This window comes from Pan paniscus, chromosome 20 (assembly GCF_029289425.2).
Source record: "Pan paniscus chromosome 20, NHGRI_mPanPan1-v2.0_pri, whole genome shotgun sequence".
Lineage (NCBI taxonomy): Eukaryota > Metazoa > Chordata > Mammalia > Primates > Hominidae > Pan > Pan paniscus.
The window spans coordinates 5544160-5678206 of NC_073269.2; the positions used below are offsets into that span (position 1 = coordinate 5544160).

The 134047-nt window shown below is 62.0% G+C and overlaps 7 protein-coding genes, 2 long non-coding RNA genes and 1 pseudogene across 30 annotated transcripts; 7 read left to right on the forward strand and 3 right to left on the reverse strand.

Annotated features, from left to right (window-relative positions):
• The first annotated feature begins 810 nt into the window (after positions 1–810).
• Positions 811–3494, forward strand: LOC100990027 (high mobility group protein B2-like; annotated as a pseudogene).
• Positions 3495–4648: 1154 nt separating this feature from the next.
• Positions 4649–25986, forward strand: STK11 (serine/threonine kinase 11). Of its 4 annotated transcripts, none has more exons than XM_063600733.1 (10): positions 4649–4964; positions 16291–16374; positions 17198–17287; positions 18343–18475; positions 18551–18687; positions 19184–19311; positions 19920–19977; positions 20952–21139; positions 24359–24563; positions 25420–25986. In XM_063600733.1, exons 1-10 carry the CDS (start codon positions 4675–4677, stop codon positions 25454–25456), a joined length of 1350 nt encoding a protein of 449 aa, XP_063456803.1. In that variant the 5' UTR covers positions 4649–4674; the 3' UTR covers positions 25457–25986. The 4 variants fall into 4 exon arrangements, with proteins under 4 accessions (XP_063456803.1, XP_008964605.2, XP_024782282.1 ...); XM_008966357.5 differs by having other exon boundaries at positions 25485–25986; XM_024926514.5 differs by having other exon boundaries at positions 24354–24563; positions 25420–25555.
• A 191-nt stretch (positions 25987–26177) lies between these two features.
• CBARP (CACN subunit beta associated regulatory protein) lies at positions 26178–36272 on the reverse strand. 4 transcript variants are annotated; one of them, XM_055104293.3, is made up of 10 exons: positions 36047–36272; positions 34287–34412; positions 34070–34209; positions 33792–33856; positions 33292–33436; positions 32866–33037; positions 32486–32626; positions 31722–31932; positions 28789–29167; positions 26178–28036 (listed from the first exon to the last, which is right to left on the reverse strand). In XM_055104293.3, the coding sequence occupies exons 2-10, from the start codon at positions 34389–34391 to the stop codon at positions 27070–27072; spliced, it is 2325 nt and encodes a 774-aa protein (XP_054960268.1). In that variant the 5' UTR covers positions 34392–34412; positions 36047–36272; the 3' UTR covers positions 26178–27069. The 4 variants fall into 4 exon arrangements, with proteins under 4 accessions (XP_054960268.1, XP_003813797.3, XP_054960269.1 ...); XM_003813749.7 differs by lacking the exon at positions 36047–36272 and having other exon boundaries at positions 34287–35079; XM_055104294.2 differs by lacking the exon at positions 36047–36272 and having other exon boundaries at positions 28993–29167; positions 34287–35076.
• Positions 36273–39886: 3614 nt separating this feature from the next.
• Positions 39887–43121, forward strand: ATP5F1D (ATP synthase F1 subunit delta). Its single transcript, XM_034951817.2, has 5 exons — positions 39887–40289; positions 40754–40907; positions 42393–42481; positions 42611–42736; positions 43033–43121. Exons 1-4 carry the CDS (start codon positions 40149–40151, stop codon positions 42731–42733), a joined length of 507 nt encoding a protein of 168 aa, XP_034807708.1. The 5' UTR covers positions 39887–40148; the 3' UTR covers positions 42734–42736; positions 43033–43121.
• Positions 43122–46558: 3437 nt separating this feature from the next.
• Positions 46559–57443, forward strand: MIDN (midnolin). Of its 7 annotated transcripts, none has more exons than XM_034951789.4 (9): positions 46653–46941; positions 48169–48808; positions 49839–49926; positions 50116–50178; positions 52228–52356; positions 52441–52752; positions 53179–53335; positions 53696–53968; positions 55271–57443. In XM_034951789.4, the coding sequence occupies exons 2-9, from the start codon at positions 48576–48578 to the stop codon at positions 55546–55548; spliced, it is 1533 nt and encodes a 510-aa protein (XP_034807680.1). In that variant the 5' UTR covers positions 46653–46941; positions 48169–48575; the 3' UTR covers positions 55549–57443. The 7 variants fall into 7 exon arrangements, with proteins under 7 accessions (XP_063456800.1, XP_034807680.1, XP_034807679.1 ...); XM_034951788.3 differs by having other exon boundaries at positions 46656–46941; positions 53176–53335; XM_034951790.3 differs by lacking the exon at positions 52228–52356 and having other exon boundaries at positions 46785–46941; positions 53176–53335.
• Positions 57444–59434: 1991 nt separating this feature from the next.
• Positions 59435–73068, forward strand: CIRBP (cold inducible RNA binding protein). 10 transcript variants are annotated; one of them, XR_004669418.3, is made up of 8 exons: positions 59782–59929; positions 69193–69301; positions 69406–69512; positions 69595–69733; positions 69817–69898; positions 70245–70315; positions 72566–72699; positions 72907–73068. XR_004669418.3 is itself a non-coding variant. In XM_034951820.3 (7 exons), the coding sequence occupies exons 1-7, from the start codon at positions 59900–59902 to the stop codon at positions 70703–70705; spliced, it is 555 nt and encodes a 184-aa protein (XP_034807711.1). In that variant the 5' UTR covers positions 59435–59899; the 3' UTR covers positions 70706–71432. The 10 variants fall into 10 exon arrangements, 8 of the variants coding, with proteins under 8 accessions (XP_034807711.1, XP_034807710.1, XP_063456804.1 ...); XR_008622207.2 differs by lacking the exon at positions 59782–59929 and adding an exon at positions 67447–67682 and having other exon boundaries at positions 69132–69301; XM_034951820.3 differs by lacking the exons at positions 72566–72699; positions 72907–73068 and adding an exon at positions 70689–71432 and having other exon boundaries at positions 59435–59929.
• Positions 65753–68234, reverse strand: LOC130540994 (uncharacterized). The gene is made up of 2 exons (XR_008955030.2): positions 68097–68234; positions 65753–66668 (listed from the first exon to the last, which is right to left on the reverse strand). It is a non-coding gene; the product is annotated as an uncharacterized LOC130540994 (long non-coding RNA).
• Positions 73069–73212: 144 nt separating the features above from the next.
• Positions 73213–77611, forward strand: FAM174C (family with sequence similarity 174 member C). The gene is made up of 3 exons (XR_004669419.3): positions 73213–74091; positions 75494–75610; positions 77144–77611. It is a non-coding gene; the product is annotated as a family with sequence similarity 174 member C (long non-coding RNA).
• Positions 77612–85273: 7662 nt separating this feature from the next.
• EFNA2 (ephrin A2) lies at positions 85274–100521 on the forward strand. The gene is made up of 4 exons (XM_034951815.3): positions 85274–85437; positions 94820–95133; positions 97790–97855; positions 99054–100521. The coding sequence occupies exons 1-4, from the start codon at positions 85289–85291 to the stop codon at positions 99173–99175; spliced, it is 651 nt and encodes a 216-aa protein (XP_034807706.2). The 5' UTR covers positions 85274–85288; the 3' UTR covers positions 99176–100521.
• Positions 100522–103715: 3194 nt separating this feature from the next.
• On the reverse strand, positions 103716–108289 carry LOC100979953 (small ribosomal subunit protein uS19). The gene has a single exon (XM_055103272.2). It carries the CDS (start codon positions 106074–106076, stop codon positions 105723–105725), a length of 354 nt encoding a protein of 117 aa, XP_054959247.1. The 5' UTR covers positions 106077–108289; the 3' UTR covers positions 103716–105722.
• Positions 108290–134047: the final 25758 nt, after the last annotated feature.

The following is a 134047-nucleotide window of genomic DNA, read 5'->3' on the forward strand; positions in this document are numbered from 1 at the left end:
TGCAGTGCAGTGGCACAATCTTGGCTCACTGCAACCTCTGCCTCCCAGGTTCAAGCGATTCTCTTACCTCAGCCTCCTGAGTAGCTGGGATTACAGGCGGGCGCCACGACGCTAGTTTTTGTATTTTTAGTGGAGACGGGGGTTTTACCATGTTGCCCAGGCTGGTCTTGAACTCTTGACCTCAGGTGATCACCTGCCTTAGCCCCCCAAAGTGCTGGGATTACAGGCAAGAGCCGCCATACCAGGCCCATTTTTTTTTCTTTCGAGACGGAGTCTCATTGTTGCCCAAGGTGGAGTGCAATGGCAAGATCTCAGCTCCCTGCAACCTCTGCCTCCCGGGTTCAAGAGATCCTCCTGCCTCAGCCTCCCAAGTAGCTGAGATTACAGGCGCCTGCCACCACGCCTGGCTAATTTTTGTATTTTTAGTAGAGACAGGGTTTTACCACGTTGGCCAGACTGGTCTCAAACTCCTGACCTCGGGTGATCCATCCGCCTCGGCCTCCCAAAGTGCTGTGATTACAGGTGTGAACTACCGTGCCTGGCAGGCCCATTTTTTATTTTTCTAACTTTGGAAATTCAGTGTGTAGGCCAGGCATGGTTCCTCATGCCTGTAATCCCAGAACTTTGGGAGGCCGAGGCAGGTGGATCACCTGAGGTTAGGAGTTCGGGACCAGCCTGAACAATATGGTGAAACCCTGTCTCTATTGAAAATCCAAAAATTATCCAGCCATGGTGCTGTATGCCTGTAGTCCCAGCTACTCCAGAGGCTGAGGCAGGAGAATTGCTTGAATCTGGGAAGCAGAGGTTGCAGTGAACCAAGGTCATGCCATTGCACTCCAGCCCGGGCAACAGAGCGAGACTCCGTCTCAAAAAAAAAAAGAGAGTCAGTGTGGAGGGAAGTGTCTCTGTTGGGTCCGGGTGCTCTGCGGGACTCTGAGGAAAAGCTCGCACCAGGTGGACGCTGTTCTGTCCCCATGGGTAAAGGCCACCCCAACAAACCGAGGAGCAAAATGTCCTCGTATGCCCTCTTCGCGCAGAACTGCCAGGAAGAGCACAAGAAGAAACACCCGGACTCTTCCGTCAATTTCGTGGAATTCTCCAAGAAGTGTTTGGAGAGACGGAAGACCACGTCTGCAAAGGAGAAGTGAAGTTTGAAGAGAAGGCAAAAAGTGACAAAGCTCGCCGTGACAGGGAGATTAAAAATTACATTCCTCCGAAATGTAAGAAAGGGTAAGAAAGGAAAGAAAAAGGATCGCAATGCTCCTAGAAGGCCACCATCTGCCTTCTTCCTGTTTTGCTCTGAACATCGCCCAAAGATCAAAAGTGGACACCCAGGCCTATTTGTCGTGGAAACTGCAAAGAAACTGGGTGAAATGTGGTCTGGGCAGTCAGCCAAAGATAAACAACCATATGAACAGAAAGCAGTTAAGCTAGAGGAGAGATATGAAAAGGGTATTGCTGCATATCGTGCCAAGGGCAAAAGTGAAGCAGGAAAGAAGGGCTCAAAGAAGAACAAACCAGAAGATGAGGAGGAGGAGGAGGAGAAAGAAGATGAAGATGAGGAGGAAGAGGGTGAAGATGAAGAATAAATGGCTATCCATTAATGATGCCTGTGCAGTGGGCTTGTTTTGCTAAGAATGTGAATTCCAGTACAGCTCAGTATTAGCTTCAGTATAAAACTGTACAAATTTTCGTATAGCTCGTAAGATTCTCTGTACAGAAAATACTTTTCTTTTCTTTTTTTTGAGACAGAGTTTCGCTCTTGTTGCCTAGGCTGGAGTGCAATGGCGTGATCTCGGCTCACCGCAACCTCCGCCTCCCGGGTCCTGGTTCAAGCAGTTCTCCTGCCTCAGCCTCCTGAGTAGCTGGGATTACAGGCACATGCCACCACGCCCAGCTAATTTTTGTATTTTTAGTAGAGATGGGGTTTCACCATGTTGGCCAGGCTGCTTTCAAACTCCTGACCTCGTGATCCGCCCGCTTCGGCCTCCCAAAATACTGGGATTACAGGTGTGAGCCACCGCACCCTGCCTAATGTCCCTAAATATTTAATGGTTTTTAAAAAATTTATTGTGTATGGCAGCACAGCAAACTTGTAGGAATTAGTATCAATAGTACATCTTGCGTTTTTTAAGATGTTGTATTTTGTAACATTTTGTAATAAAATTATGCGTATCAAAAAAACAAAGAAATTCCGTGTGTAGTTCACACTCACAGCACATCTCCGTCCAGGCACTTGAGAGAATGACTAGGAGGGGTTCTTGGAGGAGGTGGTGTTTGAACGGAGAATCCATCTTCAAGGATTCTTTCTGTAATGGTCACCAAGTATTTCCTGAGTCACTTCCATGTGTCCTGCAGTTCTCTGAAGGGGCGTGGGACCTACCGATGCCAATTATCCAGCATTATCTCCAGATTCCAAGAAGTTGGGGTGTGAGCCAGCAATCAGTACAGAAAAGAGATACCAAAATAAGTTTGAGTTGGGGAGTGTTCCTTCAACTTCAGTTTTCTGGGAGAGATCTTTTTTTTTTTTTTTTTTTTTTGAGACGGAGTTTCGCTCTTGTTGCCCAAGCTGGAGTGCAGTGGCACGATCTCGGCTCACCGCAACCTCCTCCTCCCGGGTTCAAGCGATTCTCCTCCCTCAGCCTTCTGAGTAGCTGGGATTACAGACATGGACCTGTAATTTCTACTAAAAATACAAAAATTAGCCGGGCGTGGTGGCGCACGCCTGTAATCTCAGCTACTGGGGAGGCTGAGGCGGGAGAATCGCTTGAACCCGGGAGGCGGAGGTTGTACCAGGATAGTTTGTTCCAGCTAAACAACCTGGCCCTAGTGCAGGAAAAGGTGGAAGGCACGGGGCTAGCACAGGAGGGTTCAATATTTTCAACCTTATCAAGCCATATTTTGGCAACTCTTGTTTTTCACGAGAAGCCCCCGCTGGGCTCGTCCCAGCGCTGTCCTGAGGCTTCCCCCATGAGTTCCGTGGCGCAGAGGCCGCCCTGAGCGTTTCTCTTTCCCCTGGTCCAAGAGTGGCTCAAAACAAGGATTTTTGACTGGAATTGGCCACTTTGGGTTACTTTTTGACCCTTGACCTCGCCCCAAAGGGGGATCCGGGGCAGGGGCTCTGGCAGGGGTGGCCCCGCTCCTTCCAGGTCCGCAAGCCCAGGTTCCCACCCACCGGGCTCAGCCCACCCTGCGGCCGTTCAGGGAGGCCGTTGGCACCCGTGACCTACGACCCCCTTCCCGAGCCCCACCGAGGTCACAGCCGTGGCCTCGCCTCCCCATGCCTGCTTCCCGCCCCCTGCCCATGACGGGCGTCTCCGCGGACCAATGAGCGCGCTGTATCCACCCCTCGGGCGGGGCCAAGCGCCGACCAATCCCCGCTCGGGCGCCCGGCCGGGTCCAAACGCTCCAATCGTCAGCGGCGGCGGGGCGGGCAGAGGGCCGGGGATGGCAGGTTCAACCAACGGGTGGGCACGTCGTCCTCGAGAGTAGGCGTGCCCTGCGGCCGGGCGTGCGGTGTCCGCGGCGGCGCAGGGAGGGGGAGGGAGGTAAACAAGATGGCGGCGGCGTGTCGGGCGCGGAAGGGGGAGGCGGCCCGGGGCGCCCGCGAGTGAGGCGCGGGGCGGCGAAAGGAGCGCGGGTGGCGGCACTTGCTGCCGCGGCCTTGGATGGGCTGGGCCCCCCTCGCCGCTCCGCCTCCTCCACACGCGCGGCGGCCGCGGCGAGGGGGACGCGCCGCCCGGGGCCCGGCACCTTCGGGAACCCCCCGGCCCGGAGCCTGCGGCCTGCGCCGCCTCGGCCGCCGGGAGTCCCGTGGAGTCCCCGCTGCCGCGCCGCCCCGCGGACCGGACGCTGAGGGCACTCGGGGCGGGGCGCGCGCTCGGGCAGACGTTTGCGGGGAGGGGGGCGCCTGCCGGGCCCCGGCGACCACCTTGGGGGTCGCGGGCCGGCTCGGGGGGCGCCCAGTGCGGGCCCTCGCGGGCGTCGGGCAGCGACCAGCCCTGAGCGGAGCTGTTGGCCGCGGCGGGAGGCCTCCCGGACGCCCCCAGCCCCCCGAACGCTCGCCCGGGCCGGCGGGAGTCGGCGCCCCCCGGGAGGTCCGCTCGGTCTTCCGCGGCGGAGCGTTTGCTCCTGGGACAGGCGGTGGGACCGGGGCGTCGCCGGAGACGCCCCCAGCGAAGTTGGGCTCTCCAGGTGTGGGGTCCCGGGGGGTAGCGACGTCGCGGACCCGGCCTGTGGGATGGGCGGCCCGGAGAAGATTGCGCTCGGCCGTGTTCATGCTTGTCCGTGGGCCTGAGGTCCCCGGAGGATGACCTAGCACTGAGAAGCCCCGGCCGGCCTCCCCAGGGTCCCCGAGGACGAAGTTGACCCTGACCGGGCCGTCTCCCAGTTCTGAGGCCCGGGTCCCACTGGAACTCGCGTCTGAGCCGCCGTCCCGGACGCCCGGTGCCCGCCGGTCCGCAGACCCTGCACCGGGCTTGGACTCGCAGCCGGGACTGACGTGTAGAACAATCGTTTCTGTTGGAAGAAGGGTTTTTCCCTTCCTTTTGGGGTTTTTGTTGCCTTTTTTTTTTTCTTTGCAAAATTTTGGAGAAGGGAAGTCGGAACACAAGGAAGGACCGCTCACCCGCGGACTCAGGGCTGGCGGCGGGACTCCGGGACCCTGGGTCCAGCATGGAGGTGGTGGACCCGCAGCAGCTGGGCATGTTCACGGAGGGCGAGCTGATGTCGGTGGGTATGGACACGTTCATCCACCGCATCGACTCCACCGAGGTCATCTACCAGCCGCGCCGCAAGCGGGCCAAGCTCATCGGCAAGTATCTGATGGGGGACCTGCTGGGGGAAGGCTCTTACGGCAAGGTGAAGGAGGTGCTGGACTCGGAGACGCTGTGCAGGAGGGCCGTCAAGATCCTCAAGAAGAAGAAGTTGCGGAGGATCCCTAACGGGGAGGCCAACGTGAAGAAGTAAGTACGGCTTGCTGGGGTCGGGGCCGGGCCGGGCCAGTCACGGTGCTGATGGTTCTGTCTTCCTTCCTTCTCTCCTCCCTCCCTCCCTTACTTCCTCTTAACACCCTGAGCTGGACCCGTCTGGCGCCTGTGTCCTCCGTGCCCGGGAGAGCGTGGTTGGGGGCCTGCGTTACGGACTTTCACTCAGGCAAGGCCAGTTGTCGCAGCGGGGCGTGCGTTTGCATGGGCTCTTGGACTCCAGTTAAAATGCCCTGGTAGCGAAACCCTCCTGAGAAGGGAGCGGCCCCCAATCCCCTAAGACTAGCCCCTTGGCTCCCCCAGCTGTCCAAGGAGCAGAGGCGCCCAGTGGAATCAGCCTGTGTTTGTTTGGGCCCCGAGAGTTTGTGTGCGGCCGCCAACACGTTTTCTGCGCAGTGTGTGGCCGTTACCGGGGCCAGGCGAAATGTGATTTGTTTATCCTGTCAGAGGGGAACCCTGGGCTGCCAAAAATAACTGTTTGCACCGGCTTATCAGTCAGCTGGAGGGAAACGTAGCCTTTCCTCATTTGCCGGGGATGTGACGCTGGAAGCATCCCTGGCCCCCGGCGCTGGAAGCCCTGCCCGAGGGGGACTGTGCCTCCCTCCCGAATTGCATCCGGAAGACCTTACTTTTCCCACTGACTTCTTCAGGCACGGGGCTGCCGCTGGGCATCCCGGACGCCTCTGCATCTGTGCGCGGAGAAGCTCCTACCTAGGGCAGCACGGGCCGGCCTGAGCCTCTCCCAGCTGGTGGGGGTGGCCGGGGGTGTCCCTGCCTTATCGCAACCAGACACGCTGCACCTGCCGCCGCCTGGCGGGCCCTGCCTGGGCCCCGCCCAGGCCCCGCTCCTCTCCCAGCCCTCTTAACTTTCAAAACTTTGCCTCCTGTTTCCAAGAAAGGACCTTATCTGCTGGGCTAGGCCTCGAGGGACTGGCAGGGACACCCTGCGCAGGGCACCATGACCTTGGAAGGAGGTCCGGGGAGGGGCTGCTGCGGTGTCTGCTCTCACCTCCCTCCTGCTCAGGGGCCCTGGGGCTCCTGCCGTGTCTGCTCTCACCTCCCTCCTGCTCAGGGGCCCTGGGGCTCCTGCGGTGTCTGCTCTCACCTCCCTCCTGCTCAGGGGCCCTGGGGCTGCTGCCGTGTCTGCTCTCACCTCTCTCCTGCTCAGGGGCCCTGGGGCTCACGTACTGTTTTTTTTTTTTTTTTTTTTTTGAGACGGAGTCTCGCTCTGTTCCCCAGGCTGGAGTGCAGTGGCGTGAACTGGGCTCACTGCAAGCTCCCCCTCCCGGGTTCACGCCATTCTCCTGCCTCAGCCTCCCGAGTAGCTGGGACTACAGGCACCCGTCACCACACCCGGCCAATTTTTTGTATTTTTCAGTAGAGACGGGGTTTCACCGTGTTAGCCAGGATGGTCTCAATCTCCTGACCTCGTGATCCGCCCGCCTCGGCCTCCCAAAGTGCTGGTACTACAGGCGTGAGTCAACGCGTGCGGCCTTTTTTTTTTTTTCTTTCGAGACAGAGTTTCACAGTTGTTGCTCAGGGTGGAGTACGGTGGAGTGGTCTTGGCTCACTGCAATCTCCGCCCCCTGGGTTCAAGTGATTCTCGTGCCTCAGCCTCCCGAGTAGCTGGGATTACAGGTGCCTGCCACCGCGCCCAGCTAATTTTTTTTTTTTTTTTTTTTTTTTTTTTAGTAGAGACAGGGTTTCACCATCTTGGCCAGGTTGGTCTTGAACTTCTGACCTCGTGATCCACCTGCCTCAGCCTCCCAAAGTGCTGGGATTAAAGACGTGAGCCACCGCGCCTGGCCAGCACGCTTCTTAATCAGCATGCGGGCTGTGACATGCGGAAACCAGGGGCACAGGCTCTGAAGTTTGTACTCTGGAGCTGGAGCAGTCAGGATTAAATGGGAGCGGCTGGGAAGGGCGTGTTTCCACGAGGCCTTTCTGATGTCTCAGTGCCCAGTCTGGACCCGGGTAGAAGGCGTGGCCAGTGCCTTGAGTCAGTGGAGCAGTTGCCTGTGCCTGGTCTCTGTGAGATGGGTTGGTCAGGGGCTAGGCAGAGCCTGTGCTGGGGGTAGCAGGTGCCCTCTAAAGGGGCCAGTGACAGTCTCTCTCCTAGCAGTGAGAAACCCATGCTTAGGGGCCGGGCGCGGTGGCTCATGCCTGTAATCCCAGCACTTTGGGAGGCTGAGGTGGGTGGATCGCCTGAGGTCAGGAGTTCGAGACCAGCCTGGCCAACATGGTGAAACCCCATCTCTACTAAAAATACAAAAGTTAGCCGAGTGTGGTGGCGCGTGCCTGTAATCCCAGCTACTCCGGAGGCTGAGGCAGAACATTGCTGGAGCCTGGGAGGCGGAGCTTGCAGTGACCCGAGATCGCACCATTGCGCTCCAGCCTGGGCGACACAGCGAGACTCTGTCTCAAAAATAGATAAATAAATAAATAAATAAATAATCTGGCTTGAGTTTTGACAAATGTATATGCAGGGTCAATGGGAAGACAGACGCTGGGGGGTGGAAGCCTGACTGTGAGAGTGAGCCCCCTGCTTTCCTGAACAGTCAGTGGAGGAGGTCCTGGGAGCTCAGGTGAGCACCTGAACGGTAGCGTGAGGGTCTTGGTGGAGACAGGCAAGAGGATTGCAGGAACCTAGTCTGGCCCAGTGCCTGGGAGAACGGGAGGGAACACAGAGGCAGGGAGGCAGAGGGGTTTGCAGGACCTGGACTGGACTGTGCTTCGCAGCTACCCACAGCTTGACCCCACTGCCTTGAAGTGAGTGATGCACCCTCACTAGTGTTCAGCGTCCAATTTCATCCTGGCCCTGAGTGTGTAACGGCTTTGCCCTTGCGAGGCCCCCTGGGATGAGGGGTGAGCCCTGTCCCTTCCTGGTCACCGTCTGCCATCAGGAGCTGCCCTGCTTACAGCTGTGATTTAGGAGCCACTGCATTTCCTCCAGCCCCCTGGGTGCTGCCAGGGGGTCCTCCTATTCAGGGAGCTGGTGTGTTCTGACTGGAGGCTGCCACGTGCAGAGTGCTGTCAAGGAGAAGGGGTGTCCACTGCCCAGCCCTGAGGCCCAAGGCCTTGGCCAGCCTTGCTGCCAGCGCTGCAGGGAAAAAGCCTCCTTTGTGTGTGGGAAGCTTAATAAACTCCGCTCAGATGGTGTCTCGCAGCGAGTGTCTGGAACTTTCCAGACAAGCCTCAGGCGTCCGGTCCTCCAGTTGGTGTGGAAAGCGTGGGCGATCACCAAGCGGGGTGGGTTGGGGCAGATGGAGCCGGCGTGAGTCCTGTCCCTTGCCTTCCTTCCCAGAAAGGCAGCCCTGGAGTCCGTGCCTTGTCCCGCTCTCACCGGCAAAAAGTATAATCTTACTAGAAATAGGAAAGTTGCAAAAAGCATCAGTGAGTTAAAAAGAGGGCTGGGCATGTTTGGTCACGCCTGTAATCCCAGCACTTTGGGAGGCCAAGGCGGGTGGATCACCTGAGGTCGGGAGTTAGCCTGACCAACATGGTGAAACCCTGTCTCTACTAAAAATACAAAATTAGCTGAGTGTGGTGGCGCACGCCTGTAATCCCAGCTACTCTGGAGGCTGAGGCAAGAGAATCACTTGAACCTGGGAAGCAGAGGTTGCGGTGAGCCAAGACCATGCCATTGCACTCCAGCCTGGGTAACAAGAGTGAAACTCCGTCTCAAAAAAAAAAGAAAAATAAAAGGGCCGGGGCCGGGCATAGTGGCTCACGCCTGTAATCCCAGCACTTTGGGAGGCTGAGGCGGTTTGATCACAAGGTCAGAAGTTTGAGACCAGCCTGGCCAACATGGTGAAACCCTCTCTCTACTAAAAATAGAAAAATTAGCCAGGTGTGGTGGCACATGCCAATAATCCCAGCTACTTCATCTGAGGTCAGGAGTTCAAAACCAGCCTGGCCAATATGGCGAAACTCCGTCTCTACTAAAAATACAAAAATTAGCCAGGCGTGGTGGCGGGCGCCTGTAGTCCAGCTACTGGCGAAGCTGAGGCAAGGAGAATCGCTTGAACCTGGGAGGCGGAGGTTGCGGTGAGCCGAGATCGCACCATTGCATTCCAGGCTGGGCAAGCCTAGGAGAGAAGAGCGAAATTGTGTCTCAAAAAAACAATTAATTAAAATAAAATCAGTGCCATAGGCTGTTTCTGGTAGGCAGTGGGTTCCTAGGGTGGAGCAGAGAAGGGCTGGAAAGGGTCGCCTGCACCCAGCCCGACTCCCCGTGCTTCTCGGGGGACAGCACGGCTAGCTGCTGCTGCGGAGCCCACAGTGGGGTTCTGGGGGGGGGTGCAGGCAGAAGGCCGCCATGCCTCCCTCCCCCTTTCCACCCCAGTGAGAGTGGGCTCGAAGGCAGGGAGTGTGCCCGCCTTGTGGAGCCTCCGCAGAGGCACCCAGGGCTGCCGTGAGCGCACAGCCTGGCGGTGTCCCACGGCCCTCCCCTTTCCTGTCACTTCCACCTGTTGCAAAACACTGTGCTTTCGTGTCTTTTCTTTCTACCTGTTTGGAAATGTGAAAATCACCGCTGCCGTAGGAAACGGGCCCAGATCCGGGCTGTGGCTCTCCCATCCGCACCGCCCCCGCGGTGTCCAGCCAGGAGGTGGGAGGTGGGCGGCACTCAGTGTGCCTGGTTGCAGCGATGATTGGCAGATGCTTGGACCTATGGTAAAGAGGATTTTCGCGAGCTGGGAGTCAGTCCTGGACTTTGTAGGTCTTTACATCCCAGGCGGTCTTTATGGGGTTCCAGCATCTGCTCAGGCCCCTGCGCCAGCCATGTGAGGCCTGGGTGTCCTCGAGGCCTCTCTTTGTGCCCCTCTCTGGGCAGCGGGAGGGACAGCTTTGAGACCCAGCGGGAGCTCAGGGGCTGGGCAGCCGCAGAACAGCGGGGGTAATGGGTCCACTGGGGGTTCTGGGCTGTGCACACAGTGGGCTTCCGGTGCCCAGCCAGCTGGGGCAGGCCTGGAATGTTGGTTCCTCTCCCAGGCTCTGGGGCGCTGCTGTAGCTGTCGAGGAATCAGTGAGGCGGCTGGACGGCCCGAATGTCCCACAAACGCCACCGTATTGCTCAAACTGGACTCAATTTTCTTAACACCTTTTTTTTTTTTTTTTTTTTGGAGACAGGGTCTCACTGTATCGCCGAGGCTGGAGTGCAGTGGCGCAATCATAGCTCTGGGCTCAGGTGACCCTCCTGCCCCCAAGGTAGCTGGGACTGCAGATGTGCGCCACCACACCCGGCTAGTTTTTTGTAGAGATGGGGTTTCGCCATGTTGTCCAGGCTGGTCTCAAACTCCTAGACTCAAGCTATCCGCCTGCCTGGGCCTCCCAGAGTGCTGGGATTACAGGCATGAGCCACTGCTTCGCCACGTTCACCTTTATTTATTTATTTATTTATTTATTTATTTACTTATTTATTAATTTTTGAGACGGAGTCTCACTCTGTCCCCCAGGCTGGAGTGCTGTGGCACGATCTTGGCTCACTGCAAGCTCCGCCTCAGCCTCCCGAGTAAGCTGGAACTACAGGTGCCTGCCACCACGCCTGGCTAATTTTGTTTTTGTATTTTTAGTAGAGACGGGATTTCACCGTGTTAGCCAGTATGGTCTCGATCTCCTGACCTTGTGATCCGCCCGCCTCGGCCTCCCAAAGTACTGGGATTACAGGCTTGAGTCACTGTGCCCGGCCCACCTTTTTTATTTTTTATTTTATAGAGACAAGGTCTTGCTGTGTTGCCCAGGCTGGTCTTGAACCCCTGACCTTAAGTAATCCTCCCTGGCCTCCCAAAGTGCTGGGATTACAGGTGTAAGCCATAGTACTGGGCCTAAAGTTCACCTTTTTTTTTTTTTTTTTTTTGAGATGGAGTCTCGCTCTGTCACCCAGGCTGGAGTGCAGTGGCGCAATCTTGGCTCACTGCAAGCTCTCCCTCCCGGGTTCACGACATTCTCCTGCCTCAGCCTCCCGAGTAGCTGGGACTACAGGCGCCTGCCACCATGCCCGGCTAATTTTTTTGTATTTTTAGTAGAGATGGGGTTTCACCGTGTTAGCCAGGATGGTCTCGATCTCCTGACCTCGTGATCCGCCTGCCTCAGCCTCCCAAAGTGCTGGGGTTACAGGTGTGAGCCACCGCACCCGACAAAGTTCACCTTTTTAAAGTGTGTAATTCAGTGGCATATAGTACATTGACAGAGTTGCGCAACTATCACCTCTATCAGCTTCCAGAACATTCTTGTTACCCCAGAAGGAAACCCTGTCTCTGTCAGCCATCACTCCCCATTCCCTCCCCAGTCCCGGCACCCACGCATTCCCTTCCTGCCTCTAGATTGGCCTGTCCTGAACATTTCACACGAGTGGCGTCACACACCGCGTGGCCTTTTGCGTCCGGCTTGTCTCACGGAGTGTGCTGTCCTCAAGGGGCATCCGTGCCGTGGCCTGGGTCCGAACCTCTCTGCTGTTCACGGCTGCGTCACTTTCCAGTGTATGGAGGGCCACGCTGCGTTTGACTGCTCATCTGTGGCTGGACACTTGGGCTGCTCCCGCCTCTGCCTGTGAATTGTGGCTGCTTTGGTGCACGTGTGCTCAGCCGGCGTCCCTCTAGAATCCTCGAGGGCCTTGTTTCAGCCGCACCAGGAGGGATTCAGGGACCAGGGCACGCGGGTCTGGAGCTGGGTGTTCCTGGGTCTCCATGTGCCTCCCAGTCCTGCTCTGAGCCGTGGGAGGCCGGGGCGAGGGCCGGGCCCATCTCTTCCCTGTATTATCTGTTTCTAGGCAGACGGAGGCTCCTAGCCCCACCTCTCTGTGAGCTTGAGTGGCGTTTATGACTCTCCTTCCTATTTCCTGTCCTGCTAATCAACAAGTCAGCTAAACAGTCCATGCTGCCTGGGCAAGCCCAGTAGGCCCCTAACGTGGCACCTCGGAGCGGCTGGCGATGCCCCAAGAGCCGGGCTTCCCCCTCCTGGAGGCTCTTCCTGTTCCTCGCCAAGCTCTTAGGTTTCGCTGGGCCTCCTCTTCTGCTCTTTTTCTGGCTGGAGACGTCAGAGGAAGCCTGGCGATCTAGAGAAGCTGATGTGCACCCAGCATCCCGGAGGTGACTGCCACCAGGCGGGGGCGGCTCCACCCCCACTCCTCCCCTGGCATAAATCGGGGGACGCACGTGCCTGCGCAGAATGCCTTGGTCCCTTTTAATTAAACAGACAACCCAGTGTCCCTTGGTCTATGCTGACCTGCTCAGGAGTGCCTGGGCTCTTCCACGTTTCAGCTGCTGTGCGTCCTGCTGCTGTGAAGTGTCCCCATTGAGGTGGAGGCAGGGCAGGGCGCCTTCGGTGAGGGCGGGTCCTCCCGTGCCCGTCTCCCCATCTGTAGAATGAGGGCTCGTGGGGGAGACATGGTGTCGGCAGGTGGTGACCGGCGCAGGGAGGTTTCCGGGAGGGAGTCCTCCACCCTCATTTGCTTTTAGGGCCGTGCAGCCTCCCGAGCGGCCCCCACGGGGCTCTGAGGCTGCATGCAGGTTGAGCTCCTGGCCTCACTGCCCCTCCTCAGGGTTAGGACTGTGCTGGAGCCTGGGTGGGTGTGGGGTGGTCCCTGCACAGGCAGCAGGAGGTGGGCCAGAGCGGTGCTGGACCTGAAGGCCCGTGGCTCCCTGAGCTCCACTGAGGAGGCTGGAACAGTGTCCTGGGCCACCTTCCCTGCCGGTAGCTGGCTCCTGCTGAGGGAGGGGGTGCTTTCGCCTCCTGATGGAGCATCAGGCTCTTGGGGCCTGTGCGTCCGAGCATCTGGCCTCTGCTGTCTGAAAACAGCACCTTCCCCACCCCGCCACCACCGCATCTCCTCTGAATAGAAGGCAAGTCTTGCCTCCCAGGAATGGCCTGTGACCTTCATCAGCGGGGGAGGTTAGGGGCACACAGAGCCCTGGGGAACAAGGGGATCTGGGGCTGAGCCGGGCCTCTCGGGCCCACCCCGAGCTCTCCTGAGCAGCCTGGCAGGCAGGAAGGCGCTGGGCCCCGGGGCCTTTGCTGAGCCCAGCCTCACCCTCAGCGTCCCCCTCAATGCCCTGGGCGCCTGCCAGGCTGTGGACACAGGCCCTGGCCAGTTCTATAAATAACCTTGCCGGGCCCTGCTGGGAATTGGTGCCACCACCACATAGCCCAGAGAGAACGGAAACACAGGGCTTCTCAGCGAGCAGACCAGGCCTGTGGTGACCAGTGGAAGTGGGGGACGCTTTCAGGGCTGGGCAGCCCGGCAGGGCACCAGGCACAGCCAGGGGCCGGAACCAGTTGCTCACTGGCTCCTCTTCTGGGGGACTGTGTCCCTCTGTGCCCCGTCCCCCTCACACCTTCCTTTCCCTTCATTCTGCTCTCCTAGCCCCTCCCCAAGCTGGTGGCCACTTGTCCAGGCCCAGCCCCAGCACAGCGTGCAGCCCTGGCAGAGCCCAGGCCTTGGCCTTCTGAGGTTGCCCTGAGGGCAGTGAGCAGTGAGCCTTGGGACTGGTGCACTGGGAGGGAAAGGTGAGCCAAGGCTTCCTGCAAGAGGCAGCCCTGAGCTGGGGGTGGGGAAGGCTGGGTGGTGGGATACCCCTGACACCCCATGTTTTTTTTTTTGAGATGGAGTCTTGCTCTGTCACCCAGGCTGAAGTGCAGTGGTGTGATCTCGGCTCACTGCAACCTCCGCCTCCCAGGTTCAAGCGATTCTCCTGCCTCAGCCTCCTGAGTAGCTGGGATTACAGGCGCCCATCACCATGCCCGGCTAATTTTTGTATTTTTAGTAGAGACAAGGTTTCACCATGTTGGCCAGGCTGGTTTCGAACTCCTGACCTCAGGTGATCCTCCCGCCTCGGCCTCCCATAGTGTCGGGATTACAGGCGTGAGTCACCGCGCCCGGCCCCCCAGCTGTTTTTTATGCTCCATGCTTGGGCTTCCTGTTAAGAATTAAAAAAGAAAAAAAAAAACTATGGAGATGGAATTTACATACTGTACAACTCACTCATTCACAGTGTACAATTCAGTGGTATTAAGTACATTCACACGGCTGTGCAACCACTACTTCTAATTCCAGAACGTTCTGTCACCCCAAAAGCAAGCCCCATTCCCATTGTGTCACTCTCCATCCCCTCCACCAGCTCCTGGCCACTCTGAATCCACTTCCTGGCTCTGGATTGGCTTGTCCTGGATATTGCATAGAAATGGGATCCTGTGGGCCGGGCGCGGTGGCTCACGAGAGCAAGAGATCCAGACCATCCTGGCCAACATGGTGAAACCCCATCTCTACTAAAAATACAAAAATTAGCTGGGCGTGGTTGCGGGCACCTGTAGTCCCAGCGACTCAGGGGCTGAGTCAGGAGAAATCGCTTGAACCCGGGAGGCGGAGGTTGCAGTGAGCTGAGATCATGCCATTGCACTCTGGCCTGGCGACAGAGTGAGACTCCGTCTCCAAAAAAAACAAAAAAAAAAAAACAAGAAATGGGATCCTGTCATCCTAGCGCTTTCCGAGGCCGAGGTGGGCAGATGACTTGAGCCTAGTAGTTCGAACGAGACCAGCCTGGGCAGCACGGTGAAACTGTCTCTACTAAAATACAAAAATTAGCTGGGCATGGTAGCACACGTCTGTAGTCCCAGCTACTTGCGGGGCTGAGATGGGAGGATCGCTTGAGCCTGGGAGGTGCACTCCAGCCTGGGCGACAGGGAAACCCTGTCTCAAAAAAAAAAAAAAAAGGGCGTCACACACTGTGTGTCCTTTAGTGTCTCAGTGTGACATCCTCAAGGTGCAGCTAGGCTGTGGCTCGAGTCAGAGCCTCACTGGTTTTTGTGGCTGAGTCTTGTTGAGTGCGTGGATGGGCTGTGCTGATCCTCGTCTGTGGAAGGGCCCCTGGGTGGTTCCACATCTCCGCTGCTGTGCGTCCTGCCGCTGTGACATCTCGTGCTCCGTTTCTGCGTGGCGTGTACTGTTCCTCAGGGTGTGTACCTGGGAGTGGAGCTGCTGGCTCACAGGGTAACAGACCTTTGGAGAAGCTGCAGACGCTTCCACGCCCACCCACTGGGTGTGAGGACCTTGCTCCTCGTCATTTCTGTTTTTGTTTAATTTTTTCTTTTATGAGACAGGGTCTTACTCTGTTGTCCAGGCTGGAGTGCAGTAGCACGATCACAGGTAACTACAGGCTCAAGTGATCCTCCCACCTGAGCCTCCCGAGTAGCTAGGACTTGAGGCACGTACCTCCACACCTGGCTAATTTTTGTATTTTTAGTAGAGACAGGGTTTCGCCGTGTTGCTCAGGCTGGTCTCGAACTCCTGAGCTCAGGTGATCCACCCGCCTTGGCCTCCTATAGTGCTGGGAGAAATGAAGTGTCGGCGACAGGGCGGCAGCTGCAGAGGGGGCTGTGCTCTGTGGCCTGTGGAGGGGGCCGTGCTCTCTGGCCTGTTGTGCCCGACCCTTGTGACAGGCAGGTGGGCGTGGCCAACTGGGCGGCAGCTGCAGAGGGGGCAGTGACAGGCGGGTGGGTGTGGCAGGACCCCACAATGTCTCTTTCTGTGGCGTCTCCTTCTTCGCCTGCCCCTTCCTATGGGCCATCCTTCCAGCTCACCTGCGGCCCACCCTCCAAGGAGTGGGACCCTCGGAGTTGGGAGCGCTTGGCAGCGTGGGACTGTACTGTGTGAGGGAGACATCACCAGGGCTCCAACTCACCCTGCCTCCTGCCACAGTCTGGGCTCCATCTATGCTACCATTGCAGTAGTCTGGTTTCTAGGATGCAGAACTGTTACTGAGTTACAAAGCTCAATTAAGAGTGTCCTTTGGGAGGCCGAGGCGGGCGGATCACAAGGTCAGGAGATCGAGACCATCCTGGCCAACATGGTGAAACCCTGTCTGTACTAAAATACAAAAAATTAGCCGGCTGTGGTGACGCGTGCCTGTAGTCCCAGCTACTCGGGAGGCTGAGGCAGGGAAATCACTTGAACCTGGGAGGCAGAGGTTGCAGTGAGCTGAGATCGGGCCACCGTGCTCCAGCCTGGGGACAGAGCAAGACTCCGTCTCAGGAAAAAAAAAAAAAAAAGAGTGTCCTAACTGTGTCCTCCAAAGCCCTCGCCGGCCGATGACAGACTGGAGGGCGCTGTGCTCCCACCCCCTACCGCCCTGAGCCTGGACGCGTGGCCCCTGCGGGGCCCTTTCCCACAGCACTGTGAACTCACGGCTTCTCTCTCGGGAAGGGAGGAGGTACGCCACTTCCACGGGGAGATGGGGAGGCCGACTCCAGGGATCCAGGCCATCATCCTGACGTCGGGTCGGCTGATACACCCCTGTCCTCTCTGTCCCAGGGAAATTCAGCTACTGAGGAGGTTGCGGCACAAAAATGTCATCCAGCTGGTGGATGTGTTATACAACGAAGAGAAGCAGAAAATATATCCTTTCCGGTGTTGGGGCCGCGGGGCCTCCGTGGGAGGGACTGGGGCCCTGGGTCCGCCTGCCTCGAGGCCTGCTCCTCTTCCCGTCTCCTTGAAGGAGCCTGGCACACGAGGGCCGTGGCCTTCCCTGGTTCCCCGGAAGTCAGCCATTGTGGCAGTGGCTGCGCAGCTTGCTGAAAGGGGCCCTGAGCCCCCGCCCCTGTGTCTTGGGCCCGTGGGGTGTCAAGACCCTTTTTTCTCAGAGTCTCCTCCCAGGCTAACCAGGGGTGTAGCCAGGGTCTGCCTGAGACAGGCCACGCAGGCTGACTGTTGTGGGCCATTTTGGTCGTGGCTGGGCGTGTCCTCGTGTCATCTGTGGACACCCCCATGGGTCTTAGGGGCACAGCCTCCCTATGAGGACTTTGCTTCCTGAGGCCCTGTGCCCAGAGCAAGAGCCAGAAGTGGTCCTGAGGCTGGGGCTGTGTTCCCTGAGCCACGTGGTCAGGGGCCCTGGGCCCGTCCTGCATGGACCCGAGCCTGCTTGGGGGGGCGTCCAGGAGGCACCATCCCCCGCCCATGGGCAGGGTGGGGGACGTGAGCCCCGCAGGAACGCTGCCCCAGGAGTCAGCCCTGTCCTCCCCTTCCCCGTAGGCTCCTTCCTCCTGGGACGCTGGGGCCCCTGGGCCTTTTCAGAGGGGTGGCTGAGGGCAGGGCGGGCCCTGGTCCCGAGGAGGGGCAGGATGGGTGCAGAGGGTCCCTCCAGAGCCCCTTCTCTGGCCCCCGTGCTCCCCGGGCCTGTGAGTGGGGCCGCCCCCTGAGCTGTGTGTCCTTAGCGCCCCACGTATATGGTGATGGAGTACTGCGTGTGTGGCATGCAGGAAATGCTGGACAGCGTGCCGGAGAAGCGTTTCCCGGTGTGCCAGGCCCACGGGTGCGTGCGCGGGGCAGGGGCCAGGGTGGGGCGGGGGCCGGGGGCCAGGCAGGGCAGGCTCCTTTCCGTGAGGCCACACTGCTTGTCCTGATGTTCATTGACATGTAGGCCCAAGTTTTTTTGTTTTTTTGTTTTTTTGTTTCTTTTTCGAGATGGAGTCTCACTCTGTCTCCCAGGCTGGAGTGCAATGGTGCGATCTCGGCTCACTGCAAGCTCCGCCTCCCGGGTTCACGCCATTCTCCTGCCTCAGCCTTCCGAGTAGCTGGGATTACAGGCGCCCGCCACCACGCCCGGCTAATTTTTTGTATTTTTAGTAGAGACGGCGTTTCACCGTGTTAGCCAGGATGGTCTCGAACTCCTGACCTCGTGATCTGCCTGCCTCAGCCTCCCAAAGTGCTGGGATTACAGGCGCCCGCCACCACGCCCGGCTAATTTTTTGTATTTTTAGTAGAGACGGGGTTTCACCGTGTTAGCCAGGATGGTCTCGATCTCCTGACCTCGTGATCTGCCTGCCTCAGCCTCCCAAAGTGCTGGGATGACAGGCGTAGCCACCACGCCCGGCCTTGTAAAGGCCCAAGTTTTTAAAAACAGTTTTGGGGTCCCCCATGTGTGGCATCCACAGGCAGGGCTGCTGCCCATCTCCCGCCTCCATCTTTGCTGGGCCTGCTTCCAGCCCGTCGCTGGCAGCCGCCTGCCCTGGCCAGATCTCCTGGATGCAGGTCTGTGGCCTCAGAGTCAGGGCCCCTTGCTGCTGCAGGACCGCAGGGGCAGGGAGGGGCCTGCTGTTCCAGCAAGACTTTGGGGTGCAGCCGGCCTGTGGCCCACAGGAAAATGAGACCTGTGGACATCCGGGGCCCTGCCGGACGAGGGTGGTCACTGCAGGCGCAGGTGTGGCTCCCTGCCGGACCCAGCCTTTCCTCTGTCCTGTGTGCCTGGACCTCTGTGACTTCCCAGCTGGGCCTGTGGTGTTTGGGAGGCTCCCAGGCAGCTGCAAAGGGGACCCCTGTGAGGGGCAGGGAGGCCTCGGCCCCACGACGGGTGTGTGCTGCCTGCAGGTACTTCTGTCAGCTGATTGACGGCCTGGAGTACCTGCACAGCCAGGGCATTGTGCACAAGGACATCAAGCCCGGGAACCTGCTGCTCACCACCGGTGGCACCCTCAAAATCTCCGACCTGGGCGTGGCCGAGGTAGGCACGTGCTAGGGGGGGCCCTGGGGCGCCCCCTCCCGGGCACTCCCTGAGGGCTGCACGGCACCGCCACAGGCACTGCACCCGTTCGCGGCGGACGACACCTGCCGGACCAGCCAGGGCTCCCCGGCTTTCCAGCCGCCCGAGATTGCCAACGGCCTGGACACCTTCTCCGGCTTCAAGGTGGACATCTGGTCAGCTGGGGTCACCCTGTAAGTGCCCCGGCCCCCCCCGGCACTCGCCACACGCACACTCCGAGGGGCCTCTGCGTCTTGGGCAGCTGCCGGCCTGTGGGCGCAGGGCGTGGCCACCGGCCCAGACCCTCTCTGGCCACAGCCGCTAGGGAGTGCTTACTTTATGGAAATGTAACTCATACGGCAGATAGTGGTTCACCCGTGTGAAGTGCAGCCTGGCCCGTCAGGGATCTTCACAGAGTGGCACAGCCGACCCTCCTCCCAGAGCCCCACAGGGAAGCTGGGCGGGTGACAGCAGCTCCAGGCCCCTTCCCCGGGTGGGTCCAGAGGACACTCCCCTCCTACCCCGTAGCCTCCACTAGTGGGAGGTGGTGAAGACAGAGGTGTCCTTGAGTCCACAGGGCCTCTGGTCCAGCAGCCACGGGATGCCTCCGTCCCTGGGGCAGAGCTGGGGCTCCTAGGGCGTCAACCACCTTGACTGACCACGCCTTTCTTCCCTCCCCTCGAAATGAAGCTACAACATCACCACGGGTCTGTACCCCTTCGAAGGGGACAACATCTACAAGTTGTTTGAGAACATCGGGAAGGGGAGCTACGCCATCCCGGGCGACTGTGGCCCCCCGCTCTCTGACCTGCTGAAAGGTGGGAGCCTCGTCCCTCTGCCCGCAGCCCCAGGGAGGCGGGGCTTTTGTGCAGAAATGTAGGGTTGGGGGTGTCAGGTGGGGGGCTATTGGCCCCGAGACCCCAGCAGGCCTTGAGAGGACTGAGTGGAGAGGCTGACCTCCCCGCAGGGCCTGGTTTGCCGGGTCCCTCAGCTCCACCCTGCTTCTGGGCCCTGTTCACCCTCCGAGCTCCCACCCCAGAGGGCAGTGCTGCCCTGCGCCTCCCCCAGCCCCACCCTCGGGGGCTCCCTGGCTTGCAGGGTCTGTCAGGCTTGTCCTGCTGCACTTCCTACGCATGGCAGCAGGTCGCACTGGCCGTCCGTCCATCTGCCCAGTGGCCTTGGGAGAATGGAACCGCCCTGGCCGTCCAGCCCAGCCCTGTCTCCCTGCCAGCCGCGCACAGGCTGTCCCCGGCATGTCCCAGGAGTGGAGTGGCCTCTGTCAGGGAGACCGCCTGTGCGCGGGGCCCCCCTTAGGAGCATCCAGGTATCACCCAGGGCCTGACAACAGAGGCTGGGCAGGCAGGGACGGTTGGCGGGGTCTCAGGCCCGTGCCCAGCTGACTGGCTCCTCGCCTGCTTCTCCTCAGGGATGCTTGAGTACGAGCCGGCCAAGAGGTTCTCCATCCGGCAGATCCGGCAGCACAGGTGAGCGGCCCCTGGGGGCAGTGGGGCCGAGGCTGCAGGGAGGCCGGCCATGTGGGCAGCTGGTTGAGTGGGCGCCAGAGCAGGGCGTGGTGGGGGTGCCAGGCTGGGCTGGGGCCAGACCCCGTGCAGCGCCCGCAGTTCTCAGGGCCCGAGTGGGGTCTCTGGGCAGTGCCCTGTTACTGGCCAGACCCAGGCCTCGTCCGAACTGGGGTCTGAGTGAGGACGTGCGTCCGTCCCTGCCCTAGGCATGGAGACGCGCCGGGAAGGGCACAGCTGGTCCCGAACACTGGCGAGAGCCTCTCTTTTCCCTCCTCCTGGGGCTTCCAGCAGCAGGGTGTGGCTGGGATCCAGCCCAGGGCCCCCAGCTCCATGACAGGGAAGACAGAGCAGCGGGCGGGGTCAGCAGGCCCCACAGTGCCTCGTCCCTCACCTCGTGGGCTCTGCTCCTCTGCACCAGCCCCTGGAGGCCCTTGAGCCCTCTGCTGGAGCCCCTCCGAGCCCCGAGGCCACCCACTGAGACCGGCTCTGGGAGTGGGAGTGTCCGGACCCCTGAGGCGCTGGTGCTGATTGTGCCTTGGGGGTCTCTGCACAGCTCAGGTCATCTGGGCGCCTGGCGGGGACTGGGGCTGCCCCCCGATAGCGTCCTGGGCTGGGATGTGCTCAGGGCCCCCCAGACCCCCTTCTGGCCTTTGCTGGCTTTGCAGCCAGCATCCATCTGGTGGGTGCTGGCTTCTGAGTGCCACCTGGGACACAGGCCTCAGGGTGGAGGGGACATCTGTCAGGCTTGGAGTCAGGTCAGCCTGCCTGCTCCTGGAGGACATGGCTGAGCTTCTGTGGTCACAGCCACCCCTTGCATGGCCTGGTCCCAGCTCCTGAGTGTGTGGCAGGTACCCTGGGCACGGAGGAGCTGGGTCGGACAACTGGACCACCCTGGTGCCAGCCTGACGGGCGCCACTGCTTCTGGGCGTTTGCAGCTGGTTCCGGAAGAAACATCCTCCGGCTGAAGCACCAGTGCCCATCCCACCGAGCCCAGACACCAAGGACCGGTGGCGCAGCATGACTGTGGTGCCGTACTTGGAGGACCTGCACGGCGCGGACGAGGACGAGGACCTCTTCGACATCGAGGATGACATCATCTACACTCAGGACTTCACGGTGCCCGGTGAGTCCGGCGGGGGCCCCTGCCCGGCTCTGCTGACTCGGCCAGGATGTCCCACGGGAGCAGGGTGCCTGCCTGTCTGCAACAAGGACAGCTTCTGCCCTTTGGTGGCCAATCCCACGTCCCCAAAGCCTCCAGCCCAACTGTAGGCTGCCTCCGCCCTGCGGGCCGCTGGGACACGGCTGAAAGATGTGGGGTCAGCGGGGGCACCAGCCCAGGCCTGTCTGGCCAGGAGGGTTCCTCAGGCGTCTCTCCGGGTGCTGCCCAGCCAGGCACCGCCCACCGGCCTTGGCCTGAGTCCCAGCAGGAACAGGCGGGGGAGCCCCAGGGTCGGGGGAGGGTAGGTGGGAGTCAGGGTGCAGGGTGGCCCCTCAGACAGCTGGCATGAGAGAGGGTCCAGTGGCCCTCCCTCCCGTCATCCCTGAGGCCTGCCCGCTGGCCCTGATGCCGGCCGCCCTTCTTCCCTAGGTGGCGAGGAGGCGTCTGAGGCAGGGCTTAGAGCGGAGCGCGGCTTGCAGAAGAGCGAGGGCTCAGACCTTTCAGGAGAGGAAGCCTCGCGGCCGGCGCCGCAGTAGTGCCTGAGGAGGAGCTCAGGGCCTTAGCGTAGGGGCGGCCCACATTGGCAGCCAGCCCCTCCCCGCCATGCTCCCGGCTTGGCTGTGTTCGGCCCAGGGCTGGGCCGTGTCATAAAGAGTTTTGCAGTGTATCTGCAGGTGGATGCTTGCTGCGCTCGGGCTGGAGCCTGAGGGGGCTTTCTGTTTTACTGTTTCAGCGGGAAGTGGTGGGCAGGGGCCGGCCTGAGAAGGGGGGTACGCCAGGCAGGTTGGGATGTGAGGGCCCAGTGCACAGGGTCCACCCCCGGGCCGAGGGTCCCAGAATAGTGGGGGCCCTGCAGAGAGCCCCCCATTAGGTCCCTCAGCACTCCCGGGCCCCTCATCAAACCCCTAGGCTCAGCTCAGTAGCTGGTCCCCAGGAGGGTACAGTGTGGGGGCCCCCGAGAGCACAGTGTATGGGGGTCCCCGGGCGGTACAGTGTCTGGGGGGCCCCCCAGGAGGGTACAGCGTGCGTGGGGCCCCCAGGGTCACAGGGTCTCGACTCCTGGGCTCTTTGGATTTGCAGCACCACGACCGTCGCATCTGGTCTGTTGGAGTTGGGAGGTGCTGCTGGGTACCTTGGTCACTGGGGTGTGCTGGGAGGTGGGGGCCCCTCATGGTGCCCATCCTTGGGGCCTGGCTGCAATTTGACCCCAGGCCCAGGGTCTTCTGCCTTTCAGAGCCCTGGTGCCCTGAGACGGGCAGCCAGGCAAATCCCAGGCAGGAGGGCCAGTTAGGGCAGGTCGCCAGAGTCCCTACTGGGACGTGGACCACATGCTGACCCCCACGGCCGCCCCTGCAGGCCAGGATCCCTGAGCCAGGACCCGGCACTGGCTTCCCTCCTGGGGACCCTCAGGCCTGTGTGAGACCTGGGCTGCCCTGGGGTGAGGTGCCTGGGAGGAGAGCAGGGGCTGGGCTACCTTTTTCATGACCCTGCTAAGCCCACTGTGGGTGGTGAGGAGGAGTACCCAGCAGGGGGAAGGGCCGCCGGACCACTCGGCATGGCTGAGGCCTCAGTACTCAGTACTGGGTACTCAGGTGGACGCCCCTCCCACTGCTCAGATGCTGGGGACAGCCTCAACTTCAGGCTTCAGCGTGAGCCCCATCCCTGACCTGCAGAGCCCCCTTGCATTGGGGCAGGACAGCCCGGCGCCCTCGGGACAGGCCATCCTCTGCACTCTGCCGGGGCTGCTGCATCGGCCCCTGCGTGCCTCCACTTTGGCCCCACATGTCCCTACCCAAGATGCGGGTCCTGCTGCCAAAACCCAGATCCCAGGGAAGGGGCTTGGGCTAGATCCTGGGCACCAGTGCAGACAGGAGTGTGGGGTGGGGCAAGGGCCCAGTGGCGGCTGTGCCCACTGATGCAGAGCTGGGGCACCTTGTCCACAGGGTCTGCCCCACCAGAGACGGGCTGGGCGCAAGCTCAGACCTATGGGTGCAGTTGGTGCCTCCTCACCAAGGTTTTTTTTATCTTTTTTTTTTGGAGACAGAGTCTTGCTCTGTCGCCCAGGCTGGAGTGCCGTGGTGCGATCTCGGCTCACTGCAACCTCCACCTCCCGGATTCAAGCAATTCTGCCTCAGCCTCCTGAGTAGCTGGCATTACAAGTGCGCACCAGCACGCCTGGCTAATTTTTGTATGTTTAGTAGAGACAGGGTTTCACCATGTTGGTCAGGCTGGTCTCAAACTCCTAACCTCGTGATCTGCCCACCTCGGCCTCCCAAAGTGCTGGGATTACAAGCGTGAGCCACTGCGACTGGCCCAAGGTGCTTTTTTAAAGCTAGTGACTTCCTGTGCACATGGGGTGGGTGTGTGGCAAGTTCTGGAAGCTGCTGAGTCAGCTACTGGTCCCTTCTCGGAGCTGGGGCTCTGCACTGGGCACATGAGCTCTGGGGCAGCCCGGGGCGGCCTCCCACTGACTTCGCCCGGGAGGGGCCTCGGGGATGGCTCGGCAGCCAGTGTGTTCGCGGAGTCCTCGCCAACCACCACGGCTCCTGGCAGGGACAGTACGTGGGCAGCTTCCTGCACTTCCCCCTGCCATTGTGAGAACAGTGTCCACCTGGGCAGGGTGAGCAGCCCCAGGCCTGTGGGTTTCACCGGGGTGCTGGTGATGGTTGGTGGCTAGCAGGGACTGGGGGCCCTGGCAGGCTGAGCTCTGCTCCCCGCATGGTTCTGTGCTGGCATTTCGCGTGCCTGGCCCGAGCCTGGCCCTCCTGTGTCCTCACAGGTGAGCATGTGGCGGTTCCTGGGCCTCTAGAACCAACCATGGGCCAGGGTGCCCCAGGGGAGCACGGGAGGGTCCTGCCCTGTCAGCTTGCCTCCTACTCATGAGGTCCCTGCAGTCAGTACCTGGGTGGGGTCCCACCTGGGGCCATGGCAGGTGCAACAGACGTGGTGGAGGGGACACTCCTGCCCAGGCCATCTGCGGGAGGCTCAGCCCCGGGGGGTGCCTCCCAGAGCTGCTGGGGGGCAGCATTTCAGGCTGGATACACCTGGGCCTGACCTGGGGGCGGGCATGGCCTGGGCGGCAGCTGTAAGTACGTCCCCGTGGTGGGGGCCAGCCAAGTCCCTGTGGCTCTGGGGGTGCGCCCCTCAGCTCAGGCCACACTTGCCGTCTCCCTCCCAGGACAGGTCCCAGAAGAGGAGGCCAGTCAGAATGGACAGCGCCGGGGCCTCCCCAAGGCCGTGTGTATGAACGGCACAGAGGCGGCGCAGCTGAGCACCAAATCCAGGGCGGAGGGCCGCGCCCCCAACCCTGCCCGCAAGGCCTGCTCCGCCAGCAGCAAGATCCGCCGGCTGTCGGCCTGCAAGCAGCAGTGAGGCTGGCCGCCTGCAGGTGGGGCACGGCGGGGCCCGGGTGGGGCATGTGGGGACAACGCCTGGATGCCACAGCCAGCTGTGAGCATAGCCCGCGCTGGTCAGTCATGGTGACCGTCACGTGGCTGCGCGTCGTTGCCATGTGGCCTTTGGGTGGCTTGGCCACGTAACGATCCCCGTGGAGGGTGCCGTCTCGGGGCCTGGTGTCTGGCCAGCGTGCTGGTCATGGAGGCCTATGTGTGGCGGGGCTCTGGGGGGGCGTGCCGTCCTCACAGCCACCTCTCAGAGTGGGTGCATTCCGAGGACCCTGCCCTGGGCCTGGCGCCCCCTCCCCATGCCCGGGCTGCTCCCAGGAAAGGCTTATGCTGGGCTCAGCCCAGAGGCTTTTGAGCACCAGTGGGTGGTGGGTGGTGGGGAGGGGCCGTGGCCTCCATGGTTCTGCCGGGGTGCCGCAGGCTCTGAGCCAGCTGCCAAGTATGGCTGAGGCTGAGTCGCGCCAGATGCTGCCCTGTCTCTCCCTGTGTGCCTGCCTCCTCTCCCAGCCCCAGCCCCGGGTGGGAGATGGAGTCCCAGAAGTGTCAGAGACCCTTGTTACCTGCCGAGGATGCGGGGTGGATGGGGGCCCGAGGCTGAAGCCCCTGCCTTGCCACAGCCCCTCTCCCAGGTTTTGGGGGCCACTGCCTGAGTTACATGTCTGTCCCCCAAATGGGTGCCCACAGCCCATCCACCAGAGTCAGAGCCCGCCAGGCCCCACTGCAAAAGGCCACACAATGTACCCCGGGAGTGACTCAAGGGTGGCCTTCCCTTGCCTCCCCTGCTGCCCCCCAGGAGTCCAGTAGCCCCATGACTGTACCTCAGCTTCTCCATCCTCCCAGGAGCCCGCGGGAGGCGGAGAACCGGTGCCCAGGCTGACCTCTTCCGTCCTCCTTCCACCCTGCAGCCCGTGTCCAGGAGCCCCGCCAGGTGCCCGCGCCAGGCCCTCCTCAGTCTTCCTGCCGGTCCCGCCCGCCCTCCCGGAGAGGTGGCCGCCATGCTTCTGTGCCGACCACGCCCCAGGACCTCCGGAGCACCCTGCAGGGCCGGGCACGGGGACAGCAGGGACCGGGCGCAGCCCTCCCCTCGGCCGCCCGACAGTGCACGCGGCTTGTTGACTTCGCAGCCCGGGGCGGAGCCTTCCCTGGCGGGCGTGGGAGGAGGGAGGCGGCCTCCATGCACTTTATGTGGAGACTACTGGCCCCGCCCGTGGCCTCGTGCTCCGCAGGGCGCCCAGCGCCGTCCGGCGGCCCCGCCGCAGACCAGCTGGCGGGTGTGGAGACCAGGCTCCTGACCCCGCCATGCATGCAGCACCACCTGGAAGCCGCGCGGCCGCTTTGGTTTTTTGTTTGGTTGGTTCCATTTTCTTTTTTTTTTTTTTTTTAAGAAAAAATAAAAGGTGGATTTGAGCTGTGGCTGTGAGGGGTGTTTGGGAGCTGCTGGGTGGCAGGGGGGCTGTGGGGTCGGGCTCACGTCGCAGCCGCCTTTGCGCTCTCGCGTCACCCCGCTTTGGCGGCCCGGCCGGAGGGCAGGACCCTCACCTCTCCCCCAAGGCCACTGCGCTCTTGGGACCCCAGAGAAAACCCGGAGCAAGCAGGAGTGTGCGCTCAATATTTATATCATCCAGAAAAGAAAAACACGAGAAACGCCATCGCGGGATGGTGCAGACGCGGCGGGGACTCGGAGGGTGCCGTGCGGGCGAGGCCGCCCAAATTTGGCAATAAATAAAGCTTGGGAAACTTGGACCTGGCCGTCTGGGTTTTGTTCGCGTCTCAACGTGGATGGGGAGGCAGCGGGGCGGGCGCCGTTGACATGCGGAGGGCAGTGGGGACTCGGGGCGCGGGAGGGCCGGGGCCGGCTCCTTCAGGGCCGGCGGCAGCAGCGGTGGCGGCGCGGTTATTGCTCGGAGGCGGCGCGGGCTGCCGCCAGCACACGCCGCAGTGAGGTAAACGGTCTCGGAGGTCGGCAGTCACGGCGTTGAGCCGCCTCCCGGCCCAGGGCGGCGAACTCGTCTGCGACCATTAGCGCCCCGCGGCCCCAGCCCGGGCGAGCTCGCGCACGCGCCCGGCACGCGGCGGCTCCATCGGGCCCGGTGGGCTGCGCGTCCCTCGGGTGGCGGGCCCTGCGACTAAGCGGCCGCCCCGTCCGGGTCAGAGGGCGAGTGATCGTTGTCCTCAGGAGTCCGAAGCTGAGAGCCGTTCACGCCCCTTCCTTCCCGCCCAGCCGGGGTCTCCGCGGCCCGCGCCTCACGACGCCCAGCACCCGGCAAGCACCGGAAAGAGCAGTGCGCACTTCGGCGGCGCGAGGGCGGCCGGGGCTCTGCGCGTGCGCCCTGAAGCGGCGAGCGCGCCTCCGTCGCCCCGCGCGTGCGCGAAGGGCCCGCGGTCCCCGCGCATTCGCGTCGGGGCTTCGCGCCCCCACGTCTCTCCCGCCGCCGAGGCCCCGCGCGGCGCCGGAGAAGCTGCCAGAGAGATGGGCCCAGGACGCGGGACTTAGGCCGGGCTGTGGTCGGGGGACGTGGGGGCGGCGGCGACCAACGCGGGAGTCGCCACGACGGGCTCGGCGAGGCGCGGCGGAAAGAGTCTCTCGTCGAGGCCAGCCGCCAGCTTGTCCAGCACCGACCCGGGGGGTAGGACGCACAGGCCCGAGCCGGGGCACCCCCCGCCGCCCGGCTCCTCCTCGATGACGGGGATGGCGGGGTCGTCGCCGGCTCCGCCCAGGGTGCGGCCGTCGGGCGGGCCGTCCACGCTGTCGCCGCGCCGCAAGGGCGCACGCGCGGGTCGGGCCGCGCCGGCAGGCGGTGCCGGGGTTCCGGCCAGGGCCGGGGCCGCGCGGGCGCCGGGGTCGCTGTGCTGCCGGCCACGCTGCCACTGTTTGCGGGCGTGCGGGTGCGCGCGGGCACGGTGTCGCGCGGCAGCCGGCGTGTCGTCGAAGTGCGGGTCGTGGCGCAGGAACTCGTGGAACAGCGCGTCCGTCTTCTCGTCGATGCTGTAGTCGCGGCGCGGGCGGCGGGGCCAGGCGCGCGGGCTGCGGGGCCGGGCGGGCGCGGCAGGTGGCTCGGTGTCGTCGCCTGCGCCGCGGCCCTCGATGCTGGCGTAGCCGCTGTCCATCTGCAGCAGCCGGCGCGCCTCGCCGTCCTTGGGCCGCGGCGCGGGCGGGGAGGGCGGCGGGAAGGCGGGCGCCGCGCCCCCGGAGCCTGAGCCCGAGCTGTCGCCGCTGCGCACCGAGTCGCGGTCGTTGCCGCTGCTGCTGTGGTCCGAGGCGGCCGCATGCAGCTCAAGCGAGGCGCGCAGGCTCCACAGGTCGCGGTAGCTGGTCTGGGCCTGCTCGGGGCCCGCGTCCCGCTCGGCGTCCGGCTCCAGTGGCGGCTGCTGCTGCTGCTCAGGCCCCGCGCTGCCCGCGCCGCGCTCCGGGGGGGAATCGGGGCTCGCTCCTCCCGCTGCCTCGGCCGCCTCTAGCCTGCAAGCCAGGCCGCGCCGTCAGAGCCCCGCCGAGCCCCGCGCCCCCTACCCGGCCGGCCATCCCGCCTCTGGATCAGGGAGGGTGGACGCGGGTGGGACTTGGGACTCGGGCGGGCCTTGGAAGGTGAGAGCTTTAAAATGAGCCAGTGTGTTTTGCAGGGGATGCGTCTTGCGTTGACCCTGAGCTGTGGCGCCTGCTTGTTAAGCAGGGTGCCTCCATGCTGGACTGCAGACGGCGGGGCCCCCTCCCTTGGAAGCCCCCAGGAAAAGTCAACATGCGTCTCCCCGGGAGTCACGTTTTCCCAGCCTCCCAGTGGACGTGGGAGCCGCAGGGGATAAACTGGATGCGGTCGAGTCCAGCTCAGCCCCTGCTCCAGGCTAGGGCTCTCTGCCCACCCATGCTGGACAACCAGCAGGAGGACAGTGCACAGACGTGAGGGTCACCCGCCAGACCAGGGCTGCCCCAGGAACCCTGCTCTGCCCCAGCCCCACGCCCCATTCCCATCCCACCGACGTGGGCCCTGGGCTTCAGGAAAGTTGCCCTTGGGTTGGGGGAGGGGTGCTGCTGGCCGGAGTGGTCACAGCGGCTTCTGAGAAGAGTGCCCAGCCTTGGGAGCATGGGCGGGGCGGGGGTGGGAGAGGGCCTGGGACCACAGCAGAACCCTTCAGGCCTCGGACTCCACCAGCAAGCAGCAGTACCAGCGCCATCCTCGGGGGGCCCCTCCTCCCCACCCACAGCCCTACCCTTACCCAGTCTCTCCCTGCTTCCCTCCTCTGGTCCATGCTGGAGAGGTGGCCCCAGTGAGTCCGCCTCTGGGAGGGGCCTTGCCGCTGGAGGCGGGCGAGCGCGTGTCCACGGGGCCTGGAGAGCGCTCCCTGGGCCGCCTAGGGGGGGGCGAAGGGGGGCAAGGGCCCACAGGTCCACCCCTAGCACCTCCATCTACTGAAAAATACCTGCCGAGAGCAGGGGGCGGGCTGGCCAGAAAGGGGCGGGGGCGCGGGAAGGCCACGGCGTCGCCCGCCCGGGCAATGTACTGGATGAAGTCCTTCTGGGGGGCGCCCCCCTCCTCCTGCTCCGTGCTCTCACTGGCTGCCCGCTGCCGCTGGAAGTGGTGCCGCTTGGGGGAACCTGCGCGGGGGATGTGCCGTAAGCGTCAGCCGGCATGTGCCTCCACCCGCTCCACACACACGCACAACGCCTGTGCCCCCCGCCACACACAACGCCTGTGCCCCCCGCCACACACACACAACACCTGTGCCCCCCGCCACACACACACAACGCGTGCCCCCCACACATACAACACCTGTGCCCCCCCACACACAGAACGCCTGTGCCCCCCATACACACACGGAACGCCTGTGCCCCCCGCCACACACACACAACGCCTGTGCCCCCCGCCACACACACACAACGCGTGCCCCCCACACATACAACACCTGTGCCCCCCCACACACAGAACGCCTGTGCCCCCCCATACACACACGGAACGCCTGTGCCCCCCGCCACACACAAACGCCTGTGCCCCCCGCCACACACACACAACGCCTGTGCCCCCCGCCACACACACACAATGCGTGCCCCCCACACATACAACGCCTGTGCCTCCCCCACACACAGAACGCCTGTGCCCCCCCATACACACACGGAACGCCTGTGCCCCCCCATACACACACGGAACGCCTGTGCCCCCCCATACACACACGGAACGCCTGTGCCCCCCCATACACACACAGAACTCCTGTGCACCCCCCATGCCTGTGCCCCCCGCCACACACACACAACGCGTGCCCCCACACATACAACGCCTGTGCCCCCCCACAGAACGCCTGTGCACCCCCCATGCCTGTGGCCCCCCCTACAGAATGCCTGTACCCTCCTACACACAGAACACCTGTGGCCCCCACACACACAGAACGCGTGTGCCCTGTCTCTGTCTCACACACACACAGGAGTGGGCCCTGGCTTGGGCCAGACCCTGACTGGCATCTCCCCAGGTCAGGTAGGTGCGGACAGTGGCTGTGTGTACACCCTGGAGTACAGGTGAGAAAACTGAGGCACGGAGGGGAGAGGTTCTGGGACCAGAGAGCCTGAGCAGGGCAGGGCCAGGAAGTGAGTGAGTGGAAGGGCCTCAGGCACCGATAGTGCCTTGGGGCAGCCCTGGCCAACATGTGGCCACTCATAAGGGCGTGTCCTGGACACCTGGTGGCCTGCACAGCCTGGCTGAAACTACGGAAGGCATGAGAGAGTCACATACAGGCTGGTGGGGGCCAACGAGGAGAGGGAGAGAGGTGCCCTCTCCTGCCAGCTCCACCCTGGTCTGGAGAGCGCTGGGGGACTGCCCCACCCCTGCCTCGGCCCCCTTCTCCCAACAGCCTCCCCAGCAAAGCTTGGGTGGGCAGGCCCCAGCAAACAGGTTCTGGGCTGCGCTGCAACCTCATTGGACTCTAAATGTCTCTCGTCGCCCCTGGGCCCCATTCATCTCAAGATCTGGATTCTCTCAGCTGGAGCGGGGCAGCCAGAGGAGGCCTTCCCCTCCCTGGCCCCTAGCTACCTTGGGGGGTGGGGGCTGGGAGAACTCACCCCACCCCCGCTGGCTGGAGTGAGGCCCCAACACGGGGTCTCCCACTGTCTGATGATGTGTTCTCTGTCATGCTGACAGCACCTTCTCTCTGCACTTGTCCCCTGTCCCTGCCTCACCTGACGACAGGACCTGCCACCCCATCCATAAGGCAGAGCGGGCCCCAGCCCCTGTGGGCTGCCCTGGCCCTGCTGAGCTGGCTGAGCAGGGCTGGTGCCTGCTGCCAGTGCTACAGACGGGACGCCTCTGCTCCCCACACAAACTCCTGCCTCGAGCCCAGATAAGGCAGCCCTGTCTCCAGGATCCTGCCTGACCCAAGGCCTGCAGAATTGAAGGGCTACTGTTAAACAGTCCAGGGATCTATGTGCTACAGCCCAGAGGGCAAAAGCACCCCCTGCCCCCTAGCTTCGGTAAGTTTTACTGGCACACAGCCACGTGCATTCGTCATGCAGCGCCTTTGACTGCTTCCTTGCCTCAACAGCAGCAGAGTCGTGGAGACACAGCCTCTCTGACCATAACCCCACGACCACCACCATCCGGGGCCTGATGGGAAATGTCTGCTGACCCCTGGCCCAGTCCAACACTTACTTCGTGTTAGAGGAAGTCAGAGCCCAGACAGGCAGAGGGCCTCGGCCAAGGTCACACAGCAGCTGATGGTCTGGCCAGTGGGCGAGGGAGGGGCCCCTGGGGAACCCACCTTCCACTCACATTCCCAGGGATGAGAGCCGAGCATGGCTGGGAGGGGATGCAGGCCACAGGCCCCACCCTCTGCGCTCCACAGTGACCAGGTGGCCCCCGACACCCTCCTTTACCACCTCATCCTGGATGCCCCAATGGCCCGAGAGCAGTCAGGGCGCGCAATGCCTTCCCGCACAGGTTCCCGGAGCTGGATGGGTCTGGCTCAGGCCGCCCGCACACTCAGCCCTCCCAGCCACCTGCAGAACCTCAGGCAGCACGCCCGCTGGCAGACTGGGCAGGGCTAGGCCCCAGAGCACCGGCTCCCCACCCAGCCCACAACCTCCTGCTCCTGAATGTCCAGGGCAGCCCCTGGCAGCCAGCACCCAGCCCACAGGGGCCCACTCTCCACCAGGTGCTACAGCTCACCTCTCGTGTCCAGACTGGCTGCCCGCTGGCTGGGCTCCAGCTTCCACTTCTTGACCTTGAAATAGGGGCTGGCCCCATCCAGGCTGGCATGGCGGCGCAGGCGGGTGAGGAACTGCAGAACAGTACCTGCCCCGGATCCCGGGCCCGCCTCCCCAGGCCCTGCTGCAGCCCCGGGCCCTCCAGCCTTGGTGCTCCTGGTACCGGCATCCAACTGGCAGGGAACAGAGATGGCACTCAGGCTAAGACTTCTTCCTGGGCCCGTGTGCTGGCCCCAGGTGGCCCTGGGTCTGAGAGACAGTCCCAAGGGCCCCCCATCACTGGGACAGAGAGGGGTACCTGCTCGGAGAGGGGCAGAAGCGGGAGGAGGGGCGCTCGGTGGCTGGGTGGGCTACACTAGGGTGCTCTGCCCTCTGGGGAAGGTCCCTGGATATGGGGTTTGGAGAGAAAACGAGGTGCGTGTCTAGAAGGTCTCTCGCCCACAGCGTGGGCTGCAGGTGAGGGAGGGCAGGGGTGGCGCACCCTCTCCAGAACCTAGGGAATGTCAAATGAGGTGGGAGCCTGGGGTGCCCCCTGCATGTGTGAGGACACGCCTGTGTCCGGTGTGCGGCCGGCTCCCTCTTTCTCCCGTGTGCAATGACCCGGCGGGCCAAGGAGGGCTGCGGTGGCTGGCAGGTCATAGGTTGACCTTGGTCCTCGACTGGGGACAGGGAGGGGAAGGAGCCTCCCCGGCTGTGGACACAAGGGGGACACGCAGGGGCCCTCACCGAGGTGCCTTCCCCAGAGTCGCTAGATGCCGAGGGGCTGATCTCCGCGAAGTCAGTGGCGCCCGCGGCTGAGTTGTAGGGGTCACCTGGCAGGGCGGAGCTGGGACCCACAGAGCGGCCGGTGAGGGCCTTCCCCGGGGGCTGTGGGACAGAGCCAGGTGGGGGAGGAAGCAGTGACAGGTCAAAGAGCATGGGTGGGTGAGGGACATGGGCGGGTGAGGAGCGTGCTGGGCTCGGCCCCCTGCCCTGCTCCACCCCACCCCGCCCATCCCGAGATGAGGGCCGCCCAGAAAGAGAGTGGGTGAGGGCGTGGGGGTCCGGGAGTCCCCGGGGCTGCCTCCCGTCCCCCGAGGAACCGGGGCTGCTGCCCATAGGCTCACCTGGAAGATGGCCAGAGTGGCTTTGGGAGAGGTGGCCGGGTGGGGCGTGGCGGCTGAGCTGGCCTCGCCTGAGTCACACTCGTGGATGGTGACAATCTTGAGGGGCGGCAGGTGCAGGTGCGTGAGCCGGGCATTCTTCAGGTGGTGGAAGTCCCCCTCCGTCAGTGTGTACCTGCGACAGCATCTGGCCGTCAGAGCCCGCCCACCTCCCATGCCCGATGCCCCAGCTGCCGTGCTCTGCCATCCACCCTGCCAGCCTGGGCAGGGGCAGGCGAAAGGGGGGCAACTGGCCAAGGCCGCCCCACCCCACGGTCCCAGTCCAGGAGCCTCCGCCTTGGTCCCTGCAGCCTCCGCACCCAGCCCCTCCCCTGTCCCGGCGGCCGGGACCTCAGGCCCTGGGGTGCCTCCCAACGCCGCCCCGCTTACCGGCGGCCCTTGTCCTGCGTCTTGCGGCTCTGCTCGAACAGCGCCGCCTCATTGAAGGAGACCCGGCGGCCCGTGGAGCTGGTGGACAGGAAGCGTTCGGTCTCCGCATCCTGGCACTCGGGGTCCTCTCCCCGGAAGTTGGGGTCTGCGTGGAGAGGCAGGAGAGGGTGGGCCCCGGGCGGGCCACGCCAGGCGCCTGGTCCCGGGAGGGCTGCTCCTCCGGGCGGCCGGGGCAGGGAGGGCTGGGGCCGCGGCGCGGGCGGCCGGGCGGGCGGGGCGAGGGACACTCGTCCATCCGCTCACACACTCACTCGCTCAGCACGCGCCTGGGCCCACCTACGCCTGGGCGTTAAGGAAACAGAGATGAGTCGGAATCGAGCTGCGCCCAGTCTGGTGGGGGAGACAGACAGACACAGACGGTCAGGCAGCCCGAGGGGGTGGCGGGTGGCCGAGGGGCGGATGGACAGGCGAGCGCACAGCCAGGCTGGCCAGCACCTCACCTTGGGCCGGGTGGGTGCCGTTGTCCAGGTAGGTGGTGGTGGTCTTCTCCACTTCCTCCATGGCCCTGGGAGAGACGTTGGGAGAGCCCAGTGGCACGGAGGGCCCAGATAGCCACAGTGGGTCTCGGCTCTCTGCCCCAAGCCAAGCCCGGCGCATCACCCAGTCTCCAGAGGCACAGCCCACTCTGTGACTCAGAAGCCAGTGAGGTAGACCCCCCACCACCCGATGGCACCCACACCCACCATGCACCTGCCCAGCCGAGGTGGGGGCCTCGCACCTGTTGAGGCGCTGGTGGACGTCCCAGCAGCGCTTGCAGAGGAGCAGGATGCCGGACAACACCACCAGCGTGCCCCCCACGAACAGCGACATCACCACCACCAGCAGCACGTAGTTGTCCAGGATGGGGTCTGGCTCTGCCTGCGGGCGTGCAGGGGGGGTCAGGTGCTGCTGGCCTGGATGACCTCCTGCCCCTCCCACCTGTCCCCTGCACCCACCGTGGGGCGTCCAGTGGCATTGTCCCACGACGTCGTCAGGGCTACTGTGGCAGTGGTGGTGGTGGTGGCGGTGGCGGCTGTGGCCATGGTGGCTGTGGGCTGCATTCTGAACTGGGGAGGAGGGCCCTGTGGGGAGGAAGCCTGGTCAGCTCCAGCTAGACCTACTTCTCCTGCAGGAGCCACTGCAGACAAGCCGGGTCTTCCCTGCAGGAACAGGAGCCCACACAGGGGGCAGTGACTCATGGAGAGGTAGCAGAGCCGGAGGCAGCCTCCACCCGGCTTGGCTCTGCCCAGCGGGCCCCAGGGGCTCTCTCTGGACCTCCATCTCCCATCCCCATGGCGGGGGAGGAGGCCTGGCCCTCTGAGGGTGCGCCTGTGCCCATCACAACTGCACACAGCCGGTGCGGCCTGTCCTGCAAGGTAGCGCCAGGCCCTGGAGCTCAGCGCTGGGCAGGGCAAGCACTCGGAGGAATGGGGACGCCAAGGCGGTGCAGCCGGCTCGAGAAGGACTCCAGACGCCCTGTCCGCCCCATCACGGGGGTGGGGGGCTACCCCCACCCCAAGAAGTTCAGCTACACCATGGCAGGGCCCACCCGGCCATGGTTGGGTAGAGGGAGACCTCCCGCTGCCTGCGCGCCAGGGAGGGTGCAGGGGCTGGTCGCGTGCTCCCGGGTCACGACTCCGGGAGGTGGAGGTCTCCCCGGTGCTGAGTGCTGGTGGGAGTGCAAGGGACAAAGAAGGCGCATCTGTTCCCAGCCCCGGAGAAGCTGGTTCCCATGGCGACTGCGGAGCAGGCCGCGGCTGGGGGGGCGGGTTGCCAGGGAGCGGCGGGGAGGGGGCGCGGGGGCGGCGGCCTGGGGGGGGGCGGCGGCCTCGGGGGGGCGGGCGCGAAGCCGCAAGATGGCCGCGGCCTCCTCCCCGCCGTGCCCAGCCCGGGCGCCCGGAGCATCCCCGGCCGCCTTACGCTCGGGGGAAACTGAGGCGGGGCGCGGCACCAGGGAAAGGAGCAGCCTGGACGCTGCGCGGCGCAGCCGGGTGGGGAGGCCCGGGAATCGCAGGGGGTCGGGGCTGGCGCCGGGGTGCTCGGCGGCCCCAGGTCAGCACCGCACGCGCGAGACCTCTCCCGGAGCGAGAGGAGCGCACAGGCGGCAGCCGCTCCTGCCCCTCCCGGACTTCCGCCCACACGCGACAGCGGGAAACTGAGGCCCAAAGCCGGGCAGGGTCCCGGCGGGGGCTGGTGTCCTCAGCGCTCCCGGTCACAGGCTGCCCGGGCCCTGGTACTGGGGGAAGGGGCCGCATATGTAGGTCGGGAAATGAGTTCAGGCTGGAGGGGGTGGGGACAGGCGCAGGATGGTGACCGGAGGCCGGGGAAGATGGCAGGAGGCCGAGGGGAAGAGGGGGGCTCCTGGGGGAGGCGGCTGCGGGAGCCGAGGGCGGAGGTTCCCCACGGGGCAGCACCGCGCCCCCGAGCCGGCCAAGGGTGGGGATGGCGAGCGAGGGGAGGCAGGGACCCGACGCCAGGGCTGAGCCGAGACGCCATCGTCCTCGCCCGACCTCACAGGGAGAAACTGAGGCTGGGGCGGGGCCTGAGCGGGGGTCCCTCTGCAGGCAGCCGGGTGGGGGGCGCAAGGCCCGGATCTCGGTCCCCACGCCCGCCGGGCTCCTCCGCGCCCTCCCTCCGGCCGCTCAGCCCACAGCCGGCTGCGATCCCCGGCCTGTCCCCCGTCCGCCCCCCGCAGCCCCGAGCCCGCCGCGCCTACCTCAGCGCCGGGACGAGCGGCCCATGGGCGGCGGGCTGGCGGCGGGCGGCTGCGTGGCGCTCGCGGCTGGCTCCGGCGCCCGGTGGCCGCGGAGCAGGCGGAGAATTTATGAATGGAGAGCGCGGCGCGGGGGAGGCCGGCGCGAGAGGAGGGGCCGCGCACGTGACCGCGTTGGCGGCGCGCCCGCTCCGCGCGCCCGGTGCTGCCCGGTCCCCGGCCCGCCGCCCCCGCTGCGCTCGCCGCTGGGTCTGGCTGGCTCCGCGCCGGCCACCGCCTCCCCTTCCCTTCCGGCCGGCGGGGGCGGGGGGCGGAGCCTGCGCTCCCGGGCGCCCACTCCGCACGCGGAGCCGCCCCCCGCACCCGCCGCGGCGGCCGAGCCCCGCCCCCGGCCCATCGGCACGATTCACCTCGCCCGGTCCTGAGGTCCCAGGGACGCAGCTCGGGGTGTCCTGGAATTCACGACTCTGCAGCCCGAGGTGCGCCGCGTGCGCAGGAGGGGGTGGGGTCCGGGGGGGCACGGACTCCCCTCTCACGTTGCTTGGGTCCGTGGGGGTTCCGGGGCGGCACAGCCAGGGCCCCTCGGGCACAATTCCCCTTTAAGCTGCACAGCCCAGGGTCTCTGGACACAGGCGCCCCGCCTGCTTCCCCACGCAGGTCCCCTCTGGCACTGTGGAGGGCTCGCCATGCCTCTCCTGCCCCCTCCCCTGTGTGACAGCGATCACAGACCCCGGCACAAAGCTGAGCAGAGCCCATCGGGGTCCAAACGTGCACTCACAGAGGCCTGCTCCTCGCAGGGTGACATCAGAACGACACCCGCAGAAACCCAAAGCCCAAAGCTGCCCCCGCTTCTCCCTCTTAGACCATCGAACCTCACCCTGCAGATACTCAGGCCACACACCTGCCACCAGCCTGGCCCGAGCGCCACCCCAACCCCTCTGAGCCCACGCCTAACACCCCACAGCGCCTCCTCTTTCTCGTCCCAAAGAAAGGCTGACACCGCTCTGGCACGTGGCTGGCCCAGCTCAGCCTCCCCGCCTCTGCCCTTGCAGGTGCCCTGTACCCAGGCCTCTGTCCATTCAGCCAGAGATTCACCCCGGTTTCCTTCAACTCCTTCCCCAGCTTCACAGTCTCGGCGCTTCTGCTCTTGGCTCCCAGCCCATGCCTGGGTCCCCTCCTCTGCTACGTCCCTCCAAGGCCCTATGCCTTGCGCCTTGCGTGTTCCTGTGTGCTGTGGGGCCACCACTCCGCTAGCTGTGAACTCCAAGGGCAGCCCCAGGGAACCTGGTGCCAGGCAAATGGGAATTGCATGGGCAAAGGTTTTGAGGCAAAAAAGTTTGCAAGTCAATGCCCGTGGAGGAAGCAGAGAAATCGTCTTGTTCCCAGCAGGACCATGACATGGGCAGGCTTCAGGGTTTTTTGTATTTTGTTTTTGCTTTTTGGAGAGACAGAGTCTCGCACTGTCGCCCAGGCTGGAGTGCAGTGGTGTGATCACGGCTCACTGCAACCTCCACCTCCCGGATTCAAGCAATTTTCCAGCCTCAGCCCGGAAGGTAGTTGGGACTACAGGTGCGCGCCATCATGCCCAGCTAATTTTTTTTTTTTTTTTTGTAGAGATGGAATCTTGCTATGTTCTCCGGGCTGGTCTCGAACTCCTGGGCTCAAGAGATCCTTCTGTCTCAGTCTCCTAAATTGTTGGGACTACAGGTGTGAGCCCCCACATCCCGCCAGGTTTCTGATTTTTAATAAAGACTCCCTCTGGCTGTGTGAAGAAAAGGTACCTGTACTAAACGGGGGGAGGCTGGGGCCTGCTAGGAAAGAGATGGTAGCCGCGGTGCCCATGCTGGGTGCACAGGCCGGGACAGGGCGGAATTCCAGAGGAACCCCAGGTTTGGGGCTGGAGTAATGGCGCCTTCACCCGTGGGCGACCCTGGAGTGGGGACTGGAGGGAAGTGGTTCCACGAGTGAGACTGAGTCTATTAGGCCTCCCAGTTTCCTGGAGTGGCAGCTGGATATGCGGTCCTGAGAGCCAGGAGGTGCATAGGTCACGACTCGAAAAGTGAACAGGCCTCCTCCTCTGCATTCCCCGAGCCAGGGCCAGGATGACCAGCTCCAAGTGACCGTCACAGCGCTGGCCCGGGGGGAGGAGCCAGGCCCACGCCTTCATCCTGAGTCGGACCAGCAGGGCCTTCTTCAGGTGCTTGGGTTCCAGGGGACAGTGGCGCCCGCCATTGCACTGGCCTGAACACGGGCAGGGGGCGAGGGTGCAGCCTCCGGATGTAGGGAGCCACGGATGGTGTCGAATTCGCCCACAGCAGGAGGCATTGGATCTCCCTGGCTGCACCCTTGTAAAGCCACAGCCCCAGGCCCTCCCCTGCTCCCTGCACCCCTGGGGTCCAGCCCACCGCGCCAGGCTCAAGGCCCTTTCCAGGGAGCCCGAGCCCCAACCCCCGCCATCCCCGATTCCGCATTTTCCCGGAGCCTAAGGAGCGGGGCTGGGGGCCCGGCCGGGTGCCGCAGACCTGCGTGAGCGTGGGGGCGGGGCGGTGACGTCATAGCCGCGAGCGAGGCTGCGCGGGCCGCTGGCTGACGGCAGCGGAGCCCTGAGCCGCCCGCGCACGCGCTCCTGCGTCAGAGGCGCACGGGGGCGACGGCCAGGCAGGAGGTGGGGGGCGGCGAGCGCATCTCCGGGCGCGGAGCGCTCTCTGCCGGCGTCGAGGAGCAGCGCGCCGGGGTCCGGGATCCCCAGCGAGCCCTCCCGCGCGCCCGCGCTGTGCCCCTCGCCGTGGTCGCCGTCTCCTAGAACAGCTGCACCTGCAGCCTTCCACCCTGTCCCGTCCTGCACACTTTCTCGGCTTTTACTGTTATTTATTTTTGGCTTTTGCCACCACCTACCACTACGACGTGTTTATTTTTAAATTTTATTTATTTTTTTGTTTGAGACAGAGTCTTGCTCAGTCGCCCAGGCTGGAGTGCAGTGGCGCGATCTCGGCTCACTGCAACCTCCGCCCCCCCCCTCGTCCCACCCGGGTTCGAGCTATTCTCCTGCCTCAGCCTCCCGAGTAGCTGGGATTACAGGCGCCCACCACCATGCTCGGCTAATTTTTGTATATTTAGTAGAGACGAGGTTTCGCCATGTTGACCAGGCTGGTTTCAAACTCCTGACCTCAGGTGATCCGCCTGCCTCGCCCTGCAGATAGGATAAAGTGCTGGAATTACAGGCGTGAGCCACCGCGCCCGGCCTGACCTGCTTATTAATGATCTCAAATGTCTGCTAAACAACCCCCGGCCCCAGAGTGGGATTCTCACTCTGTTGCCCAGGCTAGGGTGCAGTGGTGCAATCATAGCTCACTGCAGCCTCAACCTCCTTAGGCCCAAGCGATGCTCCCGCCTCAGCCTCCCCAGTAGCTGGGACCACAGGCGTGCATCACCACGCCCGGCTAATTTTGATTATTTGTAGAGACGGGGTCTCCCTCTGTTGCCCAGGCTGGTCTCCATCTCCTGGGGTCAAGTGATTCTCCTGCCTTGGCCTCTCAAGGTGCTGGGATTACAGGTTGGAGCCACCACACCTGGCCCAGAGCAGGAAACTTGATGTTTTCTTGATGTCTATCCAGGGCCCTGCATCCAATGAGCGCCCCAAAAATCTTTTTTTTTTTTTTTTTTTGTACAGACGGGTCGAGGGTGGGGGCGATCTACACTGTTGCCCAGGCTGGTTTCCAGCTCCTGGCCTCAAGTGATCCTCTGGCCTCAGCTTCCTAAAGCGCTGGTATTACAGTCGTGAGCCACCACGCAGCCGAATCTTGAATTTCACTGAAGTTCGTTTTACTCCACCTCCCAGGACCGTTTCACCGCCCTTATCTGACCACCCCCTGGTTCTGCCGCAGCCCGGGCCGGAACAAAACTGCAACCCCCAGAATACCTCACGACGGGGCGCTGCGTCGTCAACGTGGCGTGCGCCCTGCCGGGAGTCGTAGTTCGCGCTTGCGCTCTCGCCGGGACCCCTCCTCCCAGACGTCCCTGCGCGTCGTCCTCCTCGCCCTCCAGGCCGCACCGCGCCGGAGTCCGCTGTCCGCCAGCTACTCGCTTCCTGCCGCTCGCCGCTGCCATGCTGCCCGCCGCGCTGCTCCGCCGCCCGGGACTTGGCCGCCTCGTCCGCCACGCCCGTGCCTATGCCGAGGCCGCCGCCGCCCCGGCTGCCGCCTCTGGCCCCAACCAGATGTCCTTCACCTTCGCCTCTCCCACGCAGGTTCGGGCGCTGCGGGTCGGGACCCTCCGTGGCCGCCGCCCCCGGAGTCCAGGGTCCCCACCCCCAGGGCGCGACCCCCGCTTCCGGGCCCCCGGACCCGCGCGCCCCGGAAGCCGAGGCTACTCAGCCCTGGATCCTCGGCCCTGCCTCTGCTGCCCGACCCCTGCGCTGCCCTCGTCCCGGGCACCTCCCCGAGATAAGCGTCTCCTGGGTGCCCTCCCCGATCTCCCTGGCCAAAGCCTGGGTGTCGCCGGATCGTTGCATTCCCATTTCGCGGATCAGTAGAATGAGGCGCAACTGTTGAGGACCAAAGCTGCAACTTCGGATCCCTGCGCTGGGTTGTCTCAGTGCCTCACATCAGCGCCAGGTCCTGCCCTGACCCATGTCTTAGCAGGACAGGCCGAGTCCCCGGTGGGCGCGGGGCCGGCCTGCCCCGCCATCATTCCCCACGCTGTTGTCTGCAGGTGTTCTTCAACGGTGCCAACGTCCGGCAGGTGGACGTGCCCACGCTGACCGGAGCCTTCGGCATCCTGGCGGCCCACGTGCCCACGCTGCAGGTCCTGCGGCCGGGGCTGGTCGTGGTGCATGCAGAGGACGGCACCACCTCCAAATACTTTGGTGAGTCCGGTGGAGGGCTGCAGGGCCAGGCCAGGCTGGGGCTCCACATCCCAGGTCAGTCTCCGTCTCAGTTGAGGCTGCGAGAAAAAATAGTTCTAGGCCGGGCACGGTGGCTCACGCCTGTAATCCCAGCACTTTGGGAGGCCGAGGCAGGTGGATCACCTGAGGTCAGGAGTTCGGAGACCAGCCTGGCCAACATGATGTAACCCCGTCTCTTCTAAAAATACAGAAAACTGGCCGGGCGCGGTGGCTCCCGCCTGTAATCCCAGCACTTTGGGAGGCCGAGGCGGGGGGATCACGAGGTCAGGAGATCGAGACCATCTTGGCTAACACGGTGAAACCCCGTCTCTACTAAAAATACAAAAAATTAGCCAGGCGTGGTGGCGGGTGCCTGTAGTCCCAGCTAGTCAGGAGGCTGAGGAGTTTGTGCCACTGCACTCCAGCCTGGGCAACAAGAGTGAAACTCCATCTCAAATAAGAAAAATACAGTTTTAGCAGGTTTGTCCACTGAGGAGCCTGGGCTGGCCGGTGATGAAAGCGAACCAGAGGGGACCCTGCTCTCAGCTGGTTTATGACTGGCTCTGGACCAACCAATGTAGGATGGTCGAAGCAAGAAATGTAAAACCACCCAGGCCCAGTGGCTCATGCCTGTAATCTCAGCACTTTGGGAGACTGAAGTGGGAGAATCGCTTAAGCCTAGGAGTTTGAAACTAGCCTTGGCAGCAGAGTGAGACCCTGTCTCTACAAAAAATAAAAAGAAACTGACCAGGCGAGGCTGGGTGTGGTGGCTCACACCTGTAATCCTAGCACTTTGGAAGGCCGGGGTGGGAGGGTCTCTTGAGCCCAGGAGTTTGAGACCAGCCTGGGCAACATAGTGAAATCCCATACTACAAAAAATTAGCTGGTTGTAGTGGTGCACACCTGTAGTCCCAGCTACTTGGGAGGCTGAAGCAAGAGGACTGCTTCAGCCGGGGAAGTCAAGGCTGCAGTGAGCCAAGATCATGCCACTGCACTTCAGCCTGAGCAACGAGAGTGAGACCCTGTGCCAAAAAAACTCCTCAAAAAACCATGTTGGGAGAGCTGATCAGATTAGGGGAGCAAGGTCATTTGTGCAGGAAAAAAAGCAGTTCTAAGCCTCACTGGTTTCCAGTGGTGGCCAGATTTGAACTCAGCTTGCCTTTGGCCCTGACCCCAGCTCAGCCCATGGGTGGTGGGTCAGAGGGAGGGCCTCTGTCCCCAGGCAGTGCTTTTGGGGGTTCCTCCAGCTTCTAGTCCTTTCTTGGGGCCCGTTTTGTTCTTCTCTAGCAGTTGCCCGCCATGTTGGGCCCAGGGCCAGTCCTGTGGGTGTGTCTGCACACTCAGGACACAGACTTGGATGTTTGTGGAGCTCCTGGTTCACAGGGGGCTCTGGACTTGACCAGGGGAGTCCCTGAGGCTGTCCAGCCCTTTGGGGTCTCACGCCTTCCCCCCGCCCTATTCCCCCAGTGAGCAGCGGTTCCATCGCAGTGAACGCCGACTCTTCGGTGCAGTTGTTGGCCGAAGAGGCCGTGACGCTGGACATGTTGGACCTGGGGGTGAGTGTCAGAGGGGACCTGAGGCTCAGCAGGTTGGAGCTGTCCAGGCTGCGGGGGAGGGAGCTCTGGGGGACCAGGAGCCGGGCTGGGGTCGCTGCTGGCCCCTCACCGCCCCTCAACCCCTTGCAGGCAGCCAAGGCGAACTTGGAGAAGGCCCAGGCGGAGCTGGTGGGGACAGCGGACGAGGCCACGCGGGCAGAGATCCAGATTCGAATCGAGGCCAACGAGGCCCTGGTGAAGGCCCTGGAGTAGGCGGTGCGTACCCGGTGTCCCGAGGCCCGGCTAGGGGCTGGGCAGGGATGCCAGGTGGGCCCAGCCAGCTCCTGGGGTCCCGGCCACCTGGGGAAGCCGCGCCTGCCAAGGAGGCCACCAGAGGGCAGTGCAGGCTTCTGCCTGGGCCCCAGGCCCTGCCTGTGTTGAAAGCTCTGGGGACTGGGCCAGGGAAGCTCCTCCTCAGCTTTGAGCTGTGGCTGCCACCCATGGGGCTCTCCTTCCGCCTCTCAAGATCCCCCCAGCCTGACGGGCCGCATACCATCCCCTCTGCCCTGCAGAGCCAGCCGCCAAGGTTGACCTCAGCTTCGGAGCCACGTCTGGATGAACTGCCCTCAGCCCCCGCACCATTAAAGACCCGGAAGCCTGACTGTGTGCTCTGCTCTTGTTACTCCACCTGGCCTGGTGAAGCCGGGAGCGTTCTGGGCCTCTGCTCACGTCCTCCGTGTCCCTTGCAAATAGGGCCTTTGAACTCCTCTGGACTATGTCCCTTAGGGCACCTGGAGGTCTGTAGGAAGCAGGCTCGAGGGGGTGGGTGGGGTGCAGCCAGGCGGGCAGGCTGCTGACCTTCACCCTACAACGGTGGGGAGGGTGAAGGTCACCATTGATGGGGACATCGGTCAGGGAGGGGTGTCCCTGCCGCTCCTGGCGCCTCTGCCGAGTTCCTGGTCTCCAGGCCTTGACCCTGAGCCCTGCTGGCCCTTGGCCCCGCCCACCAGCCTCTGGAAAGAGGCGGGCCCCACCCGCTCCCACGCTGGCCCCGCCCTGTGCCAGCCGGTCCTGTGGGTGGCCCTGCCTGGCCGGGTGCCGAATCTGCAGTGTTTTTGGCACCTCTGTGGGCACCTAGGCTTCTGGGTTGGCCCCAGATGGAGTGGGGTGGGCCCAGGAGGGGGCGGCTCCCTGGCACTGCCCCGTTGGGCCTGCCTTTTCTCCTTTCCGTAACCCTGGGGGCGGGCAACACTGGCTCCAGGTGGTGTGTGGACGGTGGGGGCTGGGGTCTCCTGACCTCCTCCCCTCCTTGGGACAGGGCCTGTGCAGTGGGGTAGGCAGGGAATTCCAGGGGGGTGAGTGGGGAGGGTGGGCCTGCCTGTGTCACTGGAGCTGGGATGGTGACAGAGAGGCCGCCCCGGGCCTGTCAGCACGGACGGGCAGCTCACTCCCACGTCATGGCACCAGGCGGGTGACTTGCCACAGCTGCACTTGAGGCGAGGTGCTGTTGGGGGCCTTGCAACTCTGAGGCCGCCGGTCAGCAGATCAGGTGTTCTGGAACAGCCCCGGGTCCCCTGCCTGGCTCCCCCTCCACTTGGGCCTCGGGACACGAGTGACCAGGCCCCCACTTCTCCAGGAATCCGCAGCCCAGGGAAGGTTGTGCCAGCCACCAGGCCACAGGAGCAGCCTCTGCCCAGGCGCCCCCCTCCCCCCCCCCGCCCCCAGTTCCAGCCCCAGGTCTTCAAGTTCCTGCCAGGCCATCAGGACCCTATAAATAAGACCAAGGGCACAGCTGGGACTTAGCAGGGGCCCAGTGGGAGGAGCTGCTCACTCCGGGGACCCCCCTGCCCCCACCACCAGGGAGGGTGTGAACCTTGGATCCAGGCCTCAGGACACCCGAGACACCTGATACCCGGAGGGAACAGCCCGTGCTGGCTGGATGCGTCCTGGAGCAGGAGGCAGCCAGGGTGGGGCCGGGAACCAGGCGGTCAAGGCCCTTCAGTGAGGGCAGCCCCTGGCTTAGTGAGGCAGAACAGAGCACAGGGTTTGTCCCCATCACACCCAGGAACAACCCACTCAACCATGGGGACGCCGAGTATGGGAAATGGTGGGGAAGCGTTTTAGCATGTTTATTCATTTAGACTGCCTCTGGGCATCTGGTCCCCAAAGGGCCACACAGTGGCCCCTATGAAGCCCAGCATGTCCCTACAACCCGTGTCCCATTCCACTCCCGACCAGACTGAGGTGACGGTGTGCAGGGCTCTCCCACAACCTGTCTCCCATTCCACTCCCGATCAGAATGAGGTGACGGTGTCCATTCCACTCCCGACCAGACTGAGGTGACGGTGTGCAGGTGGCAGAGCCACACATGAGAGGCAAGAGGCAGGGAGGGAGGTGGGGGCTGCTGGCCACTCACAGGGGACCCCAGTGTCCGGCTTGGGCTGCTCATTTGGCACCAGCCCACAGCTCCCTCCGCCACCTTTGTTCTCACTGGAAGCAGAATGAGCCTGGCCCTGTAGTTCCCACCTGGGGCCCCAGCCCTTCATCCAAGCCCCATTCATCAACCCTGCCCCTCCTCCCTCCAACTGGGTCCAGTTCACTAAGCTCCCAGAACTGCTCAAGCCATTCCCACTTCCTGGACCATCGTCTTTTTTTTTTTTTTTTGAGATGGAGTTTCGCTCTTATTGCCCAGGCTGGAGTGCAATGGCACAATCTCAGCTCACCACAACCTCCATCTCCCGGGTTCAAGCAATGCTCAGCCTCCAAGTAGCCTCAGCCTCCCAAGTAGCTGAGATTACAGGCGCACACCACCACGCCTGGCTAATTTTTGTATTTTTAGTAGAGACAGGATTTCACCATGTTGATCAGGCTGGTCTCGAACTCCTGACCTTGTGATCTGCCCGCCTCGGCCTCCCAAAGTACCAGGACTACAGGCATAAGCCACCGCGCCCGGCCTTTTTTTTTTTTTTTTTTGAGACGGAATCTCGTTTTGTCGCTCAGGCTGGAGTGCCCTGGCATGATCTAGGTTTATTGTAACCTCCGCCTCCCGGGTTCAAGCGATTCTCCTGCCTCAGCCTCCTGAGTAGCTGGGACTACAGACACATGCCACCATGCCCAGCTAATTTTTGTATTTTTAGTAGAGACAGGGTTTCACCATGTTGGCCAGGCTGGTCTCAATCTCTTGACCTTGTGATCCGCCCGCCTCAGCCTCCCAAAGTGCTGGGATTACAGGCGTGAGCCACCGCGCCCGGCCGCATCATCTTTTTTATGTGACAAACTCCTAGTCATTCCTCAAACCGCAGCCCCCGTGACCCCCTTCCAAGGGTTATCCCAGCCTCTCCCTCTCTGGCCTAGCCCTGACCCTTCGGGGCTGGGTGTGCCTGTCAAGGTGGGGAACGCAGCTGCCGGGAGCATGGGTGGCAGCCGGAAGGAGACCTGGGGAGGAGCGCAGCCCTGGGAGGGGCGCCCATGGCCAGGGTGGGGGTGGAGGTGGTCAGGCCAGATAAAGGGAGGAGTCAGATAAGTGGACAGGAGGTGCTCCCGTAGGGATGGGGTCCCCTTCTCTAAATAGAGGGGCAGGATGGGGCCCACCTCAACCAGGACCATCCTCAAAAAGCCGACGGGGGAGGGTGAGATGCACACCACATTCGTGTCTCATTGGCTGTGGCCTCAGTTTCTTCATCTGTAAAATGGGGTAGTGCCCACCCCAAAGGCTGGGAACCAGTGCATGTCCTGCATTAATGGGGGGTGATGGCCCCAGAGTGATCCTGCCGCATCCCCTCACCACACTCCCACCCACCCTGGAGAAACTGAGGCTTGGAGAGGCCAGTTACCTCCCGGGGTCACAGCATAGCCGGCTGGTGACTGGCTGGGCACAAGGCAGGCCTGGCACTGGCTCATCGCTCCATAAATGCCCTCTGAGGTCACCATTGACAGATGCAGGAGGCCAGGGCTGGCCAGGGCACCCCCACTCTACGGCAGGTGACTCCAGCCTGTTTTCCTGGACGACAGCCGCTGACTCAGGCCCCTCTTCCCGTCCCCCCCACGCGGGCGCCCCCAGGCGGAAGCACCGGGCCTGGGGCGACAGGAAGGGGGCGGGGCAGCGAGTCGCGCTGTACACCCCAAAACCCTGTCCCGGTGACGATTCGGGGTGCATCTCAGCCCGCGGCGAGGCAGGCCGAGACCCTTGGCTCGGGGCATTCAAGGGGAGTCCCCCCATGAACTGCGCCAAGCCTGGGTACCGGGTGGCCCAGCCGTCAAGGCGCCCCAGGGCCAGGGCCGTCAGGCAGGGGCGGGGGCCAGTCTGCGTCACCGCCCGCCCGGCCCCCCGCCCCCCTGCCCGCCCTAACTCCACCCCGAGGGAAGGCGGCGCGGATAAAGGCTGAGGGCCGCCCGCTTGGCCCAGACCGGCCCGGCCAGCGCGCATTCGGCCCCGGACGAAGGTACTCGCAGCACTTGGAGCGCAGAACCGGCCGCGCCCGGTGAGTGTGGACGGGGGGACCTGCGGGCCGAGGAAGGGTCCCCACTCTAGATGGCTCAGGATGCCCGCACTTTTCTTTGTTCTTGGGACAGGAGGGATCGGGAGCCTCCGGTTCTGGGAAGCCCCCCGGGGTGTGGGGTGGGAGGGGCTCCGCGCAGCCAGCGCCGCCCTGGCCGGACCTCAGCCCCCGCCCCGCCCCCCGGGGCACTCCCCCTTCACCGCGGGTGACCTTGAACTGGTTGCCGTTCCGCCCTCCGTTTCCCAGCCACACGGTCGCAGTCTCCCGACTACAGTCTTTCGTCCCCGATCGGGGTTCCTCCCCCGCGCGCAGCCCAGTCGTCTTCCTCCCCTGCCAGGGGCAGCGCGGCGCCCCCTCCCCGGGACTCCGGGCGGCGCTCCCAGGCGGGCCCGGCAGAGGGCGCGCCCGAGCTGCTGACTCACCGCATCCCCGAGCGCGCGCGGGCGCAGCCGGGGACGCCGCGTCACGTCACGGCTCGAGCGGGCGCGCCTCGGGGAAACGGGTTCTGCCCGCGGCCGACGGGTGGGCGCGCGGGGCCCCCGGCAGCAGCCACCCGGCCACGTCACCGAGGTGCGGGCGCCCCGCCCCGGCCACAACTCCGCCCCCACGCACCACGCCCTCCCCGGGGCCGCGGCCCTAGCCTCACCGTCGCCCGCCCTCCCCGGGACCCCGGCCACGAGGCGCGGACTTCGCGCTCCCGCTTCCGCTCGCGGCTTTTCCCGGACGGACGCGGCGGGGTGGCCCCACGACTTCCTGCCCCTCCCGGCGCCGGGAACAATGGCCCGCGCCCCCTCCCGCTCCCGGCCGCTCCCCTGGGATCGCGAGGGGTACCAGACCCGACTCCAGGCCAGGGTCCCGCGCCCCCCGGGGCGCGCCCGCCCTTTGTTGCGGGCTCCGGGCGCTTATGAATGGCTGCGGGCGCGGGCGGGGCGGGGGCGGGCGCGGAGAGGCGCCAGCCCCGCCCCCGCTGCGCTCCCCTTGGTCGCCTGGGCGCTGGGGGCGGGGCGAGGGGGCGGGCCCGGCTGCCACGTGGGGCGGTGCCGCGGCGGCTCTCATAGGCCCGGGCTCGCGGCCGACTGGGCGCTCGGCGCGCGGCGATTGGCCGGCGCGGGGCCGGCGGAGTAAGTAGTGAATGGGAGGGGGCGGCGGCCCCGCCCCCTGGAACGTTGATACATTATAACTTTTTTTTCTTGTTACTTTCACCCCCAGATCCTCCGAGCGGCGGCGACGGCTGTTGCTAAGGGAGGGGACGCGCGAGGAAGCGCGACCCGGGCGGCAGACGGCACCCAGCGCCACCAGCCGAGCGGCGCCCCCTCCCCAGGACCCTTCCCCGCGCCGCGTCCCGGTCGCGCCCGCCGCCCTCTGAAGGAGAAGCAAGTGCCGTCCCCACCCCCGGAAGGCGCCCCCAGGAGCCGGAGCGACCTCGGAGCGCCACTCGGATTTTGGATTTCGGTCTCGCATTCCGCGGCCGGGACTTTCTCGAGGAGGACGCGCGCTGCTCCGCGCCCCCGAGTGCCCGGAGGACCCGGCATCCGGGGAGCCTCTCGCCCCTGTCCCGGAGGCGCGGCGAGGATTGGCGGCGCCCGCCGCCCCCAGCCCCCCAGCGCGCGCCGGGGATGGAGCCGCAGCCCGGCGGCGCCCGGAGCTGCCGGCGCGGGGCCCCCGGCGGCGCCTGCGAGCTGGGCCCGGCGGCCGAGGCGGCGCCCATGAGCCTGGCCATCCACAGCACCACGGGCACCCGCTACGACCTGGCCGTGCCGCCCGACGAGACGGTGGAGGGGCTGCGCAAGCGGTTGTCCCAGCGCCTCAAAGTGCCCAAGGAGCGCCTGGCTCTTCTCCACAAAGACACGTAGGTACCGCGCGCCCCCGGCCGGCCGCCCCCTCGGGCCCCGGCCCCCGGGCGGGAACAAAGAGCGCGCCGCGCGGGGAAGGCAGGGGGCGGCCAGACGGGGGGCGGGGGCGCGCCGCGCGCTCTCGGGCGCCCTCTGCTCGGCCTTGCCTGCCTCGGCCCCCTCCCCCGCCCGGGGTCGCCGCACAAAGGCGGCTGCGAGGGCGTCCCGGGCCGGGCTTCGGCGGCCCCCCTTGGGGGCGGGCAGGAATCCCAGGGCGTTGCGGGGGTCCCGGCTGCGGGTGTGGGGGCCGCCACCGCCCCCTCCCGCCTGCGTCCGCGCTGGCTTCCGCATCTGCTCGGTGGCCTCCTCTGCGTCTGGCTGTCTCCCCCCACTTGCGTCTCTCTCCCCCCTTTGTTCTCGCCTCCGAGCGCTCCCCGCAGCCTCCCCTCCCCCCTGGTATTTAAATCGCCTGCAGGCCCGGAGCCCTCCCCCCGCGGGCCTCCGGGGACACGCAGTGTCCATCCCAGTGGAGGGGCCCATCGGGGGAGGGGCGGAGGGGGAGGGTCTCCTTTGTCTGCGCGGCGGCGGCCGCCTGCGCCGGGGAGGGAGGAGGAGGGGGAGCCCGGCCCGGCGCAACCCCCAGGGCCTCTCCTCGGGCCGAAGCCCGTGGTTGCTACAAAGAGGAGCCAGGACTAGAATTAGGGAATTGGAGGCAGGGGCTGCCCTGGGGGCGCGGGGGAAGGTGGCATAGAGCACACTGGAGCCCAGAGGAGGAGAAAGTGCCTGGTTGGGGTGCAGAGAGGGTGCCAGAGTCCAGGGCGGGGGTTCACTGGAGGGAAGGGGTCCGAATCGCCAGAATGGGGCTCCCAGCACCAGACGGAGACCTCTCTGCACGCGCTTAGGGCCCTGGATCTGGAAGCCGGGAAGGGGTGGGGGTGGGAACTTATCCGTCTCTCCCCACACAAGCACAGCCCTCCCCCGCGGCCTCTGCTTCCGCGTCCCTGTGTCGTCTCCACGGAGTCTCATGCTCTTCCTTCCTCCCCCCAGCCGGCTCAGTTCGGGGAAGCTGCAGGAGTTCGGCGTGGGTGATGGCAGCAAGCTGACCTTGGTACCCACCGTGGAAGCGGGCCTCATGGTAAATGGCCATGGGTCTGCGTGCCCCCAGAGGCCCCCGCACACAGGCAGTAGCTCCTCCCTCGGCACCTGTCCGCACACACACTACCTGGGGCCCCCACCCCGCCAGCCAGCAGGGCCCTCTCCACCCCATGTTCCAGCCCACGATTCCGACCCCACACTCAGGCCCCTCTCCTGCCTCTCTTTGTAGTCTCAGGCCTCAAGGCCGGAACAGTCCGTGATGCAAGCCCTCGAGAGTCTCACGGAGACGCAGGTAAGACCTCGCCAGCCCCTTCCTAACAGGGCAGCCCTGGAGGCAGGGTGCCTTGGCCACCGACGGGGCCTGGGGGTTGTCTGTGCTCCCAGGAGGCTGGGGGAGGGGAGGGGACGCGCCACCCCGCCTGGGTGCCAGCCTGGCCTGGCCTCCCCACCTCCTCTCCCCCAAGATTCACCACCTGACCCGGAGGGCTTTCTCTCCCACGGTGGCTGCCCTGGGGGAAGGGGGCCTGGCTTTCACAAGACTGCCTGCAGGATGACCTTGGCCTGTGGGGCCTCATCCCTGCTCACACCCCCGCCTGCATCCCCAGCCCCCTCCGCCCCCACCGAGGAGCCCCCTTCCAGCCGCTGTGGCTTCCCCAGAGCGAGTTTCTCCTTTTTTACATTTCTGCTGGGGGCTGGGGGCGGCGGCCTGGGTGACACTCCTTCCGCCTTCCGTGACCCCCATCGTGAGAGGGTGGGGATCTCGTCGCCCTCCCCTCCTCTCTCTGGCCTTTGTTCTCTACCCCGAAAGGGGTGGGGGCGGGGGTGCCCAGCTCTGGGGCCAGCGAGGCCTAGACAGGATGTTAGGAAAATATTTAGTAAGCGGCCAGGAGGGAGGCTGGGGCTGGCCCTCACCCGCTTCCCGGTTTTGCTGCAGACTTTTTTTTTTTTCTCCTTCTTTCCTCATTTTCTTGGCTGCGGCCAAGCCTTCCTCAGACAAGGGCCCTGGCCACCTCCCAGGAGGGTGACACAGGCCTCAGCAATCCGCCCGCTGCCAGGGTGGGGGACGCAGGCTGCCACCCGCCCCAGCAAGGGGTGGCCGGCTTCCCGGGCCTCCCTGGCCCCGAGGCCCGCACCCCCTTCCGCTTTCCCAGCGGCATGTAGAGTCCTGCCCTTTCCCTACATTGCGGGGGCAGGGCGGGGGCCGGGAGCTGGGTGGTCTGCCATGGGGGTGGCCACAGCAGCAGCAGCAGTGGCGTGGGGGCAGAGCCGGGGTCCCGAGCCAGGGCGGGGGCTGCAGGTGATTTCCTGGGGCGAGTGTGAGCAGAGCTCCCCGCCGCTGGGGGGCTGCGGTTGGCAGGGGGCCCAGGGCGTGTTGGCTTCACACCCTCCTCCCTGGGCGCCTGCGTCAGGAAGGAGCTGGGTTGGTAGGGGGCTGGGGGGGTGTGCTGGGCGGAGACACTGGGCTCCCCAGGGTTGCTTCCCTGCCTGGCACCGAGTCATGCCCGCCCATTAGCCCTCCCCAGGGAGGAAGTTGCAGGGCGGGTGGTGGTGGGGACTCCAGCTGCTCTCGGGAAGCCACCCCGGGCCCTTCCTGCAAAGGCTGTCTTGGGGCAGGGGGGTAGGGGGCCAGGCAGGCTGGGCCGCAGGGTGGGGGCTTCACCCTGCCCTCCTCCCTGCCTCCCTCCCCATGGGCCCCAAGCAGAGAAGGTTACGCCAGCTACTGCCAGCGGAGAGGAGAGCCGGGAGGGAGAGCTGGGAGGCGGTCGGTTCTGAGTCATCCCAGCCTATGTCACTTCTCAGAAACCTCCGCCACCCCCCCCCATCCCGGCCCCTGGGGAGAGCAGGGCTCTGGCCCATACCCAGAGCAGGGGGCTTGGTGAGGACAGGGTGAGATTCAACCCCCACCCACCCTGAACGGGGGCAGATTGAGGGTTTCTGTGCTGGGAGCAGGTTGTGCCCTCCGGGACTCCAGCCTCAGGGCGGTCAGGGCCCCTTCCTGCAGCCTTGCCGCAGCCCCCTAGGCCTCTGCCCCGCCCAGGACAGATAAATATTTATCTTGAGAAAGCAAAGGTTAGGACAGAAGAATTCGTCCAGAATTCCACCCACTTGCTGGCCCTGGTGACTTAGCTGGGAGGGGGCCTGAGGTGGAGCCCCTCCCGTATCCACAGGCAGAGAGGATCTAGGGGCCCATGAGGGTGGGGGAAAGGCAAAGTGAAGGTTGTTTGAGGTCAGTGACTGCCAGCTGGGCCCCGCCCCCTCTGGCCTCAGTTTCCCCTTGCAAGACCGACCTAGTTGGCCAGGGAGGGGCAGGCCCCCGTCTGACCCGCCTCTGTCCCCACAGCCCCCAGCGGCGCCCGGGCCGGGCCGGGCTGGCGGAGGAGGCTTCCGGAAATACAGATTCATTTTATTTAAGCGTCCGTGGCACCGACAGGGACCCCAGAGCCCAGAGAGGGGCGGCGAGAGGCCCCAGGTCACAGCGCGGGGGGACTGGGCCGGGCTGGGCTGGGGGCGCCGCAAGCTGGGGCTCCCAGCTGACGGACCGCTCTCCTTGCAGGTCAGTGACTTCCTGTCGGGCCGTTCGCCACTGACACTGGCCTTGCGTGTGGGCGACCACATGATGTTCGTGCAGCTGCAGCTCGCGGCCCAGCACGCTCCACTGCAACACCGCCATGTGCTGGCCGCCGCGGCCGCCGCCGCTGCTGCGCGGGGGGACCCCAGCATAGCCTCCCCCGTGTCCTCGCCCTGCCGGCCGGTGTCCAGTGCCGCCCGAGTCCCCCCGGTGCCCACCAGCCCGTCCCCTGCATCTCCCTCGCCCATCACAGCCGGCTCCTTCCGGTCCCACGCAGCCTCCACCACCTGCCCGGAGGTGAGCCTGGGGAAGGGAAGGGTGACCCTTGGTTGGAATCCAAAGGGTGGGCCGTCCTGGGGAGGTCTTGGGGAGGACAAGGACTCTTAGTCCCAGGTGAGTCCCTTGTATTAAGGGCTATCCTGTGACCTCGGGCTGGTGGGTGATCCCCCAGCCTAGATTGGTGGGGTATTTCTAGATCCTGAGTTGACAGTCATCGCCTGACATGACCTGGACCAGTAGATGATCTCTTGATCTTTGACTCATGGGTCATCTCTGTGTCCTGGGTTGGTTGTGACCTCGTGACCCTGGGCTAGTTTATCTCTAAACCCTGTGTTGACAGGTCATCTCCTGAGCTGGGCTGGTGGGTGACCTCTGGTCCCTGGGTTGCTGGTGATCCCCTGATCCTGGACCCCGTGCTCATGTGCCCCTTCCTCCCGTCAGCAGATGGACTGCTCCCCCACGGCCAGCAGCAGTGCCAGTCCTGGTGCCAGCACCACGTCTACCCCAGGGGCCAGCCCTGCCCCCCGCTCCCGAAAACCCGGCGCCGTCATCGAGAGCTTTGTGAATCACGCCCCGGGGGTCTTCTCAGGGACCTTCTCTGGTAGGTGTCACAGCACACGCGTGAGCTCACGTGTGTCCCGTGACCCTGTGCATTTGGGGCCTACATCCACCCACAGGCGACTCCACATATTCTGAGCGTACACAGGCTGTGTCCGTCTGCTCACTTCACATGTCCCCCAGGAATCCCCCACACACACGCCCGGCCCTGCCCGGGAGGCCGCGGGTCACCAGGCGCCTGCATACTGGGGACGTGTCCCGCTCCCGCCCCGTGGTCCCTCGTGCACATCAGCCCACGTGTCCACGCCGTTGCCTGAGCTCATGAGCTCACACCCCTGGACGCCCGTCCTGGACATGCGGGACTGTGCCCGTGCCGGGCACTCACGGCCACCTCTGCCCGCAGGCACGCTACACCCCAACTGCCAAGACAGCAGCGGGCGGCCGCGGCGTGACATCGGCACCATCCTGCAGATCCTGAACGACCTCCTGAGCGCCACCCGGCACTACCAGGGCATGCCCCCTTCGCTGGCCCAGCTCCGCTGCCACGCCCAGTGCTCCCCGGCCTCGCCGGCCCCCGACCTGGCCCCCAGAACTACCTCCTGCGAGAAGCTCACGGCCGCCCCCTCAGCCTCCCTGCTGCAGGGCCAGAGCCAGATCCGCATGTGCAAGCCCCCGGGTGAGTGGCCACCCTCGGGGGTCCTGCCTTCCCCGCCCGCCCGGGCTTCTCAAGGCCCCTCTGTGTGAGCTGGTGGGCTCAGGAGCAGCTGACCTGCCCAGGGGCTGGGGGGGATGGCAGCTGCCGTGGCCACTGCTCTGCTCCAGCCCGGAGAGAAGGCAGCATGTGTGTCAGGGCACAAAGTGTCCTTGTGTGCTCCCGGGGGGCCACAGGCCCACTTCCTCCTGCCACCCCCCCCCCCCCCCGGGGCATCATCTCCAGATGGCATTTGGTGCCTCTGTGAATGGCCAAGTCAGGCCTGGCAGGCTGAGGCGGGGCCAGAGCCCACCCCTAAGCATTTCAGTGACTTGGAAAAGCAGCGAACACAACCCCCCCGCCAGCCTGGCCCCAGCTACTCCCAAACGGCGGGTTACTCCCTCCAGAGTCTCACCGGAAGATGGCTACTGTACTGCCCTTGGGCTCCGCACCCATCGCGGGGGCTCCTCCCAGCTCAGTTTAAAAGTGGGAGACTGGCTGGGCGCGGTGGCTCACGCCTGTAATCCCAGCACTTTGGGAGGCCGAGGCGGGCGGATCACGAGGTCAGGAGATTGAGACCATCTTGGCTAACACGGTGAAACCCCGTCTCTACTAAAAATACAAAAAATTAGCTGGGCATGGTGGCGGGCACCTGTAGTCCCAGCTACTCGGGAGGCTGAGACAGGAGAATGGCGTGAACCCGGAGGCGGAGCTTGCAGTAAGCCGAGATCGCACCACTGCACTCCAGCCTGGGCGACAGAGCGATACTCCGTCTCAAAAAAAAAAAAAAAACCAAGGTACAACCCCCAAGTATCTCCCCTCGGATCACAGAAGCGGCCAAGCCCCCTCCATGTAGGACTCCAGGAAGAATGAGGCAAGATAGTCCTGACCTCCCCAGCTCATGGCTGAGCTGGAGAATTAGATGCCAGTTGCGTAGCTGGGACTCCAGGCAAACACCACCATGCCCAGCTAATTTTGTAATTTTTGTAGAGGGGGGGTCTCGCTCTGTGGCTCAGGCCTGTCTCGAACTCCTGAGGTTGCCCAGGCCTGTCTCGAACTCCTGAGCTCAAGCGATTCTCCTGCCTCGGCCTCCCAAAGTGCTGAGATTACAGGCGTGAACCACTGTGCCCGGCATGGTGGATGTCCTTGACCGTTTCCTTTGCTGACCTCCCTCCAGGGAGGGCAGGACTGTGTCTGACCTCAGGGGCATTTGCTGGGGTCTGGGGTGGTCCTCTGTGTTCCGCAGGTGGAGGCTTTGGGAGTCACAGGCCACTACCTCCTTTGCAGGGGACCGGCTTCGGCAGACGGAAAACCGCGCCACGCGCTGCAAGGTGGAACGGCTGCAGCTGCTTCTGCAGCAGAAACGGCTCCGTAGAAAGGCCCGGCGGGACGCGCGGGGTCCGTACCACTGGTCACCCAGCCGCAAGGCCGGCCGCAGCGACAGCAGTAGCAGCGGGGGCGGCGGCAGCCCCAGCGAGGCCTCCGGCTTGGGCCTCGACTTCGAGGACTCCGTGTGGAAGCCAGAAGTCAACCCTGACATCAAGTCAGAGTTCGTGGTGGCTTAGGATCTTCGGATGGGCCACCCTCGCCCCTCGCACCCCAGCCCAGGGCGGCGGGGACTCCGAGAGCCCCGGAGAGAACGTGGCCCAGCCCTGGAGGGCAGGCGGCCACTCCCCCAGCCAGAAGCCTTTTTTTCTTTTCTTCTTTTTTATTATTTTTTTCTTTTTTTAAAAAGTTCTGACCGTGGTTTCCTGGACTCTTCATGGGCTTTGCTTCCTACCTCCTTCACCCTTCACTCCTGCCCTCCTCTTCCTCCTCCTCCTCCTCCTCCTCCTCCTCCTCCTCCTCCGTCTGTCTCCTTTCACCTCTGCGCCGGGTCGGTCCTCCCTGCCAACCTTCCCCAGCTCCAATATGTAGCAGTCTCTCTGGATGGCGGAGAGTGAAGGAGACGGAGAAACCCGCCCCATCCCTTCCGCCGCCTCCTTTCCCCCCGACCCTATTCAGGTTTTAAGTCAAAAATGTCGATATGTCATTATGCACTTTACAGATGAGGGAGGGGCCGCAGTGCGCAGAACCCACCCCACCCCCCAGTGCAGACTTCGGGGTCTCCACCCCAGGCCAGCAGCGCCCACTGGGCTACAGCAAGCCAACAGGTCACAGAAGCCAACGAGGGGACTGTTTCTCTTCCACTCCTATCCTCTTTTCTTGGTCTTTTTTTGCATTTTCCTTCATTTCTTTAACAAGGAGAGCAAAGCCGTTTTAGCAGAGAGGCTGGGGCTGGGGTCCACATGGGGTTTGGGTGCAGGGGCGTGGCACCCTTTCCTGTCGGGAAGGGATAGGGGAACTACCCCCCAGCCTGCCCTCCGCCCCGCCCCAGCCGGCGGACTGTGCTGTTTCCTCCGCCCCCACCCCCGTGTTTTCTGACCTCCTGCCTGAGTTTGGGGTATTTATAGACTATTAATTTTCTGACTGAGCCAATAGTGGTTGGGGAACTCTTGAAAAAGGGGAGAGAATGGCTGGGTGCTGGGGAGTTCCCCCCTCCGAGCCCTCCTTCCCGGCCCAACCTGAGGGATGTGGATTTGGGACTGTCTGGGGGCCCCTCCCGCAGCCAGGATGGGAGGGGGTGCTGAGCTGTGAATCCCCTGGGCAGGGGGCAACAACTCCGTGTAGCATTAACCCCCGTGGCGGGGCCCGCTGCTGGTCTAATTTGGACCCCCCGCCCCTCAGTGCCCCTGCCCTAGGGGTGTCTGTCTCCAGAGGGGAGGGACAAATCCCCTACTGGGGCCATTTCAATGGGGTAGTTTTTGGATTTTTTTCCCCACTCACTTTTTATTTTTTAATGATAATGGAGATGTCTGGACCCTTCCTCACCCCACCTGTCGGTCTTGTCCTGGCTCTGCCTGTCCCACCCCCCCCCCCCGTTGTTCTCGTAGGTGAACCCCAGGTCCTCAACTCCCCCCCTTTATGTGTTGAAAGTTAATGGTTTCAGATGTGAACATCACGTGTTATAACTGTAGCTCTGTAAATTTTTTTGTGGGAGGGTGGGCAGGGAGGGGTCCCAGAGGGTAGAGCTCAAGGATTTTGGGTTTTGTTTTGTTTTCGTTTTTCCAAAAAAAAAGAAAAAAAAAATAGAAAAAAAAAGGAGAAAAAGGGGCGGGTTTGTTTTTTGAAGAACTGTCTTGGATACCTATTTAAATGTGTGTTCTGTTTTGTTTTTTAACGATTTTTAAATAACGTCTGTGCCTCCACGGGTTGAGGGTGGAACCTCCAGGCAGGAACCGGCTCGCCACCCTCTGCCCGGTAAGGGCTGCCCAAGAAAGCATTACCCGCCCTCGGGGGGTCGGGCTGTGGGGGTCCCGGCACCTGGCGTGAGTTTCATGTATGAAAACATAAAATTGGAAAAAAAAAAAAACCTACACGAGCACCGTGATTTCAAGTAATAAACAGAAAATGAAACACACATTGACTCCCGCCTGCTTGTCTAGTGGGGGGATCTGGCCTTGGTTGGGAGGGTTCCTGGGGTGGGATGTCAGCTCAGGGAGTCAGAGGGACTGACCTGGGTCCCAAGGCCCCGAAGAGGGGGTGGGGCAGGGGTCAGGGCCCTGAGAATTTCCCACGCTCCTTCCCCGGCTGCCGGGTGGGCAGGAAGCAGCCAGGGTGTGGGAGGGAGGAGCCCAGCCACTTCCTGGTACCCAAGGCCGGAAGTCCCTTAGGGTGTGGGGCGAGGGCCTGCCTGCCTGCTTCGTGGCCTGGGCAGGACCCTGGCCCCCTCAGGACCTGCCAGTATGGGGGAGATGCGACCACCACCTCTCCCCAGCCACAGGAGTCGGGGACTCCCACTCTGCCACACCCACCTGGAGTCTCATCTGTGTGGCTTGCTGCAGGGAGATCACCAGGCCGACTGGGAGGACCTAGGACTCCGCAGGGTACCTTGGGCTGGCAGGTGATACAGGCCTGGCTTGACCCAGCCCTGGGGGGCCTCTCTGGCCACACCTCCTGACATTCCAGCCCTTCCCAGACCTGGCCTTCAGCTCCAAACCTCCCGGCCTTTGCCCCTGTCTAGGAACACCCCTGGTCCGGCTGTCCCTTGCTGTCTGGGAACTTCCCCAGCCAGCGCCTTCCACCCCTGTCCACCCCGTCCCGCAGACCCCACCCTTCCCTCTCTCTGTCCCTAGCCTGGAGCTCCCCGTGAGCCTCACCAGGACTGAGTCCTCTCTGGGGTCCCACCTCCACCCATGTCTGGGCTGGGCAGAGATGAGGCAATAACACTATTTCACGTCTTTTTTTGAATTTTTTAACCTGTATTTCCTCAGGTAACAAGAGTTGCCTAAGAGAAGTAATTGGGCTCCCATTTTATAGATGGGAGAACAGAGGCCCAAAGAGGAACATCACTTGGCCCAGAGGATTTGGGGTGTTTGTTCAATGATGTGACCTCCACCCCTTATCCCATCTCTAGGGGCCCCAGTACCAGGAGCCCCCAGGGGAAGGGGCACAGGTTCAGGGAGTGGCCTGGGAGCACCTTCCTGAGACCCCTCTGCCCCTCCCAACGCCCAGTCAACCCCAAATCATCGCACGCCCACGGCAGGAAGGCGGATGCCCAGTCAGGCGGCACCCCCCCCCCCGCCCCATCCCTGGTGCGGATGTCCCCTCGGGGCTCAGGGTGGGGGTGCGGGTCACCGACGCCAGGCCTGGGGTCAGGGCGAGGGCCCCAGGGCGCCACCGCCCCCTCGCTGGGCGGGGTGGGAAGGAGGAAGGAGGATGTTGTCTGAAGCACCTGCTGAATCACAGGGGCTGTGTCTGTAGCCTGCAGGGTGGGGGGCGCGTCCCCTGCACTCCAGGACCCGCCCCTCGGGATGCCGACCCCCACCCCAGCCTGGGGATCCCAGGGGTCAAGGCTGTGCCCTGGGGGCGTGGGGTGGGGTATGGAGCTCCAGGCTCAGAGCCCTGGCCTGGTAGGGTCAGCCCAACCAGGGGTGCAGCGGGCGGAGGGGCGGCAGGCGAAGGCCAAGTGTGCGTAGGGAAGCACGGAGAGGTAAACTGAGGCACAAAGAGGGCAGGGACCGCTGGGATCTCGGGGGGCGGGGTCGGCCCTGGATCGCTCCCTTCCCCCCACCATTGAGGAAAAAGTTGAATGGGAGGGGGCGGCCCCCGGAAACCCGCCGGGATGGAAACGCGGTTTCCAGGGCAACGCGCCGCGAAAGGAGCCTGACGTCACCCCGGGTAGGGCGCCCTGCCCGCCCCCGTCCGCGCGTCGCGCGGCCCAGGCCCCGCCCACCAGCGGGGAAGCCTCATTGGTGATCGCACCGCTCGCTCATCGGCGTGCCCCAGTAGCAGCGCGACGAAGCCTCCAGAAGGCGGGACTTCAGCCCGGCAGCGCCGAGTGCGCAGGCGCAAGCGCGGAGGCGCTGCAGCCCCGCCTCTCTCCCCGCGCGTCTGCAAACTTGGGGGCGGGAGGCGCAGCCGAGGGTCTGACGGCTGCGGCGGGGCCTGGACGGAAGAGGGGGCGAGCCCCGGGGCGCCGCACGTGGACCCCCGGCACGGGCACGCTCACGTGCACCCGTCCTTTCACGCCAACGCGTTTCCTGCTGCCCCCACCCCTGCACCACTGCACGTCCCAGACCCCGGCCCAGCCTCCCCGCGGTCCCTAGGCTGGGGGAGCTCAGACAGAAGGCTAGGAGGAGGGGGACTTTGGGGCTGAGGCTTTGCCAAAGGAGCAGGAGTTTGCCAAGTGTTGTAGGAAGCGGGAAGGGTGCGCCAGGTAGGGGGCACGGCGTGTGCCAAGGCCCGGAAACGTGAAACCGAGTGCTTTTCGGGGGCAACCGGGAAGTCAGTTGGTGGAGAAAAATCAAAGATGGGAGGAAAGGCGAGGCTGACAAGGACCCTAAACGGTGATTCCCCAAGTCGGCCACTGGAGGGATGACTTGGGGGACCAGGGAGGAAGAGCAGGTGAGGGGGAGCGGCGGCCAGGACATCTGGGAGGTGGCTGGACCCGTGGCCTGGACTTTGGGGGGCGGTCGAGTTGGATCGATGATCGATGGGGACCCTGGCGGCTTCACCCTGGGGGAGGTAGAGACGAAAAAGGAACTACGGTGTGCCCGGAAGGTGGTGGCTTTAAGTCCACAGGGAGGTGGTTGGCAAGGCAGGGGTAACGGGGAAGGAGAAAATCTGAAATGCCGGTGTGAGCTCCGGGCCAAGAGAGTTGAGGACTCAGGAGGCAGGAATCCCCCGTGGCCGCCCGCTGCTTGGCTGTGGGCTCCAACTTGGTGTGTGCTCAGAGAAGGCAGTGGTTGGAGTGAACAGGGCCTGTGCCAGGTGGGGAGACTAGCCAAGGTGTTTGTGCAGCCTGGCCTCTGGAGCGGCCTGGGAAGAGCTGGAGTTCGCAGGGTGGGAGCTGCCCTGTGGCTGGGAGCCCGTGCTGGCGTCCCTGCCAGGCGGTGATCTCACAGGTGAGCGGTGCTTGGGGAGACGCGGAGCTGTGGGCGGGCAGGAGAAGGTCAGTGGAGGTCATGGCTTTTGGCTTGAGGCCGGAGTCCTCTGGGGGTGGCCGAATGGGCCCTTGGAGCTGCCTTGGGAGGTGGCTAGGGTGGACAGCAGTGGAAGCCAGGCCCTTGGCTTGGAGCCACTGGGTTGGAGGGATTGAGCCAGTGCCCGGGCACAGCCGCCCCCACAGGGCCTTGCCCCACCCGCCCTCCTCTCCCAGCACCATGGGAATGGGAGTTACCGGGCTGGAGGCTGGGGACGCCACCACCCCGTGGCCAAGGGCGTTGGGGCCCAACCCAGGAGCCTGGTGCAGCCCCACCCACGGGCCGCCCAGCCCTGGAAGGGCAGAGAACTGGCTGCCTCTGGGGTCACTTGGGACAGGTGAGCAGCCCAGCCCAGCCCAGCGGGTGGGGGAGGGGAGGCTGTCACCTGGGCCCTGCCTCCACCCTCTTTCTGGTTCTCACTCCCTCCATTTCTCTTTCTTTTGCCTTTCTCTATTTCTGTCCCGATCTCTGGCGCTCTCCCCAACCCAGTACCACCATCTCCGCCCCTCCGTCCCTCCGCTGCTTCCGCCCCCTCTCTGGGGGCCCCCTTCACCCCGGGGCACATTCCAGCCTCCTCCCCCGCCTTGCAGTCCCTCCCTGGAGCCAGCTGCCTCCTCGGTTGCCAGAGCAGAGGGAGTGGGCTTGGGCCGAGGTCGGAGGTCGAGGAGCGGGCGGGAGCCTGGGAGGGCACCCCCAACCCCTCTGGAATGTGGGCGGAGCGGGGCAAGGGAGACAGCTGGTTTCCACGGAGGGCACACGCCCCATACCCAGGACGCTACCCACACTCAGCCCTGGGGGAGAGCAAGCAAAACCAATGGGTGCCATCCCACGAGGGGCCTGCACAGCCATCCCACACCCCCGACCAGCACGCCCGGGACAGCCCTCCACAGGCCACGCATTTATGGGTGCGGCTGGTGTGCCAGGCTCCCAGATACACAACCCCCCCCCCCAGACACACCCCATATACCTGTCCCCAACCTCAATCCACTGTGTGACCCTAAAACAAACAGAACCTCCTCGCTCAGCCTGGGCCAAGGCCTCCCCGAACAAAACTCCAGCCTGCAGAGTCACACCACACCCCGCAGCTGTCACCAGATACAAAGAGGGCCCTGACCAGATACAGAGAGGGCAGCAGCCTTCCCCCACAACCAACACACGCCTGGGCGGGGGCAGGAACACCCCCAGGGCCTCCAGCCACAGACACTCACCCACTCACCCCTCTGTGCACCAGTGAGCCTCCGCTGCCCAGCCAAGCTTGACTTCAGCCTGCTGGAGTCTGGGTGGGGGATGGAGAGGGGTTCCCAGGCGAGCCCCAACCTATGCCTTCCAAAAGTCTTTCTGTGCATGTTGGAAATACAAGTGAAACAGGAGAGTTAGCATACGGGATAATTATTATTTTTGTTTGTTTTTGTTTTGAGACGGAGTCTCACTCTGTCGCCCTGGCTGGAGTGCATTGGCGCGATCTCAGCTCACCGCAACCTCTGCCTCCCGGGTTCAAGTGATTCTCCTGCCTCAGCCTCCGGAGTAGCTGGGATTACAGGCGCCCGCCACCACGCCCGGCTAATTTTTGTATTTTTTTAGTAGAGACGGGCTTTCCCCATGTTGGCCAGGCTGGTCTCGAACTCCTGATCTCAAGTGATCTGCCTGTCTCGGCCTCCTAAAGTGCTGGGATTACAGGCGTGAGCTACAGCGTCCAGCCCAATTTTATTTATTTTTAGTAGAGAAGGGGTTTCACCATGTTGGTCAGGCTGGTCTCAAACTCCTGCCCTCAAATGATCCACCCGCATTGGCCTCCCAAATTGCTGGGATTACAGGTGTGAGCCACCACACCTGGCCCCAGTTATTAGTATTTTCGAGACGGGGTCTCACTCTCTTTCCAGGCTGGAACGCAGTGGCTCCATCACAGCTCACTGCAGCCTCGCTGGAACTCGTGGGCTCAAGCGATCCTCCTGCCTCAGCCTCCTGAGTAGCTGGGACTACAGGTGAGCACCACCACGCCCAGCTAATTTTGCTTTTTTTTTTTTTTTTTGTAGAGACAGGGTCTAGCTATGTTGCCCTGGCTGGTATCAAACTCCTGGACTCAAACGAAAGTGCTGGGATTCCAGGCATGAGCCAGCGTTCCCGGCCTGCATACGGGATGATTCCATGTGGACTGCCACATCAAGGAAGCAAACAAGGAAAGCCTGGCGCTGCGTGGAGCTGTCTTTCGCTGCTAACTGCCCTTGACCGACTTCCTACCAGGTCTTCCCCGTGCGCCTCTAACCCCAGGAGGTGCTGCTGGCATGCCCACCTCTCAGATGAAGCAGTGCGGTCCAGAGAGCGTCTTGAACACCGCCTGCCTCACAGCTGGGCCCCTGACCCTCCAGGGACTGTGGCTGAGCAGCCATGGCTGCCTGGACAGGTGTCCCCTGGCCCGTCTGTCCGTCTGGATGTGGGAACCCTCCAGGCACGCGGGGGCGGGCAGGTGCCAGGTGCCTCTCCAGCAAGATGCAACATAGGTGTCTTCACTCGCACTCCGTAGGTCCTGAGCCCCTGCAGCTGCCTGGGAGAGTGGGGAAATACTCTCCACTTGTCCCACTCCACTGCTGCCATGGAGATACCTCCCACCCTAGGCAGGGCCACCCTGAGCCTGGTTGGCTTTGCAGGAAATCCCCACTCTTTGGCCTCTCTGTTAGGCACAGGACCTGTAGTCCCATGAGAGGGAACTGGGCCCAGGTGGAGATCCATCCGCCTACCCCAGAGCGCGCATCTGTTGCTAAGCAACATCTGAGGCTGCATGGAGGTGGGGGCTCCGGAGCCCCCACACCTTTTCCCAGTTTCAGAAACTAGGTGGCTGCATCCCCAGCCTCCACGCAGGCGAGCCTAAGCCTCGGTCAGCTTTAGGGTGTCCGTGGGCCATGCAGGGTCTTGGGCCTTTCACAGACACCTGATCTGCACGTCACAGACACGCATGGGTGCACGTCACTGCACGTCCGCCACATGTGCTTGGCTGGTCTGCGCCCCAGCAGAAGGGGTCACCTATGTCTCTGCAGTATCCTGTGTACTGAAAGAGCAAACAGGTGTGTGACCCCAGGGCAGGTCGGGGTCCGTCCTGTCCCCAGCCTGTCTACTGCGTGTGCCTGTGGCAGGCAGGGTCTCCGGATGCCGAGTGCATGGTGTATGACTTTGTGTCCAGTGGGTACGAAGCAGGGGTGTGGGTGTGCACCTGTGTGTGGCCTGTGGCGGGGTGTGTGTGCCGGGGATGTCCCTCTGTGGCCCAGGCCTGGCCTTTGGGCTGCTGGGATGGCCTGGCCGGGGCAGGAGTAGACAGGGCCTCCCAGCCTCCACATTCCTGAGCTGTGACTCAGGCCTGTGGGGAGGGGGTGAGTCACAGGGAAGGGAAGCCGACTCACCCTGCGACCGCATCCGAGGAACAGGAGGGAAACTGAGGCTGGGGAGCAGCTCAGTCCGGCTTTCCTGTGTAGCAGCCCCTGAATCTCAGGCCCGGGGGTGGGGCGGGGTGGGGGGGTGGCGCGCGGGGCCTCCCAGGGGACCTGAGATCCCAGCCCTGGACTCAGCTGGGAGCTGGGGGAAGAGGCAGGTTTAACCCTTCCTCTTCTGGGCTTCTGGAACTCTGGGCTGCCCTGGGAGGCGCGGCTCCCGCTGACACAGCACGCGTGCCCACCCCAGGGACATGAGTCACAGCACCAGGCATGGACACATATGCTCTGTGGGTCCCGGCACACCCGAGTCACGCACACCCAGCCCTGTCCCCGGCTGCCCCCACATCCACATCCGGATAAGCGCACACTTTGGAGTCCAAGCGCCCACCTCCTTGGGTTGCACACACAGCGCCACGCAGACGGGTTCCTGTGTCTTTGCACACACGCGGGTGCCGGGGGCTCCGTGCACACACCTCCAAGACTGCGTGCACGCCCCTATATGCCCTGCGCACCGACGCAGGCCGGCCTGGGGTCCCTGCACTCACCACGCCGTGTGCACTCGCACATAGCTACACATTCGTGTCCACACAAGCTTGTGTCTCTGTCCTCTGCCCACGGGCACACATGTGCGCCACACCTGGCAACCCGCACGCCCGGTCTCTGCATCCCCCACCCTGGCTCTGGGCCCCGCGTACTGGGGCCAGCTGGGCCGGCTGCAGCCTCTGCCAGGACGGTCCTATTTCTGCGCCCCCGCGGGGCGGCCGCCAGGTGCACGGTCCCGGCCCCCGCCTGGCTAGGAGGGGGCGGTAATTATGCGGCCCCGGGGTCCCCCCCACGCGCCTTTCATCCTTGGCCACGCCCGTCCCAGGCCTAGACGCTCTCTACCGCCTCCCGCCCGGTCATTAGTCGGGGTCGGGGGAGGACCCGGCGTCCGGCGGGCGGGGCCCCGTGGGGAGGGCGGAGTGGGCGGTGCGGGAGCGAGGGGGCTCCGCCCTCGTCTCCATGGCGACGTCATGCAGGGGCGGAGGCCCGGGAGGAGTATCAGGGTGCAGGAGGTGCGCGCCCCTTCCGAGACGGCAGGCTGGAAAGGGGGCGGATTTGTGAATGGGCCCACGGGGCCCAAGACAGACGCGCGGGGAGCAGGTTCGGGGACTCTGACTGATCCCCGCGCCTCGCCGGGCAGGGGCGAGCCCCGCGCGTCGTGCCCGGAATAGCAGCCTCGCCCCCGCCCGGCGCGGCTATTTTGAGCTCCTCCGCTGGGGCCGAGGCGCGGGGGCGGCGGAGGCTGGGGGTCGACACGCAGGCTGCGTCCTCGCCCCGCGAGATTGGACCCCTCGAGGACTGTGCGCTGTGGCCGCGCAGGGCTGGGCGGCGGGGCCCCCTCTCCCACGCGAGGCGTCTGCGTGGAGCGGCGGCACCGGGAGCCCGGGCGCTCGACCCAAACGCCGCGGACGGAGCGAGGCCGCAGCGCCCCCTGGTGTCCGCAACGAGCAGCGCGTCCCGGTCGGGTCCCGCATGGTCAGTGGCCAGCAAGGGTGGATGAAGGGGTCCCAGCCGCCTGAGACCCCCGGTGGGGACACAGGATCGCGGTGAGACACCTGGGAGTCACAGGTGCTCGCAGACGCAGCTGACCCCAGAGGCACAGGTACGGACACAGGTCCACACCTGGAAGCCGGTGCACAGTGCTCGGCACAGATGCAAAGCGGCAGGTGTGCGTAGGTTTGTGTCAACGCCACCCTGGGAACCCAGGATGGCTGCGGACACTCACGGAGCCCGCACCCAGGAACCCGCTCGTAGTAAGCGCTTAATAACTAGGCACTGGCTGAATGAATGAATGAATGAATGAACACGGCGCTTCGCAAAACCAGGAAAAGGCAGAGGCTCACAGAACCAGGGAACGATGGGTTGGGGGGAGCGGCAAGAATTACGCAATTATGCAGGGGCCGCTGTGACTACCAGGCACCCCCTCCAACTCCCCCCCTACAAGGGCTGCTCTGGGGCAGAGAACGTCCCCCGCGCTGACTGCTGGGGCTGGGGGCTGGGGGGGCAGATCAGAAAGAATGGGCCTGAATTGCTCCCAGGCTGGGCATGTGGCGCCCGCGTCTGGGGCTCCAGTGGGTGGGTGGCCCCTCCCGCATGGCGGGCGCAGGGGAGCTCGGTGCTGATGTCTCTCTCCTTTAATAACCACCCTGCGTGAGTGGCTGACGCAGCAGCCGGCTGCCGCTGACGGGGAGTGGGGCGGCTGTAGTGGGGGGGCCCGAGGTGCAGAGGGGGTGGTGATGAGTCACACAGCTGCTGCCTGGGGGAGGGGGTCTTGAGCCCATGAGGGGTCCCAGAGACCTTGTCACTGGAGACAGCGCCCCTGGCTACCCCCACCTCGATCCACTTGAGGGTGGAAGTGAGTCTGAGGTCAGGAGTGGGGCCGGGATTTCCCTGGGATGAGCAACAAAACGGGGGTCTCTGTACGCCAACTTCCCCCAGCTTGTCAGCAGAGGGTCATCCCTCCGAAGACTTTCTGAGGCAGAGAGGCAGGGGTCCGCGCTGGCTTCTTCCACCAGGGCTGAGGGAGGCGGCGGCATGAGATGATTCCTGGGCGAGGAGCAAGTGATGGCCATAGAGGGCCCCCCAGAGGCTTTGGGGCCGCCGAAGAGTAGTGAGTGAGGGTCCTTGTAAAGCTGGTTCTCCAGATGGCGGCGGCTTTAAGACTCCCCTCCGCCAACGAGGCTCAGTAGGGGAGGCCTGTGGAAGGAGAGAAAAGGCCTGGGTGGAGGAGCAGAGTGGGCCTGGCCCCGCGTGGGGAGCGAGTGCGCCGTTGGTGTGCAGCACGGTGGGAGGGGAGGCCGAGGGCCGGGCTGAGTGCTGGGGTGCAGTGGGGACTCGAGGTGTCCGCCTGCACCCGACAGCAGGGACGCACAACACTATCCGGCCAGGCGAGTGTGGGGGTGTGGGCCACGCACCCAGCCGTGATAATCGCGGTTCCAGTGGGAGTTAGGCTTGGGTGCGGGTTGGAGTTTGTAGGCAAACTGGGTTGCGTAAAGTTGGGGTGCACCAAAGTGTGGCGATGTAGGAAGAATTGGGATTGCGAATATTGGGGTTCGCATGAATGGGGTTGTCTCTGTTGGGGTTTGGGTGGGCATGGGGTTGATGGCAGGAATGGAGTGCTGGGGTGCTGGGAAAACTGGGACGTCGATTGTATTGGCAAGAATATCACGACAGGTGTCGGGGTTCAGATGAAGTTGGGATGTCTGACAGCCGGGTCTTGGTTGGGTAGGGGATCTGGGCTAGGTTGTTATGTCGGGACTGCTGGAGCACAGGCAAAGTCGGGGTCCCAGTGACACCCAGAGGTCCCCATGAGGCCGGAGGCCTGGGAATCGGGGCTAGAGGCCCATTTGTTCCCCGCCGCAGGCCAGGGAGCGGGCACGCGTAACTGGGTCAGCCCCGCCCCGCCGCGCGCTGGTCACGCCCCCTCGAGCGTGGGTGGAGGACTGCGGACTGCAAACGTCTCGGCCAATAGTCGAGCCCGACAACAGTGCGCGGGAGGGGGCGGAACCGAGATAGACTCGGCCCCCAGCTCATGAATATAAGACGCAGGCGCGCCCTCTGATTGGCCCAGGATGTGTAGGGGGCGGGGCCCGGCGGAGGCGTATATAAGGCCGGGCTCGGGGACGCCCCCCCTCACTCGCGCGTTAGGAGGCTCGGGTCGTTGTGGTGCGTCGTGTTCCCGCTTGCGTCAGGGACCTGCCCGACTCAGTGGTGAGGGCCCTGGCTGCACCGGCTCCGAGGAGCTCGGGGCGGCGGGCGGCCTGCGGCGGCCAGGCGAGGCGGGGCCGCAGCGGCACGCCCCTGGGAGGGGGCGGGCCCGGGGTGGAGTCCGCCCCGCCGGCGGCGAGGGACAGCGGGAGATTGGGCCGAGTAGCGGCCAGAGGGCCTCTCCCCGCCGGTCCGGGCCGCCGGCGACCCGGTTGCCGCCGCAAAATGGCGGCCGCGAGCTCGAGGCTGTGCCCAGCGAAATGGCGGGAGCGCCGAGTGCCCGGATGGAGTGGCGCAGGGTGCGCGCGGGGCGCATGCGCACGCGGCGGGGGCGGGGCCACGTGGCGCGCCCGGTCTCCAGGGCCGCTTTCCCGGCCTTGGGGCTGGAGGTATCCACACACCAACGCTTTTGCTTACCGAGCCTTAGTTTCCTCCTTTTCCCATTGCGATTGCATGAGGGAAAGGACGGCCTCGTAAATCTTGGGTAGGCGTGGCCCGTTCTAGTGTGGTTCCTCGTCTGCCACGTCGTGCTTTGCGCCCAAAGTTTGGTCCAAGTTGGCACAGCTCCCAGTGCCAGACTTCCAAGTCTAGTTCTCAGAGCCACTGGGTGGCGGCCATTCCCAGCCAATGAATGCTTTGTCTGTGTCAGCACTGACCGCCCCCTTAAATAGCCAGTTCTCCTAAATGCCACTTCCCCTGCCTGGAAATGCTGCCTTATCACTTCCGGGGCCATCCCTTCCCGATTCCCGGCCGAGGTCCTGTCTATGGAAGTGAGTACCTGCCCTGAGGTGCCCCCCAGGACGGGGCAGCCTCCCTGACAGCCAGCCCCCCCAGTCTCAGGAGGCATTTTATAGTGAACAGAAGCACGTTCTGGTCCAGCAACAAGTAGATGTCAGTCGGTTAGGGTAGGAGTTGGCACTAGTTCGGAAATAGAACCTGAGAGTGCAGTCCTGCCCAGGGCACAACTGGAAGGCTGTGGGGGAAGGGAGACACCCGTTGTGGAAATGGGTGCGGCCTGCCTTCAGTCTTGGGGGTGGATGGAGTAAATTATTTGAATTAAGAAGTCCTAGGTGGCTGGGTGCGGTGGCTCACACTTGTAATCCCAAAACTTTGGGTGGCCACGGTGGGAGGATTGCTTGAGCCCAGGAGTTTCAGACCAGCCTGGGCAACAGAGCAAGACCCCATCTCTACTAAAACAATTTTGAAAAATTATCCAGGCGTGGTGGTGTACACCTACAGTCCCAGTTTCTTGGGAGGCTGAGGTAGGAGGATTGCTTGAGCCCAGGAGGTGGAGGCTGCAGTGATCCCTGCACTCCAGCCTGGGTGACAGCTAGACACACTGCCCCCGACCCCAAAAAAATAAGTCCTAGGTATGAGTTTGAGATAATGAAAAATAAAAATCTGACTTTCTAATATTTCCCCTAAAAAATACATGTCATTTACATAAAATAGGAAGCGGGGAGAGGTGGTGAGAGATGACCCCTGTTGAGGATTTCATTGGTGTCTGCCACAGGCCGCCATGGCATCAGATGAAGGCAAACTTTTTGTTGGAGGGCTGAGTTTTGACACCAATGAGCAGTCGCTGGAGCAGGTCTTCTCAAAGTACGGACAGATCTCTGAAGGTGAGGCTGCTGCTGGGCCCGCGGCCCTGGGCGGGGGGGGCTTGTGCTCCTCCTACCTGGAAGTACAGCTGGGTGCTGACTGCAGATCTCTCTCCCCTGCACAGTGGTGGTTGTGAAAGACAGGGAGACCCAGAGATCTCGGGGATTTGGGTTTGTCACCTTTGAGAACATTGACGACGCTAAGGATGCCATGATGGCCATGAATGGGAAGGTGAGGATCAGGGTGCTGAGCGGGAGTCCCATCTCGAGGATGGGGCACCCACCCGCTAACCCGTCCCGCCCTCTGTCTCCAGTCTGTAGATGGACGGCAGATCCGAGTAGACCAGGCAGGCAAGTCGTCAGACAACCGATCCCGTGGGTACCGTGGTGGCTCTGCCGGGGGCCGGGGCTTCTTCCGCGGGGGCCGAGGACGGGGCCGTGGGTTCTCTAGAGGTGAGTGCCATGAGCGGGTCCCTTGGGGATGCTGTGAGGTACTGCTGGTGGGAGCTGGTACTCACTTTTTCCTGTATGTGCAGGAGGAGGGGACCGAGGCTATGGGGGGAACCGGTTCGAGTCCAGGAGTGGGGGCTACGGAGGCTCCAGAGACTACTATAGCAGGTGAGGGGGAGGCCAGCCCAAGCACGGGTGGTTGCGGGATGGCCAGCTTCAGTCCCGGGTCCCAGGTCCCTGGGGGAGCTGAGATGAGACTGGCTGGGCAAGGAGCAGAGGCAGGTGGGGGCCCAGGCCAAGAGGAGAGGAGACTGCTCAGGACATTCACAGAAGCGGGAGGGCCTGGGGGACAGGCTGGTGGAGATTTTGGACGATTTCCAAGATTCTGCCCTGCTGGGGTCCTTGTTGCATCCCCAGAAGGGACGGCTGGCATGGGGGCCGGCGGCTCAGCCTGTTGTGGCAGAGCAGAAGTAGACGGGTACCTTCCGGTACTCAACATTTGTCTGTCTTGCAGCCGGAGTCAGAGTGGTGGCTACAGTGACCGGAGCTCGGGCGGGTCCTACAGAGACAGTTATGACAGTTACGGTAAGTCACACTCCGAGGGCGCCACGCTGCTGTGGCCTGCGGTGGGAGCTCGGTTCACCTTGGTGCCCTCTCCAAGCACTTTAGGCTGGACACTCAGACCTTGTCACTGTGCTTGCCCAGAAGAGGCGCATCTGTCCTCAGAGCCATTTCTATCGCAGGACGCAAAAGCCAAATGAGACTGACCAAAAAGGCAAGGGAGAGCGAGGGCCCGCTGGGCAGTCAGCTAGGTGCATGTGTGGCCGCAGGCCAGCCTCCCTCGGCTGTGGGGGGTGGTTGCTCCCCGGCCGCAGGCCGCGCCCTGGTCTGGCCTCTGGGGTGAAGCTGCCTCTCGTTGCTTCGGTGCCTTTACACTGTGCCTGCTTCTTGTCCTCAGCTACACACAACGAGTAAAAACCCTTCCTGCTCAAGATCGTCCTTCCAATGGCTGTGTGTTTAAAGATTGTGGGAGCTTCGCTGAACGTTAATGTGTAGTAAACGCACCTCCTTGTATTCCCACTTTCGTAGTCATTTCGGTTCTGATCTTGTCAAACCCAGCCTGACCGCTTCTGACGCCGGGATGGCCTCGTTACTAGACTTTTCTTTTTAAGGAAGTGCTGTTTTTTTTTGAGGGGTTTCAAAACATTTTGAAAAGCATTTACTTTTTTGACCACGAGCCATGAGTTTTCAAAAAAATCGGGGGTTGTGTGGGTTTTTGGTTTTTGTTTTAGTTTTTGGTTGCGTTGCCTTTTTTTTTTTAGTGGGGTTGGCCCCATGAAGTGGGTGCCCCATTCACTTCTCTGAGATCGAACGGACTGTGAATCCGCTCTGTCGGAAGCTGAGCAAGCTGTGGCTTTTTTCCAACTCCGTGTGACGTTTCTGAGTGTAGTGTGGTAGGACCCCGGCGGGTGTGGCAGCAACTGCCCTGGAGCCCCAGCCCCTGCGTCCATCTGTGCTGTGCGCCCCACAGTAGACGTGCAGACGTCCCTGAGAGGTTCTTGAAGATGTTTATTTATATTGTCCTTTTTTACTGGAAGACGTACGCATACTCCATCGATGTTGTATTTGCAGTGGCTGAGGAATTCTTGTACGCAGTTTTCTTTGGCTTTACGAAGCCGATTAAAAGACCGTGTGAAATGAACCTTGCTCTGACAATTCCCTTGCATTGCACCACACACTCCTTGCTGCGGGCTCCTGCAGCCAGACCTGAGCAGAGAGAGAAGGTGGAGAAGCAGTGGGTCTGAAAGCCTTGCCTGGGGCCTGCAGAGCTAGAAAGGGAGGCCCAGCAGACTGGCGCTGGTCAGGGTAGGGGAGCCAGGCGGGGGACGGGAGCGGGCAGCTCAGGCCTCAGGGCAGCCCTGGGAGGCTTCTGGCAGTGGTGGCCAGAGGGCTGGACTGTGCGGGCAGCTTAGCAGGGACAGTGGACGTGCACCTGACGCTGACCTGGACTGCCTCAGTCTAGAAGCAGGCCAGAGAGCAGAGGCACGTGGCATCTCAGGGCGACCTCAGACGGCCAGCCGGTTAGCTAGTTCTGCTGTTGCTTCACGAGTTCTGAGCATTCTCTGCTAGCCTATGGAAGCTGCAGCCCTCGGAGGACAGAAGTGTTGTGCGCCCAACAGAACCCTCTGAGACGCAAGCTGCTCCCTTGGCTAGCTCATATGTGGAAATAGCCCTGTAATTCGAGGTAACTCCTTCCGCTCGTGTCCACATCCCTCTTGTTGAGAGCTCACTGAAAGTCATGTGCCCGGGGAATGTTCCTGTGACTGTTTTTTGTTTTTCCTTTTTTTTTTTTAACTTTGTTTTTGTTTTTTTCAATTAAGCTGGAACTAAAGTCAGGCCCGGCCATTACGCTCCCCACGTGCAGCCAGGTGCAGCCTGGGCCCAGTCATGCCTGGCTCATAGATGAGATCCCTTAAGCAGGATTGGAGACCAGTGAACGCCCCCGCCTTTTGGATTTTTTGCTCATCAATTGACCGTCTTTTCCAGACCTCTTAAGTCACACTCTTAGCTTTCTCTGATGTCTGTTGCCGCCATTAGTTTTTTTCTAGAGCCCACACTGGCCCACATAGCTCCATCCCATACGGGTAGCTGGCTCCAGCTGCGCCAAGGTGCAGACCCGCCCTGGGCATGCTGGCCTGTGACGGAGCCTGAGGTCACAGCCCCCTGACTAGCCTGAGACCTTCCTAGGGGCTGTGGCTGTTTCCGGGGAGGCCGGGAGGGGCAGCTGTGAGCCCCGTGGAGGACGTCGGGAGTAACGCTGCTTTGCTTTGGCAGGTTGAAGGGGCCCGGCCAGGACTCGGGGAAGGGTGGCCTGAGAGCAGCGATGACCTCTGGGGTCACTGTCCCAGGAGGGACTTCACCTGGAACAAGAGCTGGAGGCAGCCGCTTGCCCAGGAGGCTTGTCCCCTGTAAGTGCTTTCGGGAAGAGTGGCATGTGGCGCTGAGCCCTGTCCCGGGCGACACCTGGGCGTTTCAGTGAGTCCTGCTCTCCCGCACCTATGGCCCCGCGGCGGGCGCCTTTCGGTGTGTGTTGGGTGCAGGGCAGCGCCTCCCGGGAGCGCCGGGTCCCCCGCCTGGAGCCCGCGCCTGTTCTCCCTCCCTCCTCCTCCTTCCAGGAGGCGCTTCGCCAGTGAGGTGCGGGCTCAGGGCCTCGAGTCTCTCCTGGAGCACGGGCTGCGGTGCGCTGGCAGCTTACGGGGCGGCCAGTCCTTGCCCACAACGATGTGGAGCCCTGTGAAAGTCGGATTCGAATAAAGGGCCACGTGTGCACCCAGAAAGCCGAGTCTGTGGTTCAGGGGGGTCTGTCGGCGGAGCGGGGCCACTGGGAGAAAAGCCTGCGGACCTCGGTTCAGCGCACGAGCAGGACCCGACAAGGAAGACTGCAAGGGTCATTGTCCGAGCAGTGACCGCGGGGGGCTCGCCATTGAGGGGGTTCGCAGCGCGGAGACTCCAGTCCCGCGGGATCTGAGGCGCACTCGGCTTCGGGGGAGCGGCGGCCGCGCAGCCGCTGTCAGGCCCCGTCTTGGGCCGAGCCCCGGGTCCCCTGCAGCAGGCTGGGGAGCGGGACGCCACCTTCCTGGGCCCTGGATGTGGCCGACGTGTTCTCAGTGTCCGTGAGGCCGGGGCAGGAGTGGCGGGGGCCGCCCCGAAGTGGGTGGGAATGAGCGGCCCGAGGTCCTGAAGTCGGGGTCCGCCCCGTTCCCCCGCTGCCAGCCCCATTTCCTCGGAAGCCGCGACCCCCCACGCTGGGCTGGCAGTTCTGGGCTCTGCCTGCTGCGCCTTGCCGGGGCTCCCACGGGCGGGCTCCGGGCCTCCGTCCTGATCCCTTGGAGCGGGTCGACGAAGCAAGCTCCGCGGCGGGCGCGCGGGGCACTGTGGGTAGCGCCGGGGCTCACCAGGCGCAGGCGGGGCCCGACGTCAAGCTCCGCCTCCACGCCCCATTGGCCGGCATCACCTCCGCGCGCCTGACTGACAGCGCGCATAGGGGCGGGGCGCCGCCACCGCTTCCACCGGGCCATGGGGCCGCGCGTGCTGCAGCCGCCGCCGCTGCTGCTGCTGCTGCTGGCGCTGCTGCTGGCGGCGCTGCCGTGCGGTGCCGAAGAGGCCTCGCCGCTGCGCCCCGCGCAGGTCACGTTGTCGCCGCCGCCGGCCGTGACGAACGGGAGCCAGCCGGGCGCGCCGCACAACAGCACGCACGCGCGTCCGCCGGGGGCATCGGGCTCGGCGCTTACGCGCTCCTTCTACGTGATCCTGGGCTTCTGCGGCCTGACCGCGCTCTACTTCCTGATCCGGGCGTTTAGGTGCGTCAGGCGCACGCGGGCGCCGTCTCCCAGCCGTGGCCAATTAGCGCGCGCCTAGTGCGTCACGTGCCCGGCCGCGGGGTCCTCCCCTCCCTCCCTCTCTCCCTCCCTCCCTCCCTCCCTCCCTCCCTCCCTCCCTCTCTCCCTCCCTCCCTCCCTCCCTCTCTCCCTGCTGGAGTGGGCGTGGGCGGTGCTGTGCGGGGTCGTCACGTGGTGTGGGCGGTGCAGGGGCCACGGAACTCACCCGCTCTCTAGCCTGCGCCTGGGGTTCGAGGTGCCCAGCGCCGCCGCCTCTTAACTTGGGGGTGACGCTGCCCGTTTCCCAGGTGGAGCCACTGAAGCCGGAGCATGCCGGGCAGGGGTCAGGCCCTGGCGGGGCGAGGGGGCCTCCTTGGCTCCTTGTCGCCGGATGCCCGTCCTCGTTCTCATCTTCCCGCCTGCCGCCACGCCTTTCCGTGGGGTCCCGATATTTTCCTTTCTGCTTCTACCCACTGAAGCTGGTTCGTCGCCAGGGTCGGCCGCGTGCCCGCCTTGGGTGCTCCCACAGCCCGGGAGGTGCAGCTGCGTCCCCAGACCCTCGCGGGGGTCTCCAGCTGTAGGCAGCCCTTGGGCAGGAGGGGCTTTTGCCTGTTCAGGCCACCCCGGCTTCCCTGGCCTGTGGGTCCAGTCTCCTCTGGGCTCCTGACTACCCAGTGTGGCTGCTTCTCCCGGGTGGGAGAGACACTGCGAGGACCTTATCCCTCCCCATCACCACCCTGGCAAAGTCAAGCCTCTTTTTATTTTTTATAAGTTTTTACTGTAGCTATGGGGTCTCGCCATGTTACCCGCGCTGGTCTGAACTCCTGGGCTCAAGTGATCCTTCTTCGTTGGCCTCCCAAAGTGCTAGCATTATAGATGTGAGCACCTGCACTCCGCCATGCTGCTTTTTATGGGCCCTGTGCAGAGCCTCCCCTGTGCTCCACACCTCTTCCTGTGGAAGCACCTGCTGCGCGCTCTCCCCTGCCTGTATGCCGCGCCCTCCCTGCCTCCCTGGCTGCTGGGGCCACCAGGGGCTTGGCCCTGAGACAGGCTTCCATTCTGTTGTCTTTGGCAAAGTCTCACCCCTGTGTGAGCCTCATTCTTTTCATCAGTGCAATGGGAGTGACATCAGCGTGCCTCTCCTGGGGTCCTGGCGCAGGGGAGATGGGAGGGCCTGCTAGGGCACATGTCTTACTGTCATCGCCATGGGAGTGAATGGTAATCACTTGGCGATTAGGACATGAAAGAAGCAGGCACAGCAAAACCAGGGAGGTCTGCAGCAGGGCTCGGGGGTCCAGTAGAGGACGGCAATGAGAGTCCTGAGGGAAGGAGGAGGCAGGGTTGGCGGGGAGGGGCCATTGACTATGCCTGGACCTACTTCCAGGTTGAAGAAGCCTCAGCGGAGGCGATACGGCCTTCTCGCCAACACTGAGGACCCCACGGAGATGGCCTCGCTGGACAGCGACGAGGAGACGGTCTTTGAGTCCCGGAATCTGAGATGGTGTGCACCCTTCCCCAGCTCTGGGGCCTCGGTTGGCAGGCTGGGCTGGAGACTCAGCAGGACCCCGGGGACTTGGCCAAGCCATGGAGTGGTCCCTGCAATCACAGCTGACAGCGGTAGTCAGGCCACGGCCCCACTGGGCAGGGCTCATCCCTTCTCCCAGCCTCCATTTACAACTTTTTTTTTTTAATTTAAATGTTTGTTCATTTATTTATTTTTGAGGTGGAGTGGCGCGATCCCAACTCACCGCAACCTCCGCCTCCGGGATTGAGGCGATTTTCCTGCCACAGCCTCCCGAGTAGCTGGGATTACAGGCACCCGCCACCACGCCTCGCTAATTTTTTGTATTTAGTAGAGATGGGGTTTCACCATGTTGGCCAGGCTGGGCTCCAACTCCTTACCTCAGGTGATCCATCTGCCTGGGCCTCGCAAAGAGCTGGGATTACAGGTGTGAGCCACCGCACCTGACCTAAGTTTTGTTTTGTTTTGAGATGGAGTTTCGCTCTTGTTGCCCAGGCTGGAGTGCAATGGCACGATCTCTGCTCACTGCAACCTCCACCTCCCAGATTCAAGCATTTCTCCCATCGCAGCCTCTTGAGTAGCTGGGATTAAAGGTGCTCACCACTACACCTGGCTAATTTTTGTAGTTTTAGTAGAGACAGGGTTTCACCATGTTGGCCAGGCTGGTCTCGAACTCCTGACCTCAGGTGATCTGCCCGCTTCGGCCTCCCAAAGTGCTGGGATTACAGGCGTGAGCCACCGTGGTCAGCCTTCTTGCTTCTTTAAGGCAGGAAAGCGGCTGCAGGGCTTAGGGTAGTGGGTGCTCAACCTGGGCCCCTCCCTGAGAGATGAGGTCTAAGTCAGGTGGAGAACTGACTGCAGGATGCTTCTGAGCAGGCAGGGTCAGGGAGGGCCTCTCCCTGTGTGTAATGGGGCTGACTGCAGGATGCTTCTGAGCGGGCGGGGTCAGGGAGGGCCTCTCCCTGGTGTAATGGGGCTGGCTTCTGGAAGAGTGTCTCAGGCCGAGGGAACAGCAGGGAGCGGCCGGGCTGGGCAGATGCCGGGCGGGACTGGGGTAGGCCTGGGCATTGAGGCAGGTGTCAGGGGTTAGCAGGGTTCTGGGCAGGGAATGATGGGTATGTTGCGCTGCAGTGTGGCTGCTGGGGGGACCTTGGCCTGTTGGGTGGCAGGCATGGAGGCTGGGAGACCAGGAGACAGGGCGGCCTCTGGGGACAGCTCTGACTTTTTGATCCCCCAGGGAGGGAGGCACTGGGATCCCTCCCCATGGTCTGACTCCATCCTGGGAACTCCTCCCAGGTTTCTTCTACCTCCTGGCTGGGGGCCCCTTCCCCCGGGGTGGGCAGCTGCGCAGGGCCCAGGAGGCCAGGGAGGGAGGCCAGGGGAGGGAGGCTGGGCCCTGGTGGACCGAGGGGCCTGGACAGGCTGCCTGCCCCTGTCTGACCTGGGTGAGCCTCTGCCCGGCAGGGCGGGCCCTTCACTCCTTCCCTCTCACCCTTGACCCCCTGCTTTCAGATGCTGAGCCAGGGAGGCGGCCCTTCCAGCAGCCATGAGGGAAGGACAGGAGATGGGGCCCACCCCAGTGCCCAGCAACCCCCTGCTTCACCGCTCATTCCCCTGCTGGCCCCGGGGCTGGTCTCACCCAGTGCCAACCCAAGAGCTCCTTTTGGAACCTGCACAGCCCGCCCATCTGTTGCCACCTGCACCCACCGCTGGACCATGCAGCCTCGCCTCCCGGATGCTGTCCCAGCCTGGCCGAGGGTCCCAGGTGAAGACCAGAGGGACCCCAACAGCCACCGCCCAGGACGCTGAGGCTCCCTTGCCTGACTGTGACTTGTGCCTCTCTCCTGCCCCCGTGGGGACATGGCAGCCCAGAGCCAAGGCTGGGTGGGCAGGTGACCCAAGGAACCTTTCTGGGAACACCTTCTCGCCAGGCTGGGAACAATAAATGCAGCCATGTCTCTGCAGCTGGTGCTGACCCCATGCCACCTCTAGACCCGTGTGTACTGGTGCAGCCAGTGTGGGGGTGGGTGGCAGAGCAGGGCTCAGGCCATCCTCGGTTCCCCATCTGCGACCATGCTTGGGTTCTCCAGCCTTGCTCCCGAGTGAGGAACCCATCTCCAGCTGCCTGGGATGAGGCCCCGCCTGTCAGCATCTCTCTTCCTAGAGAGAACTCCTATTCATCCGTCAAAGCCCCTGCCCCAGGGCCCCCTCTATGCCATCCCTTCAGCCTGGGTCTCATGGGCCCTGCCCTGGAGTATCCCCACATCACCCTCATGGATACCTCTGGCAATGATTCCAGGGAGCCCCAGAGCTCTGCTGCAGGAGGCTGGAGTTCCCTGCGGCCTGGGCCCCCATGCTGGACACTCCTCCCCCATCTGCCTCCTGTGGAACTTGGAGCCTGAGACCCCATCCCAGGCAAGGTGCTTAATCAGCTTCCCTGGGGCCTTGTTCTTCCTGCAGGGGCCTGTGTCTGGGCGGAGTCCAGCCCTGGCCTGTCATCCTGTCCCCCATGAGGTTAGCCTTGGAGAGACCATGGTGCGTGGGTACCCACGGCCTGAGGTTCCCCACAGGCAACCTGTCTGGAGCTGCCACTGCCCTGTCATGAGGAGGAGCTGCCACCAGGTGGCAGCCTTGGGCCACCCAGTTCTCTGGCTGTCTCCCTGGTCCTAACCCTTCATGTGAGAAAGCGAGTCCAGCACAGCCCATTTGTCACTCCACTTCCTGAGCCCACCGTGTCCTCACATCCACTGGGGGATGGGCAGTCCCCCAGGTTTGCATCTCACATACCTGCCGACCCTCCCTGTCCGCCGCCAGGGTTGGGAGGGGCTGTCTCCACTGGGGGCCAGGCTATCGCCCCCTCAGACCAGGGTCCCCTGTCCTGGTACTATCTGTTCCCTTGGGCATGTCCATCTGACCAGGCCTGCCAAGGCTCTGCTTACGTTTCTCCTTCCCCCTCCAGTGCCCCGGTCCTTCTCTGCCCCAGCCTCAGCTGCCCCCTCCAGGAAGTCCTCCCTGATTTCCCACCCCAGCCTGTTCTTTAGGGGAATCCTGCAGGGAAGGTTGGGGAAGCAACGCTTAAAGTGAGGGCAGAGCCCGAGGGAGGCCCCTGAGACTGCAGGTGGGGAGGGCAGCTTGGCTCAGCCTGGCTGTGTGTGGGACTGGGGACAAGCAGGTCACACCTATGCCCCGGGCTCTGCTGTTCCCCATCTGTCTGGCCGTTGCGTCTGTCTCCAAACTCCCGTTTGCATCTCTCCATCTGCCTCCTTCACTTTGTCTCTGTCCGTCTCTGTCTCCATGTCTGACCCTCTGGGACGCACTTTTAACAGGCACGGAGACACCAGCCCCGGCCCCCAACCCTGTGATCTGCGCCCCCCGTCCCACAGCTCTGAGCGCTTTCACCAGCTTCAAAAGGCACATTAATTACTCTAATGAGGTCAGGAGAGACCCACGCTCTGCCATCCGGAGTCGGAACATGCCCCAGCCCCCAGCCCAGCCGCCGCCCCCGCTCGAGCAGGGAGAGGGGCTCTGCTGCCTCCGTCCCCTCTGCCTGTCGGGGCCCGTGCTGCACCCCGCGTTGGTGCAGAGTAATTGGCAGCCCCCCGAGGTTAATGCACTGTTAGCCAGGGATTCTCCTGGGCTCAGAGCCGGAGAGGGGCCTGTCGGCGAGAAACGAAAGGCCCCAGGTCCCGGCTGGTGCTCGGCTTGTGAGCGTGTGTGTGCCCGTGGGAGTGCGTGTGTGTGCGGGTGCCTGGGAGCTTGGGGGGACAGGCAGTGGCTTCCTCCACCTCTCCCACGCAGACACGCAGGCACAGGTACCCACAAAATACAGCCTCGTAGACACACGCACACACGCTAAGCAACGCGGACAGTTCCGTGGATGGGACGCCCGCAGCCCCGCGGGACACGCGATCACACACATGGGTGTGACCTGCTCAGATCCTAACCCCACGCCGGGAGGTGTCTCAGACCCATGACCCCCACCCTTGCCCCTCGGTGTGCCCACTGGACAAGCAGCATATCAGGTCCCTGCCTCTGGGTGGGGGGGGGTCTCTGCTTCAGCAGCGGGTCCGGCCCAGGCTGGAGTCCAGTGGACTCACTGCGGGGCTTCTCCACTTGTGAAATAGGGGCGGGTGGGCGCTGGGGACGTGGCCTCAAAGGCGGGATGCGTTGGGTTCCTTGCGCCGCCGGCTTGTGCCCACAGCTTGGGGCCGACATTCATCCTGGGGAGATAGAGACAGGGCTCCTCTGCCGCCCTGGTGCCGGGGTGCCCCAGGGATGCGGCCCCATGTGCCAAATCACAGTCACTCAGGGGTTGGCAGGCGACGGAGGGCTCTGTGCCTCTTCTGGGGGTGCTGAGACCCCTGTACCCTCGACTCCCCACCTCCAGGGATCTCACCCCCAGGTGCCCATCTCCTCTGTGGGGGGCCTGAGCCACCACTGCCCCCACATTAAGGCCACTGACGTCCCCGTCCCAGGCCAGCCAGCCCCTGAGAAACACCCAGTGCTTTGCTGTGGGACACAAAGCCACACATGGCTATTCACGTTACTTCACTAAGTTACATAAAACTGGAGGTCCAGGGCCTCAGTCACCATGGGGAGAGGGTCTCAGTCGCCGTGGGAAGAGGGTCTCAGTCGCCGTGGGGAGGGGTCCTCAGTCGCCGTGGGGAGAGGTCCTCAGTCACTGTGGGGAGAAGGTCCTCAGTCGCCGTGGGGAGGGGTCCTCAGTCGCCGTGGGGAGAGGGTCTCAGTCGCCGTGGGGAGAGGGTCTCAGTCGCCGTGGGGAGGGGTCCTCAGTCGCCGTGGGGAGAGGGTCTCAGTCACTGTGGGGAGAAGGTCCTCAGTCACTGTGGGGAGAAGGTCCTCAGTCGCCGTGGGGAGGGGTCCTCAGTCGCCGTGGGGAGAAGGTCCTCAGTCGCCGTGGGGAGGGGTCCTCAGTCACCGTGGGGAGAAGGTCCTCAGTCACCGTGGGGAGAAGGTCCTCAGTCACCGTGGGGAGAAGGTCCTCAGTCGCCGTGGGGAGGGGTCCTCAGTCGCCATGGGGAGGGGTCCTCAGTCGCCGTGGGGAGAGGTCTCAGTCGCCGTGGGGAGAGGTCCTCGGTCGCCGTGGGGAGAGGTCCTCGGTCGCCGTGGGGAGAGGGTCTCGGTCGCCATGGGGAGAAGTCCTCGGTCGCCGTGGGGAGAGGGTCTCGGTCGCCGTGGGGAGAGGTCTGGGGCCTCAGTCACTGTGGCGGACAGCGATTGGTGGGGGCAGGGACATTTCCTTTGTCTTGGAAAGTTCTGGACGCTGGTGGTGTCTGGACACTGCAGAACGGGTCTGTGTTCAGGCCCCGGACCTGAAGGTGGGATGAGGGAGAGAGGAAGGAGGAGGAAGGGGAGGAGGGAGGGGACAGAGTGGGAAGGAGAAGGATGTGAATGGAGAGGAAGGATGGGAGGAGGGTGTGAAGGAAGGAGGGAAGGGGAGGAGGAGGGAGAGGAGGGTGCAGAGGGTAGCATGAAGGGGGAAGGAAGGAGGGAGGGGAGAAGGGTGGGAAGGGGAGGAAGGAGAGAGGGAGGGAGAGGAAGGTGTGAAGGGAAGGAGGGAGGGGAGGAGGGAGGGAGGAGGGTGTGAAAGGAGGAGGGAGGAGGGTGTGAAGGGAGGAGGGAGGGGAGGAGGGAGGGAGGAGGGTGTGAAGGGAGGAGGGAGGGAGGGGAGGAGGGAGGGAGGAGGGTGTGAAGGGAGGAGGGAGGGGAGGAGGGAGGGAGGGGAGGAGGGAGGGAGGAGGGTGTGAAGGGAGGAGGGAGGGGAGGAGGGAGGGAGGAGGGTGTGAAGGTGTGAAGGGAGGAGGGAGGGGAGGAGGGAGGGAGGAGGGTGTGAAGGGAGGAGGGAGGGGAGGAGGGAGGGAGGAGGGTGTGAAGGTGTGAAGGGAGGAGGAAGGGGAGGAGGGAGGGAGGAGGGTGTGAAGGGAGGAGGGAGGGAGGGGAGGAGGGAGGGAGGAGGGTGTGAAGGGAGGAGGGAGGGGAGGAGGGAGGGAGGGGAGGAGGGAGGGAGGAGGGTGTGAAGGGAGGAGGGAGGGAGGGGAGGAGGGAGGGAGGGGAGGAGGGAGGGAGGAGGGTGTGAAGGGAGGAGGGAGGGAGGGGAGGAGGGAGGGAGGAGGGTGTGAAGGGAGGAGGGAGGGGAGGAGGGAGGGAGGGGAGGAGGGAGGGAGGAGAGTGTGAAGAGAGGAGAATGGGAAGGATGGGAGCTGGGGAGGAGGGAGGAGGGTGAGCTGGGAATGGGGCTGTGTGCCTGCTCTTTTCCACCACTGGCTGCAGGGGTTGCAGGAATCTTGGGTCCATGGCTGGATGGGGGTGGGGATTTTCATGTTACCCGCTGGAGAAAGGGATACCTTTTTATTTTCAAGGACAGCGACCCAGCCCAGGGGAAACGCCCCTGACCCCTGGGGCTAAGCGCAGACCCCAGCTCCGTGCTTCGCAGGTGGGGGGCGATGGACAGCGGTCGGGCTCCCGCCCTGAGTGGAGCCTGTGACCTGCCCAGGCCCCAGCGCCCCGTGACCCCTGCCGCCTGATCCTTGCCTGGCTGAGATGGGGCTTCTGAAGGCTGCCGGCACCAGGGCAGGCAGCGGATTGGGTCCAATTTATTCTGTAATGAGAAATTCTCCCCGCATATTTTTAGCTTCCTCCTGGCGTCGCGGCCTTTGAAGGCTGAGGGGCTGTGGGACGCTGATCCCAAGCCCTGTGGCCTGGCCATGTGGGCAGTGGGTGCTGGGCACGGGCTGGACAAGTCCCTTCCTGAGTCTGGGTAGACCCCAGGCCCAGCAGGGCAGAACAGGGGGCGGGGCCAGACCCCATCAAGCCCTGTACTGGCTCCAGACCAGGGGCTGAGGGCGACCCTGGATAACCCCTGACCTTGGCGGACACCTGTTCCCAGAGTGAGCCTGATTTCTGACCCTTGGCTCCACAGGAAGCTTACTCTAGAGTGACCTCCGGCCGCGGCTGCGTCCCAAAGCTGGGACAGCTCCCAGCCCCAGGAGGGAACAGGGCTTCTTGGGCCCCCACAGTGGCCCCCCTGCCAGGCAGGGGTTTGCCGGGGCAGCCTCGCCCAGGGCCAGGCCTCGGAGACGCCCTGCCCTCCCCTCCCTTCCCCAGGTCCTTCCTCTAGGAGCGGCCAGCGGGCGCGGGGAGGTTGAATGGGGGACGCACCGCCTTTGTTACCGTCCCTGCTTGGGCTCTGACCTTGAGAGAGACAAGAACAGAAGGAAAACGGAGCTTCTGCTCAAATCCGTTCAGTGGTGGCGGTGGTGGCGACTCTCGCCTCGGTGGCCCCTGCATGCAAATGAGTGGCCCTGCCATGCCTGGGTGGAGGTGGTGCCCTTCCAGCTCCCACCTGTGCAGGTCCCAGTCCTGGTTTCAGAAAAGACTCCCTCCTCCCGACCCTGGCCCACCCCTCCTCACCCACGAGATCCTTTGAAGCAGGAGGGGGCTTCTGGTCCCAGGGTAGAAGGAAGCTTCCAGAACTCCCACCTTTGCCAGGTGGCATGCTGGGGCCGGGCACGCCAAGACCCCAGGTTCACGGCCCCTTGTCCTGTGCTTGGGTGCAGCCGCCCCACTCTGCTCCGAAAGTGCTCACCTCCGGGAGTGGCCGTCCCCCTCCCTAAAAGAGCCCCACCAGACCAAGCCACCCGGGAAGCTTCTCCAGCCTGTCTGGGCTACAGAGCCTTGTGTGGCTAGAACCCCAGGCCCTCACTCCAGGAGTGCTGAGAGAGCCTGTCCAGAGGGCCTGGCAGATGACTTAGGGCCTGCCTCAGCCACCACCTGGGACAGGTTCACGCCCTCCACTGAAGAGACACCCGGCCAGCCCTGGGCCTTCGACCTGGGACGTCTGTAGTGGGGTCAGGGGATGAGACCTGGAGCTCAGAACAGATGGGCTGAGCTCCCTGGAGGGGAGAGAACTGAGAACCTTGTCCTGGCAGGGACGCTAGAGCACTGGGTGGGACAGACCTTTCTGGAAGAGCAGGATTTTAACAGGAAGAAAAAGTGGAAGGACTTCCCAGCAGGACCCAGCCTGAACAAAGGTCAGGTGGTGTGGCCCGCGTGGCCCGCTGGGGAATCGGGGGAGGAGGGCACGCAGGAGACACAGGACAGAGCCCACCACGTCTCAGAGCTGTGGGGCAGTGGTGGGTCCCGTCCCCACCCCACCTTGCTGGGGCACAGGTTAGCTTGCCCATCTCTGGGTTCATGGTCCCTGCCAGGAGTTTGGGTAATGCCTCACACAGGGACCTTCAGGTCCAAGGGCTGTTGGTGCTTGCCCTGCAGTTCCCTCTCCTGCACTGGGCCTGGTGAATGACACTAATTCAGAGACGTACAACACGATCTGGGCATCGCCAGCAAAGTCCAGCCAGCGTTTGATGACAGCCTACCCTCCACAAGCTCAGAGTCTGGTGAGGGAGGCTGTGGCACGAATAAGGGCAAAAACAGAGGGCAGGCCAGGTGCAGTGGCTCACGCCTGTAATCCTAGCACTTTGGGAAGCCCAGGTGGGAAGATCGCCTGAGCCCAGGAGTTCAAGACCAGCGTGGCCAACATGGCCAGACACTGTCTCTATAGATTGGAAAAAACACAAAGCAGAGGCCAGGCCCCCAGTTCCCCGCCTGTGTCAGCCTACCAGGAGGAGAAATCACTCGGCGTTCCCTGAACAGATCAGACCCCGGGTCTTTGCACAAGCTGTGCCCCCGGGCAGCGGCCCTCCCCTGCCTGCAGGATTCGTGCGTGGAGACTGATTCGCTGTCGGCCGGGGCTTCACTCTGGGCTTCTTGGATCCCATCCCCAGCTGCTCACACTCCACATCGGTCCACCTACTATGCTCCCGGCACCCTTAGGGCTGAGGTGTAGGGACTTACTCCATCCCCAGGGAACAGCGTGGGTCCGGAGAGGCGACTCCCAGGAGGGCCCCAGGGAGGTCGCAGCCCGAGCAGCTTTGGACTTTGGCCAGCGCCCCTCTGAAACTCTGCCCCGGCCCCCGCAGGGAGACTGGAGTTGGCCGAGCCCGATTTGGGACGCGTGCGTCGGGGTTGGTGAGGCTGCGGATAGCGCTGGAACCGGGCAGGTGAGAGGCCCGGGACTCAGGGCCGGGCCCGGTGGAGCGCGTGGGGGCGCGGGAGGCAGGGTGCGCCCCCGCCCCTCGGAGACCCCAGGCCGGGCCACGCGGATGCCGGCGGGGGGCCCGCAGAATCGGGGTCGCTGGGGGCAGGCCCCGGGGGACAAGCCTGCGACGGGGTGGGCCGGGGCAGGGGGCGGGCGCAGGCTGGAGACCCCCGCCCAGTCCCCGCGCGGCCGGGGCACGGCGGGAGGGGGCGCCCGCGGCCCTCCCGACGCTCGGGCGGGACAAAGGCCGGAGCCCGGGCCCCTCCCCGGCGGGTGCGGCGGCGGCGGCCCGCGCTCCGACAGTCCGCGCGGCCGGGTCCTGCGCCCGGGGCGACCCCGGCGCCCCGCCCCGCCGCCGCCTGACTTCTCCGCGCCCGAGGTCGCGCGCGCGGAGGCGGGGGCGGCCCGGGATCTCCAAGCGCCGCCGCGCCCTCCTCCCGCCCGCCCTCCGCCCGCCCGCTCGGCGGCGGCGGCGGAGGAGGCGGAGACGGCTGGCAGGCGGCGGCCGGGAGAGCGAGCGCGGCGGCCGGACCGGGGCCATGGCGCCCGCGCAGCGCCCGCTGCTCCCGCTGCTCCCGCTGCTGCTCCTGCTGTTACCGCTGCCGCCGCCGCCCTTCGCGCGCGCCGAGGACGCCGCCCGCGCCAACTCGGACCGCTACGCCGTCTACTGGAACCGCAGCAACCCCAGGTGAGCGCGGCCGCGCGCGGGGGGCGCCCGGGGACCCCCCAACGCCCCCCAAGCCGCGCCCGGCCTCGCGCCCCCCGAGCTCCGGGCGCCCCCCACGCGCGCGCCGCCGCCGGGATGCGGGCGCCCGGTTCCCGCGGGAGCCCCCCAGGGAGTTCCGGCCCCCCGGAGTTTGGGGGACTCGCCCTTTTCGCGCCTGCCTTCCCCGGGGCGCCCCATTGCCCTACGGACTGTGGGGACTCGCGCCCCACATCCCCCAGAGCGCCGACGTCTCCTGGAGTTTGGGGAACCCCTCTGGTACCCTCCGATGCCGGGTAGCCCCTGAGTTGCCTGCCTGGACTTGGGGGGACCCCTGATCCACCCGCCTCTCTGGGGAGCCCCCCTCGGTTTCGCATTTGGTGGGGATCCCCGGGGACCTTGGCACCGGAGGTGGGGGACTGTGGCCCTCGAGGGATCTCTGGGTTCGTCCTGCCCGCAGGTCCCCAGATGAACTTGGGGAAGTTGGAGTGTCCCTCCCTCAGGACCCAGCATCTGCTTCACTCCAGGGGGCCTAGGGCCCAGCTTTGAAAGGAGACTGAGGGGCCGGGGAGCTGGGGGTCAGCCCCAGGAGGGGCAGTGGGATGGAGTCCTCTCTTGTCCTCTGGGCGCTGACCGGGAAACTGAGGTGCAGAGGGGATGAGGAGCTGGCTCAAGGTCACGCAAGGGGGGGACTTGGGGGCAGGACCCAGGTGGCCCAGTGCCCTGCCTGCCACGCCCGGCCGAGATGCCGCACCCGCCTGCCGCAGGCCCCCTTGTTTGGAACCAGGTCCGGGCCAGGCACAATGTGGGGGACAGGAGAAGCCCCCGTTGGTCAGAGCAAAAAAAGTTTGCCGGGGCCTGGCCATGGCTTGGACGTCGGTAGAACCCTCTGAGCCATCCCAGGGTCACCAAGACAGGAGCAGGCTGCAGCTTCCCTGGGGGTCCCGTGGGAGCCGGGGCTTTGGGGGTCCTGGGGCTCGGGAGGGAGTCAGCCCCAGCACTCAGGGTGTCACCGTCTTCCTAAGGCGCATGGAGCTGCACATCGGGGGCTGAGGTCGCCCCCCCCCCCACTCTTCTGCCACTGGTCACTTTCTCTCCGTTTTCCAGCCGCTTCCTGTGCCGACCGAGCCGCCCTCTGGAGCCCGCCATCCCTCCTTGTCCCCGCTGTCTCCTGCTGTCCTCGGTCCCCGGGAGGAAAGTTGCATGAAGGGGTCTCTTTGAGGCGGGCTCGGGGACAAGGGCGGCCCGTGTTCCGCCGTGGGGGTGGGGAACACGCACAGGCCCACCCCCCACCCTGGTCAACAGCCTCGGGTCGGGCCCTGGGGGCTGAGGGCAGGGACCCCGGGCCGCTGGGGGACGGCTGGCCCACCTCAGAGCGGGTCCCCGAGCCGCCCGCTGTGCTGGTCACATGTGGGTTTGATTAAGGCTGTCGCTGGCCGTGCGGGGAGTCCAGCGGGCAGCGCTTCCCCGGCCCAAGTTTTTGGTTTCAGCTGCGGAATCTCCCGTCCCCAGCGTAGCCTGTCCTTTGTTCTAGCAAACGCCAAACACACGAGGACCCGGCAACTGGGGGAGGAAGGGGGTCATCAGGGCCGCCCTGCTGCCCCACCTGCCACAGGGCTGTGGGCTGCGGGCTGGACCCCCGGCCAGGGGAAGGAAGTGGCCTCTCCAGTGCCTGGCTTGGCCCAGCCACCTCCTGTTGCTCCGGGTCTGACCTGGTTGCCCAGCTCAAACCGCTGCCTGAGGGAACGGCCTTGCTGGTCCGCAGAGCCGACCTGGGCAGCACCGAGGCTGCCTCCTCCTTCCTCTCCTGCCTGCAGTATCCAGGGTTGCTGGGGACGGAGCCGACACCCTGCAGTGGGGCCCAGGGCTGGGTGAGCACCTTCCCGGGAAGCCGGGATCCAGCCAGAATCAGGGCTTTGTCGCGGACATCAGGGGTCTCTGCAGTTCTCAGATTTGGTGTCCAGGGGCACCTGCGCGGGACCTGTCCCTGAGTGGTGGGGGTGTCAGGCACAGCAGGGGGTGGTGCTGGGCCTCCGTATCCAAGGAGACCCTGTGGAGGGGACATCGGCTTGGGGAGAGGAGTGGCGTCAGCCGGCAGGCCTAAGGTGTGAGGCTGGGCTGGCCGGGGAGGGATGATGGGGTCGGGCAGGTGTGTAGGGGATGCGGGGACCCCAAGTCTTTGAGAGGGGCATACAGAAAAGGCACTGGAGATGGGGACAGCCGCGATGGGGGGCAGACAGCAGCATGGGCACCAGGGGACCGTGTGCTCGATGGGGCCTGCAGGCCCGGGCAGTGCCGCGGCGTCGCCGGCCGCCCCTTCCGCCCATTGGCCTGGCACCTCTGCCCAGGCGATGACTGTGTGGTCTGTTTCCACATCACACCCTCTCTGCTGTGAGAGGCGATGCCTGCACCCAGGGGACCCCGCACCCACCTCCTTGGGCCGCTATAAGGTGGGGCCCCGTTGGGTGGTCTGGCTAGCTGGCCCCGCCACTCCCACCAGTGACTGCACAGCGTCTGTCTGACCCACCCCCCAACCTGGGCTGGGTACCCCTGAGCTGGCCGCCAGGAGTCTCTGGGCCTGTTCCCAGCCGACCCGCATCGGGCTGGGGCGTCCAGGGCTTGGACCTGGCCGGCTGCCCTCACCTGTCCTGTTGGACCTGGCCGGCTGCCCTCACCTGTCCTATTGGACCTGGCCGGCTGCCCTCACCTGTCCTGGCCACAGCACCGCGTGTGCGTTCCCACGGCTGCTCATGTGTGTTTGTGTGCAGCGGTGGGGAGGGGTGGCGTGCAGGTGTGCCTGGAGTCGCATCCGGCTGCAGGTTACATGTGTCTGTGTGTGGCAGGAGACTGCGTGAATCCACAGGGCACAGCTGTGGCGTGTTTGCACATGTGTCTGCGTGATTGCATATGAGGTGCATGTGTGTGCATGAGTGTGTCTGTGCGTGGCACCCGCGTTTGCATGTGCGCGCCCTTGCACGGGATGTCTGCAGTGTCCGAGGTCCCTGTGCGTGTCTGCCTGTGGCATGCATGCGTTTTGTCTGTGCGTGGAGTGCAGGTGTGTGTGCGTGTCTGCGTGTGGGTTGCATGTAAGTGTGTCTGTCTGGGGGCAGTGCTGACTGGCTGAGGGCCTGCAATGTGGGGGCAGTGGTGGCCCCAGCACGGTCCACAATGGCAACCCCGCTGTTGGCCCTCCCTCTCCTCCTCGCCTGGGGACGGGACCAGGGCCCGTGTGCAGACCATCAAGCCTCAGAGCAGGGTGGACGCAGGGGCCTGTGGTCCCCGGGAGTCCCCACCTTCTGATTGGAAATCTGCAGCCTTGGGGGCACTGGGTGGGCGCCTGCCCACACTGGGCATCTCTGGGCTTCGGCCACCCTCCCGGGGTTCCCCACGGACCCAGTGGCCCTCGGGTGTGGGCAGCAGCCGGGTTCCCCTCAAACACCGGATGGAAAATGGTGACCTATGCAAGGACTCACTCCCTGAGGGAGGAGCTGTCCCCCAGCAGAGGGCAGAGGTGAACGGGGTGTCCCGCTCCCCGTGGCTCCGCTGGCGTCCCTCGGCCTCTCGGGGAGCCGGTTTTGAAGGGGGTGATGCCGTGTTCTGCTGCGTAAGGGTTTTTTGTTTTGAGAGAAGCTGGTCCACTCGGCATTGGGGGGGCTAGGAGATCCGGGCGGTGGGCCTGGGGGATTCGGGGCCTGAGGGTGGGGTCCTGGAGGCCGTGGGGTACCTGGACTCAGACTCGGGAGTCTGGGAGACCTGGGCATGACGTCAGGCAGGTGGCTCAGCAGCCTGGAACCCCCAGGCCTGCTCTGCGAAGTGGGGGTGACGGAGCCCTGCGGTGGGTGCGGCTCGGCTGATAGGGCCTGGTGTGGATGGGCAAAGGCCTGAGGGTGGTCCCAGGGGTTAGTGTCCCCTCCCCAGAGGGGAAACCGAGGCAGCTCCTGTGGTGGGGAGGATGCTTCTGCCGAGGCACCATGGTCTGTGTGTCTCACGGTCTCTTTGGGTCTCTGTCTTCCCCATCTCTGGGCATCCTGGGGTGCCATGGGTGGCCCAGGCCTTCCGCCTCCACTGCAGGCCTCCCTGGGCGGCCTCAGTTTGCAGAGAAGGGAACAGAGGTTCCGTGGTGGGGGGCCGTGAACGCAGTGGGATTTGACCTTCCCCCGTCTCTGGGCTGACGTCTCCGCAGGTCTGCAGGGGACCGGCCCTACGTGGGTCGCTCGGGGTCACAGCGGAGGCAGTGGGTTGTGCGTTCATGGGGGTCCGGGTGGCAGCGTTTCTGTGGAGCTGGTGGTTTCCTTGTCATCCATGAGGGTCCTGCCCCGGTGGCCGTGTGTTCCCCGGGACACGGCTTCTCTCCTCCCCAGGAACCGGGATGCAGCCAGGCCTTGCCCCTCAGTCCTGTGTGTGGGACCAGCCTCTCCTGCGGATGGGTCCTCAGGGAGAGCTGGGCTTTGTACCTTGCTGGGGGAAGGGCTGAGCTGCTCCCGTCCCTGTGCCCACCGTCCCGTCGCCCCAGACACGCGGCTGGAGCCTGCGGAGGAGCAGACGAGCCGGCGGGGTTTTTGCTTTAACCTCAAGCAGGCGTTTGAACTCTGCGGCCGAGTCGGTCCTGGTGGGGGGCTCGTGCCACACCTGCTCCCAGACCAGGCTGGTGTGGGGTCTGGCCGAGAGACTCAGCGGCGTGCCCCCCCAGCTCTGTGCGCCCCTTGTCCACCTGCCCTGTGGGTCGGGGGCCCCCAATTCAGGGACAGAGCAGCCGAGGCCCTGAGAGACGGTGACTCACCCAAGGCCACCCGGAAGTTGGGCACAGTCCAGGGTGTCCCACCTGGGGCCGGCCCGGGGGAAGCCAGGGACAGCCCTGGGAGGGGCAGGAAGGTGGGTGGCCGACGGCAGCTGCGCCCGCTGCACTCTGTACCAGGGCCACCCACGCCCACGGTGACGGAGGCCCAGGTGGGGCTGACCCTGCCCGGCCCATCTTTTTCCTATTTTGCTTCATTTCTAGGGCCCTGCCTCGGTTTACCCTCCTGCACCACAAGGCCATACTTGTCCTTTCTTGGGCAGACCCTGCACCATCCCGGGGACTGATTTCCCTTCAGGTCCCACCCAGGTCCTGAGCAGGAGGAAAAGCTCCAGTCCTCAGTCAGGGGGGACATCTCTTCCGTCCCTGGAAAAGCCAGGTGTGGGTGCTGTCACCCCAGCAGGTCTTGCTGGGGGTGGCAGGAGGGGACGGGCGGCCTCAGCCCCACGCTGGGCTTCAGGACCCGGGCTGCCTGCTCATCCGGCCAGCCTGGGTCTCCCCGGGAGCTTCTCCACCCTGGAAGAGAGATGGGGACGGGTGCAGGCGTCCACCTGCCCACCCACGGGGTCCTGGCTGCCGGCCACACCGCTGCCTCAGTTTCCAGTCCTGGAAGGCAGCCCAGCCCACCCCCACCCCAATTTTGGGTGAGATTCCTAATTAGTCGCTTAGCTATTAGCGTCTAATAACTTGACAATTGCCCGATTGGAGCTAATTAGCTCCAGGCCACTTGCTGGAAGCGGGTGACAGCCCGGAGGCCCGGGTGGGCAGGAGGGGAGCCCTGCTGGGTGAGGCTCTGCCTGGGGCCTGGAGGGCTGCCTGGAGGCGTGGACTTTGGCACCCGCAGGTTGAGTGAGCGTGGGGGGGAAGGTGTGGCCCGGCACAGGGAACCCGGAGGAGTAAAAGCTGCCACCGCCGCTCTGTCTGGGAAAAATCCCAAATCAGTCATTAACCCCTTAGTGAGAATTTCAGTCTCTCTGCCACTCCGGGGAGGATTTGCGTATCGAGGTTTCATCACTAATGGAGGAAGCGAAGGCTTTGTCTGCCTCTCCCCAGGTGCGGTTTTGGGGTGGGGGCCCCCTCCCCCCTGCAGGCGCCACCCTCAACAGGGGCAACGCGCCCGCCTCGGGCTCGCCCGCCAACTTGGAACCGGGAATGCCAACACAGCAAGGCCGCCGCTATTTTAGAGACGCAAAGGGAAAAATACGGCCCCACTCCGGCAGGCAGAGCCGGGGGTGGGGGTTCCCCTGGGACCTGCCCTCTGACACACACACCTGTGGGCTGCTCCCCACAACTCTGGCATTGCAAAGTCCTCGCCTCTTGACCTTTTTAATTCACTCGTTATTGAGCACCACTGTATGCAGGGCCTGTGTAGGGCCCTGGGGAAGGTACAGAGGAGGCCAACATCAGGATCCGGGATTCAGACAGCAAACCCTGTAAAGAGCAGATGTGATGTGGGGCGGGGCACAGGGAACAGCACTGCAGGCAGTGGGAACAGCAGCTGCAGAGGCCCTTGGTGGGAACAGGGACAGCCGGGAGGCTGGTGTGGCTGGAAGGGAGGAGTCTTGGAGAGAGGAGGATGAGGAGGGTGCAGTGGATGGGCCACACAGGCCTGGAGGGGTGTGGATTTTATTCTGAGGATCAGGAATGGATAGAGGGCTCTGAGCCGCCGCCAGCGTGTTACAGGGTCTGCTTTGCAGAAGAGCGAGGCTTGGGATATGGGGAGGCTGGGCCCTGGCAGACCCTCACTGCAGCCTGGAGGGGCCCGGGCACCTGGCCGCTCAGCCACACAGAAGCCTCGGTCTCTGACGTTTTACCGAAGGCAGAACAGGAGGAGAGAACACAGTGGTGTCAGACGTGGGGGAAGGAGGCACCATTGGGGAACCAAGAGGCCAGAGGGGGACCGACAGGGCTGGTGCTGTGGGCACCTTCAGAGGCTGCTCTGTCTCAAGAAGTGTCCTGCTAGGAGCCAGGTTCTTTTTTTGGGTTGAATGTGGCTCCCTGGGGATCACTGCCGGGACAGGAGGGGAAACTGAGGCCAGAGGGCAGTGGGGAGCCCAGACGCCCCTGTGGTCCCTCCAAGGAGGCCTCCCCTGCAGGGCGACCTGGGTGTGGGCAGTCCCAGGCGGGAGCTGGGCCTTGGCTGCCATCGACCGCCTGATCAATGGGCTTTCACTTGGGCTGGGCAGGAACGAAAATGACTTTTCAAAAAGGCTGGAGCAGCTTCTGCATCGATCGTGCCCAAGGGGCCAGCGGGTCAATGAGACGCCTGTGCCCGGCCGGCCAATGGGGCAGCCTGAGGGGTGGGCTGAGGCCGAGCCCATCTCCATCTGAGCCTGTATGGGGGCTGCCCCCGTGTCTGTGCGGACGCACCCCGAGTGTCCAACAGCCGGGAGGACCATCCCCTTGCACGGAGGGGAAAGGGAGCCTCTGAGAGGAGGACGGACCTCAAGACCCAAGGGTTCAAATCCAGACCCAAGCCCAGAACTGCAAGGTTCCGAAGCCCCGGAAGGGCCCCTGCCCTCCAGGCCTGGTGCCCGGGGGAGATTTCCCTGCAACACGCCCTCCCACTGTCCCCTGTGCTGGGCTCACAGGGGTGATGAAGGAGGCCTGGGAAGCTCTCTGTCCCTGGACGAATCCAACCAGGTAGGGAAGGGCTGGAGGGTGACTTCACCGCCTCCGCCACCCTGCCTTGAAATTCTTTGCTCTGGAGATCTTCATGCTGGATCCCTAGTGGGGAAACTGAGGCGCAAGTGAGCACACCTGTCTGCCCCTTCTCACCCCTGGAGACCCAGGAACCCCCGGCCCCGCCTGGCGTGGCATCTCGGGGTGGCGGGGGGCCGGGCTGATGCCATCTGATAATCCCACCACCCTCTCTCTCGAGCTGCTGTGCCAATTAGTGCCCCCAGTGTGGGGCCTGCGGCGGGCTCACCCCTGCAGGCCGGGGTGGCGGTGGCTGTGCCGGGCCTAGAGGCAGTGCCAGGGCCGGGGTCATAGCAGCCTGCACCCATGTGCTGCCAACACTGGTGGGGCCTCAGTTTCCCCTGCCTGTGCATGGAGGGAGGAGGCAGGAGCGGTGTGGGGGACCCCCCATTCCTCCCTGTTCAGGTCTTTTATGTGCTAATAAGCCCCTCTCAGGGCCCCCCTGGTGCCCCGCTTGGTCCAGGCCGCCGGTTACATGACAGGGGCCCTGGGGACCACAGCCGGGAGATCTAAGGACTCCTGCCGCCATCGCCCGAGGCAGTGAGGGAAGGGGAGCCGCCGGTCCCTCCCTCGGCTGACCTCTATCCTCACAGACGAGGCCGGGTCAGGGGGCTCCCTGGAGGAAGGGGCCTGTGGGTTGCGTCTGGGGGACCTCAGGGCAAAGGCCTGGAGGCAGGGCTAGGGGGCTGAGGTGTCAGGAGTGCAGGCACCCAAGAGGGAGACCAGGAGGCCGCCGGATTCCGGGGCTCGGGGCTCGGGAGGTTTCTGGGTTCCAGATGTGAGAGGGTGGTATGGGGCTCGCAGGGTCACACAGGAGGGCAGGGGTGGGGCTGCGAGTGGAGCCCAGGATGTCTCCGAGCTGGGCGGCAGGTGGAACTCGGCGGGCTGAGAGAGAGGGGGCGGTGGGCGGAACTCTGGGGGTGCTGAGAGGAGGGTGGAGGGATTCTTCACGCCAAGCTCCGTTCTCTTTGGGGAAACTGAGGCCAGGGTGGGGGCAGAGCTTGCCCCAGAGCGAGCTGGAATGCCCGACCTGTGTCCCCCACGCTGCCCCGGTCCTTCTCAACAGGTGGGAGTGCAGAATGAAAGCAGGGCTGGGGGCTGCCTGGAGGAGGCGGCACAGATGTTAAGCATGTTAGGTAGATGCGAAGTTTCTGGAGAGGGAATTCTTGTGGAGGGACAGCTCGTGCAGAGGCCCGGAGTCAGGAACCCCCCGCCGGCCCTTTGCACACAGGGGTCCAGATGTCACCCACCTGGACACCCACCTCGCTGCTGGCCCTGCTGTGGGGCTGTTGGGGACACTGAGGCAGGAGGTGGGGGGCAGTGCCAGGCAAGAGATCGTGGGCTCCCAACCTTGGAAGCCCTCCGTGATCGGGGTGTGCAACCCCACCTGCTGACCGCTATCACCATTCAGGGCCCAGGCGGAGTCCACCTTGCGAACTGACCCCTCCCCCATTCCCCGGCCTGACTTCCCCATGCACCTGTCCCCTGACCGGTCCCTCCCCGCTCACCCTGTCCCATGCCCCGTGCACCTGTCCCCTGAGCCATCTCTCCCCGCGCACACTGACCCGTGCCCCATGCACCTGTCCCCTGACCCTGTCCCCCCTGGCGCACCCTGACCCGTCCCCCGTGCTCCTGACCCCGGCCCTCGCCGCGCACCCTGACCTGTCCCTCGTGCTCCTGTCCCCTGACCCCGGCCCTCGCCGCGCACCCTGACCTGTCCCTCGTGCTCCTGTCCCCTGACCCCGGCCCTCCCCGTGCACCCTGACCCGTCCCCCGTGCTCCTGTCCCCTGACCCTGTCCCTCCCCGCGCACCCTGTCCCGTGCCCCGTTCCTCGCTCCGGGCGCTGACCTCTGGCCGCCTTGTCCCCGCAGGTTCCACGCAGGCGCGGGGGACGACGGCGGGGGCTACACGGTGGAGGTGAGCATCAATGACTACCTGGACATCTACTGCCCGCACTATGGGGCGCCGCTGCCGCCGGCTGAGCGCATGGAGCACTACGTGCTGTACATGGTCAACGGCGAGGGCCACGCCTCCTGCGACCACCGCCAGCGCGGCTTCAAGCGCTGGGAGTGCAACCGGCCCGCGGCGCCCGGGGGGCCGCTCAAGTTCTCGGAGAAGTTCCAGCTCTTCACGCCCTTCTCCCTGGGCTTCGAGTTCCGGCCCGGCCACGAGTATTACTACATCTGTGAGTGGGGTCGGGCCGGGGCTGCCGGGGCCCGAGTGGGCGGGGACGCGGGGGCGGGGCCGGGAAGTGGGCGGGGCCGCGGGGGGTGGGGCCGGGGAGTCGGCGGGGCAGCGCAGTGGGCGGGGCCGCGGTGTGGGGCCAGGGGGGAGTGGGCGGGGCCGCGGAGTGGGGCCAGGGCCGGTGCTGGCCACTGACCCACCCAGGTTACTGACACCCCCCCAGATGTCAAGTGCATGATGGACGTGCCATTCTCCCAGCCATCCCAGGAGGCCAGGACTTTCCTCGTCCTTTGTTGCATATGGGGAAACTGAGGCTTGGAGGGGGACTGAGGCTGCACTATTGTGATCTCGGGCCTCCAGCTCAGACCACTTGGTGGTTGGGCCAATAGACCTGGCTCAGCCCCCCGATAGCGAGACCAGGGTGCCCGAGCCCCAGCACACTGATGAGGGAAACAGGCATCGGGAGCCCAGCAGGGGAGGGGAGCTTGGTGGAAGCCACAGCTAGGCTGAGTGCTGGGGCTTACTCCTGCAATCCCAGCACTTTGGGATGCCGAGGCGGGAGGATCACTTGAGGCCAGCGTGGACAACGTTGGGAGACCTTCTCTCTACAAAAACATAAAAACAATTAGCTGGGTGTGGTGGCATGGGCCTGTGGTCCCAGCTGTGCAGGGGGCTGAGGTGGGAGGGCTGCTTGGAGTGCATGAGCTCTGGTCGCTCCACTGCACTCCAGCCTGGGTGGCAGAGCGAGACCCTGTCTTTAAAAGAAGAAAAAAACCCCACAGGGCCCCTGCCGCACCAGCCGCACCCAGACTGGGTAGGGGTCTCCAGGTCCTCCCTGCCCCGCACCCACCCCCGCATCTCCCCGGGACCCATGCCAGGCTCGGAGACTCCCTGAGGACCGTGGGGTCTTCATCTGAAGGTTGGGTGGCGGCAGCCTTGGGGATAGTCACATCTGCAGGACCCCATGGTGGGCCAGGCTGGGTGGGCCAGGCTGAGGGAGGCTGCCAGTCCCTGCTGCTTATCGGAGGTCCGAAGCTGGCCTTTTTGTCCCCACGAAAGGCCAACGGCAGGTGGGGAACACAGCAGCGCCAGCCGGAGTCCCAGTCCTGCTTGGCCATGATATCTGTGACCTTGGCGGGGGAATGAGGGGTCCAGGCACTGCCCACCTGAGATGGGGATGATGGCATCACACTCGTGGCTTCCGCCGTGGCGCTGAGACTGAGGGATTCTCGTGGAGTGGGGACCCCGGCTTCTCAGCATCTCGGGGCCTGAGGGATGGGGAGTCAGGGATCTGGGGTCTGTGCCCCCAGGCTGCAGGGGGGCCAGTGCCTGGACACCCAGCTCCTGCTGTGTGAAATTAAACTTTACAAGGCCCCATTGCCTCCTTTCTCTGCTCTAGTTGGATTTTTCCCTTTTAATTCAGGGAAGAAGCGGGTGGGGGACGGGGGAAGGTGTTTAAATTAAGTCCCCATAATATGAGAAAAATTACATTTTTCTTTCTGAGACGGCAGTTTCATAAAGATAATTATTGTAATTATTCGTCCTACCTCTGTGATGAATGTTATTTTTATTACATGCTTTTTATCTTCATCTTCCAGGGTGAGGGGTTTCTAGGGGGCGGGCAGAGGTGGTGGCCATGAGAGCCAGGCCATCAGGGGCCCAGGGCCCGGCAGAGACAGCAAGACCACATCCATGTGTGCGTGCACGTGGACCCACCCCTGTTCGATTGTCCACACGTGTGCACACCCCAGCGGCCCCGGCTTCAGGCGTCCTTTTCCTCCTCTCTTGACCCTTGCAGATGCCCCCACTGCACTCCAGGATGCTTCTGGGGGCCCGAAAGCAGGGGCAGTGATACTGGAATTTTGGTCGTAAGAACCAGGTGGAAATAATCTTTCCCGGCCAGGCGTGGCGGTGGCTCATGCCTGTAATCCCAGCACTTTGGGAGGCCGAGGCAGGTGGATCACCTGAGGTCAGGAGTTCAAGACCAGCCCGGCCAACATGGTGAAACCCCGTTTCTACTAAAAATACAAAAATTAGCCAGGCATGGTGGCACACATTTGTAATCCTGTTTACTTGGGAGGCTGAGGCAGGAGAATTGCTTGAACCCGGGAAGCTGAGGTTGCAGTGAGCCGAGATCGTACCATTGCACTCCAGCCTGGGAGACAAGAGCAAAGCTCCATCACAAAAAAAAAAAAAAAAAAAAAAAGAATCTTTCCCAGAGAATCTACTGTGTTGCCAGGCGAGGCCCAGAGAGGGAGCGGCTTGTCCACAGGCTCTCAGAGGCAGAGATTTGAACCCAGGTCAATCATTTCACTATTAATATATCACCTCTTTGCTGATTGCTTGAAAACAAATATATCATTTTCCGAGCTCACCCTGTGCTGCCCTGGGGTGAGGCAGAGCAGAACAAAAACACAGACACCCCCAGGTTCTGGGGTCAGGATTGGACAGAGGGAGGAGTAGGGGGAATGTGCAGGAGACTGCTGGGAAACAGGGGGCGTTGTGTCTGGGGCTTTGATGTACGATTAGGAGTTTTAAGGGTGGCTCTCCACCTGGGGTCAGGGTTGATTCACCAAGGTGGGGAAGGGAGTACAGCCCCAGGAGGTCTCAGGCACCAAGAGGCGCTTCCCCACTCATCCCCATCCCCTCTCTTCTAGCTGCCACGCCTCCCAATGCTGTGGACCGGCCCTGCCTGCGACTGAAGGTGTACGTGCGGCCGACCAGTAAGTGCTCAGGGGGATGGGCAGGATCCAGGCCCCCACCCCTGTGTCCTAAACCCACAGAACCAGTGAGTGTTCAGAAGAGCCAGGACAGGGAGCCTCGGGTTTCCCTATCTTGCCCTGCTGTGCCCCAGCCTCGATTTCCCCGTCTGATGAACATGTCAGACCTTTGAGAGTGAAGGTCAGCTGAGCGCAGTGGCTCACGCCTATAATCCCAGCACATTGGGATGCTGAGGTGGGAGAATCATTTGAGCCCAGGAGGCCGAGGCTGCAGTGAGCAGAGATCACGCCACTGCATTCCAGCCTGGGTGACAGAGCAAGACTCTGTTTCTAAAAAACAAAGCAGGCCGGGTGTGGTGGCTCACGCCTGTAATCCCAACTTTGGGAGCCTGAGGCAGGTGGATCACCTGAGGTCAGGAGTTTGAGACCAGCCTGGTTAACATGGCGAAACCCCATCTCTACTAAAAATACAAAATTTAGCCGGGCCTGGTGGCAGGCTCCTGTAATCCCAGCTACTCAGGAGACTGAGGCAGGAGAATCACTTGAACCCGGGAAGTGGAGGTTGCAGTGAGCCCAGATTGCACCACTGCTCTCCAGTCTGGGTGATATAGCAAGACTGCATCTAAAAAATAAAATAAAATAAAAATAAAAACAGAGTGGCCGGGCACGGTGGTTCACACCTGTAATCCCAGCACTTTGGGAGGCTGAGGCGGGTGGACCCCAAGGTCAAAAGATGGAGACCGTCCTGGCCAACATGGTGAAACCCAGTCTCTACTGAAAATACAAAATTAGCCGGGCGTGGTGGCACATGCCTGTAGTCCCAGCTATTTGGGAGGTTGAAGCTGGAGAATCGCTTGAACCCGGGAGGCGGAGGTTGCAGTGAGCCCAGATTGCGCCACTGCACGCCAGCCTGGCGATAGTGAGACTCCGTCTCAAAATAAATAAATAAATAAATAAAAATAAAGCAAAAAAAAAAAAGATGAAAAGAGTGAAGGTTGAATTCAACAGCCAGGTCCCCCACTTCAGGCCAAGTGACTTTGCCCGGAGAGTGAGCATCGGGGATGGCACCAAGAGGGAGCGGAGGGCCTGCCTGGTGGGGTGATGAGCCCGTTGGGCAGATGTGCACCCTGAGGGCGGGCGGCACGTGGGGAGCCCAGGGGGTTCGGGCGGCCGCTGAGCGTGCTGTCTCTGCCACCCGCAGACGAGACCCTGTACGAGGCTCCTGAGCCCATCTTCACCAGCAATAACTCGTGTAGCAGCCCGGGCGGCTGCCGCCTCTTCCTCAGCACCATCCCCGTGCTCTGGACCCTCCTGGGTTCCTAGTCCCAGCCCCGCAGGACGCCGGCCCTGCCTGGACGGCCCCGCCTGGACCGCCTGACCTCGGCCCTCCGGACCCGGCTGCGGCCCCCGCCTCCGAGACCAAATAGAGACGCTGCTTCTCCCTCGCCTGGTGCCGCCCCCGCCGGGCAGGGGCCATCCACCCGCCCCAGGACCAGCCCTCAGGGAGGGGAAACGGCCGAGACCCCCCCCCAACGGAGGCCCGAGGGGCCGGGGTGTGGATGCAGACCCTGGCCAAGCCATCTCCTCTGGGGCGTCCGAGAACCCGGGAACCTCTTGGCGATTTTTTTTTTTTTTTTTTTTTTAGTGTATTTTTCGTGGTTGGATCAAAAAGACTTGAGTTTTTAATTTAATTTATTCCCTGCCATTGCAGCGGGGCGGGGTCCCTGTGCCCTGGCCTGGGGGAGGGGAACGCGGAACATGGGGTCGGGAACACAGCTGCTCCTCTCTGCTCTGCACCCCACTCGTGGGGTCCTGGCTGCAGCCCACCGCGGACCCCCCTGGTGCTCCAGGTTGGGTGAGTCTGAGCCGGAAGGGGTACGTGGTGAGCGCCCCTCATTGTGGCTGGGGAGACCTCATACCCCATCGCCCACCCCCGTCCTCCTGGTCATTTCCTCCCAGACACTATTTCGCCCCAGCGCCCTTCGGAATCACAGTCCCGCCGTGTCTTAGAAACTGCTTTGGCCGATGCAAACAGCCCCCTACCCGTCCCCCTCGCCTCACACGGTCCCTCTCCGAGGCCGAGAAGACCTTCTGTTCCTGTAAATACAGCCAGCAAGTGCAAACTGTGATTTTATTTTCCACGTATTCCTGAGGACGGACTGGACCGTTGATGTTTTTTCAGCCCTTCATAGGGGGTCTTTTATTTTGGTGGGGGGGTGGGGTGGACTTTTAGAGTAGAAGCTGCACTTGGCAATAAGCTCGTGTCGTCTGTCAGAGCCCCTCTCTCAACTCTGTGACCTGATAATGTTTCTAAGAAAAAGGAAAAAGGACAAAAGGGAGGGAACCACTACCAAAAAAAAAAAAAAAAACTCCTCCCCGAAGACACTTTAATGAAGGAAACAACACATTTATACGGATTTCATATTTCTACCCGCCTTTCCTGACTCTGTGTTTTATATATATTATATATAAATATATATTGTGTACGGCCGCCGGCCGGCGGCTCGAGGCACGCCCGGTGGTGGGGGGTGGGCAGAGGGCTTTTGTAGGGGGTCGGCGGGGCGGGCCGCGTTGCCAGGCCTGGAGCTGGCGACCGGGCCTCCCTCTTCCCGTCACAATCAACTTTGGATTCTGTATTTTTTTATAATAAAATGAGCATAAACCTCAAACGCGTGTGTCTGTATGTGGGGGCCTTGCCCTACTTGAAGGAGACTTTTGCATTCCTAATTTGGTGGTGGATGCTGGGCGTGGTGGTTTACTCCTGTGATTGCAGCACTTTGGGAGGCCGAGGCGGGCAGATCGCTTGAGGTCAGGAGTTTGAAACCAGTCTGGCCAACATGGTGAAACCCCATCTCTACTAAAAATATGGAAAAAAAAAAAAAAAAAGCCAGGTGAGGTGGTGCACGCCTGTCATCCCAGCTACTCGGGAGGCTGAGGCAGGAGAACCTCTTGAACCCGGGAGGTGGAGGTTGCAGTGAGCTGAGATCGTGCCTTTGCCCTCCAGCCTGGGCAACAGAGCGAAACTCTGTCTCAAAAAGGAAAAAAAAATTAGCTCGGCGTGGTGGTGCACAACTGTAGACCCAGCTACTCGGGAGGCTGAGGTGAGAGGATGGCTTGAGCCCAGCAGGTGGAGGCTATAGGGAGCTATGATCACACCACTGCACTCCAGCTTGGGCAACAAAGCAAGACCCTGCCTCAAATAATAGTAATAGTAATAATAATAATAATAATTTAGAGGTGGGTCTGGAATCTACTGGGGAGAGGGGTGCGGCTTCGAGGAACCTCTGGGGATCCCCAGAGCTGTGAACCTGACTGATTCATTGGTTCTGTGCATCGTTTTGGGGTCAGGCCTTGGGATGAGCATTTTATAGGGCCCGTATCCTTCATAGCCATCCATGGGCTTCAGTTTCCCTCTCTGGGTAGTAGCAACAGCCCGCCTAGGGCTGGGAGGGGGCAGCTGGGAGGATGGAGGGAGGAGACGGGGCCTGTGCATGGCTGGCCCCGGGGACACCGCTGGCCGGCACACACCTGAACATGGTGGAATTCCTGGGCCTCAGGATCCAATCAAATGTTGTGAAACCTCCACTGGCAAGCTCTGCCTCCGTGTAACTCAGTTTCCCCACCTGCTCCAGGCCAGGGCAGGGGCTCTGTCATCTCCTAAGCTCTTCCCCTTGCAAATGGCACGTCTGTAAGTTCTGGGGTCCCAGGGGCCTTCACGCCAGGCACGCCCCGATTGAAGAAACTGAGGCACAGAGAGGCTGGGGGTGACGCGGCAGGTGACCCGGCCCAGGGGACTGAGGTCTTTACGGCTGGACGATGGTCGCCTGCATCCCACCTGCCGTGACGACGGCGTCTCCGGCACAATTAGCTAGCGGGAACGCTCCCAGCTAATTAATTCAGCTGCGCTGGGCCCGGTGACGGGGGCCGCCTCCTAATGAGGCAGCCCAGGCACAAAGACCCCTGTGTGTGCCCCGCCCCGCCCCTGCCCAGCGCGGGGTGGACGCACGGAGGCACAGAGGGCCGGCCGGCCACCGTGCTGAGCACCGCGGGGGAGGCCTCACCATGCCCCACTCCACAGAGGACCCCGAGGCTCAGAGAGGGAGGCGACCCCCACAGCCCATTCACGCCGAGACCCCCAACCCAAACTGCAACGTGACCACAGGGACAGAGAGGACCAGGGACAGAATGAGATCAGGGATCACGGGAGGCATCCCAGCGCTGACTGTGATGCTGTTACAAAAACACAATAGTGTCCTTCCCTCCATTTTAAGTACAATTGCATGGATTTCAGTGCATTCAGAGACTTGTGCAGCCATCAGCTCTGATTCCAGAACATTCCATCACCCCAAAAGGAAGCCTTGTCCCCATCAGCCGTCACTCCTTATCCCCTCCCCTGGCACCAACGTATCCCCTCCTTCCCTGTCTCTGTGGATGGGCCTGTCCTGGACGTTTCATGGAAATGGGTCACACACTGTGTGGCCTTGCGTGTCTGGCATCTCTCAGTGAGTGTGACGTCCTCAAGGTGCACCTGCGCTGTGGCCTGGGTCAGAGCCTCGCTCCTTTTCACAGCTGAGCATGTTCCGGTGTGTGGAAGGACCACGCTGTGTTTATCCAATCATCTATCCAGGGGCACTTGGGTACTTTCCACCTTTTAGCTATTATGACAATTGTTAAAAATACAATTTATTATTATTATTGTTTTTTGTAGAGATGGGGTCTTGCTATATTTCCTGGCTGGTCTCGAACTCCTGGGCTCAAGTGATCCTCCCGCCCTGGCCTCCCAGAGTGCTGGGGGTGCCAGGCATGGTAGCTCACCCCTGTAATCTCACCATTTTCAGAGACTGTCTCTAAAAAACAAAGAACAAAAACTCACAAGCCAAAGTTCTTGTGATTACAGAAGTGAGCCACCACACCCAGCCAAGATGCTTTTTTTTAGATTGATTATTTAACTCTGTATTATTTATTAGAGACGGGGTCTCACTCTGTCGCCCAGGCTGGAGTGCAGTGGTGCGATCACGGCTCACTGAAACCTCTGGCTCCCGGGCTCAAGCGATTTGCCTCCCGCAGCCTCTGAGTAGCTGGCACTACGGGCATATTGTGACAATCTTATTATTTTTGAGACAAAGTTTCAATGCAAAAGGTGACTTTGCTTTTTCGTTTTTGTTTTTGTGTTTTTTCGAGACTGAGTCTCTCTGTCACCCAGGCTGGAGTGTAATGGCATGAACCCGGCTCACTGCAGCCTCCGCCTCCCACGTTCAAGCAATTCTCCTGCCTCAGATTCCCGAGAAGCTGGGATTACAGGTGTGTGCCAACTCGCCCAGCTAATTTTTGTATTTTTAGTAGAGATGGGATTTCACCATATTGGCCAGGCTGGTCTCAAATTCCTGACCTGAAGTAATCCACCTGCCTTGGCCTCCGAAAGTGCTGAGAATACAGACGTGAGCCACTGCGCCCAGCCTAAAAGGTGACTTTGGGTAAATACACAAAGAATGGCTGAGCTCCTGCCTCTGGGCCTTTGCACACACTGTCCCCCCACCCCACCCCACTGCCCCGATGAACCTCTCTTGCAGATTGCAGCCAGGCTCCCCAACTCAGCCCCTTCCAACTCAGCTCAGATGTCACCTGAGCTCCTGGCCAGGAGGCTGTGGTGCCCTTTGTGACTGTTTCCTTACCTGACTCCTCCCCAGGCTGCAGCCGCTGAGGGCAGGGCTGGGTCTGTCCTGGTTATCACCGGGACCAGTGCTGGGCCCAGAGCAGGGAATCTCCTGGGACCGTGTCATTGGCCACACGCAGACACGTGTACACACACACACGCATAGCCCTGCGCTTGCACCTGCATGCCTGTGTACCCCTGTGTCGCCCGACACATGTGTTTTGGGCCCGAGCCTCTCAGGAAGTGACCTCCACTCCCGCGCCAGACCCTGATCAGACCCTGGTGCCTGTCCCAGTGGCTGCATCAACGTGTCGAGTGGCCACTCACTCCAGGGGCTGTGCTGGGATGTCCCCGCCGGGTGTGGGCGCTCCTTGGGGAACCTGGTTACCCCCGACCCCAGCCCCAGTGAGACCCCAATGCCGGCTCCTGCCAGCCCTGGACAGCCATTGGTACGCTGGTCCCGCGCAGAGTCTTTTCCGCCCGGAGAATCCTGAGGGAAGTCATCTCCCTCCTGCCGGCCAGTTACTGCCGCCTCGGTGCTCGCCGCGGGCAGGGGGTGGCGGGAGGCTGCTGGGGGAAAGGAGGCCTGAGGCGCCCAAAACTCTTGAGTGCGGCTTGGGGTGGAACGTGCCGCCCCCCACAGCCCCGGTGGCCCAGGGCAGGGCTCTGCCTCCCCCCAGACCTCACCACTGAGCCTCAGTGTCCCTGTCTACACCTGTGTTTGAGGAGAAAACCCCTTGGTCCCCACCCTCTGGTCCAAACAGCCATGATGGAGGGGGGCTCACTTTTTTTTTTTGCTTTTTAGAAATGGTGTCTCATTCTTCACCCTCAAAACTGAACGGAGGCTGGGCATGGTGGCTCCTGCCTGTAATCCCAGCAATTTTGGAGACTGAGGCAGGCTGATTGCTGGAGGCCAGGGGTTCAAGACTAGCCTGGGCAACAGGATGAGACCCCCCACCACCACCATCTCGGCAAAATAAAAATTAAAAAAGTAGCCAGTCATGCTGGCACGCACCTCTGGTTCCAGCTACTCGGGAGGCCCAGGGGGGAAGATGCTTTGAGCCCAGGAGGTTGAGACTGCAGTGAGCCATGATCACACCACTGCACTCCAGCCTGGGTGACAGAGCCAGACCCTGTCTCAAAAAAAAAAAAAAAAAATACTGAACAGCTCACACCAGTAATCCCAGCACTTTGGGAGGCCAAGGCGGGTAGATCACTTGAGGTCAGGAGTTCGAGACCAGCTTGGCCAACATGGTGAAACCTTGTTTCTACTAAAAATACAAAAATTAGCCGGGTGTGATGGCAGGCGCCTGTAGTCCCAGCTACTCGGGAAGGCTGAAACACAAGAATCACCTTGCAGGGATCCAACAGCCACAGGGCAGTAATGAGAGGCTCCAGAAAAGAAAAGAAAACAAAACAAAACAAAAATAAGAAAAACAAACAAAATAAGAAGAAGAAAAAAAAAAGAAGACCCCCCCCCCACCGTCCCCAGGGGCCACAGCACTCTGTCCTCTGGTCCCCCAACCCAGCCCTGACACCTGCTTCTTCCCCAGGGCACTTCTCACTCACGGGTGTTCCCTCTTTGCCCTGGCTGGCACACCCTTCCCGAGTCTCCTCTGGGCTCTCCCCACCTTTTTTTTTTTTTTTTTTTTGAGATGAAGTTTCGCTCTTGTCGCCCAGGCTGGAGTGCAGTGGGGCGATCTCGGCTCACTGCAAGCTCCGCCTCCCCGGTTCACACCATTCTCCTGCCTCAGCCTCCTGCGTATCTGGGACTACAGGCGCCCACCACCATGCCCGGCTAATTTTTTGTATTTTTAGTAGAGACGGGGTTTCACTGTGTTAGCCAGGATGGTCTTGATCTCCTGACCTCGTGATCTGCCTGCCTCGGCCTCCCAAAGTGCTGGGATTACAGGAGTGAGCCACCGCGCCCGGCCTTTTTTTTTTTTTTTTTTTTTTTTAGACGCAGTCTCACTCTGTCGCCCAGGAGTACAGTGGCGTGATCTCAGCTCACTGCAACCTCCGCCTCCCGGGTTCAAGCGTTTCTCCTGCCTCAGCTTCCCGAGTAGCTGGGACTACAGGCACGTACCACCACGACCCTATTTTATTTTTTTATTTTTTTATTTTTAGTAGAGACGGGTTTTCTCCATGTTGGTCAGGCTGGTCTTGAACTCCCGACCTCAGGTGATCCTCCCGTCTCGGCCTCCCAAAGTGCTGTGATTACAGGCATGAGCCGCCGCGCCCGGCCATCTCCACCTGGTTGAAGGTCTTGCCGTCGTAGACGCCCACCGTGCTACCCACCATCGCGGGCAGGAGAAGCACGTCCCGCGGGTGCGTCTTCACCACTTCCGGCTTCTCCGTGGGCGGCGCCCCCTTCTTGGCCTTGCGCAGGCGCTTGAGCAGCGAGTGCTGCTTCCGCCGCAGGCCCCGGTTCAGCCGCCGCCGGCGCGCGCTGTTCAGCTGCGTCAGCTGCTCCGAGGACGTGTCCAGTGGCTGGTCCAGGTCCACGCCGCGGTGGGTGAAGTTGCGGAAGGTCTGTTTCTTCTGCGCTGTACCTCTGCCATCTTGCTGCATCCTCAGAATAGCTCTCCAGGCCCTTCTTTATGAGACAGGGTCTTGCCCTTGTTGCCCAGGCTGGAATGCAGTGGTGTGATCATGGCTCACTGCAGTCTTGACTTCTTGGGCTCAAGCGATCCTCCTGCCTCAGCCTCCCGAGTAGCTCGAACCACAGGTGCACACCACCATACCTGGCTAATTTTTGATTATTTGTAGAGATGGGGTCTTGCTACGTTGCCCAGGCTGATCTCAAACTCCTGGGCCCAAGGGATCCTCTTGCCTCGGCCTCCTAAAATGCTGGGATCACAGGCGTGGGTCACCGTCCCCGGCAAGCTCTGGGCCCTCCTGCACGGTCGCCTGGTGGAGCAGAAACCACCGCCAGCGGCTCCCCGTCCATTTGTCTGTGCACATTCCTGGGCTCAGACGGTGGCTTCCGAGGCCGGAACTGCGGAGTCACCTGCTCCGCACTTGAGTCTGGAACGTCTCAGACCGGACCCCTCCCTTTACAGCCTGAGAGAGGGAGAGACCCTGCCCAGGCCTCCCAGGGGCCTGCCCACCCGACAGCCCCTGACTCCCCCACCCTCATTGATCCAGAAATGGACGGCTTCGGCCCAGGAGCGATCAATGCGCCCTAATGGACATGTGTGTTGGGGGGGAGGGGCGCTCAGTCGCAGGAGACACCCTTCCCTGTGCAGAGGGGGAAACTGAGGCCGCTCCCAGGCCCCATGGGTCACTGGCCCGAAGCAGTGGCCCAAAGCAGGGGTTGCATCTGGAGCAGCCCAGGGAGAATGAAGCTGGGGACCCTTCATTCCGGGGGTCATTAGGGACACCCCACCAGGCTGTGTGTGCCCAGGGTGGTCTCTTCCCCAGCTCCGACTGCCCCGCCGGGTTTTGGGGCTTACGGTTCTGTCCTGGGCTCAAGTCCTGGCTCCCACCAGGCGCTGTGGGGCATCCCCTCTGGGTCTGAGGTCCACAGTGCCTGTCTCCAGGCATGAGAGAAGCTTCTAGAGACAATCTGTGAGCATCTTTCAACAGCATCCCCCATCCCTGCCTCTCCCCAGCTCAAGCTCCGAAGGGAGCGTGGATGGCAGGAGAGAGGAGGGAGGTGTGGGGCAAGTTTATCTCTCACGGGCTTTCTCCGCCCCCATCTGGCCTCCCCTGGGGCTTCTGTGATTCTTTGTTTTTTTTTGAGGCAGGGTGTTCCTCTGTCCCCCAGGCTGGAGTGCAATGGTGCTATCGTGGCTCACTGCAGCCTCCACCTCCTAGGCTCAAGCAATCCTCCCACCTCAGCCTCTCGCGAGTGGCTGGGACCACAGGCACGCGGCTCCATGCTAGCTAATTTTTTTTATTTTTTGTAGAGATGAGGTCTCGCTGTGTTGCCCAGACTGGTCTTGAACTCCTGGCCTCTGGTGATCCTTCCACCTCAGCCTCTTGGGTAGTTGAGACTACAGGCATGAGCCACCACACGTGGCTAATTTTTGTTTATTTATTTATTTATTTTTGTAGAGATGGGGTTTCACCATGTTGCCCAGACTGGTTTCCCAACTCCTGAGCTCAAGGGATCCTCCCGCCTTGGCCTCCCAAAGTGCTGGGATTACAGGCATGAGCCCAGTCTGAGACCCACTTTGTAGATAAGGAAGATGAGGTCAGAGAAGGGGAGTGCCCAGGCCCTGGGCCCCACAGCCGGGACCCCTTTAGGGTCCAGTGGATGGCAGAGGGGAGGCAGCCTGACCACTACCGACTCCAGCCAGTCGCCCCAGCCTGGCCTCCCGCCCCAGCCTCCAGGGAGAGCAGCGCAGGTGCCCAGAGAAGCGACGAATCTGGATATTTCTTCCCCACATGAGGAGGAGCTGGGGGCACCTGAGTGGGTGGTCTCGGCGCTGGGCGGTCCTCATGGCCCCCTAAGCGTTGAAAACCAGAGCTTGTTATGATCTTGTGATGGGAAGGGGGCCCGCCTCTCGCCGGGACCGCTGTCGGCCCCCTCTGCCCGCCCACCAGGCACTAGAGTTATGGTTTCCAATATCCCATGCCCCTCCCAGCCTGAGCATTAATGACGGTGGTATCCGAGTCCCCGAGCACCCAGGGCTGTTATTAACATCGTCCATCACGCTTGTGGCTGCGGCTCTAGAAGCTCTTTGGCTAGGAAGGGAAACTGAGGCACCGAGAGGTTCGCCTCGACCCCTGCGTGAGGGCACAGCTGCAGACATCGGATAAGCCCAGGTTCCAGTGCCCTCTCCACCACCCGCTGTGGGTGAGGCCGCTGTTCTCTGAGCCTCAGTTTGCTCATCTGGAAAACAGGCTACAGTGACACAGGGTGGGGTCTCACATCCTGGGGGCTCTTGATGAGCAGAATCGCCAGGCCCATGGAGGCAGGCCCTTTGTTGCCTGATCTTCCCGCCTTCCCTGTGATCCCATTGTCTGGCACAATGCCAGCAAGCCCTCCACGGATGTTTGTGGAATGACTGAATGAGCGTGTCATGTGTGGACTCTGAGTCAAGTGCTCTTTCTTGCCAACTGGGCAAGACTGGAGGCAAAGGGCTCATTCTCCATCATTCACTCCTCCAGGAAGGCCTAGGGGGCAGGGGTGGTGGTGGGGAACAGCCTCTCGCAGGTGAGGGGGGCAGCGGGGGAACCACGGGAGTCAGCCGTGCTGGCTGGCAGATCTTTAAATTAAAATACATATATACACCAGATAAATAAACTCAGCCCGCATCCTGGTGACAGGCAGAATTAAGTTGCCCAGTTGGGGACCGGGCAGCGAAGGCTGGGGGTGGAAGGGGATGGGGCCGAATTACCAAGGGCGGTGACTCAGCCCCATCCTCTCCCACATTGTATCCCATGAACATTCCTGAGACCCGTGTCCTGCCGGGTCTCTGGGAAGCGCTGAGGGGGTCAGGGAGTAAGGACCCAAATTCTGAGCCCCAAGTTGGGCACCCAGGATCTGGCCCGGCTTAGAGAGAGACCAGCTGCCCACGGGGTGCCCTGGGTGAGTCAGTGTCTTCGTCTGAAACAGGGAGACCATGGCCCCCCATCCCAGCACAGAGGCTGCCCTTGGCAGTGGGCATGGGGCGGACCTGGTTCAAGTCCCGGCTGAGCACTCAAGGGCTGGGAGCAGCCTCCGTCGGGTCGGGTACCAGGGAGACCCCGTTCTAGCTCACAGGGAGGCCCCCGTGGGGCCCGCACAGCTGCAGGGTCCTCCCTGGGCCCTTCCCTCTGACCCAAGCCCAGGGGAGAGGGGCGGAGGGGGTGGGGGGCAGTTTTCAATTACGAAGCAGCTAATCTCCCAGTGAGGGCCGTTCTGGGGCCCAGTAAATCTATTATGAAAAGCCTCTAAATGTATGTAAAACCGGCCTCCGACAATCCGGGGATTAGGCCGCCGGGAGGGGAAACCGAGGCGCAGGCCGCCTGGCGGATTAGCGCAGCGGGGCCCCTGGAGGGTTGGGGGGAGCAGCCCCCGGAGGTCCAGGGCAGAGGGAGAGGGGTCCTCTGAAGAAGCCAGCACCCATTTTATAGCTGGGGAAACTGAGGCCGGGGAAGGGCCCCCCCCACCAGGGGTCCCCTCTCAGCGTCAAGGGCACTTTTGCCAGCCGCTCCTTCCTTTGTCGCAAACCCAGGGCTATTTTCCCACATGGTGGACTCGGTGGGTTTGAAAGATGGGGAGCTGGGGACCCCTGGACCCGGCTTAAGGCTCCATGGCCCGGCCCGCATCTCCTGCCGCCGTCGCAGGCCCTTTGAAGCTGCCCCATCCTTTGGTGCTTTTGAAATGTCTTTATTAATCACCTACCACTTGCCAAGCCAGAGGTGGCAAAGGTAACAGGAGATGGGAGCCCAGTGCCCTGGCAGCTCAGGGCACTCAACGAAGATGAAGGCAGCCGGGAGAGGCCTTCCCCAAGGACTCCCGCTTCCGCTGGGAGGTGGGGAGGAGGAGGTCACCCCACAGAAGTGCGGTGAGGCCACTGCAGGCCCGAGGGAAGGCCTGGTGGCCGAAGGGAGGCGTGAGCTGAGAAGCCCCATGGCTGGGCTGCTCCTGAGGGTGGCAGGGAGCCCTCGGAGGGCTTGAACCTAAATGGCCCCTGCAGCATCCATGGCGGGACCGTGGACCCCCAAGCCCGCCTCCCTCGGAAGCACAGCTTCCTCAGCGTGGCCCCACACTCTCCCAGGCTCACCCAGCCCCCTCGCATAGGGCCTGCTTACCCTCCTGCCTGTGGGGCCCTTGGTCCAGCAGTTTCCTCTCCTGCACACTGTCCCCACCTGCTGAAGTCCGTCCAGGAGCCCAGGTGCATGATGGGAGGGGGTGATGCCCCTCCTCACCCCCACCTAGTGGAGTTTGCAGGCGGCTCTGCAGATCGGCTGGCAGCTGGAGGAACTGAGGCATGAGGCTGGGCGCGGTGGCTCACGCCCGTAATCCCAGCACTTTGGGAGGACGAGGCTGGTGGATCACCTGAGGTCAGGAGTTCGAGACCAGCCTGGCTAACATGGTGGAACCCCGTCTCTACTAAAACTACAAAAATTAGCCAGGCATAGTGGCACGCACCTGTAATCTCAACTACTCGGGAGGCTGAGGCAGGAGAATTGCTTGAACCCGGGAGGTGGAGGTTGCAGTAAGCCGAGATTGTGCCATTGCACTCCAGCGTGGGTGACAAGAGTGAAACTCCGTCTCAAAAAAAAAAAAAAGAAAAAATTGAGGCATGAGCTGACAGCTGTTTCTGCAGGCCTCGGGCGGCACCCGACGGGGCCTGGCCCCGCTCCAGCCAGCAGCTTGTCCCAGCCTCCCAGGTGCTGGGGAATGAAAAGGAGGCGAGGGGTTTCTCTGACTCCTTCAGGCCCAGGCCTCAGAATTCCTCCAACTCCCAGGTGAGGGGTTGTGCAAAGCTGCAGCAGGGTGGGACCTTCCCAGTGAGGGTGATTCTGGAGTCGGCCATGGTGGGCCTGCTCTGTGACCTGGGAGGGGGTGTGTGCCTGTCTGTGACTCAGTTTCCTCGTCCGTGTCATCAGCAACGGCCAGATGCCGTTCCCAGCACTGGATGGGGGTGGAGGGCCGGAGGGGTGTGGGTGGGGGGGAGCTCCAGGCACCCCTGCCCCCCGCCCAGCCGTCAGTCAGGCTGGCCGGGCCCCCTTCAAGTCGTCACGGCCCAGCAGCGGCCACGGGAGGGATTATTCCGGCCTGTCCAGGGTGGACTGAAGTGGAACCAAGGCTGACGAGCGGAACGCGCCCCCGCGGACCCAGCCCGCCCGCCTTTGTCCGCCGCCAGCCCCCCACCCGCCTGCCGTCACAGACCCTGCCTCCCGTGCCTGAGCCCCGTTTCTCTGGGGGCTGGGCTGCCTCGCGTGGCCCCCGCCTGACTAAAGCCCTGCAGCTTCTCGGCCGGCTCCATCCGCTGGCTGCCTCAGTTTCCCCATCTGCAGCATGGGCATACAGGGTTCCTCTCGTCGGCTCATTGGCGGCTGAATGGGGGCTGTGTGGGCAGAGGCTCTCCCGGGGCTTTCCCAGGGTGCTCGGGGGTCCCTCTGCCCGGTCCCTCCACTGCGCCTTTGTCCAGGAAATTCGAGGTGGCAGGGAGAACGGATCCGCTCTTGGCCTGAATGGAGCCGCGGCAAATGCTGTTGACCCCTGACCCCGGCCCCCTAATCCCGGGGTTGAGACTCTCACCGGAGAGGGGCCCTGGGAGATGATCTGGGGCACGACCCCCGCCCCAGGCACCGAGGGGGGCTTCCGGGTCAGGGTCGGAGGGGCTTCGGCAGGACGCGGCTGCCCCGTTGGCCACGTGCCCGGTCATCACCTCTCGGAGGCCAACACGGGAAACTGAGGCGTGGAAGAGCCCTCCTAAGCCCCACAGCTCTGGGGTGGGAGCCAGGCCTAGCCACCTGCAGGGAGAGAGACACAGCTGGCAGCTGCCCCTCCCTGAGTCACCAAACAGGAATTCCGGGACGTCTGGCTGGCCCTGGAAGGCACGGCTAGCTTACAAACCCCTAGTCTTCAGGAACCTCTCTGGGTACCTGGCCCCTGTGTGTTCCCCGGGGAGGCCCCAGGAGCCCCTTGTCTGGAATAGGGGGAGGGGCCTTTCTGGCCACCCTCTGCTGCTCTAGATTTACCCAGTGTCTTCTGGAGGAAGAAATGAATGAATGAATGAAGTGGAAGGAGGTGTCCTCATGCCTGCCAGCTGCTGCAGTCTAGCCCCCGTGCCTTGTGGCTACTTAGAGGCCTCAGCTAGCAGCATCCACCGCAGATTAAAAGATTCTCCGTCGGAGGCTGGGATGCGCTCACACGCTTGGGCGCCCCTGCGCTCCCCGGTGGCCGTGTGTCTGTTCCACCCTGCCGAGCTGTTCCCCACGATCAATTTCAATTTGGCCTGGTCTCTGCTTCTGCAGCACGACCCTCCTTGGGGGCCGGCGGCGGGGAAGGAGTTGCTGGCTTCCGCAGCTCTCCCCCCAGGTCCCTGGGACCCTCGCCTGGTGAAGAGAGAGCTCTGCTGGGCCGCCTCTTTTTCCGGGCCTCAGTTTCTCTGGGTTTGGAATGAGGGCACAGGGCAGCACAGTGTGGACCCAGCCTGGTTTGCATCCAACCTCATGAAGTCACTGAATGCTCGCCGTGGGCCTGACCCTGGGCTGAACCCTGGGGCACCGTGGGGGCCACGGCAGGCAAACGAGTCGGAGGCAGAGGAAGGGCGTTCCTGCAGGGGGGAGGCTGTGTGCAGAGGGGTAGAGGGAGGGAGGCAGGAGGGAGCGTCCAGCCCTGGAAGAAACAGTTAAGGTGGGGCCACAGAGGAGGGTGGACAAGCCTAGGCAACAATATTCCTCAACAGCCAAAGTTTGTGTATTTGTTTTTTGAGACAGAGTCTCACTTTGTCACTCAGGCTGGAGTGCAGTGAGCTGAGGCGTGATCTCAGCTCACTGTAGCCTCAACCTCCCTGGCTCAATCGATCCTCCCATCTCAGCCTCCCAAGTAACTGGGACCACAGTTGTGTGCCACCACGCCCAGCTAATGTATTTATTTATTTATTTAGAGACAGAATCGCTCTGTCGCCCAGGCTGGAGTACAGGGGTGCAATCTCGGCTCACTGCAATCTCCACCTCCTGGGTTCAAGTGCTTCTCCTGCCTCAGCCTCCTGAGTAGCTGGGATTACAGGTGCACCCCACCATGCCTGGCTTATTTATTTGTTTATTATTTATTTATTTTTGAGACAGTCTTGCTCTGTCACTCAGGCTGGAGTGCAGTAATGCGATCTCAGCTCACTGCAACCTCGACCTCCCTGGCTCAAGTGAGCCTCCCATCTCAGCCTCCCAAGTAACTGGGACCACAGGTGTGCACCACCATGCCCGGCTAATTTATTTATTTGTTTATTTAGAGACAGAGTCTTGTTCTGTCACCCAGGCTGGAGTGCAGTGGTGCAATCTCGGCTCACTGCAACCTCCACTTCCTGGGTTCAAGTGATTCTCCTGCCTCAGCCTCCCGAGGAGCTGGGATTACAGGCACCTGCCACCACGCCCGGCTAAATTTTGTAATTTTAGTAGAGATGGGGTTTCACCATATTGCCCAGACTGATCTGGAACTCCTGAGCTCAAGTGATCCACCCGCCTCGGCTTCCCAAAATGCTGGGATTACAGGCATGAGCCACCCACCACCCGGCCAATAGCCAACATTTACTGAGTGCTTACTGTGTACCAAACGTCAGCCGACAGGCTTTCCCTGCCTCATCTCCCTGCAACCTCCCAAGGATCCTCTAATACCCATTTTACAAATGAGGAGACAGGCCACAGACAGAGGCCGCTGTGAGGTGAGGGAAGGAGGCCACGGCCATGCTGGCATTGGCAGCACTGGTCCAGCTCAGACCTGTCCAGGTCCCCAGCAGGACTGCGGTGCGCCTGGCTCCTTCCTCTGCGCGCTCCATTCCCTTGCTGCTTCCTTCCGGGCCTCCAGGCTTCCCTCCTTTTCTGGGGTGGCGGTGGAGGAACCTATATGGGCTCCTGGGTGCTGGAGTTCGATCTGAACCTTCCCGCTCATTCTGCGTGACCTTGGGGGCGTGCCTGGCCCTCCCGTGCCTCAGTTTCCCCAGCCGCACCTGCCGGACTGTGAGGCCCCGACCCCCCGCCCTCTCTGGCCCCCCCGCGGCTCCGGGCTCAGGCCGCCGCTAGGTGGAGCGAGGAGGCCGGTGGAGACGCGGTGCGGGGAGACGCGCGCTCGGGAGCTGCAGAGGCCGGGGAGCGGGCCTGGCGCGCGGGTAGAGCTGCGTGGACGCCCGCGGCCCCTCGGCGCTCAGAGCTTCCGCCCCGCAGACAGCGCCTCTAGGAGGCCCAGCCGGACAGTCTGCGAGGGGCGCGCTCCGGGCGCAGGAGGGGCGGTGTTCGGGGCGCATGGTTTGGGTCGTCGGGACCTGGATCCCGGAGCAAGCAGGCTGAGGTCTGCATGGTCAGGGTGGTCTCAGGGGCTGGGGAGCCACCCTGGCTGGACCTAGGGTCCCAGCTTCACATTCACCTCCTGGAGCCTCAGGTCTGGGTCTGATGCCCCAACGGGAACCCCAAGCCCTGCCCACCGCCCGTCCTCACCTCTGCTGCCCCTTCACTGCCCCGACCAGTGGCTTCCGCCATAACCCTCTTGGGAGACCCATTTTTCATAGGAGGAAACCGAGGCACAGAGCGTTTTGTTGGTCACAGAACAGCTGGATCCCTCCTGTGTGATGAGCACCTCTGGGTCCTCCTGTGTCGTGACCACACCTGTGTCCACTTTCTGGGTCCTGGGCTGCAGAACGTCACCGCCCCAAATACCCTCTCGTGGGTGCTGTGGTTGGTTTCCTTGGCCTTGGGACGGTCCTTTCTACTCAGGTAGGGATACCGTCTGGGTTGCCCCCCTACTGCCCCTGCAAGGCAGGGCTGGTGATCCGTGTGCACCCTGGGGGCCGTCTCATGTGTGGCTGCACCTTCCCACACCACGGCTGAGGAGAGGATCCTACCCACAGGTGCCCCTGGTGGGTTCAGCCGGCCCCTGCCGCGGGATCCTGCTTGATTTCCGGTACTCCAGGCCTCGCCACTGTCATTCCCGCTGGGCATGATGCGCACCTGCTGTGCCATGCTCTTGGGCAGCTCTCTGGGGTCACGGAAACTTCTGTGCCTCAGTTACCTCCTCTGGAATGTGCAAATGCTTTGAGAAATAAGCTGGAAGACCTGGGAGCAAGCAGGCTTGGGTTTCCAGGTTGGGGGGGGGGTGCCCAGATACAACCCCAAGGCTTTGGGAGGTGAGGGGACACCCTGCTGCTCCATCTGGACCCGCGCCCGTGAGCTCTGCTGCTCTGCGCCTGACCCACAACTCTGTCCACTTGCCCCATATGGGTTCAAGGCACCAAGAATCAAGAATCCAGCCCTCTGGGCTGGATGTGGACACGGTGGCTCACGCCTATAATCCCAGCACTTTGGGAGGCTGAGGCGGGTGGATCACCTGAGGTTAGGAGTTCAAGACCAGCCTGGCTAATGTAGTGAAACCTCATCTCTACTGAAAATGCAAAAATTAGCCAGGTGTGGTGGTGCGGGCCTGTAATCCCAGCTACTCAGGAGGCTGAGGTAGAAGAATTGCTTGAACCTGAGAGAGGGAGGTTGCATTGAGCCGAGATATCGTGCCACTGCACTTTAGCCTGGGGGATAGAGTGGGAAGGATCGATCCAGCCCTCTTTCATCCCCTTCCCGCTCACTCCGACCCAACCTCCCAGTTCTGTCTTTAAAACAAGCTGCTTTTGTCTCTGCCTCAGGGCCTTTGCACGGGCTGCTCCATCCCTGCATGTGGCCAGCCCAGCAGCTCCCTCACTGCCCACCTGTGGCCGGCTGCATCCCTCCAATCTTCAGACACCCATTTTTTTTTTCTTTTTCTTTTCTGTTTTATTTTTTTTGAGATGGTGGGGGTGGTCTCGGTATGTTGCCCAGGCTGGTCTCCAACTCCTGAGCTCAAGTGATCCTCCCACCTCGGCCTCCCAAAGTGCTGGGATCACAGGCATGAGCCACCTCGCCTGGTCTTGACACTTATTTTTATGTTCAGTTTGACCATATTTGTGACAAGTCAGAGACGATACAGCAAGGGGAAGAAGACACATTCCCTTCCCTCTAGAAAGTCACAGTCACGCACAGAAGGCAGAAGGCTTGCAGTGCACAGCGACGGGATAAAGGAACCAGCTCTGCAACAGAGTGAGTGGCTTTCAGCTTTTGATCATTGAGATATAATTCACAGACCATGAGGTTCACCTGCTTAAAGCATTGAGCTATAACTCGCGGACCATGAGGTTCACCTGCTTAAAGGTGTAATCCAGTGGCTTTTAGCGTACTTGCAGAGTTGTGCAAACCTCACCTCTCTCTAGTTCCAGAACGTTCTCATCACCCCAGAAGGAAACCCCACCCCCATTAGCCATTGCTCCCCGTCCCCACCCCAGCCCTGGCACCCAGGCATCCCCTCTCTGCCTCTGTGGGTTGGTCTGTCCTGGACACTTCATAGAAATGGGATCACAGACTGGGTGTGGTGGCTCACATGCCTGTACTCCCAGCACTTTGGGAGGCCGAGGTGGGTGGATCACCTGAGGTCAGGAGTTCAAGACCAGCCTGGCCAACATGGTGAAACCCCGTCTCTACTAAAAATACAAATAAATTAGCCGGGCGTGGTGGTGGGCGTCTGTAATCCCAGCTACTCAGGAGGCTGAGGCAGGGAGAATTGCTTGAACCTGGGAGGCAGAGGTTTCAGTGAGCCAAGATTGTGCCGCTGCTGTCCGGCACGGGCAACAGAGCAAGACTCTGTCTCAAAAAAAGAAAAGAAAACTGAAACTCGGACAGCGACCCTCCCCTGCCTCAGTCCTGCGGTGGCTCCATGTGCCCCAGGATTAACGCACACTCCCGGGCCTGGCGGCACACTTTGCTGGGCACAGGGCGAGACCAGAAGAACCCAAAGAGGCCAGAGGGTCCCAGCTCAGCGAGGAGTGGGAGGTGCTTCCTTCTACCCAGATAAGAGCCTGGGAGAGCTGGGAGAGTGGGAAGTGGGGTCGCCCCGATTTTCCAGGGCAGGAAACCAAGGCTGGGGCTTGGGGCTGACACCCACGTCAGGGCCCCGGGTCTCGCTGCCCAGAGGCTCCGGTGAGTGAAGCTCGTGGCAGCGTGCACCTGTGCCCGCCGGACCCGCCTCCCGCCTGCCAGTCCTGCCGGGGAGGGAAGGGCCACTGTGGGCGGCTCAGGGCCCCCACCGCTGTTTCCGGGCTCTTGGTGGGGTGGGGAGGGCCGTTGTCAGAGACCCCCTGAGACCCTCGGGAACACTGCCTGCCTAATGAGGGTCCCTGGGGCCTCTGCCCGGTTCGGGCCGGGGAATAAAGGCCTCCTCTTCCATTCCACTGTTTCTCCGCCCCCCGCCATAATAGGATTGAGACTTTTGAAGTTAATAGGAAATGAGGCAGGCTCCCACGTACAGAATGCGGACGCGGAGGGCTTAGAGGGCCCTTTGTGAGCCCGGCCGGGTGGCTCCCCCCGCCGGCCGGCCGTGATGAAAGCACCGTGAAATATACAGTGGCAGGACGCCCCTTGACCATGACAGGCCTCTTTACTTAAAGAAAAGAAGGGGGGAAAATCCCCCAGCAGTTGTACATGTGCATATGACACACGTGTGTGTATGCAGCGCTCTGGCCCGGCCGGCCACTGGGACACTGTCTGCACCTGCACGGCGCCCACGCGGGGCCTCGGCTCAGCCAGGACGGTTGGGGATCATTCCAGCAGCCAGGAGTTTGGGGTTTTTTTTTTTTGAGACAGAGTTTCGCTCTTGTTGCCCAGGCTGGAGTGCAGTGGCGCAATCTCGGCTCACTGCAACCTCCACCTCCCAGGTTCAAGCTATTCTCCTGCCTCAGCCTTCCTGAGTAGCTGGGATTATAGGCATGCACCACCATGCCCGGCTAATTTTGTATTTTTAGTAGAGATGGGGTTTCTCCATGTTAGTCAGGCTGGTCTCGAACTCCCGACCTCAGATGATCCACCTGCCTCAGCCTCCCAAAGCGCCGGGATTACAGGCATGAGCCACCGTGCCCGGCCTGTTTGTTTTTTTTTGAGATGGAGTCTCTGTCACCCAGGCTGGAATGTAGTGGCACGATCCCTGCTCACTGCCACCTCTGCCTCCCAGGTACAAGCGATTCTCCTGCCTCAGCCTCCCGAGTGGAGTAGCTGGGATTACAGGCACCCGTCACCATACCCAGCTAATTTTTTTTTTTTTTTTTTTTTTTTGGTATTTTAGTAGAGACAGGGTTTTGCCATGTTGGCCAGGCTGGTCTCGAACTCCTGACCTCAAGTGATCCACCCACCTTGGCCTCCCAAAGTGCTGGGATTACAGGCTCGAGCCACTGCGCCCGGCTGAGTTTGGGGTTTTGGATGCTGGGCCTGAGAGTCAGAGGCCATTCATCACTCAGGGCAGACAGCCCCACCCAAGGCTCGGTCTTCTCTACTTACACACCTCCAGAGACGGCAGGCTCACCACCTAGCAAGACTCCTAGACAAGGCTTCTTTGCGTGTGGCTCCAGAGGAAGGTGAAGGTGACACCTTTCAATGTCACTAAGGAAAAGTGACAAGGGACGGAAGGGAAGGCAATTTTTTTTTTTTGAGACATGGTCTCACTCCCATTGCCCAAGCTGGAGTTCAGTGGTTCTGTATCACCTCATTGCAGCCTCCACCTCCTGGGTTCAAGTGATCCTCCCGTCTCATTTTTTCATTTTTTTGTAGAGATAGGGTCTCACTACATTGCCCAGACTGGTCTCGAACTCCTGGGCTTAAGGGATCCTCCCACCTCAGCCTCCCAAAATGTTGGGATTACAGGCGTGAGCCACTGCTCCTGCCTCAGCCTCCAGAGTAGCTGGGATTACAGGTGCCTGCCACCATGCCCAGCTAATTTTTGTATTTTTAGTAGAGACAGGGTTTCATCATGTTTGCCAGGCTGGTCTCAAACTCCTGACCTCAGGTGATCTGCCCGCCTCAGCCTCCCAAAGTGCTAGGATTACAGGTGTGAGCCACTGCGCCCGGCCCAAGAAGGCAATTTCTAAAACAGCTTTATTGAGTTATTCACATAGCATACAGTTCATTCATTTAAAGTATACAATTTTTTTTTCTTTGTATTTTTAGTAGAGATGGGGTTTCACCATGTTAGCCAGGCTGGTCTCAAACTCCTGGCCTCAGGTGATCCACCCGCCTCGGCCTCCCAAAGTGCTAGGATTACAGGCAAGAGCCACCACACCCAGCCTAAAGTATAGAATTTCTTTCTTTTTTTTTTTTTTGAGGCGGAGTCTCGCTCTTGCCCAGGCTGGAGTGCAGTGGCAGGATCTCGGCTCACTGCAAGCTCCGTCTCCTGGGTTCCCACCATTCTTCTGCCTCAGCCTCCTGAGTAGCTGGGACTGCAGGCACCCACCACCATGCCCGGCTAATTTTTTTGTATTTTTATTTTTATTAGAGACGGTGTTTCACGGTGTTAGCCAGGATAGTCTCAATCTCCTGACCTTGTGATCCACCCACCTCGGCCTCCCAAAGTGCTGGGATTACAGGCGTGAGCCACCACGCCCTGCCTTGATTTCTTTTATTGTCTTCATAAAGCTGTGTGTCCAACAACCCAATCAACTTTAGAACATTTCCATCATCCCAAAAGGAAACCCCGTTCCCTCCCCAGCCCTGGCACCCACACTTCCCCTCCCTGTCTCTGTGGATCTGCCTGCCCTGGACATTTCATAGAAATGGGATTGCACACCTGTGGCCTTCTGTGTCTGGCGTCTCTAACTGTGTGTGGCGTCCTCAAGGTGCCTCTGCGCTGTGGCCTGGGTCAGAGCCTCGCTCCTTTTCACGGCTCAGTCGTGTTCCAGTGGGCGGAGGGCCATGCCGTATTTGCCCATTCTTGTGTTGATGGACATTTGGGCTGTTTCAGACGTTTCTGAGTGTGCAGGGAATGCTGTTCTTGCAAACTCTTCCAGTGGCCCTGGATTTGGGCCTTTGACCCTCACAGAAGGCCAAGCAGAGGCTGGGCAGGTCCCACCAAGGCCAGAAGCAGAGGGTGCGTTCCCCAGCAGGGCCTGGTGTTCGGAGCATGACACATGGAAACAGCTTCCAGGCATGACCCTGTGTCTCACAGCTGGCCCTGCCACTTCTGGAGGTGACCCTCCCGTCCTGTGACTCTGTTTCTCCGTCGGCAAAGGCGGCGGTGCTGGGGACTCTGTGGTGGCAGCTATTGTCAGGCAGCATGGCAGCTGCACACGGGGGCTCGCCCATGTGAGGGAGGCTTTCCGAAGGTGGTCCCTGTCCCTGTTCGCATGGTCCTGCAGACGGCCGTCTCACCCCCATACCGCTGGCGTTGGAGGGCAGGTTGGGCGTGAGGAGAGGGTGAATCTGTGTCCAGGGCTCCCCAGTTTTCCGTTCAGACCCGTGGGAAGGCGACTTTCCCGCTGTGGGCTCCAGCATCGGGAGGGGTGGTCTGTGTGGAGTGACGTGTGGCCCTGTCCCCGCTACGGGAAATCCCGGGGAAAGGAGGGGTGAAGGGGGCGGGAGGGGGTTCCTGGAATCTGGCTGAGCTTGGGTGGCCCCAAGGATGCCTGCAGCCCGCCCAGCGGCACGGGAAGCCCCCTCACCCGCTGGCTGGAAGGGGTGGGAGGCAGGTGGCAGGAGGCAGGTGGAGGGGCTGCCTGTTCTTCCCTGGGGGCGCCAGGGGAAGACCTGTCCCTGGCAGAGCACCGCGGCCGGCGGCCCCCTAGCCCTTTGGTGGCAGCTGTGCCCTGGGGTGGGCAGGGTGATGCGTAGGTCATCTGCCCCTGTGGTGGGCCCAGCGCCCTCCTGTCTTCTCAGACCCCCCAGAGGAGGCAAAGGAGGTCTCTCAGGCAGAGCGAGAACATGTCATTCCTTCAGGGACAGCGGAACCACCGCAGGTACTGCCCACCCGGGTCAGACATCAGAGGGACAGAGACAGAGAGACAGAGACAGTCAGAGACAGAGAGACAGAGGGAGACAGAGAGAGACAGACGGAGGCAGACAGAGTCAGAGATGGAGGGAGGAAGAGACGGAGAGACAGTGACAGACAGAGATAGGGAGACAGAGTCAGAGATGGAGGGAGGAAGAGATGGAGAGACAGTGATAGAGAGACAGAGACAGAGGGAGACAGAAAGAGACAGAGAGAGACAGAGAGAGAGAGACAGAGACAGAGGGAGACAGAGAGACAGAGATGGGGGAGACAGACAAAAACAGAGAGACAAAGACAGAGACAGAGGGAAACAGAGATAGAGGGAGAGACAGAAATAGAGATAAACAGAGACAGAGAGGGAAGGAGACAGACAGTTGGAGAGAGACAGAGAGACATGGGGAGACAGAGGCAGCGCAGGGGCGGCTGTGCAGGGCGATGGGCCGAGCGCTCCATCCCGGCCTTCCTGGCCCCTGGGCCCCCAGCCTCCCAGCTGTGACTGGCCTGCTCTGGCCTTGGGCTCCGCCTGACTTTTCTGGGTTTGGGGTTGAGGGTGCAGGAGGCCCTGGCAGGGCAGGACTCTGGGTCCCCAGGGGCCGCCTCACCATCCTGCCCCCGGGGTCACAGAACTCGGGCATCTCCCCATCAGTGGGCGACACGGGCCCAGTGGGGACTCAGGAAGGGGCTGGGGCACCCTGGGCTCTGCTCAGCCCGTGTCCCAGGAGCTTGGCAAGGGGCCCACAGCCAGCCCACAGCTAAATGCTGAGGGGAACCCTCCTCTCCCAGGTGCCAGCCCAGGGTGGGGGCGGGGAGCCTCAGGCCCTGCCCTCGGGTGCTCACAGCGTCTCCTGGACTTAGCACAGGTTGGTGAGGCCCGAGGAAGCTTCATGCTGGGGTCTCGGTGCAGGAGGTGGAGGGGGGATGGGAAAAGGCTTGAAGTGAGGGCCCGGATCCATCAATGGACACTGAGGCTGCTTGGTGTCTCCTGGAAGATCTGTTCACATCCTGGCCCCTGAAACTTGTGAATGGGACTTTATTTAGAAATAGGGCCTTTGCGGCCGGGCGCGGTGGCTCACGCCTGTAATCCCAGCACTTTGGGAGGCCGAGGCAGGCGGATCATGAGGTCAGGAGATCGAGACCATCCTGGCTAACACGGTGAAACTCCGTCTCTATGAAAAATACAAAAACAAAATTAGCCGGGCATGGTGGCGGCAGGTGCCTGTAGTCCCAGCTACTCGGGAGGCTGAGGCAGGAGAATGGCGTGAACCCAGGAGGCGGCGCTTGCAGTGAGCCGAGATCGCACCACCGCACTCCAGCCTGGGTGACACAGCGAGACTCTGTCTCAAAAAAAAAGAAAAAAAAAAGGGCCTTGGCAGATGTGACCGAGTTATGACGAGGTCGTTCGAGTGGGCCTGGCACAGCGTGACTGGCATCCATATAAAATACACATGCATTGATTGGGCACTGGTGAAAGGGAACTACCTCAGTTCCCACCTCAGGACGTCGCGTAACCGGTGTTTATGGCACCAAAAACTTCATCTCTGTAAACCACTTGGAGGGGTGTCTGGCACCAAGTCCATGTCCATGAGTGTCTGAAAATAGCATAAAAATAAAATAGAAAAAAATAAAGACAGAGCTGGTGCCTACCCTTGGGGAGCCTACAGGATGTGAGCTTGAAAGAGCTGGTTATCTCCCCGTCTCTCTGTCTCTCTCTGTCTTGGAAATGTCTAAGGGGGCAGGCAGGAGGGCTTCCTGGAGGAGGGGTCCTTTGAGCTGAGTTCAGAAGGGCGAGAAGGAGCCAGGTTTCTCATGGAGCAGCCAGTGCAAAGGGCTGGGGGCCGCCTGGAGCCTGGTGTGTCCTTCGGGCAGCTGGTGTGGCTGGAGCAGGGGATGCCAAGCCTGCTGAGGGCTTCGTGGGCCGCAGGGAGGAGTTTGGTTTTTCTCCTGAGGGCACTGGGGAGCCACAGCAGAGTTTAGAGCAGAAGAAGGACACAATTTGTGCCCTGTGCCTGTGGTGAGCGGCGAGCAGGGAGGGCTGCCTGGAGGCGGGTAAGGAACTCAGAGTGGAATTCTGCCACAGTAAAGCTTTGGAGGAAATCTTTCTTCCTTTTCTCTTCTTTTCCCATCACGGGTTGAGAAATTGGAGGGAGGGGCATTGCTGGAGCTTCCTGTGCCCGCGTGTGCGGGGGGTTCTGGGGCCTGCTGCCCGCCCCGGGTGAGGACCAGCCCCTTTTCCCGCCAGAGGCCTCTCGTCAGTCCCCGGGGGGGGGGGGAGCCCAGTGGTGACCTTGGGCCTCGGGGAACATCCAGACCTGGGTCAGTGGCCTCGGCAGGTGCCCGGGGGATCCGCCCTCCGGTCCCCGTGCCAGTTTCCACAGCGGGACAGGGGGGTCCCGGAGGCCGGGAGTCCACAGCCCCGAAGACCTACGCTGCCGCCAGCCACACCCCTGGGGGTCCGACCCTCCTGGGTCCCACTTTACAGATGGAGAAACTGAGGCGGTGACTCTGATCTTCGCCCGGCCTGAGTCGCGGGGCTGGAACCCGCAGCGTTTGCCGATTCCCAGGGCCCGAGCGCTCCGGCGAGTGTGTGTGTAACGCCCTCTCCCTGGACGCCTCAAGTTTAGGAAACGGCGGAGCCGCCCGGATTGAAATTCTCGGCCCGTGCGCGCCCGGCGGAGAAATCCATAATGCATTGTTGAGACAGACGCCTTTAAACCGCGCCGCGGCGGGGGGCGGCGGCCGGGGGGGCCTGCGCGGGGAAGGTCACCCTTTTTTCCTGCACAAAGGTCAGCCGTAGACCGTTGCCAAGACAACGGCCGGCTTAAAGATGGAGGCTTAAGGAGAACAGACAATTCCCCTCCCGAAGATGCCCCGTGCAAAGGGCCCGGCCGTGGGCTTGGGAGGCTCAGGGGGTGTGAGGAGCTGAGCGCCGGAGCACAGAGAGCGGGGAGTGGGGCGCTGGGATGGCTTTGGGAGGCCAGGAAGGAATGCGGGGGCCTGGGGGGCAGATCTTGGCTCAGGCCCTGCCAGGCTGTCTTCAAACCAATGAGCCTCAGGGTTCCTGGCTGTGAAATGGGAACAACGTCTGCCCTTCAGGGTAGGCATCTCCAGGCTGGTCTGGTGTGGGAACCGCTGTGTTAAACATGCAGACTCCAGCCGGGCACAGTGGCTCACACCAACGGGGCACAGTGGCTCACACCCCCCGGGCACAGTGGCTCGCGCCAGCCGGGCACAGTGGCCCACACCAACGGGGCATAGTGGCTGACACCCGCTGGGCACAGTGGCTCACACCAACGGGGCACAGTGGCTCACACCCGCTGGGCACAGTGGTTCACACCAGCCGGGCACGGTGGCTGACACCAGCTGGGCACGGTGGCTCACACCAACGGGGCACAGTGGCTCACACCAACAGGGCACAGTGGCTCACACCCGCCGGGCACAGTGGTTCACACCAACAGGGCACAGTGGCTCACACCCACTGGGCACAGTGGTTCATACCAGCCGGGCACAGTGGCTCACACCCCCCGGGCACAGTGGCTCGCGCCAGCCGGGCACAGTGGCCCACACCAACGGGGCATAGTGGCTGACACCCGCTGGGCACGGTGGCTCACACCAGCGGGGCACAGTGGCTCACACCCGCTGGGCACAGTGGTTCACACCAGCCGGGCACGGTGGCTGACACCAGCTGGGCACGGTGGCTCACACCAACGGGGCACAGTGGCTCACACCAACAGGGCACAGTGGCTCACACCCGCCGGGCACAGTGGTTCACACCAACAGGGCACAGTGGCTCACACCCACTGGGCACAGTGGTTCATACCAGCCGGGCACAGTGGCTCACACCAACGGGGCACAGTGGCTCACACCCGCTGGGCACAGTGGTTCACACCCGCTGGGGACAGTGGTTCACACCAGCCGGGCACAGTGGCTCACACCAGCCGGGCACAGTGGCTCACACCAACGGGGCACAGTGGCTCACACCCGCCGGGCACAGTGGCTCACGCCAGCCGGGCACAGTGGCTCACACCAACGGGGCATAGTGGCTGACACCCACTGGGCACAGTGGTTCACACCAACGGGGCACAGTGGGTCACACCCGCTGGGCACAGTGGTTCACACCCGCTGGGCACAGTGGTTCACACCAGCCGGGCACAGTGGCTCACGCCAGTCGGGCACAGTGGCTCACACCAACGGGGCATAGTGGCTGACACCCACTGGGCACAGTGGTTCACACCAACGGGGCACAGTGGGTCACACCCGCTGGGCACAGTGGTTCACACCCGCTGGGCACAGTGGTTCACACCCGCCGGGCACAGTGGCTCACACCAACGGGGCACAGTGGCTCACACCCGCCGGGCACAGTGGTTCACACCAGCCGGGCACAGTGGCTCACACCCGCCGGGCACAGTGGTTCACACCAGCCGGGCACAGTGGCTCACACCCGCCGGGCACAGTGGTTCACACCAGCCGGGCACAGTGGCTCACACCCGCTGGGCACAGTGGTTCACACCAGCCGGGCACAGTGGCTCACACCAACAGGGGCACAGTGGTTCACACCCACCGGGCACAGTGGTTCACACCAATCGGGCACAGTGGCTCACACCAACAGGGCACAGTGGCTCACACCCACCGGGCACAGTGGTTCACACCAACCGGGCACAGTGGCTCACACCCGCTGGGCACAGTGGCTGACACCAGCTGGGCACAGTGGCTCACACCAATGGGGCATAGTGGCTCACACCCACCAGGCACAGTGGTTCACACCAGCCAGGCACAGTGGCTCTCACCAACGGGACACAGTGGCTCACACCCGCTGGGCACAGTGGCTGACACCAGCCGGGCACAGTGGCTCACGCCAGCCGGGCACAGTGGCCCACACCAATGGGGCACAGTGGCCCACGCCAACGGGGCATGGTGGCCCACGCCAGCTGGGCATGGTGGCTCGCGCCAACAGGGCATTGTGGTTCACGCCAGCCAGGCACGGTGGCAGTATGCCAGCCGGGTACAGTGGCTCACGCTTGTCATCCCAGCACTTTGGTGTTTGTTTATTTGTTTATTTGTTTGTTTTTGAGATAGTCTCACTCTGTTGCCCAGGCTGGACTGCAGTGACAAGATCTGGGCTCATTGCAACCTCCGCCTCCCGAGTTCAAGCGATTCTACTGCCTCAGCCTCCCAAGTAGCTGGGACTTCAGGCGTGTGCCATCACGCCTGGCTAATTTTTTGTACTTTTAGTAGAGACGCGGTTGCACCATGTTGGCCAGGCTGGTCTTGAACTCCTGACCTCGTTATCCACCTGCCTCGGCCTCCCGAAGTGCTGGGATTACAAGTGTGAGCCACCGCGCCCAGCCTCATCTCAGCGCTTTAGGAGGCCGAGGCGGGAGGACTGCTTGAGTCCAGGAGTTTAAGACGAGCTGGGCAACATAGTGCAATCCTGTCTTTATTTTAAAAAATACAAAAAAATTAGCTGTGCATGGTGGTGTGCACGTGCAGTCCAGTCCCAGGTACTCAAGAGGCTGAGGTGGGAGGATCTTGGGAGCCCAGGAGGTCACAGCTGCAGTGAGCCATGATTATGTCACTGCACTCCAGCCTGGGTGACAGAGCAAGACCCTGTCTCAAAAAGGCAGATTCGGCCGGGCGCGGTGGCTCACGTCTGGAATCCCAGCACTTCGGGAGGCCGAGGCGGGCGGATCACCAGGTCAGGAGATCGAGACCATCCTGGCTAACAGGGTGAAACCCCGTCTCTACTAAAAATAAAAAAATTAGCCAGGCGTGGTGGCGGGCGCCTGTAGTCCCAGCTACTCGGGAGGCTGAGACAGGAGAATGGCGTGAACCCAGGAGGCGGAGCTTGCAGCGAGCTGAGATTCTGCCACTGCACTCCAGCCTGGGTGACAGAGCGAGACTCCGTCTCAAAAAAAAAAAAAAAAAAAAAAAAATGCTGATTCCTAGGCCCTCCAGGGGGCTTGGGCTCCAGAAAGGCTGGGGGTCTTGGTCAGCATCCTAGGTGTCCCCTGATCACCGCCAGAGGTCCCATGAGTGTGCGCTGGGACTCCGAGGAGGCTTGGTTTCTCCTACCCCCTTCCCCGAGCTGGAGCCGGAACCCCAGTGGCCCCTCTGGGCCGGAAGCAGACTGGAGGCTCAGATTTGCAAACCTGAGAACAGAGGTCCCGGGAGCAATGAGGTGGGCCTGAGACCCTGGCTCAGAGGTGGCTGCTTCTCGATCTGCAGGATCTGAGGGCCTTGGCGGCCAGCAGGGACGTGGCCAGGAGCTGGCCTCGGCTTTGGGGACTCAAGGTCTTTGCTGTCATAGCTTTTTGGTAGCTACATAAAAACGGTGCTGTTCACACAAACCAATCTCCCTGGAGGTGCTTTTAAGGACTGATGAGAGCCACACGCCCCGATTACCATTTCATTTACCGGCGAGCCTGCCTTACCTTTGCGACAGAGAGAACATCAGGAAGGTGACTTTTATTGAGGTGAAATTCACACGATGCAAAAGTAACCATTTTAAAGTAAACTTAATGACCTGCGTCAGCCTCACTCCCATTCCCTGCCCCAGCCCTGATGCTATGCAACCACTTTCTTCTTTTATTTATTTATTTATTTACTTTTTGAGCCAGAGTCTTTCTCTGTAACCCAGGCTGGAGTACAGTGGCACGATCTCAGCTCACTGCAACCTCCACCTTCCGGATTCAAGCAATTCTCCTGCCTCAGCCTCCCGAGTAGCCGGGACTACAGGCGCCTGCCACCACGCCCGGCTAATTTTTTTCTATTTTTAGTAGAGATGGGGTTTCACCGTGTTAGCCAGGATGGTCTCGATCTCTTGACCTCCTGATCTGCCTGTCTCGGCCTCCCAAAATGCTTGGATTACAGGCGTGAGCCACTGCGCCCAGCCCACTTTATTTTTTAAAATTATTTTTTATTTGGCTGGGCACGGTGGATCATGCCTGTAATCCTAGCACTTTGGGAGGCCGAGGTGGGTGGATCACGAGGTCAGGAGTTTGAGACCAGCCTGATCAACATGGTGAAACCCCGTCTCTACTAAAAATACAAAATAGCCGGGTGTGGTGGCGGGCGCCTGTAGTTCCAGCTACTCCAGAGGCTGAGGCAGGAGAATGGCGTGAACCCGGGAGGCAGAGCTTGCAGTGAGCCGAGATCGCGCCACCGCACTCCAGCCTGGGCAACAGAGCGAGACTCCATCTCAAAAAAATAAAATAAATAAATAAAACTATTATTTATTTATTTTATTTATTTTTATTATTATTATTTTTGGGAGATGGGGTCTCGCTCTGTTGCCCAGGCTGGAGTGCAGTGGTGCAATCTCGGGTCATTGCAACCTCCGCCTCCTGGGTTCAAGCAATTCTCCTGCCTCAGCCTCCCGAGTAGCTGGGACTACAGGTGCCCGCCACCACACCCGGCTATTTTGTATTTTTAGTAGAGACGGGGTTTCACTGTGTTGGCCAGGCTGGTCTCCAATGCCTGACCTCAAGTTATCCACCCACCTTGGCCTCCTGAAGTGTTGAGATTACAGGCGTGAGCCACCTCACCCAGCCGAGCAGTTTTTAATTTTTGGAAAATATGTACCTCCACTGTGAGAGGCGTCTGTGTGTGCGTGTTGTGGTTTGAGTGCCCTGAATTAGTTAAAGGCACTCCTTCTTCTCTGCGGTTCCCTGCAGACCTGACCGTCTGTGATTCTGCAGATGTCAGGGCTGTACAGAAGAGGGTGGAGGCCGGGCCAGCCCCAGCTCCTGCTCACACAGGGAATTAGTGTCAGAGCTGGGCTGGGGTCGAGAGGCGGGCTGCTGGGACATCCGCCCTTTCACCCCCATGCTGACTCCAACATCAGATTGCTGTCAGCCTGGCTGTCCGAAAAAGAACGGACCTGAGGCCGGGAGCAGTGGCTCACGCCTGTAATCCCAGCTACTCAGGAGGCTGAGGCAGAAGAATCGCTTGAACCAGGGAGGCGGAGGTTGCAGTGAGCCGACATCGTGCCACTGCATTCCAGCCGGGGTGACAGAGTGAGACCCCATCTCAAAAAAGAAAAAGAAAAAAAAAAAAGGGCTGGGCGCAGTGGCTCATGCCTGTAATCCCAGCACTTTGGGAGGCCAAGACCGGCTGATCACGAGGTCAGGAGATCGAGGCCATCCTGGCTAACATGGTGAAACCTCGTCCCTACTAAAAATAAAAAAAATTAGCCAGGCATGGTCGAGGGCACCTGTAGTCCCAGCTACTCGGGAGGCTGAGGCAGGAGAATGGTGTGAACCCGGGAGGTGGAGCTTGCAGTGAGCCGAGATCGTGCCACTGCACTCTAGCCTGGGCGACAGAGCGAGACTCCATCTCAAAACAAACAAACAAACAAAAAGACTGGGCACGGTGGCTCAGGCCTGTAATCCCAGCACTTTGGGAGGCCAAGGCTGGCAGATCACCTGAGGTCAGGAGTTTGAGACCAGCCTGGCCAAGCCAGTTTTTTTTCTCTACTGAAAAAAAAAATATATATATATATATGATATATGTGTGTATATATATAATATATATTATATATGTGTATATATAATATATATTATATATGTGTATATATAATATATATTATATATGTGTATATATAATATATATTATATATGTGTATATATAATATATATTATATATGTGTATATATAATATATATTATATATGTGTATATATAATATATATTATATGTGTATATATAATATATATTATATGTGTATATATAATATATATTATATGTGTATATATAATATATATTATATGTGTATATATAATATATATTATATGTGTATATATAATATATATTATATGTGTATATATAATATATATTATATGTGTATATATAATATATATGTGTATATATAATATATATGTGTATATATTATATGTGTATATAATATATATGTGTATATATTATATATATGTGTATATATAATATATGTGTATATATAATATATGTGTATATATAATATATGTGTATATATTATATATGTGTATATATAATATATGTGTATATATTATATATGTGTATATATTATATATGTGTATATATAATATATATGTGTATATATTATATAGGTGTATATTATATACGTGTATATATATTATATGTATATATTATATATGTATATATGTTTATAATATATGTGCATATATATTATATATTATATGTGTATATATATTATGTGTATATATATTATATATGTGTGTATATATATTATATGTATATATTATATGTATATATATTATATGTGTATATATATTATATGTATATATAATATGTGTATATATTATATGTATATATATAATATGTGTATATATTATATGTATATGTGTGTGTATATATATATATATATATATATATAGGAGGCTGAGGCAGGAGAATCGCTTGAATCAGGAGGCAGAGGTTGTAGTGAGCCGAGATTGTGCCACTGCACTCCATCCTGGGCAAGAGAGGGAGAGTCTGTCTCAAAAAAAAAAAAAAAAAACCTAGAAAAATTAGCTGGGCATGGTGGTGGGCACCTGTAATCCCAGCTACTTGGGAGGCTGAGGCAGGATAATCACTTGAACCAGGGAGGCGGAGGTTGCAGTGAGCCGAGATCGCGCCACTGCACTCCAGCCTGGGCGACAGAGCGAGACTCCATCTCAAAAAAAAAAAAAAAAAGAGATGTACCTGCTCTTCTCGCCAATTAGGACAGGACATCGGGAACCTAGAAAATTTGACCAACACGGAAAAGCACCCCAAACCAAACCACACAGCAACAGCAAAACTCAGACTCTTAGCACCTCCACCCAGAACCAGTACCGTTTATACGATTCCAGTCACGACCTGGCGTGTGTCCGGGTGTGGACACATACCCATACACCTTCTTTTCTCAAAGAGTGATGTTTTAGCTGCTAATTTGTACCTATTTATCACTTAACACTGTGTTAATATCACTGCTCTTTTCCCATGTAAACTAGTCTTCTGGGACAGAATTTGTTTTTATTTTTATTACAAAATTTTTTTTTGAGACAGAGGCTTGCTCTATCGTCCAGGCTGGAATGCAGTGGCATGATCGCATCTCACTGCAACCTCTGTCTCCCAGGTTCAAACGATTCTCCTACCTCAGCCTCCCGAGTAGCTGGGATTACAGGTGCGTACCACCCCCCCACTAATTTTTGTACATTTACTAGAGACAAGTTTTCGCCATGTTGGACAGGCTGGTCTCGAACTCCTGACCTCAGGTGATCCACCCACCTTGGCCTCCCAAAGTGCTGGGATTACAGGCATGAACTACCATGCCCAGCCTTATTTTTACTTTCAGAGATGGGAGTCTCACTGTGTTGCCCAGGTTGGCCTCAAACTCCTGGGCTCAAGTGATCCTCCTGCCTTGGCTTCCCAAAGTGCTGGGATTACAGGCATGAGCCACCGCGCCTGGCCTGGCCCTGAGTTTTTAATCTTTGGCTTCTCGCAAGGTGCTGCTTCCTTTTACCTTCTAGAATGTTCTCCGCCACAAAAAAGATTAAAGTCTCCAACAACAAAACAAAACAAAAAACACTTCCAAACTGCAACTCATTGAGAGATGGCAGAGGCTTGTTTCAGATTCCAGTTGGGAAGGGGAGGTAGGGTGGGTGCTTCTCCGAGAAAGCCCCTGGTGTGGGGGAGGTGGGCTGAGGTTGGAGAGGGGGTACCCACAGCGGCCAGGTGGGAAGAAGCCTGCCTGGGAGCCGAGGTCTCCACGTGGCCGCCATGGACTGGGGGTCACTCTGTGCCTGAGATGTCTTCAGAGACTCCAGCTATAAAAAGCTGTGTGGGGCTGGGCGTGGTGGCTGACACCTGTAATCCTGGAACTTTGGGAGGCTGAGGTGGGCGGATCATGAGGTCAGGAGTTTGAGACCATCCTGGCCAACATGGTGAAACCCTTTCTCTACTAAAAATACAAAAAATGGCCGGGCACGGTGGCTCACGCCTGTAATCCCAGCACTTTGGGAGGCTGAGATGGGCAGATCACCTGAGGTCAGGAGTTCGGGACCAGCCTGACCAACACGGAAAAACCCCGTCTGTACTAAAAATACAAAATTGGCCAGGTGCGGTGGCTCACACCTGTAATCCCAGCACTTTGGGAGGCTGAGGTGGGCAGATCACGAGGTCAGGAGTTCGAGACCATCCTCGCCAACATGATGAAACCCTGTCTCTACAAAAAATACAAAAAATGGCTGGGCGCAGTGGCTCACACCTCTAACCCCAGCACTTTGGGAGGCCGAGGCAGGTGGGTCACGAGGTCAGGAGATCGAGACCATCCTGGCTAACACGGTGAAATCCCGTCTCTACTAAAAATACAAAAAATTAGCCGGGCGTGGTGGTGGGCAGCTGTAGTCCCAGCTACTCGGGAGGCTGAGGCAGGAGAATGGCATGAACCCGGGAGGCGGAGCTTACAGTGAGCTGAGATCGCCCCACTGCACTCCAGCCTGGGCGACAGAGCAAGACTCCGTCTCAAAAAAACAAAAAAAAACAAAAAAAAACAGCTGTGTGGATTCCTCCGGGGCACGCTGGGCCTCCGGAGTCTGGAGTGGGGGCTAGGGCTGCCTGGGGAGGGGCTGGAAGGGAAGCGGCAGACAATGGGCTGGGCTGCACCCCTCCCCCGGTTCCAGTTCCCCCCAAATCAGATGGACACGGCTGCAGAAAGCTGCGGCCTCTCACGCGGCCAGGCGCGGGGAGCACAATGCCTGCTGTCGTCCCGTGTTTTCTGCTGTCCCCGCCTCCGTTGTCTGGGTCCCCTGGGGCAGCTGTGGAAATTGGGGGTTGAGAGCCCTTCCAGGCAGGCTGTCTTTGTGGCTGTTTCAAGCATCCTTTGGGAGACAGTAGGGGACACCTTCCCTTCCGCCCTCTGGACGAGGCAGGGGTGACAGCGTCGGTGCGTGTACTGGGCTCTCGGGAAGGAGGAGGGGGCCCGGCTCCTGGTCCCTTGTCCCTTGTCCCTGCTCTGTCCTGGTTGCAGGCATTGTGGGCACCACCCGTGCTGCCCAAAGGAAGATCATTGTCCGTAGCAGCATCCTGAGCTGTGACCTGCGTTTATTTCCCCATGGGGACGTGGGGTCTCCCTGATGTCAAGACAGGTGGTGTCACACAGGCATTTAACATGCCACTGCCATGGGATTGGGACTGGGATTGGGATCAGCACAGCCCCTTGGGGGATGTGGCAGGAGAGGGGCTTGGGAACCCACCAGCAGCCTAGCCCTGGAAGCTGCGTGTTGCAGATTATGGAAAATGCTGCAGCACTCAGAACGAGACATCTGAAAATGGTGTTGAAAGAAAACAAGGACCTATCGCTTCTGTGAATGTTCCCAGCAAGGACTCTCAGGCTATGATGAGTTGTTTTTTTTTTTGTTTTTTTTTTGAGATGGAATCTTGCTCTGTCGCCGTGGCTGGAGTGCAGTGGTGCAATCTCGGCTCATCGCAACCTCTGCCTCTCGGGTTCAAGTGATTCTTCCACCTCATCCTCCTGAGTAGCTGGAATTACAGGCACCTGCCACCACGCCCAGATAATTTTTATATTTTTAGTAGAAACAGGTTTTCACCATCTTGGCCAGGCTGGTCTTGAACTCCTGACCTAAAGTGATCCACCGATCTCAGCCTCCCAAAGTGCTGGGATTACAGGCGTGAGCCACCATGCCTGGCCGGGCAGTGATGAGTTTTAAAGAATATACAGGTTATTTTGTTTTTATTATTTATTTATTTATTATTATTATTTTTTTAGATGGAGTCTCACTCTGTCATCCAGGCCGGAATGCAGTGGCACGATCTTGGCTCACTGCAACCTCCAACTTCCAGGTTCAAGTGATTCTCCTGCCTCAGCCTCCCGAGTAGCTGGGATTACAGGCACCCGCCACCACACCCAGCTAATTTTTTGTATTTTTAGTAGAGACGGGGTTTCACTGTGTTAGCCAGGATGGTCTCGGTCTCCTGACCTCGTGATCTGCCCGCCTCAGCCTCCCAAAGTGCTGGGATTACAGGCGTGAGCCACCGCGCCCAGCCTCAAAAAACTTTTTTCAAATTAAATTAAAAAAACAAACAAAC

Coding starts and splice junctions, on each gene's coding strand:
- ATP5F1D (XM_034951817.2), top strand. CDS start 40,149: ATGCTGCCCGCCGCGCTGCTCCGCCGCCCGGGACTTGGCCGCCTCGTC. Junction 40,290..40,753: donor CCTTCGCCTCTCCCACGCAG/GTTCGGGCGCTG, acceptor TGTTGTCTGCAG/GTGTTCTTCAACGGTGCCAA. Junction 40,908..42,392: donor CACCACCTCCAAATACTTTG/GTGAGTCCGGTG, acceptor CTATTCCCCCAG/TGAGCAGCGGTTCCATCGCA.
- LOC100979953 (XM_055103272.2), bottom strand. CDS start 106,076: ATGCAGCAAGATGGCAGAGGTACAGCGCAGAAGAAACAGACCTTCCGC.
- CBARP (XM_003813749.7), bottom strand. CDS start 34,529: ATGAGTCACTGCCCCCTGTGTGGGCTCCTGTTCCTGCAGGGAAGACCC. Junction 33,857..34,069: donor GTCCACCAGCGCCTCAACAG/GTGCGAGGCCCC, acceptor CGTCTCTCCCAG/GGCCATGGAGGAAGTGGAGA. Junction 31,933..32,485: donor ACTCTGGGGAAGGCACCTCG/GTGAGGGCCCCT, acceptor GTTCCCTGCCAG/TTGGATGCCGGTACCAGGAG.
- CIRBP (XM_034951819.3), top strand. CDS start 59,900: ATGACTTGGGGGACCAGGGAGGAAGAGCAG. Junction 59,930..69,192: donor GGACCAGGGAGGAAGAGCAG/GTGAGGGGGAGC, acceptor TGTCTGCCACAG/GCCGCCATGGCATCAGATGA. Junction 69,302..69,405: donor GTACGGACAGATCTCTGAAG/GTGAGGCTGCTG, acceptor TCCCCTGCACAG/TGGTGGTTGTGAAAGACAGG.
- STK11 (XM_008966357.5), top strand. CDS start 4,675: ATGGAGGTGGTGGACCCGCAGCAGCTGGGCATGTTCACGGAGGGCGAG. Junction 17,288..18,342: donor CCGGTGTGCCAGGCCCACGG/GTGCGTGCGCGG, acceptor TGCTGCCTGCAG/GTACTTCTGTCAGCTGATTG. Junction 24,564..25,484: donor GTGAGGCTGGCCGCCTGCAG/GTGGGGCACGGC, acceptor TCCACCCTGCAG/CCCGTGTCCAGGAGCCCCGC.
- MIDN (XM_063600730.1), top strand. CDS start 48,576: ATGGAGCCGCAGCCCGGCGGCGCCCGGAGCTGCCGGCGCGGGGCCCCC. Junction 48,809..49,838: donor GCTCTTCTCCACAAAGACAC/GTAGGTACCGCG, acceptor TCCTCCCCCCAG/CCGGCTCAGTTCGGGGAAGC. Junction 49,927..50,115: donor CCGTGGAAGCGGGCCTCATG/GTAAATGGCCAT, acceptor CTCTCTTTGTAG/TCTCAGGCCTCAAGGCCGGA.
- EFNA2 (XM_034951815.3), top strand. CDS start 85,289: ATGGCGCCCGCGCAGCGCCCGCTGCTCCCGCTGCTCCCGCTGCTGCTC. Junction 95,134..97,789: donor CCACGAGTATTACTACATCT/GTGAGTGGGGTC, acceptor CCTCTCTTCTAG/CTGCCACGCCTCCCAATGCT. Junction 97,856..99,053: donor GGTGTACGTGCGGCCGACCA/GTAAGTGCTCAG, acceptor TGCCACCCGCAG/ACGAGACCCTGTACGAGGCT.